This window comes from Somniosus microcephalus, chromosome 7 (assembly GCF_052327205.1).
Source record: "Somniosus microcephalus isolate GS21.2 chromosome 7, FLI_Smic_1.0, whole genome shotgun sequence".
NCBI classification, from domain to species: Eukaryota; Metazoa; Chordata; class Chondrichthyes; order Squaliformes; family Somniosidae; genus Somniosus; species Somniosus microcephalus.
Window position 1 is genome coordinate 132,802,656 of NC_140993.1, and position 144,179 is coordinate 132,946,834.

General features: G+C 46.5%; 1 protein-coding gene across 4 annotated transcripts; it reads left to right on the top strand.

Annotated features, from left to right (window-relative positions):
- Nucleotides 1–5,013: 5,013 nt before the first annotated feature.
- Nucleotides 5,014–75,662, top strand: tgs1 (trimethylguanosine synthase 1). Of its 4 annotated transcripts, none has more exons than XM_085992960.1 (12): nt 5,014–5,105; nt 7,412–7,584; nt 7,955–8,765; nt 9,550–9,673; nt 10,809–10,895; nt 14,802–14,961; nt 15,438–15,825; nt 16,726–16,887; nt 18,524–18,667; nt 30,468–30,684; nt 33,478–33,556; nt 75,497–75,662. In XM_085992960.1, exons 1-12 carry the CDS (start codon nt 5,063–5,065, stop codon nt 75,605–75,607), a joined length of 2,499 nt encoding a protein of 832 aa, XP_085849086.1. In that variant the 5' UTR covers nt 5,014–5,062; the 3' UTR covers nt 75,608–75,662. The 4 variants fall into 4 exon arrangements, with proteins under 4 accessions (XP_085849086.1, XP_085849088.1, XP_085849087.1 ...); XM_085992962.1 differs by having other exon boundaries at nt 33,493–33,556; XM_085992961.1 differs by having other exon boundaries at nt 9,553–9,673.
- Nucleotides 75,663–144,179: the final 68,517 nt, after the last annotated feature.

The window sequence follows — 144,179 nt, forward strand, 5'->3', positions numbered from 1 at the left end:
CTGTCTGGAGTGGGGCTTGAACCCTTCACACTCTTACTGTGAATTCCACCACTAAGCCAAAGGCTCACTCCCCTAAATGTCACTATGTAGGAACAGCAGGAGACCATTCAGCGCCTCGAGCCTGTTCCACCATTCAGTTAAATCATGGTCCATTTGCCCACTTTGGTTCTATAACCCTCAATACCCTTGCCTAACAAAAAATTAGTGATAATCGATCTCTCAGTTTTGACATTTTCAATTGACCTAGCCTCAACAGCTTTTTGGGGGAGAATGTTCCAGATTTCCACTACCCTATGTTTGAAGAAGTGCCTCCTGATATCACCCCTGAACTGCCCAGAACTGAACGCAGTACTCCAGCTGGGGTCGAAGAGCTTTATACAACGAATATAACTTCTAACCCTTTGTATTTCAGCTCCCTTGAGATAAAGGCCAACATTCCAATAGCCTTGTTAGTTATTTTTTGTACCTGTCCACTAGCTATTAGTGATTTCTGTACATGGCCCCCTAAATCCCTCTGCTCCTCCACATTTCCTAGTTTCTCCTCATCATTGTACCACTACCAAAAATATATATTTCTGCATGACAAACCATGAAGAACACTATTGGCATTCACTATGAAGGTATATGTAGCGCAAGACCTGATCTGTTATTCCTAACCAGACCTTCATCCAGATTTTATTTTAAAAGGTGTTTTGTGACAATATTAACTCCTAGATAGAAAATAATTGTTCAATGAATACATCCAGGTATAAACATTCCTAACAAGTTCACGATGACTGTATTTCAACACAGTTAAAATTGTTTGCATCAGGTGACCACTTCAGTTTTGGCTCTTCCAGTTTTGTTTACCACAATTTGCAGTTTTCAGGTCTGCTGATTTCAGAAAGCCTACTGTGAAACTGCACAGCAATTATAAATTATAATTGATATGTTGAATAGAGTAGTTAAGTTTCTTGTTCTGAACCATGAAATTTTAAACATTTTGTTAAAGGTTTTGTGTTAGAAGACCGCAGTTTAACTTGTTTTTGGCAATGTAAGTTTAAAAAAAAAAGAAAAGTTGGTGATAAAATTTGCTCTGGGACATTTAAGCTGCATTGATCGTGTTTTACAAACTTTCCTGAAATACTGTCCGATGGGGATCCAATCCTAAATTTTAAAGACTGGCTCAGTTACCCAAAAGAAAATAGCACTATCATTGCAAAAATTATTTATTAGTGTAGAGCAAAATAAATAATATCTCAAGTTTTATAAAAAAAAACCCAAATAAACAGAAATCTGATCATCTTGCAAACCCAATTTTGCAAACGTATGCCTTGCATCACTCCTGGCAGCCTTTTTTTAAACTAAAGGCGCGCTGAGCACCTCACCCACATGTACAGCCAGTAATAAAGTTTTTGTTTTCAGTGGCAATCTAGTGGGCCGAAACGAAATTGGAATTCTGATTTTTCAAATAGCTGTATGTGCATGTTTGATTGTTCTTATGTTGCCACCTGTGCTGTGAAATCCACCCTGCATTATAGTGGCCCAGTAATTCCGACCCAAACGCGTGAGTACGGTCGGGGTACTCGCGCGTCTGGCCGGAGGAAATGCCGGTTTTCAGCATGCACAGCGCATGCGGAGAAAACCGGCATTTCCTGTCCTCTGAACGAAGGGGTTCAGAGGCACAGCGCGTGCGACTGCACAGGCAGCGCGTGCGCAGTGAACTTCGTCGATTTCATTCATGGATTCAGTGAGGTTAAGTCCTTACAACTTACACATGAAAAAAGCATGTGTAAAGTTGCTCCAGAGGCTGCGGAAGAAGATATATTTTATCGTGGAGCTTCTGAAAGGCAATATTTTTGTTTGGGAAAGGGAGGAAAGTTATTTTAAGAAATGATGAGGTAAGTTTTAAAGTTTAATTTTTTTTTTAAACGGGTTTTCAGTACTGTAGGTAGAAGGAGCAATTGTGGCTGTGTGAATTGAATTTGCTGTGTTTATTAAATGTGAAAATGACTTCTAAAATGAGTAATGTAACATTTCCAACATTTTTAAGAAAGAAACTTTTCATCAGTAATATATTCTTTTCAGTAATTATGTATGTATGTCCGTATATATTCCTTTACGTATATGTATATATTCCTTTACTTATGTGTATGAGTGTATGTATTTAATTATGATTTTCCAATAAGTTACTTTCTCTGAAAGTCATAATTAAATACATACATTCATACACATAAGTAAAGGAATAGATACATACATATACGCAAAGGAATATATACAGACATACATACATAATTACTTAAAAGAATATATTACTGATGAAAAGTTTCTTAAAAATGTTGGAGTCATTTTCACATTTAATAAACACAGCAAATTCAATTCGCATAGCCACAATTGCTCCTTCTACCTACAGTACTGAAAACCCATTTTTTTAAAAACAAAAATAAACTTTAAAACTTACCTCAGCATTTCTTAAAATAACTTTCCTCCCTTTCCCAAACACAAATATTGCCTTTCAGAAGCTCCACGATAAAATATATCTTCCTCCGCAGCCTCTGGAGCAACTGTACTCATGCTTTTTTCATGTGTAAGTTGTAAGGACTTAACCTCACTGAAAGCATGAATGAAACCGGCGAATTTTACTGCGCACGCGCTGCCTGTGCAGTCGCACACGTTCTGCCTCTGAACCCCTTCGTTCAGAGGACAGGAAATGCCGGTTTTCCCCACATGCGCTGTGCATGCTGAAAACCGGCATTTCCTCCGGCCAGACACGTGAGTGCCCCGACCGTACTCACGCGTTTGGAACGGAATTACTGGGCCAACATTTTACATGTCAATAAAATGAAAAATTTAACAATTGCACGATTTGCCCCCTCGCATCTGCGACTGAGGGTCCAAGGAGGTGCATTGCGCAAGAGGTCATCGTCGTACGTATCCTCACACTGTTCCCTTTCGGGAACTGTATGAAGTGGTGGAAGGATTTCTGGCCACGTTAACGCTCCTTCCGTGACCATAACCATGTTCATACCAGCCATTAGGGTGGTTAGTCCTATGGCGTGAGGGTTTTACGGGCTCCCACAACCCATCTGAGGGGGGGGGGCCACCCGCGGACGCAAGTATCCCGCTGGATGTCCACCCAGAATTTATAGTTGGAGCTCCGACTCCACTTGCCGGGACTGTCTGGAGCGGGGTTCAAAACCCTACTCCTTCTGGCCCAGCGGCGGGGATGCTTACCGCTACGCAAAAGGCCCACTCCGCGCAAAAGATGACACCCATACGTTTCCTGCGCCTTTTCCCTCCCCGTGACTGGAGCCCTATGCTGCCACTTGAAAGACCAAGCTATCATCTGTCCTTTTTGCGGCGCCTTGGACTTCTCATTACCAATGATGAGCAGGCGCTGCGCCTCCATCTCGTTGAGGAGATTGCTGAGGTCATCATCAGTTCAATTGTGAGTTCTTTTAATGCCGTGAATTGTGCTCATTCCAGCCATTTCACGTTGCTAATCGGAGTGGGCCTTGGCGTAGCGGTAGGATCCCCGCCGCTGGGCCAGACAGGGTAGGGTTTCGAACCCCGCTCCAGACAGTCCCGGCAAGTGGAGTCGGAGCTCCGGCTCTAAATTCTGGGTTGACATCCAGTGGGATATTTGTGGGCGTGGGTGGCCCCCCCCCCCCTCCTCGTATAGCTTGTGGGAGCCCGTAAAACCCTCCCGCCATAGGACTAACCACCCTAATGGCTGGTTCAAAGATGGTTACGGTCACGGAATGAGCGTTAATCACGGCCATAAATCCTTCCACCACTTCATACAGTTCCCCAAAGGGAACAGTGTGAAGACACGTATGACGACGACGTTGCTAAATAAATAAATGGAATGAAAAAAATTCTTTCAGGGCTTTTAAAAGTCTTTAAATTGCTTTAATTCTGTTTAAAACTACTTCAGATTCTTCAAAATAATGTAAACGTTTTTAAAAGTTTATAAAAGTTACCAAAAGCTTCATAAAAATACCAAAAACCTATTTGAAATGCTGCTCTGCATGTAAAAATGCTTTTCAGCTTGTGAGAAACATTGGGGGCGTGTCCTATTAAACTGAGACCTCAAGGGGCGTGTCTCAGTTGCACAGCACGCTCCAGGCTTCGTGCTGGCTGCACTCCTGGGCGGCGTGACGTCAGACGCTGCCCGGGATTCTTCTGTTTCAAAAAGGAATTCCAGGCGTCCCTGGAGGTGAACGGCAGGCGCGTCGGGTAAGTGCAGATCGGGGGCTTGCACGCGCGGCAAGCCCCCGACCCGAATTTCTGCCCCAGTAACTTCTATTTGAAGCTTATATTTTATAGATAGGCATAACGTAATTTGGTTCTGTCAGAAGGTTGTGTATTTGAGCCCATTTCAGGACTTGAGCACATATTCTCGGCTGACATTCCCGGTTGACCTTGCACTCTTACTCCGATGCCACTGAACCACTTCTACAAGCACTTCAGCTGCTACTCTGCCTCTCCATTGTCGACTGAATCCACCCCTGCCCCAGTTTATAAAACTGGATTGCTGCACATAAACTGAGACACGTGAGGTCTGTACTGACTTCAGTAAGATGTCCACTTTGGGGAAACAGTGAACCGTTTTACACAGGGCTTCAATATAGCTGAACCAATTGTTATAAGTTTCCCTAGGGGTAGTATTTTTGCGAGGGCTCAGAGGGTAAGGGGTCTGGATGTAAGTATAGCATTCAAAGTAATTATTTCTAGCACCATTATATCAACATTTTAAGGACCTCTTTTCTCATGTTGTCCCTCTGCTACTTCGAACCTAGTTATTTATAACCGCCATACCCAATGTTGTATTTATTCCCAGCATCATCATCTCGAATTGTATCAACACTTTAATTTTTCTCATTTTGTCCCACTGCTACTTGGAATGTCACTGAGCAGATCTAATAACAAAATGTGGGTGCAGACAATAACAATGATGATGTCTAAATTTGAAATGAGATATACCAAAAACATTTATTTATCAGTATGTAGCTGCACTGTGTACATAAAGTGTGATGTTGGCTCCTATTGAATTTATTGCAGTGATCGGGAACTTTATCGGATGGGATTAAAGGGAACATGTTATGACAATGAAGATAATGAAGGTACAGTATTAAATATTTGGTTAAATGTTGATTACTTCTAGTAGTGCCTCTACTGTGCTTTTTTTTCATTTTTGTATGTATCCTTTTTCCAAGTTATGTTTAAGATTTTTGGAATGTGCATTTTGTTAGTGTTATGTTAAACAATAATAAAGGCATTCGACATTTCAGTTGCATTACTGTATTTATAGGAAATGTCTCAGTGCTGTAGTATGTGAGCTGAAACTTTGGGAATGAGTGAAAAGACTGGCTCTGGGAGTACAGCATTCTTTGAAACTGCTCGAAGGTAGAGTTTAAAACTGAAGTGTGTCATAAATAAAATACATGTGTGGTAGTAACATAGAAATAAACTAAACGATATCCAACACGAATCCTCTGTGTAAATCTACTATTGTGCTGAGGGCATGACCATTCCCACGTTTACTTTGTCAGTTTGTGGACTGTGTTGATACCCATTTAATTAACTAGCTTTTATACTTTTAACTTTTGTATAATTAAGCTTTTTGGGTTGGGGCATTTGCTTATTTTCAGTGATATTTCACTTCCACCAAATTCACTATTTTCAGTCTTTTAATTTCTTTTATTGCCTTTAAAAAAAAAAAAAAAAGTCAGAATAAGCTTAAATATGAGCTACTGCACATGTGCCACTGGCCTGACGGGGAATGGGTGGTGGAAGACGTGCATAAGCACATGGTACACAAATTGGGAGCAGAGCAGGTGGAAGATAATGTGTGAAGTGTTCATTTATGGGCCGTTACTTAGATTATCTTTTCCCACCCATACCGAGCGCACATAATTGTAATGATCATAATGAGTAGGTTAGGTGGTTTTACTAATTTATTATAGTCCTGAAATAAAATCTCCTTGGTGAGAGGCATCGCCAACCAGTGCCCTAACTTGCCCCATCTGAACTTATTTTGAAGCTCCATCCATGTGTGTTGGATAATGCAGCCAAGTTCCATTCTTCTGCTGTGTCCTGCCACTCTTTCAGCCCAGCTGTCTGTGACACTTTTCTGTCCATTGCAGGGTACACCACTGCCGTCGCCTCTCCAAAGCCTGCAGCAGCATGCTCATGTTCTCTAACATTACAGAATCCTTTGCTGCTCTGCTTTCCTTTCCTGCCAGAGGAGCAGAAAACCATCATCAAGAGATGGAATTTTAAAAATAACAAAGAACACTTGTACACCAGAGTAGACATCCATCGAGAACACATTTAAAGCATTTTTTACCAAACCTTCAAGCACTTTCAATTTTAAACACTTCAAAACTATTGGGAGCAACCAAAACACTCACTCACGTTCTTCCAGTAACCTCCGGACCAGTGAACAATGATTCTGCAGGGGTTCTTCGAATTTTGCTTCGTGAAGCTCCATGCTTCTTTAAATTGCTTGGGGTGTTTCAGGCCCATGGTGCACTTGAACTTTTACCTGGATGCTCTCTGCCATTTATGTGCCTCCACGTACACCTGAAGCCTGTCCTCTTTGTTCTAATGATGACCGTCAGTCGATCTTAACACTACCGTTCTGCGCAGGTGCAATGGACTTCTAGTGCACTGCGCACACTGCCCTTGTCTGGTGTCTGTCCAGGAAATTCATCTTCCTTAAGTTAGTCAGTTTCTGGTTATGAGTGTTTGTCACCTTATAGCAATCTGATTGGCCTGTGGGAACCACAGGTCATGTATTCAAAAACATTTTGAGTACAGCTCTCTGCACCAGGCATTTGGCACATGTCACAGACAAGCGAGAACTAAGCCTACTTGTGCTCTTATCTGCCCAATTACTTCTCTTCCAGCCTGACCCAGCCGTCACCCTCCTGCAGGACTCTTCCCTCCAGGCCCCGTCCCAGGTGAGTTTACCCTGGATGTCCCAGTCCCAGTCTCCCCCATCATCCTGAGTTCTTTGCAACTTGGGGGAAAAAAGCGGGGGAGGCTGTGTGGGCCAAGACCCCATTAATATCATCACTAATTATTGTTGAAAAATATCGAGCTGTTGTGGTCTTGAATCATTGAGGAATCTGCTGTTTAGCACTAGAAGCATTAGTGAAATGGATCAATATCAGCACTCCCTCCAGTGGTAGAAAATTGGTATAACTTACTGCAGTGCAGGGCATGTGTTTTCATTAGGTTTAGCAACCGTTACTGTTTTCTGATAATCCGGCCTTGGATCTCAGCCTCTGGTGTTTACAACCCTGAAAATGAATGTAGAGATTTTGGAACACAGAACAGAGGCTCATGTTATTTTAATATGGGCTTGTTTCCCATACTTTATGGAAGATGTGTAATAAATGCAGTTTCTAATTGCTATTTATAGATATCGAAGAGGAAGAAGAAAAGAGTGAAGAAGAATTGAATGTTGATGATGAACCCACTCTTAATACTGTAGAGACACAGGAGGAAAGTGGAGTGGATAGTGAAGCAGAGCTGATGGCAAATATGGGATTACCTCTCCAGTTTGGCAGTTCACCAACCTATTGGCAGCCAGTGGTAAGGACCATTATCTTCTCTCATACAAACTTATGATGTAAATGATAAGTTTTGCAGGTATTAACATTTTTCAATTCCCAATATAAATTTATTATACGCATATCCATCCAGAATATTTGGGCTATAATGAAAGATAATGAACAACTTTGAAGGATCTTTTAGTATCAGGCATTTTTCTATACAGTGGTCTGATAAACAAAAGCAAGATTATTTATTTAATAATTAAAATTATGAAAATTAATCTACTCCTTTAATAACTTTATACACAAAATATAGAACATTAAAGTTCAAAACTAAGTCACAGGCTTTATTTACATTACCTGCACTTAATTGAGATGAACGAACATTTTGTAACCTTTTCTTTTACAAGACGAGCACGGTTTCAAAGAAAAGATTCAAAAAGAAAAAAGTGAATTACAAATGCATTGAAGATCTGCCTGAAGATTGTAATGAATGCCCAGGCGAGATTTTAAATGTTCTTTCTGGTGTCACTGACTTAAGGTTGATCGAAGAGCAAACAGATTTTGAAGTAGAGCGTAATGGCCGTCATCATTCATGTGAAGGAGCAGCAGCCTCTGAGCTAGATTCCAACACGAACTGGGAAAAATATTGGAATCAGTATGGTGAGGGTCTTGTTTGGGAAAATTGGTTGGACAAACATCCTGAATGGTCAGAAGATGCACCTGCACCATGGAACTGTCCTGACACTAAAGATCAGTGGCAACAATTTTACACGGAACAGTATTGGCTATATTATGAGCAGTTTCAGTACTGGGTAGCTGAAGGATGGTCTGTGGACTGTACTAAAGGCAGTGATCTTGGGAAGGATTCATCTTGTGCAAATACACATGAATCAGGAGAATTTTTCAGTAACACTGAAAACAATGCTGGTGAAAACTTCAGGACTGTGCTGCCAACAGAATCAGTCATTGCATCAAATGGAGAAAGTGCTGCTGAATGTAATGAAGTTAGTTATGGAGAGGCTGTCAGTATGATCAATAACGTAAGACTCAATTCAGGAAATAAAACTGAGGAATCAACAGGTGTGAAAAGCAGTATCTGCCAGAGTCCTGCTGATGCTGCAAGTTCTTGTGAGTGTGGTTCTGATGAGAAAGAACCATGCGATGGAGGCAACAGCAAAAGATGTGCATCCAGTGGAAGAGTCTCCACAGTTCAGTCAGGTTGGTATTACCAAGATTTTCTCACTATACTCCAGCGGGTGTAATTAGTTGATTTGGAACTAGTTCTGTTTGTGTGGGTAGATTGAAGCTGGACATGTTAAATTTAGAATCACCCATCTTCTGTTGCAGTGGTCAAAACCAGTTTTCCTTTTCTTCCTGGATGTCTATGTGTCGGTGCAGGCTCGATGGGCCGAAATGGCCTCTATCTGCACTGTGGGGTTTCTGTGGTAATCAACTGTTTGTGTTAGAATAGTTGATTAACTGCTTAGCAACAGCTTCAGAACAATGGCCACAAGTTGAAAGCGTCTCTGTAGCTTAGCAACAGCTGCAGCCACACCCTTGCACAGCAACAAATGGAGGAAGGCAAGTAATAAAAGTTACCTGAACCTACTCCTGAATTTTGCCGGTTGACCGAGATTTCCGGTTATTTAGGTGCCGGTAAATCGAGAGTTTCCTGTATTACATCTCTGTTTTGCTTGCTTTTCTCTATTAGGATCACATGTGAAAGGTAGGATGAAGTGTGCTGCTGAGTTAAATACAGATTAAAAAGGCATTTGCATGCAATGATTGAGGGGAATAGCAGGCATGTTTCTGGTCATGATTAGATTCAAAGATTAACAAGTTCCAAAAAGCTTAAGTTGTAGTCTAGAATGATTTAAAGTTATGTAGGTTGGACTTGTATCACCAGGAGAGTAGCTAGTGGATGCTGTACATATGAATGGCAAAAACCCTGAAAGATATTTAAAATGGTTTAATCTGAATAATTTGTGGTTTACTGTGCCAGCAGATCCTCCTAAACCTTCCAGCAAAGCATTAAAAACTGATGTTGCAGCAAGAAAGAGTCAGACCAGTGAAGATGAGGAGGAGGATGATCCACCAGAACCTAGACCAGTAAAGATGAAGAGAAGGTGAACTACCACTGGGCTCCTATTTAACCTTACTTTGTTGCATCTTCATGATGTCTGTCCTGTGGTATATATACTCAGGATAAAAACTGAGATTCGGTGATGTGTAGTTGGTCACAGTCAGAATAAAACACAGATGAAAGGAATGGCAAATGTCGAGTAAGATGTTAGCTGCAGTATTGCATTTGCAATAGTATCAAGGGTTAATGGAAGAAGTTAATACTTAAATCATACAAGTGGATTTCACTGCAGTTCTTTTTGTTGGTGAATATAGTAACACTCTCCAATTTACTTTGGTTTCTAATGCACCTGGGATTGTTTATGGTTTGGTTTCTAATGCACCTGGGATTGTTTATGGTTCTGTCATCAACAGAGGAACCATGAGAAGCATTATATCACAGCACAATGGAGCTATTCTACAGCGCTATAGAGTGATCTAGTATTATGAACGTAGCATTTAACAATCGCAGCCTGTCTTTTGCTCATGATGGGAGAATCCTTAACAGTAGTTCTGTGGCCATAAAGTAAAGCTGACATTTTTTTTAAATTAAAAGATGATGTTGGATATTCATTCAGGAGGATTGATTAGCCAAGAATTGCTGACGAAATCTGATTTATGGCCATGTTATCTGTTGCAGATCCATAATTGATGAGCTTTTAATGATATTAATTAATAATTTTGGAAAATGTTTCTTGTTTTCTCCCTGCTACAGTTAAAAACAATCTATTAACAAGACTATCTTAGTATTACATCAATGTTTCTTTTAACAATTCCTATTAACCCTTTGAGAGCTGCATTAACATTTCTGCATTCAACCATTTCTAATTGCAATTTTTCAGATTCTCTAAACCACAGCGAAATTGATTTCCTGTAATTATTATGAAATTACATACATGTTCTTTATAACACCAATTTCACTACAAATAGTGAACTGAGGAAATTTCCCCTGCTGTGAGTAAAGGAGTCGTTTTTGTAGATAATTTAACTTATGAAACAAGTAATTACGATTCTCCCTCTTAAATCCTTTTTTTAATTGGAAAGTATGGCGATCAAGTCTGAATCTGAGTAAGTGGTCATTTGGCAGGCCTGGTTCTCTTTGGTAATTTATTTGTCTATTTTGATGCCTATCTTTTTTAGTCATGAATTCGATGCTGAAGAGAATCCAGTTGTGGCAGTGGAAGATGCCTATTCAGCTCTTGGCTTCAAGCACCATACCAGCCAAAAGTAAGAATACTGTGGGGTCAACCGTAACTTGAATAGAGGCTGCACAATAGGGAATCAGCCAAATATCCATTTTATTAACTGAAGAAGAAATAACTGAAAAGTAAATGGAAATAGAAAATGAACTAGCGAGGGTACAGGGGAGATGTACGAGGATGTTGCCAGGACTAGAGAATTTTAACTACAAGGAAAGATTGGATAGGCTGGGGTTGTTTTCTTTGGAACAGAGGAGGCTGAGGGGAGACTTAATTGAGGTGTATAAAATTATGAGGGGCCTAGATAGAGTGGATAGGAAGGACCTATTTCCTTTAGCAGAGAGGTCATTAACCAGGGGGCATAGATTTAAAGTAATTGGTAGAAGGATTAGAGGGGAGTTGAGGAGACATTTTTTCACCCAGAGGGTGGTGGGGGTCTGGAACTCACTGCCTGAAAGGTGGTAGAGGCAGAAACTCTCATCACATTTAAAAAGTACTTGGGTATGCACTTGAAGTGCCGTAACCTACAAGGCTATGGACCAAGAGCTGGCAAGTGGGATTATGCAGGATGGCTCCTTCGACCGGCGCAGACATGATGACCGGCTGAATGGCCTCCTATGCCGTAAATTTCTATGATTCTATTTGGAATGGAATAAAATATATATTTTACATGCTCACATTATTTGTTTTTTTTGTACATTATTACAAGTTAATACTAAAAGCATATAGTGTGTTTTTAAGGAAACTTTTAAGCAAACACTTAACAATCTTTTATATAAAAAACTATATGGTTAACATTTAGAAAGTTTTGTTTTCAGGCCATCTCTCCAAAGCCCTGTAATGATAGCTGTAACAGGTGCTGTGATGACGTCAACCAGAAGGGGTTCCCCCCCCCTTTAGTGTCCATTTGTCAATCTCCAAGAATACCTTGCTCATAGAGCTGCTATACCCTTTACAGAGTAATAATGTTGTTGACAGTAATTCTCAAAGATTTCTTATTATCTTTCATGCTCCACTAGGTTTATTTCTTAACATAGGAGAGTCTGAGAACATTGATTTTTGACATTTAATTTGTTGCATTTTCCATTATTTTGGACCTAATTGTGAATCTTGTATGCTGTGGTAATCTAATATTTGTAAAATAATATACTGGTTTCTTGACTTTTTTTCAATTTTCTTGCTTGTGAATTTTTCCCCAAATTTCCCACTTCTATTGCATTTTTCTTCCATATGCATCCAATGTACCTTGTTCCCATGTTTAATTTTGCTGCTTTCTCTTTGCTTGCTACCCACTTCTATCCTTCTTCCCATTTCTGACTTCCACCTCCAAATTAGTTGTTGACTGTCCACACCAACTGCTCTCTTTCACTTGGTTCTACTCCACTCCTCCAGCATTGCTGTTTTAATTGTCGCGCCATAACCTGAATCCACACTAAATACACTGTCCATGGAATTGTTTTCATCACATCTGAGCTTAACCAACGTGTCAACTGTTTTTAATGTTTTTCTCACATGTTCTTCATATATCAGATTCAAATGGTCGGGAGGTGGCAGCAGCAGCATGTTGTTTGAGTCAGACAAGGTGTGGCAGCAAATCTAGACTGTCCTTCCTTCACTGCTGCTTTGTGTGTGTGTCCCAATTCTGTTATTGCCTCTCTTGCTCTTTGTTATCTCCTATCTCTCTCTCTACCTCCACTCTTCTGTATCTTCCTCCACGTCTCCTGTCTCTCTCCATCTATCTCCTCTCCCCTCTCGTTATCTTCCTCTCTTTTCTATCCTCATCCTTCTCTTACCTCCCTCTCACTCTCTGTTATCTCCTATCTCTCTCTGCTCTCTGCCCTTCCCCTTTCACTTTGCTCTATTCTATTCTTTCCTGGTTCTCTCTCTGTTCTATCTTTATTTTCTCTCTCTCTAATCTCTCCCTACTTCCTTTACATAGGACTCAGCGCTTGCACGTTACAATACTATTTAATTATTACAAGAGATAAAATACTCCAATGATTTACATGATTGAAAAAAATGAAGTTAATTCAGTCAACTTAGTAATTTAATTTAATAAAAGACCTTTCTGTGAAGATGGCAGTTGGTGCTAGTATCAGCGTAGAGACTGACCAAACACTCAAATCAGAGCCCTCTAGGTCTTCATTAAATTTCACATTATTTGAATAAAACAGGGTGAGCAGGAAGTAGTAGTCAGCCAATCACTAAGGGATCAACTCCTTTCCTTTCAAACCTTCAAGGTCCTCTAAGGATAGCCAGGCACAACTCTACACCAGCTGCTATCAAGCTACAATCTCTCTAGTAATTACACAGATGAAAGGAAATTCACTGAGCTTTCTTAGCTACTCTGAGGCTCAAGATAATAAGATGGTGGCGTGTAGAGACCTAACATCCTGTAATTTCTATGTACTTCAAGAGGAAGAGTGAGAAACTAAACCACACAAATCCTGCACTGACACCAACAAACTTGGCATAAGAGAGGAGAAAGGAGACAGATGGCAGGAAACGCAGCAAAAGCATGCGGGAGGAACAATTTAAAAAAAAAAAAATTCTTATTAGGTGCAACTCCAACAACCGTACACCAGAGCTCTCGCTTCTCTGCCACCCCTTCGTCCTGGTTAGACAACTGCATCATTTACATAAATCAAATGCACCAGGCTCCACTGTAGCCCCTCCCCCAGTTTTCTGATTGGGTCATCAGTGTCCATGCTAAGTTTTCCTATCGGTTTCTTTCTCCTTCCCAGCAAATGTATCTGCTATTTACTTTTTCATTTTATTTCCTCCCGCTGCCTCTAGCTAAATCGGCTTTTGGTGAAGCAAATCCCACTGTCTAGGCATCAGTGTCTTCAATCTAAAATACTTTTCTTTTCCCCTATTTCTCTTCACTGTGCACCTTCCTCTCCAAGCAAGGTTGAGAAAAGTGAAATTTCCTGAGGGGAAAATAGTTTCTCTCTAACTCAAAATGCAGCTTTAATGAGATTGATTCATCTCGATTCACCTGCCTAGAAGAGATCTGCTTGGATAAATTATTGCTGGGTCAGTTACAGCTGAATCTCATTGAGGTGAGGAGCGATTAACATCCCTTTCAGTCTTGAGTGCATATTTTAGCACTCGATTTTAAAAATAAGAAGGCTTTCACCCCTACCCTTTCCCTCCCTCCCATAACCACATTGAGGTTCCCCTTGTCCTCGCCTTAACCCACCAGCCTCCTCATTCAACAGATCATCATCTGCCATTTCTGCTACCTCCAGTGTGATGCCACCACCAAACACATCTTCCCTTCCCCTTTCAGCATTCCGAAGGGACCATTCCCTCCGCGACACCCTGGTCCACTCTTCCAACACTCCCTCCCCTTCCCACGGCACCTTCCTGTATATAAGCATAGGAGATGCAACACCTGCCCTTTTACCTCCCTCCTCCCCACCATCCAGGGCCCCAAACACCCCTTCCAGGTGAAACAGCAATTTACTTGTACTTTCAATTTAGTACACTGTATTTGCTGCTCACAGTGCGGTCTCCTCTACATTGGGGAGACCAAACGTAGATTGGGTGATCACTTTGCGAAACACCTCTGTTCAGTCCGCAAGTGTAATCCTGAGCATCTGGTCACCTGTCATTTTAATTCTCCACCCCACTCCCACTCTGACCTCTCTGTACTTGGCCTCCTACACTGTTCTAACGATGCTTAACGGAAGCACGAGGAACAGAACCTCATTTTTGATTAGGCACTTTACAGCCTTCCGGACTCAACATTGAGTTCAACAATTTCAGATCATAACCACTCCACTGCTCCCATTTTTTTTGCAGACAGCAGTTGTTAATTGGAAGTGCAAAACGTTTTAAGACTACTGCAGTGCCCTCCCCCCTGCTTCCCCCCAAAGAAAAATTGCTAATCTTAAATGCCTTTGTGTTTTTCTCTAATCTTCACGTGCAGCATTTCAAAATTTAGCCATGGACATGCACGCTATCGTAAGGGCACTGAGCTGACGTTCAGACACCTGGACATGCATCGACCAGCAGCTACCAAAAATAAACATACATTCTTCAGTGAAGAAGGAGAGGTGCTCAATTATACGAGCAGAACCTTAGCAAAGGTAATGAAAATTATACATCATGGGGCTGGGTGATGCAGTGGGTCAACCCGGACTGATGGGTTGAACCCACTTCCTAATGCAATTATGGGCTAGAACCAACATTCATGGCCCCAGTCATGCTTTCTCGTTGTTGAGAGTGATCAAGTAGAGGCTTGGCATATTGACCAAAGCTCACTGACCTTTGCATATTTTCCTTTTATCTTCATTTAAATATCCCACTGTCTAATTTTTAAAATAAGCTGAAACGGAACCAAATGTATCTTTTATATGTATTAAACTGGTGATAAGGGATTAATTGCAGATATTTTTGGGGTTCTTTATTATGCACATATTGATGTATCATACAAAGGCACATTAGTTCCAAACCAGCTCCAGATACACCACATTCATCTGTTATTCTTTAGCACACTCAGCACAGTAAAAGTAACTGGCATTTGTTGGAGTTGATTGATCATTGCTTGTTTTAATGATTTCAGGTGCAAAGATTTCTAAAACAAGCTGTGCCTTCAAATGACTCTGTTAACACAGAGGCTCCGCCCTGTGTGGCACACAGCTCTGAGGAATGCACCAGCTCTGAGCAGCACTACAGTTCTGATGCAGAGTGCTCCATTCTGTATGAAAATAGCAACAGTGGAAATGGAGAGGAAAGAACTTGTGCTGATGGAGAATTCCCAGCTTGTGTCAGCGTCCCCTCCAAATTGAATATCTGCACTGAAGGCAACAATGAGCAGCTTCCCAAAATGCATGATCTGGCCCCTACTCCTGCTGAAAGCTGTGAATTGTATTCTGACAGACAGCTGGTTCCTATGGATATTCCAGACTTTCTTCTTCCTGATGCTGATGTAACTGAGAGGGATGATGAATGTATGTATCAAACTGCAGGGTGGACCCAAGGCGCACAAACTTTTTTTGTTGAGTCACAGATTCAAACTGCATTTTCAATTTTCACAGAATAGTTTTCCATTTTACAAAAGAAAACACCTACTGCACAGTAAAATGATCACTGCTGACTCCTAGTATTTTCAATATTAACTCATCTTAATCCATTGTCTAGTATGTTCTCACATTTGGTAGAAATGCATGGGTACCTGCTTTATATTATATTTGATATTACAGTACTAGTTAGAACACTTTATAAGTTTATACTAAAGAACATTTGAGCACGAGTTCAAAAAGTAACCTTTGCCAATTTAAAAAATGTTTCCCTGTTCCATTTTTCTTCTTTATGACGCCCCCCCCCCCCCCCCCACACACACACACACACTCTTGCTTATTTACGAATCCCTGAGCAAGAAGGCAGAGTTGAACTTCTGCAAAACTTCTGTTAGCATTGCTCTGTTTGGTGCGTCTAAGAGCAGCTTGGGTGAAATGCCTAAAGCCCCCTCTGCCCCTTTTTAGGAGTTTTCTGGTTTCTGCTGGATACTTCCCTTTGGTGGCCTAGCAAAAATCAGGAACTCTTGTTGCTGTTTACCTGCAAAATGACTACCGTGTTTGCTTACATAGGAACTGTTGCTCTACCTCAGAGTACTTCATTATATGTGCACAGGAGTCCAGAGTCAAAGCACTTTGATATATTCCTGAGAGACATAAACCAATATACAGTACTGTATAAAAGTTTTTAGCTAACTGTAGGAAAATCACTGGTGAAAATTTATGTTTTGCTGTAGAACACGGCACATTTGTACACAAACCAATGTGGAATTTTTTAGCTGAAAAATAAACTTTTTGATAAATAAGTGTTAACATATTGCAGCTCTTTTGCAGTGCAAAAATTGAAGAGTCTTAGAAAGAACAAAAAAGGGAAGAAAAAGAAGAAAGTTTATCACATACCTTCTGACATCGTAGCGGTTCCAGAATTGACTAAATACTGGGTTCAGCGTTACAGACTATTTTCGCGCTTCGACGAGGGAATCAAACTTGACCAGGGTTGGTAACTGGACTTGTTTCTGTACTTATTATGTCTTGTTTTTCATACTTCTGGACCAATTGCACATGCCATGCCATACTGGAAATCAGATTGGCGTATTGTGCACATGGTGACTGCATTGCATCATGTTACAAGGGTGGTGTTCCTGTGGGTACACACTTGTCTTGTACATTTGTTTGGGATCCTTGGGTGTAACGGTTGTCCATTTGTTCCCATTTCCCTTGTATTCCTGTTGCTTGTAGGGGTGTTGGTCCCACGGTCTATTGCGCACTTCCATGCATCATTGAGTGTCAATTCCTCTGTTTATAATAGAATCATAGACGAGTACAGCACAGAAGGGGGCCATTCGGCCCATCGTGTCTGCGCTGGCTCTTTCAAAGAGCAATCCAATTTGTCTCACTCCCTCACTCTTTCCCCATATCCCTGAAATTTGTTCTCCAAGTACTTATCCAATTCCCTATTGAAGTCTACTATTGAATCTGTTTCCACCACCCTATCAGGCAGTGCATTCCAAATCCTAACCACTCGTTGCGTAAACAAAGTTTTTCTTCTTATCGCCTCTGATTCTTGTGCCAATCATCTTAAATCTGTGCCCTCTGGTTATCGACCCGTCATCCATTAGAAACAGATTCTCTTTATTTACTGTACCTAATCCCTTCATGATTTTAAACACCGCTGTCAAATCTCCTCTTAGCCTTCTCTGCTGTAAGGAGAACAATCCCAGCTTATCTAGTCTATCTACGTAACTGTATTCCCTCCTCCCTGGAACCATTCTAGTAAATCTTTTCAGTACCCTCTCCAAAGCCTTCACATCCTTCCTAAAGTGTGGTGCCCAGAATTGCACACAATGTGCCAGCTGGGGCTGAATCAGTGTTTTATGTATGTTTAGCATAACTTCCTGACTTTTTACTCTATGCCTCTATTTATAAAGTCCAGAATCTCGTATGCTTTACCAACTGCCCTGTCCTGCCACCTTCAAAGACCCACTCACCAATGTGGAGCAGGACTAATCTCATGCATATTAAAGCCCATCCTGTGCTTCCTGTTGGGAGCCTACCAAAGGAAAGGGGATATGGGGAAAACTGCACGAGTCAGAATTTCTTAAAGGACTGTTAGTACAGACTTCGACTGACCAGCCAGCAGAGCGCACCCACCCGGATGCCCAACACTCCCAGCGAGAAGCCCGGCACACTCGATGGCCAAGCCCCACCAACACTCGTCTGGCAGGCCGCAGGAGACCCCCCCCCCCCCCCCAGAACTCCAAATTACATATGGCGGATAGACTTTCCTTTTCTACATTGACAATCCTGACGGCAGAGTTTAGGATTCCCTGTGGAGATTTCTAGATTCCAACTGGAGCAGCATTAATAGGGTTGTTATTGAAATATCAATTATTGTGGGCATGCTTTTCCCTGTGTTCGTTTGCAGCTGGTTGCAGGGGAAGGGTACTGTTTTCCTGGTGTGGTGTTGTAATGGTAATCTGAGGCTGGAGGGGTGCTTTGTCCCTTCAACTGACCACTTTGTACCTGTGGTGCTCCTCTACATCAGCTCCTCATATTTGTATAGCACTATTAATATCATAAACTGTAACTATTTACATGCACTATAAATGTGAATTGTGTCTTTATTTTCTAGAAGGCTGGTTTTCAGTCACTCCTGAGAAGATTGCTGAGCACATTGCCAATCGTGTCATGCAGAGTTTTCACTGTGATATCATTGTTGATGCATTTTGTGGAGTTGGAGGAAATTCAATTCAGTTTGCATTAGCTGGAAAAAGAGGTACAGTACCATGACTTTGAGCTGCTTATTCTACCGTACTGCAGGAATCCAATTATGTCTGTGCATTACATTGTCAGTAGAAACTTGTATTTCACAGTCATTTACCAATGTAGAATCATGACTCGTTCATAAAGGTAGCTGCACAGGATACTAACATACCATACTCTGCTCCTCTCCATTTACAAAACTGAATCTCTTCTAATTCTTAAAGTGACGTGCATCAGATCTGGTTTAATAGAACATATAGTTCTGAATACCCAGACAGTGCAGAAAAGGTCATGTGCTGATATGTTCATGCTGATTAGGAAATCTTAATGGTAGCTATCTTGAATATACACTTAAACCTACTAAGTGATGAATGAATATCAATTTGAACAATTTTAAGTAATAAAACTCTACAATAGTCAAGTGGCATGAAATGAGCAGAATTTAGTTACCTTTTGCTCATGGTATTGGAAGGGTTCAAGTCCAGTAAAGTGCATGTCCGTGTCTATTTTTGGAATTTCTTTAATTAATTTTGCCCTTATTAAGATAAGTGTGTTGGTACTTGAGAATGGTATACTTTTCAACACTTTACATCCAAAGGCGGCGTCAAACAATCCCAGGTCAGATAACATACGAGTTAGATTCAGCATAACGTTCCTTGGTCAACCTGAATCTCAGAAAAGCACCCTGACTGCTCCAGTATGGCATTTCTTTACTTGCTAATTGTGGTCCTTCTGGGTGAGATTACTTATTGGTGCTGAATTATTGGTAGTTTTGTGCTCTGTATCAATGAGGAATTAAGTAGGGAGACGAGACACATCCCATTAGTCTGGACTATGTTTTACATGTGTCCTAGAGGTGAAGGTGCACTTTTCTGACACAATGAACCATGAGTCCCAGACCAATTTTCTCCTTGGCATACTGATAATGCAGTCTAAAATGCATTTGCTAAGCTTGGTGATGTCTTTTTTTTATATATACTGAGTACTAGTTTAGGTTCCTGATTCAGGATAGGATTGTAAGGTAATGGACTGGGTCATGGGCTAAGACTGCCAAAAATAATGGGGCAGTAATTCCTCCCCAAACGCGTGAATACGGAAGGGGTACTCACGCGTCTGGCTGGAGGAAATGCCGGTTTTCAGCATGCACAGCGCATGCGCTGAAAACTGGCATTTCCTCTCCTCTAACCCAAGAGTTGAAGAGGCTAGCGCGTGCGCTGTAGGGGGCAGCGTGTGCGTCTTGGATTTCCTCTGTTTTGGGGGATTTGCGCATGTCTAAAGGCCTTTGTAAAAAGCACACGTAAGTATTTATTTTTACAGGTAAGTGGTGTTTTAGTGTAATTTAGAATTTTTTTTCCACAGGTTTATTATTTTAAAAAATCTACAATAAGGTAAGTTTAGTTTTAGACCCTTTTTATTAAAAAAAAAAAAATTATTGTTTAAATTTTTTTAAACTTATTTATACTTAATTTAGTGATTGGGATGTTTTTTAAATTTTTACTTAAAGTTTAAATAGTGTTTTGGGCCCCCATAGTTTTCATGAGTTTGACAGTTCTTACTCTCAAACTCAGGAATGAACCTTCCCCTCCCCTGATTGGTTGCACAGTGCTCACCTGATCCCAGCCGGCGCATCGCACTAACTACGCCGCTGGATCAGGTAAGCACTGCGCGCTGACATCTGAACCGGGCCTGTGACAGGAAATGCAAGCAGGCCCGGGCTTCAGATGTCAGCGTGCAGGGTGAGTACAGATCGGGGGCTTGCACGCGCGGCAAGCCCCCGACACCAAGTTCTGGGTCAATCAATTTTTCTGCAACCAGTAGAAGTTCTTAGCTGGACTTCCTGATGGGTATACAGAGGAAGGGAGTGATCAGCATTTGTCATATCGATGCTGCATCACCTAATCTGAACACTTTTTTGTTAAAACTTAAGTACTTCTCCAATATCGATTGTTTTTGAAATACAGGAAACTTTGGTTTAGCCGGAGGTTGTATGTCCGGAAACCTCGATCTAATGGCAGAAATCAGCAGCCATTTTGGTTAGGTTTTTTTTCTTCTAGCATTTTTTTTTTAACAGTCAGGCTCTGGAAAGCGTCTCTGTAGCTTAGCAACAGCTTCAGAAACGCTTCCAAGGTACGGCAAGCAACAATGTTTGTTGTCAGATACGGAGATGAAAACCTCCGTATCCTTCAACATTAGCGCTGGTCTATCCGGAAGTTTTCATAGATCAGCAGCAGCTCAGTCCCGTCGGTGCCGGATATCGCGAAGTTTCCTGTAGATTATATTAGCATATGGTAATTGTACTTCACTATTCTCCTATTTGGAATTAGCGTTTGCATAAAGTACGTGATTTCCATAAATCTCCCAGAACTAAAAAAAAACATTCTTGCTGGTGCAGGGGAAAAGGAGCTGTATCTGGGTATCTAGAGACCTTGGCACAGATATTCCGATTGCAGGCCTCCTGCGGGCGAAGGGCTGCGATCTGGAAAAATCTGCGCCCTTACCGGAGTGCTCCTAGGAGGCGTACAATTCTGGTGCTGGGCCTCTCCCAACTGCCGGTGTGTAGGGCCCACGTATTCCAGAGGCGCAGGTAGTTCGCAGCGTCCCTGGGATCACGTGGGCCATGGGGAGCCAATCAAAGAAGGGAATCTCCCTTCATACATTTGACAGGAAGACCTGTCAAATATAACTCACCCCCAAAACATAGTAAAATTTCAAATAAATAAAAAATAAAAAAATCACATTTTTTAAATGACTTGAAATTACATAAATTAACTTTTAAACAAAAATTTAAATTGTTGAAAAAAATAATTAAAGTTTTTAACGGGGCTAAAAAGAAACTTTTTTTTTTTTAAAGTATTTTTAAATGATAAATCAGTGGAAATAACTTTTTTTCAACTTTTTTTCAACTCTTATCCAGGTAAAAGCAGGCCTTACGCTTGCTTTTACCAGGTGCAAGAATTGCAAGTGTTTTCTGCGGGCGGAGGGTCTCTAAAAAGCAGAACTATCTGCCCGCAGAGGCCCTTCTCCCGGGCAGCCGGAGGATCTGTCAAGAGCTTTCTTGACAGATCGGAAATGCTGGTTTCCAGTGCATGCCTGAAACTGGCATTTCCGATGTCCCTACGGGTGGGTACACAGTGCGTACACACCCGTAGGCATCGGAATATCCAGCCCATTGTACATTTTACAGTTTTAAACTCTGTAGGGTTTTCATAGTCAGGTGCTCTTCCTGCATCCTCTGTCTGTAAGGCCTCATTGTAATCCCAAAGCATCAATAGCAATCCTAATTTTTGTCCTTACACAAAGGATTCTTCTAGTCATTTTAATTGGTGTATTTACACTATTGTATAATTTTAGGTTTTCTTAAATAGGTTATCTAGAAGTTTTGCAAGGGGTCAGCTTTAGCTATTGATGGTGCAGCTGTGGATGAGAGAGATTTTTAATATTTGTAGATGAAGGCCCAGTGCTTCAGCTAGATTTTTCACAATTGATGCCAGGAAATGGTTGCAAGTTCTGAACTAAATATCGTGGACCACTGGCACTGATAGAGACTCACAAGAATTCTTGTGTTTTTTGTTGATGTTGTGCAATTTCCAGAGGGATGAGGCCTGCTTTAAGCTCAGCAAAAATTGAGCTATTATTTCTAATTTACTGGATGGCACTTGTCTAGAAAAGTATGATCTCCCTTTATCCATCCAAAATAACTACACAAGGCTATGGCTCATGGGGTTGGGGATAATAAGTAGCCTAGATAGAGGATTGGCTAACAGACAGAAAACAGAGTAGGGATAAACGGATCTTTTTCAGGTTGGCAGGCTATAACTAGTGGGGTGCCTCAATGATCAGTGTTGGGGCCTCAGCTATTTACAATCTATATTAATGACCTAGATGAAGGGACTGAGTGTAATATATCCAAGTTTGCTGATGATACAAAGGTAGGTGGGACAGTAAGATGTGAGGAGAACACAGAGTCTGCAAAGGAATTTAGATCGACTAAGTGAGTGGGCAGTAAGGTGGCAGGTGGAGTATAATGTAGGGAAATGTGAAGTTATTCACTTTGGTAGGAAGAATAGAAAAACAATATTTTTTAAATGGTGAGAAACTTTCAAATGTTGGTGTTCAGAGAGATTTGGGTTTCCTAGTGCAAGAAATACAGAAAGCTAGCATGCAGGTACAGCAAGCAATAAGGAAGGCAAATGGCATGTTGACCTTTATTGCAAGGGGGATGAGAGGGCTATCCTATGAGGAGAGATTGAGTAGACTGGGCCGATTACTCTCTGGAGTTTAGAAGAATGAGAGGTGATCTCATTGCAACATACAAGATTCTGAAGGGGATTGGCAGGGTAGATGCTGAGAGGTTTCCCCTGACTGGAGTGTCTAGGACTAGGGGGCATAGTCTCTGAATAAGGGGTAGGCTATTTGAGACCGAGATGAGGAGGAATTTCTTCACTCAGAGGATTGTGAACCTTTGAAATTCTCTACCCCAGAGGGCTGTGAATGCTGAGTCTATATTCAAGGCTGAGATAGATAGATTTTTGGACTCTAGGGGAATCAAGGGATATGGAGATCGGGCAGGAAAGTGGAGTTGAGGTCGATGATCAACCATGATCTTATTGAATGGCGGAGCAGGCTCGAGGGGCCGTATGGCCTACACCTGCTCTTATTTCTTATGTTCTAACTACATCTAAGGAGCACAGTCAGGGGAAGAATAGAATACAGATTCTTGACTAACTTTTCATTGAAACTGGCAATGACTGCTGCTGCGTTAAATTAAGGTGAGTTGGCCAAAGTTGGTTCGAAATAAGAAGTCAAGAAGCGAGGCTAATCTTGGGCCCCGATATTAACTTGGAGGCATGAGTGGGTTGATGTTGCAAGGCATTGTGATGATGTCTTTTTGCATAGATAGAGTGGCCAACTGCATGGAACATCAAATGCCACAATCAAATGAGCCCATGCACCCTTGCACACGCTGGATGATATTATGTCCACCGCCTTAAATAGGATGACAGCTAACTTAGCCTTCGCCTTGCAGTGCCCCAATGATCTGCACCAAAGTGCTGTCCAGCAGAGTGGTAGCAGTGAATTGCAGTTGGCCCATGAAAGGGATGATAGTGAAAGAGGACATGGAAGTGGGAACTCCACTTAAAGCGCTTCCACTTCTCGCCCATTGCCTGCTGTCTCGTGTCCCGATGGCTGAGTCTGCCCCTGCACAGGTGCAGATGAAGCAGTCTTTGGCGGGGCCCTCGCGGGCTCCAAAACCCAGAGCGCGTTGGCCAAGAGCATCTCAGCAGTCAGAGCAGGGATTTGAGCAGCCAGCCTCTACCTTTGCTGAAACCACATGGGTTGCACCAGGTAGAAATGGTAAGAAAAGGAAGATTAAAGCTTTGTAGTTGCGCAAGGGTATGAGAAAATGTTATGTTAACTTTCTGTTCTTTAGTAGAATCATAGAAACATAGAAGATAGGAGCAGGAGTAGGCCATTCGGCCCCTCGAGCCTGCTCCACCATTCAATGCGACCATGGCTGATCATCCAAATTCAGTACCCTATCCCTGCTTTCTCCCCATATCCCTTGATCACTTTAGCCTTAAGAAATATATCCAACTCCTTCTTGAATATATTTAATGAATTGGCCTCTACTGCCTTCTGTGGTAGAGAATTCCACAGGTTCACCACTCTGGGTGAAGAAATTCCTCCTCATCTCTGTCCTAAATGGCTTACCCCTTATCCTTAGACTGTGACCCCTGGTTCTGGACTCCCCGACCATCGGGAACATCCTTCCTGCATCTAGTCTGTCCAGTCCTGTCTGAATTTTATAAGTTTCAATGAGATCCCCTCTCATTCTTCTAAACTCGAACGAGTATAAGCCCAATCTCTCCTCGTATGTCATTCCTGCCATCCCAGGTATCAGCCTGGTGAATCTTCGCTGTACTCCCTCCATGGCAAGAACATCCTTCCTCCGATAAGGCGACCAAAACTGCACACAATACTCAAGATGTGGTCTCACCAAGGCCCTGTACAACTGCAGCAAGACATCCTTGTTCCTGTACTCAAACCCTCTTGCTACGAAGGCCAACATACCATTTGCCGCCTTAACCGCCTGCTGCACCTGCATGCTTACCTTCAGCGACTGGTGCACAAGGACACCCAGGTCTCGTTGCACTTCCCCTTCTCCTAATCTATTGCCATTCAGATAATAATCTGCCTTCCTGTTTTTGACACCAAAGTGGATAACCTCGCACGTATCCACATTATATTGCATCTGCCATGCTTCTGCCCAATCACACAACCTATCCAAATCATACTGGAGTTGCTCGGCATCCTCCTCACAGCACACACGCCCACCCAGCTTTGTGTTGTCTGCAAACTTGGAGATATTACATCTAGTTCCCTCGTCTAGATCATTAATATATATTGTGAATAGCTGGGGTCCAATGACCGATCCCTGCAGTACCCCACTAGTCACTGCCTGCCACTTGGAAAAAGACCCGTTTATTCCAACTCTTTGCTTTCTGTCTGCCAACTAGTTCTCTATCCAAGTCAATACCTTGCCCCCAATCCCATGTGCCTTAACTTTGCACGCTAATCTCTTATGCGGGACCTTATCGAAAGCCTTTTGAAAGTCCAAATACACCACATCCACTGGTTCACCCTTATCTATTCTACCAGTTACATCCTCAAAAAAATTCCAGTAGATTAGTCAAGCACGATTTACCTTTTGTAAATCCATGTTGACTTTGTCCGATCCTGTCACTGTTTTCCAAGTGCTCTGCTATTACATCTTATATATTATATATAAAAGAGCTCTTCTGTCTGTCCCGATGTCTGTCTGTCTGTCCGTTCTCTATACGTTTGAAAGTTATAGAGCGTACCGACGCGCGCATCGCCTCAAAAGAAAGCTTGCGATTCCGGACCGGTCATAGGCGTATTGACGTTTCGGCCGGACAAAAATCCCGCCGGCGGTATCCGAAAAACGTTCAGCGTTCCGCTCATTAGCATCTCATTCGTGACCGTGTGACGTCGAGGTCGGACGGGCGCGTGCCATCCTACAGTTGAGTGTCGAGTGACTCGACGATTGACCAATCCTACGCTTCGGTGACCTGACCGGTCGACCAATCGGTGCGTGTGTGGGCGGGCCTTATCCTTCTGAACCGAGGTGAGTGGCCGCCATCTTGATTTTTCACAATTTTTTTCCCGCTCACTTTCTGTGTGTTAGGGAACTAAGGTAAATATTTTAGTGATGTGTTAGGGAATTAAATAACAATTTAATAGGGGGGGGGGGGGAGAGCCTCGGGAAATCGTGGGGGGGGGAGCCTCGGGAAATCGCCGGGGGGGGGGGGGGGGAGAGCCTCGGGAAATCGCGGGGTGGGGGGGGGGGAGCCTCAGGAAATCGCGGGGGGGGGGGGGGGGGGAGAGCCTCGGGAAATCGCGGGGGGGACGCAACCACACCGGACCTCAGGCGCTAGGCAGGGGGAGGGGCCGGAGAGCGGGACAGAGGGGAGTGGGGGAGCGGGGGTGGGGGAGGGTAGGTGGGAGGGAAGGAGGGGAGGGAGGGGAGGGGAGGGAGGGATAGGACAGGGAGAGGACATGACAGGGAGAGGGGGGACACACAGGGGCAGGGAGACCAAGTGCCCCAAAATTGCCCTCGCAACGCGGGGCTCCCCAGCTAGTCTTTTATAATGGACTCTAGCATTTTCCCCACTACCGATGTCAGGCTTACCGGTCTATAATTCCCTGTTTTCTCTCTACCACCTTTTTTGAATAGTGGGGTAACATTAGCTACCCTCCAATCCATGGGTACTGTTCGAGAGTCCATAGAATTTTGGAAGATGACCAGCAATGCATCTACTATTCCTAGGGCCACTTCCTTAAGTACCCTAGGATGTAAATTATCAGGCCCTGGGGATTTATCCGCCTTCAATCCCATCCATTTCCCTACAAATACTGATTTCATTCAATTCCTCCCTCTCATTAGACCCTATGTTCCCCAACATCTCTGGGAGGTTATTTGTGTCCTCCTTTGCGAAGACAGAGCCAAAGTATGTATTTAATTGGTCTGCCATTTCTTTGTTACCCATTATAGATTCCCCTGATTCTGACTGCAATGGACCTACGCTTGACTTCACCAATCTTTTTCTCTTCACACATCTATAGAAGCTTTTACATTCGGTTTTTATGTTCCCTGCAAGCTTACTCTCATATTCTATTTTCCCCCTCTTAATTAATCCCTTTGTTCTCCTTTGCTGAATCCTAAACTGCTCCCAATCCTCAGGTTTGCTGCTTTTTCTGGCCAATTTATATGTCCTCTCATTGGATCTTATGCTATCCCTAATTTCCCTTGTTAGCCACGGTTGAGTCACCTTTTTTGTTTTATTTTTATGCCAAACAGGGATGAATCACATAAATAAATAATATTATTTTGCACCACTTTCCCGTCTTGCCCATTCTTGGTTGCTGGGTGGCAAGTCGCCTTTTAACTTGCTTGATAATGAATGGGAAGACATGAATTGATGGGACCAATGAAGAGATGGTTGGTTGTTTGCGGGCCTGCTTCGTGTCAGTGGCATTGGGGGGTGCGGGAAGAATGGCCTTTGCATGTGCTTCTGGCATTAATCCACAAGTGCAACCCAATGAATTTTACATTAATAAGGGCAGCAATGTGAGCAGCTGGTGCTGCGTTGCCCTCATCACCTTCCTGCTCTTTGGAAAAGTCCACAGAGGATCTGTGCTCTGCGCCTTGTTCCTCCTGCAGGTCCAAACGTTGCTGCTGTGCAACGTTGTGCAGAGCGCAGCACACCACGCCCATTCTGGACATCCTGCCTGGTGCAGACTGAAGGGCGACTCCAGATCTGTCCAGGCCCTGAAGCGCACCTTTAGCATTGTTCATTCACACATCTGGTGGTCATATGCAATTCATTGTAATGCTTTTGGGCTTCATTGGTCAGGTTGCTGAGTGATGTCATCAGCCAAGTTTGAAGTGGGTAACCCTTGTTTCCTAGCAGCCACCCCTTAAGTGTACTTGCAGGTCCAAAGACGTCATGGAGCTTGGACTGCAGCAGGATGAAAGCGCCATGGCAGCTCCCCGGGAATCTTGCACACACCTGCATAAATATCTTTTTGTGCTTGCACACTAGCTGCACATTGATGGAGTGGAAGCCCTTGCAGTTCACAAATACTCCTGGTCGATCTGGAGATTCATGGATTGCCAAGTGTACACAGGGGAATGGGGCTAGAGAGAGATTGGGGGAATAGATTTCAGAGATAGAGGGATATAGGGAGACTGGAGAATAGGGTCAGAGAGGGAGACTGGGGAGAGGGAATGGGGTCAGGCAAGAGGCGGAATGGGGGTCAGAGGTAGAGAGGTTGTTTTCTTTGGAACAGAGGAGGCTGAGGGGAGACTTAATTGAGGTGTATAAAATTATGAGGGGCCTAGATAGAGTGGATAGGAAGGACCTATTTCCCTTAGCAGAGAGGTCAATAACCAGGGGGGCATAGATTTAAAGTAATTGGTAGAAGGATTAGAAGGGAGTTGAAGGAACATTTTTTCCACCCAGAGGGTTTAAGAAGTACTTTTAACATCGCATTTAAAAAGTACTTGGATATGCACTTGGAGTGTTGTAATCTGCATAGCTACGGACCAAGAGCTGGAAAGAGGGATTAGGCTGGATAGCTCTTTTTCGGCCGGCACAGACACGATGGGCCGAATGGCCTCCTTCTGTGCTATAAATTTCTATGATGACACCATGCACCTGTGGAAAGCCAGCCAGAGACGCAAACCCGAGCGCTCTCATTCTGCCTGACGTCATCGCAGGCAAAGTTCACATAATGGCCAGCCTTGGCAAACGACCCATCATTCACCTGTCTTATGCATTTGTGGGCCGCTGACTGGGAGATCTTGGATATGTCTCCCTGGAAAGATCTGGAAGCAAAAAAGTTGACTCCATTGGTCACATTGACAGCCACTGGTAACACGTGGCCAGCAGGGAGCAGGTAGTCTTCTAGGAGGCGGCACATGTCTGCCACAACCTGAGCCTCCTGAAGCACTGCTGTTCCAACATGTCAAGGAAACTCTGTACCTAGAATGTTCTTCAGGGTGGTAGGATAGTGGAGGCAAAATCTCTTGGAATCCTTCAAGAGGCATTTAGATGCTGTGTTGGAGGTGGGAAATCAGGTTTCTAGGAAAAGATGAACTGAATGCATTCCTCATCTGTACTTGTCATTGTGAACTGATTTTATGGGTATATTTTTGAGGAGGAGGAGTAAGAGCCTCAAACCTCTTGTATGCCAGGTCATGTTTTTTATTCTTTTGACTTTATTTCACCTCCCAGTTGGGTGTATATGTCATTGAGATTTCTGATGCTAACACAGAGTCTTATTTAAGACTTCGATAATTTCTAAGTTATCTTCTTCTCTCCTACCTCCTGCACAAGAATGGTCTTGGAGAACATGGATCAGTTTTATACAACATGTGATAGGCTCCTGTGGTGCTCTGTGTCCAGACTAAATGTGGAAAACTTCCCAATTAGACAAAGCCTTTCTTTTCCTCTTTTTAAAAAAAAAAATGTAGCTGGGGAAAATCTCTATATACGAAGTGCTCTTCAAATGAGACTAGCATCTTGTAAGATTTCTTGGGTCAGTGATTTTATAAACTCAAACTCTTCCAGGACCATTCTTGTGCTGCATGGGTTATAGCCAGATGGCTAAACTTCTAAAGCAGTTGTAAGATTGATGGCCTAGATGTAGGATTCAGAGTTCATATCAAAGCACTATGTCTTACAGACATGTCTGATTTGGTGCATTGAGTTTTCCCATTGATTTGAAGCCAAGCTAACCCTTTAATGAGAAACAATGCTTTGGTGACCAATGGAAACCCTTTTAAAAGGCTTTGAAGCAGCAACAAAGTTTTGAAGATATTCTAAGTGTAACTGCTAAAACAGTATGCCCAAAGCAATGTTGGGCTAAATGCCTTTCACAACCTCCAGACATCCCAAAGCACTTTACAACCAACAAAGTACTTTTTTTGAACATAGTCGGTGTTGTAATGTAGGAAATGTGGAAGCCAGTTTGGCAAAACAAGGTCCCACAAACAGCAATATGACAATGAGCAGATAATCTGTTTTAGTGATGTTGGTTGAGGGATAAATATTTGCCAGAACACACAGGAGAACGCCCCTGCCTTTCTTTGAAATAATGCCATGGGATCTTTTACATCCACCTGAGAGGGCTGTTTAACGTTTCATCTGAAAAACGGATGGGTTGATATCTGGCATCGAAGGAGTTGGCTCTTTTCGAAGCAAAGAAACCTGCGTGCTTAGAATCAAGTCATCTGTGGAAGGCTGTTGGCAAAAGCCCCAGCTGCTGCTTTCACCACGATTCCTGACCAGTAACTTCCCTTCATTGCAATTTTAGGGATGGGCAATAAATGGCCTTGCCAGTGACGCCCATATTCCAGGAACACTTTTTTTTAATCCCAAATTCTGATAGTTCTGCCAGTGTGGGACTGCATACAGTGAATAACTAAGATGTGGCTTGGAAATGGATGTAGTTTTTATAAGGTGGACTTGGGTCAAGTGCCTAACCAAGATGACTCTGCATGGCATGAAGCTCTTAAAGGAGCAGCTACTCCAGATGTTCGTTCCCTGTTGCATGAGGCAGTACTTAATTGTACCTGGAGTTTGAATGGCTTTCAAAGAATAACTACTATGCCTACATTTATTAATCTCACATTCTTCTGTTATTTTATTTTAATAGTAATCTTCTTTCAACATGAAACTGTATTTTTGATATTTTACTGACCAAAGTGGTTTTTTTTTTTGATCCAGTGATTGCTGTTGATATTGATCCTGTGAAAATAGATCTTGCACAAAACAATGCTCGAGTATATGGAGTGACCGAACAGATTGAGTTTATCCTGGGTGACTTCATGCTGCTGGCTTCTGATCTAAAGGCTGACGCTGTGTTCCTCAGTCCTCCATGGGGAGGCCCCGATTATGTCAATGCAGAAATCTTCGATCTGAAGACTATGATGTCCCTTGATGGATATCCTTCTAAACTTCTGTTCAAAGCTTAGAATGTATTTTATAGTTGAGAAAAACTGTTTTTGCATGTTTGAATTTTGATTAGCAGGCAAAGCATTACAATATTTAGTGTCTATATAATGAAAATAGTTGAATATTGAGAATAATTGAATGCACAGTACAAGAAATATTAATTTCAGGGCAGGACCTGATTAATGCTTTATGTCCTTGTTTCCCACCTGCAGCCAGCCAGTTTGAGAGGCTGTCAGGCAGGTAGGCTTTCGGCACCAGGCCGCAGCTGGGGAGAGATGGGAGGGATTGGAAATGCCAGAGAGATCAGGGGTGAGGGTGGAAGGTCGGGGGGGAGATTGGAGGCTGGAGAACTTGGAAGCTTGGGATCTGAACGGTTGGAGGAGGACCGAGATCGGAATGGCAAGGTTGGGGGCGGGTGCAGTGGTGGAGATTGGAAGCTGCAACCGGAGAACACAGAGTGGTGAGGGGGGAATCAGAAAGACTGGGTCGGTGGACGATCGGCGGGGGATGGCATCGGCCGATCATGAGTGGTTTACAGGTAAGCTTGGGGGGCCAGGGGGAAGCACTCTGCTCCTCCTGGCCCATAAGCAGTGCAGGAAAGACACTTATCTGCTGGATCCAGCCGTCCTCGCCTCCCTTCAGCTGTCTTATTAAAATATTTAAATGAGCGACCCGCCTTCTGGGAGCAGATTAGTTGCTCGACCCCCGTGCCACCTCCATTTAAATCAGAAGTGGTTGGGTTTGGGTGTGAGATTTTTAACATCCCATCCAATCTAAACTACCCATTCTTATGGGTTAAAATTCCCCCAATAAAGTAGGCAGTGTTCCTGTGCTTATCATTGTATCAGTGATCCTTGCTGGAAGTAGATGTCACGTAAAGGCATAATTGGGCTTGGCTGTGGTGGTTCCCACAGTCTGGTAGCCTGCTGGCAATGCTCTGTGAAATCTTGCATACAGAATGAGGTAATGAAGGCCACTCCTAGATGGGTCTGATGCCTTAAGAGAAGTGAGGGGTCAAATGCTGAATTGGCTGGTTCTACCCTTCATTTGATCCTTGGTTTTTTTCCCACCCCAATCTATTTCTTGAACATGACCTGCAGGAAGCACTGGAAACATGGGGCGGAATTTTCTCAAAGGTGGCGGGTTGGGGGCTTGGGGCCTCCAAGGCAAGCAGGAAACCCGGGGGACCGATTCCCACAGGCCCTGCCGACTTTAACGGCGGGGCCTGATTTGAATGTGAGGTCTCGGATTTCCGCCCACAGCCAGCCAGATTGAGAAGCTGGCTGCGGGCAAGTAGGCCTTAAATGCGAGGGGTCGGTCCGGGAGAGGGATTGCGGGGTCGGCATGGTTGGGGGGGGTGGTGGTGGTGTCGGGGATCGGCATGGCTGTAACTGTGAGGGGGGGGTGGAATCAATCTGAAATCTTTGGGGGGGTGGGGTGGAGAGCGGACCTGGGCCGGCCACCAGAGGTTCGGGGCTGGCCTCAGCAACATCAGTGGAGCGGGGTCGGGGATTGTGGGAGGGGATTGGCATGGCAGTATCGGGGCAGGGGAGGAGGGAGGACCGGGGCCAGCCACCAGAGGATGGTGGCCGGCCTCAGCATCAACAGTAGCGGGCGGGAGGCCTCGTGGTGGGGATTGGAGGCCTTGGGAGGTGATCGGCAGCCCGGGGGCTGGCCTCCGATTGCGGAGGGTGGGTTAGGCATGGACCCTGAATCCAGGAGATAGGTATAAAGTCACTTACCTCCTGGATGCAGCAGTCTCTACCTCGCTTTAACTGCCGGGTTTCACAAATTATGTAAATTCATCGTTCCAAGCATTCTTTGGCTATGTCCAAGTAAGTTCAGCTCGGAATACCTGAATTTCCACAATTTCATGCAGTTAAATTCAAAATGGAGGTTAAAAAAGAGGCTTCCAGCCTCATTACAATATTTAAATTGACGTCCCGCTCCCCCGTCCTGCTTCTGTTAAAACCGGAAGTGGGCGGGATCAGGTTGGGAATCCCATTTTTAACAATTTAACTGCCCCCACGCTCCAAACCCATTTTTTTTAGGGGAAAATTTCGGCCGTGGTGATGGAAATGTCAACATATTTAGAATGCTATTGATAACCTTAAGCTGTGCTGATGGCCAAGATGTCTTGGCAGAATCAGAAACCATAATGCCACTACTTAAAATTAAAAAGTGCAAAGAATATCTTAAAACTATATACAGTAGCTCATTTCAGCACAGTCTAGCATCTTTATTAATCCTAGTGCAGATTTGCAAGAGATGGAGCAAGGAAGTTGTGGAAATTCAGGTATTCCGAGCTCAACTTACTTGGACATAGCCAAAGAATGCTTGGAACGATGAATTTTGCAGGTCAACAACTAGCGTTCAATGCCATTAGGGAAGAAGACACCTGTTTTCAACTAATAATGTCCTCACTTAAAAACCTGCAGCAATAACTCCAAGGATCCAAATTCCACAATCGCCAGCAGTTCATTGAAGTATTCCTTTAATAACAAAAAACTTGAAATGTTAAATCTGAAACAAAAACAAACTTCTGGCAAGTCAAATCGATCAGCATCTAAAGATTTAAAGAACAGATTAATATTTTAGGTGTGGACCTCTGTCTTTTTCCTTTATGGATGCTGATGAACTTGCTGTAAATTTTCTGGGTTTTTTTTGTTTCAGTATCGCTTTAGCCTTGCTTCAGACCAGTTTAAAGTTGTATTTTTCATTGTTTGATCCTTCTGTTCCAAACTGCTTTGTACTTTGTTATTTTACCTTGACTTTATTTTACCTTTGAAATTTTCACACTCTCCCAGAAGATTACACCGAACATAGTTTATTTCTTACCTCGCAATGCTGACATAGAGCAGGTAAGAACTGTTTGTTTCTTCTATCTTTGTTGCTCAGTACCCGTTGATTTAAAAAAAAAAACACAAACATACTTTCAAATCATAGTTACACCAACTTAAAATTGTGTTGATTGATAATTAACTTTAGTGGCATAACTCTGTTCCTGGATCTATTGCACACCAACCCTTTTGCTTTGCACAATTTTCACTTATATGTATATAAGCTATGCTTTATTTTAAGCACTACCTCAGAAAAGATAGTCTGCACACTTTAAATAAAAAGGTCTGCACAATTCTTTTGGACTTGGATTTCATAGACACCTAAGTGTATTTTTGCTCAGCAGGCAGCATTACTCGGGAATATGGGGAAAGAGCAGGGGAGTGGGTGTAATTGGATAGATCTTTCAAAGAGCCGGCACAGGCACGATGGGCCAAATGGCCTCCCTCTGTGCTGTATCATTCCATGATTCTCTGTGAAATAGGATGGGTCAGATACAAGGTAAAGCCCCTTCTAAACTCAAGCCTATTCTTAACCTCAGAAGACTATCTCCAATTGTACTAAAATAAATAATTCCATACCCCATTAACTGTTCCTGCAGCCTCTGAGATTTGCCAAAAATTCTGGACAATTTTCTACTCTGGTCTCAAATCCAGTGGGAACTAAGTTGTGACAACCTATTTATGACCCTTCGAACCCATATAGCTTCTGAAAGACTTTTAACCATTGGAGCTCAAAGGACAGTGTTCTAACCTAGTTCCCCAATACCACAAACAGTTTTTCATTATGGCCCAGAAATTCGGGTCGGGGGCTTCTCGCGGGTGCAAGCCCCCGACCTGCACTTACCTTGTGCGCCGGCAGTTGAGCTGTAGAGCGCCGTGGAATTCCGATCCGGGGCCTGCTCCAACTGCCGGCGCGCAGTGCTTGCATATCCCAGGGGCGCAGTTAGTTCGATGCGTCCCCTGGGATCACGTGGGCCATGGGCAGCCAATTGGAGCAGGGAATGCTCCATTCATAAGTCTGACAGGAAGTGCTGTCAAGACTTATAAATACTACGGCCCCAAAATAGCACTAAACCTTCAAATAATTTTTTTTTTAAATAAGCTATAAATTACACGAAATAACTTTTTAAACAATATAAATTTTTGAAAAAAATAATTTTATTTTCTAACGGGGCTAAAAATAAACTTACCTTGCTTTAAAATATTTTAAAATAATAAACCTGTGGAAAAATTTTAATTTTAATTAATTCACCACTTACCTTGTAAAAAGCAGGCCTTACGCCTGCTTTTTACATTTCTAAATTCTGCAGGCTTACGTTCCCGGAGAAACCTGTATATAAAAAAAAAACATAAGTTTGATGCACACGCGCAGCCTCCCCCGCGCACGCGTTCGACCTCTGAACCCCTTCGTTCAGAGGAACAGAAGTGCCAGTTTCCCATGCGTGCAGGAAACTGGCACTTCCATCGGGCCTATGGGTGAGTACCCCGTGCGTACTCACCTGTGGAGAACCGAAGTTCTGGGCCTATGTCTCCACCTCAGTGTAGGTTTTTTAAAATTTGGAATCGATCATTAAAATGCATCTAGCTTGCTTTAATCCAGATATGAATTGTTTTTCATATTTTCCATTTCTCTTCACTGTGTAAATGTTACAAACTTGGAAACTAAAGGAGTTTCAAGGAAAGTTCTAGCTTCAGGAAGTCATCAGTTTTTTTTTTGACAGAAGCTTCAGTTACTGTAATAGAAACCAATGGGGAAGCATGTATTTTATTATTTAAACTTGTTGCAAAAACACAGTTGCAGTTGAACTTATACATGTTCCTTTATATTGTAATAGTTTTTTAAGGTTTTCATTGCAAATCTTGTATGAAAGTGCTTTTTAAACCTTATATTTGGTTTACATGGTACTTCCACCAGATGGCAGTTGTATCACATTGGCAAATAGATCAAAGTCTGCATTATCCTTCATTGTCAGGTTATTGGCATTATTTACAACAGTTAGATTTGCTTTTTTTTTAAAGCAATTGAAAAAGTTTATGCAGGTTGTAAGAGTCTGGATAATCTCAACCTGGTTTCTAGTGGGCTGGGTTCCCAGTCATAAAGGTAAATGGTGTAGGAAATGGAAGTTTCCAGTGACACTGTAGGAAGTATTCTTTTGTGATTTGTGGTTTTAGGGTGTATTGTTGGAACAAAATAGAGAGAACTTTACTTTGCTTCTGGTTCATGCTGTACTTGATGCTGTTATGCTAGACATTGAGGCTAAGTGCCAAAGTAGGAAAAGTATTCCATTCCCTCTGCACTTTGAGCAACAGAAATTTACAACCTGGCCTCCCCATCGCCTGCAAAAACATTGAAATGATGAATAAATTGGCGTTTGGTAAATTACAAATTACCATCGATCTAAACAGCACTTATATGAATTGACCATTTAACCAAATTATATGAATTTCACAGCATGTTGTACATGTGTAATTATTTTATTGTGCTTTAAATTCATCAGGGAAGTCAATGAATGTTATTTAATGCAATCCGTGCAGTCTGATACTTGAATTAATAAGCAATCAGGTATCTAAATGATTCACTCGTTTGAGAAGGCAAAATCCCATGTGAATTTTGTACTGGCACTATGACATTACTGCAGTACCAAATGCTGAATGTAGAAATCAGTAACAGAAAACCATAAATTAGCAGGACATAGGAACAGGAGTAGGCCATTCAGCCCCTCAAGCCTATTCTGCCATTCAGCGAGATCGTGTCTGATGTGAACTTCATCCACCTGCCTTGGCTCCATATCCTTTTATATTCATCTGTAGCACAAAGGAAGATGGTTGTGGTGGTTAGTGGTCAATCATCTCAGCCCCAGGACATCGCTGCAGGAGTTCCTCAGGGCAGTGTCCTAGGCCCAACCATCTTCAGCTGCTTCATCAATGACCTTCCCTCCATAAGATCAAAAATGGGGATCTTCGCTGATGACTGCAGTGTTCAGTGCCATTTGCAACTCCTCAAATAATTAAACAGCACATGCAACAAGACCTGGACCACATTCAGGCTTGGGCTGATAAGTGGCAGGTAACATTTGCGCCACACAAGTGCCAGGCAATGACTGTCCAACAAACGAGAGTCTAACCACCGCCCCTTAACATTCAACGGCATTACCATCGCCGAATCTCCAACCATCAACATCCTGGGGGGTCACCATTGACCTGAAACTTAACTGGACCAGCCACATAAGTACTATGGCAACAAGATATTCTGCAGTGAGTGGCTCACCTCTTGACTCCCCTAAGCCTTTCCACCATCTACAAGGCACAAGTCAGCAGTGTGATGGAATACTCTCCACTTGTCTGGATGAGTGCAGCTCTAACAACACTTGAGAAACTTGACACCATCCAGGACAAAGCAGCCCACTTGATTGGCACATCATTCACCACTTTAAACATTCACTTCCTCCACCACTGGCGTACTGTGGCTGCAGTGTATACCATCTACAAGATGCACTGCAGTAACTTGCCAAGGCTCCTTCAGCAGCACCTCCCAAACCCGTGACCTCTACCACCTAGAAGGACAAGGGCAGCAGGCACATGGGAACACCATCTCCAAGTTTCCCTCCAAGTCGCACACCATCCTGACTTAGAACTATATCGCTGTTCCTTCATCGTCGCTGGGTCAAAATCCTGGAACACCCTCCCTAACAGCATTGTAGGAGCACCTTCACCACACGGACTGCAGCGGTTCAAGAAGGCGGCTCACCACCACCTCTGGCAATTAGAGATCGGCAATAAATGCTGGCCTTGCCAGCGACGCCCAGATCCCATGAATGAATTTTTAAAAAACTAGCAAAAATCTATTATCACAGATTTATAATTATTTATTGAGCTAGCATCTGCTGCTTTTTGTGGGAGAGAGTTCCACACTTCTACTGTCCTTTGCGTGAAGAAGTGTTTCCTAACTTCTCTCCTGAATGGCCTGGCTCTGATTTTAAGTTTATGTCCTCTTGACCTAGACTCTCCCACCACTGGAAAAAGTTTCTCTCTATCTACCCTATCAATTCCTTTCAAAATCCTAAAAACCTCAATTAAATCACCCTTTAACCTTGATCTATATTCCAGGGAATACAAGCCTAGTTTATATAATCTCTCCTCATAACCTAGCCCTGGGAACATTCTGGTGAATCGGCACTGCACTCCTTCCAAGACCAATATATCCTTTCTAAGGTGCAGTGCCCAGAACTGTACACCGTACTCCAGATGTAGTCTAACCAGGACTTTGTATAGCTGTAGCAAAACTTCCCCTTTATATTCTAGCTCTCTAGTTATAAAGACTAACGTTCCATGAGCCTTTCTGATTATTCTTTGTACCTGACTACTACATTTCAATGATCCGTGTACATGAACCCCTAAATCTCTTTGGAATCCTGCTGTTCCTAGCTTTTCACCATTCACAAAATACTTGGATCTATCCAAAATGGATCACCTCACACTTAACTGTGTTGAAATCTATCTGCCACAGTTTTGTCCACTCACTTAATTTATCAAGTGTCTCTGTAATTTTATGCTTCTGTCGACACTACTCTGCCATTAATCTTTGTGTAATCAGCAAACTTGGATATATGGCTCTCTCTTGTGTTATCCAAGTCATTAATAAATATAGTGAATAGTTGAGGCCCAACACAGATCCTTGTGGGACACCACTTGTCACTTCCTTCCAATTTGAGTGCATACTCATCATCTGTCTTCTACTGCCAAACTAATTTCTTAACCGGGTCAATAAATTGCCTTCAATTCATAGAATTATAGAATGGTTACAACACACAAGAAGGCCATTCGGCCCGTCGAGCCCATGCCGACTCACGGCTAGTCCCACTCTCTCGCTCTTTCCCTGTAGCCCTGCAAATCTTTTTCCTTCAGATACTTATCAAACTCCCTTTTGAAAGATAAAATTGAGTCTGCTTCCATCACCCTTTCAGGCAGTGCATTCCAGATCTTAACCACTCGCTGCATAAAAAAGTTTATTCTTATGCCGCCTTTGGTGCTTTTGCAAATCACCTTAAATCTTTGTCCTCTGGTTCTTGACTCTCCTACCAATGGGAACAGTTTCTCTCTATCTACCCTGTCCAGACTCCTGATGATTTTAAACGCCTCTATCAGATCTCTTCTCAGTCTTCTCTGCTCCAAGGAGAACAACCCCAGCTTCTCCAGTCTATCAACACAACTGAAGCCCCACATTCCTGGAATCATTCTTGTAAGTCTTTTCTGCACCCTCTCTCAGGCCTTCACATCCTTCCTAAAGTGTGGTGCCCAGAATTGGACACAGTACTCCAGTTGGGGCCAAACCAGTGTTTTATACAAGTACATCATAATTTCCACACTTTTGTACTCTATACCTCTATTTATGAAGCCCAGGATCCCATAAGCCTTTTAAACCGCTTTCTCAACCTGCCCTGCCGCCTTCAATGATTTGTGCACGCATACCCCCAGGTCTCTCTGTTCGTGCACCCACTTTAGGATTGCACCATTTAGTTTATATGTCCTCTCCTCATTCCCTCTACCAAAATGTATCACTTCACACTTTTCTGCGTTAAATTTCATCTGCCACGTGTCTGCCCATTTCACCAGCCTGTCTGTCTTCCTGAAGTCTATCACTCTCCTCCTCACTGTTCACTATACTTTCAAGTTTTGTGTCATCTGCAAATTTTAAAATTGTGCCCTGTACGCCCACATCCAAGTCATTAATATATATCAAGAAAAGAAGTGGTCCTAGAACCGAACCCTGGGGAACACCACTGTATACCTTCCTCCAGTCCGAAAAACATCCGTTGCAGAGCATTCTGAAGGGGGAGGGGGATCAGCCAGTTGTTGTGGTACATGTAGGTACCAACGATGTAGGTAAAAAGAGGGAGGAGGTCCTACAAGCTGAATTTAGGGAGTTAGGAGCTAAATTGAAAAGTAGGACCTCAAAGGTAGTAATCTCTGGATTGCTACCAGTGCCACGAGCTAATAAGTTTAGAGAGAGTAAGATAGATAAGCTAAATACGTGGCTTGAGCAGTGGTGCAAGGGAGAGGGATTTAAATTCTTGAGGCATTGGAACCAGTTCTTGGGGAGGAGTGACCTGTACCAAGGGGACGGTCTACACCTGAACTGTGAGGGAGCCGATGTCCTCGGGGTAATATTTTCTAGGGCGGTTCGGGAGGATTTAAACTAATTTGGCAGGGGGATGGGAACCTAGGTAGTGGAAAAGAGGGAAGTCATATGAAGTCAGAAATAGATGGTAGAAAGGTGAGAAGCAATAAGCAAAGGAGAGAAACACAAAGGGCCAAACTAATTCATAATGAGTGTGTGAAAAAAGCAAGCCTGAAGGCTTTGTATCTTAATGCTAGAAGCATTAGGAACAAGGTGGATGAATTAGTTGTGGAAATAGAGGTAAACAAGTATGATTTGATTGGGATTACAGAAACGTGGCTGCAGGGTGGGCAAGGCTGGGAACTTAACATCCAGGGATATACAATATTTAGGAAGGATCGGCAAAAAGGTAGGGGAGGTGGGGTAGCATTGCTGGTAAAGGAGGGGATTAATGCAATGGAAAGGAAGGATATTAACTCGGATGAAACGGAATCTGTATGGGTAGAAATGAGAAATAGCAAGGGGAGGAAAACGTTAGTGGGTGTGATATATAGGCCTCCAAATAGTAATATGGAGGTGAGGGAAGGCATAAAAAGGGAAATTAGAGAAGCGTGCGATAAGAGCACAGCTGTCATCATGGGTGACTTTAATTTACATATTGATTGGACTACCCAAATTAGTAAAAATTCTGAGGAGGAGGAATTCCTGGAATGTTTTCGGGACGGTTATCTGGACCAATATGTCGAGGAGCCGACTCGAGATCAGGCCATTTTAGACTGGGTATTGTGCAATGAGAAGGGACTTATCAACAATCTTCTTGTACGAGGCCCCTTGGGTCAGAGCGATCATAATATGATCGAGCTCTCAGTCGAGATGGAGAGTGAGGAAATTGAATCAGAGACTAAGGTCCAGAACTTAAATAAAGGGAATTACGAGGGTATGAGACGGGAATTGGGTAAGATTGATTGGGTGGTGTTTCTGGGGGGATTGACAGTGGATAGACAATGGCAAGCATTCAAAGATAGAATGGAAGAATTCCAGAACATGTTTATACCGGTTTGGCATAAAAATAAACCTAAAAAGGTGGCTCAACCGTGGATAACGAGGGAAATTAGGTACAGCATAAAATCAAAAAAAAGGGCATATCAACTGGCAAAAAAAAGCACCAGACCGGAAGATTGGGGGCAGTACAGGATACAGCAAAAGAGGACAAAGGGATTAATCAGGAAGGGGAAAATAGAATACGAAAGTAAACTTGCAGCAAACATAAAGACAGACTGCAAAAGCTTTTATCGGTATATCAGGAGGAAAAGACTGGTAAAATCCCAAGTCGGTCCCTTGCAGTCCGATTCGGGAGAATATATAATGGAGAATAAGGAAATGGCAGACCAATTAAACTCATACTTTGGTTCTGTATTCACAAAGGAGGACACAAATAACCTCCCAGGAATATCGGCAAACATAGGGACTAATGAGAGGGAGGAGCTGACAGAAATTAGTATCTCTAGGGATATGGTGTTGGGTAAGTTGAGGGGACTGAAGGCCGACAAATCCCCGGGGCCTGATAAACTACATCCTAGGGTACTTAAGGAGGTGGCCCTGGAGATAGCAGATGCTCAAGGATCATCTTCCGGAACTCCATTGACTCGGGAACAGTACCCGTGGATTGGAGGGTAGCTAATGTTACCCCAATATTTAAAAAGGGGGGTAGAGAGAAAGCAGGGAATTATAGACCAGTAAGCCTTACATCGGTTGTGGGCAAAATGCTAGAGTCCATTATTAAGGATAAAATAGCGGAGCACTTGACAAATGGGGAAAGGATCGGACAGAGTCAACATGGATTTACAAAGGGTAAATCGTGTTTGACTAATCTGCTGGAATTTTTTGAGGAAGTAACTGGTAAAATAGATGGGGGAGAGCCAGTGGATGTGGTGTACCTTGACTTCCAGAAAGCCTTCGATAAGGTTCCACACAAAAGATTATCATGCAAAATTAAGGCTCATGGGATTGGGGGCAAAGTATTAACGTGGATAGAGAACTGGCTGGCGGATAGAAAACAGAGAGTTGGAATAAACGGCTCGTTTTCGGAGTGGCAGGCAGTGACCAGCGGGGTGCCGCAAGGATCTGTCCTGGGACCCCAGCTGTTCACAATATATATAAATGATCTGGATCAGGGAATTGGATGCAATATTTCCAAATTCGCTGACGACACTAAACTAGGAGGAGGGGTGGGCTCTGATGAGGATGTCAGGAGGCTACAGTGCGATTTGGACAAGTTGGGGGAATGGGCGGATACGTGGCAGATGCACTATAATGTGGATAAATGCGAGGTTATCCACTTTGGGGGTAAAAACAGGAGGGTAGATTATTATCTAAATGGCAATAGATTGGGAGATGGGGAAGTGCAGAGGGACCTGGGTGTTCTTGTGCACCAGTCACTGAAGGAGAGCATGCAGGTGCAACAGGCGATTAAGAAGGCAAATGGTATGTTGGCCTTCATATCAAGGGGGTTCGAGTATAGGAATAGGGATACCTTACTACAGCTGTACAAGGTGCTGGTGAGACCGCTTCTGGAGTATTGTGTACAGTTTTGGTCGCCCCATCTGCGGAAGGATGTTCTTGCCATGGAAAGAGTGCAGCGGCGATTCACCAGGCTGATACCTGGAATGGCGGGAATGACCTACGAGGAGAGATTGAATAGTTTGGGCTTGTACTCACTGGAGTTTAGAAGATTGAGAGGGGATCTCATCGAAACATATAAAATTATGGCAGGCCTGGACAGGCTGAATTCAGAGAGAATGTTTCCAATGGCAGGGGAGCACAGAACCAGGGGCCACAGTCTAAAAATAGCGGGCAAATCATTTAAAACAGAGATGAGGAAGAATTTCTTCACTAAAAGAGTGGTGAGCCTGTGGAATTCCCTGCCACAGAGGGCTGTGAAGGCTAATTCAATAAATATTTTCAAGAGAGAATTGGATATATTTCTGAAGGCTAAGGGGATTAAGGGTTACGGAGAAAAGGCGGGGACGGGGTACTGAACTGGTAAGATCAGCTAAGATCTCAGATGAAGATCAGCCATGATCTCATTGAATGGCGGAGCAGGCTCGAAGGGCCGAATGGCCTACTCCTGTTCCTATCTCTATGTTTTCTATGTTTCACCACTATTCTGTTTCCTATCACTTAGCCAATTTTGTATCCATGCTGTCACTGTCCCTCTTATTCCATGGGCTTCAACTTTGCTGACAAGCCTATTATGTGGCACTTTGTCGAACACCTTTTGGAAATTCATGTACACTACGTCAACCGCATTATCCTTATCAACCCTCTCTGTTACCTCATCAAAAAACTCGATTAAGTTGGTTAAACACGATTTGCCTTTAACAAATCTGTGCTAGCTTTCTGTAATTGATCCACACCTATCCAAGTGACTGTTAATTTTGGCCCTGATTACTGTTTCTAAAAGCTTCCCCACTACCGAGGTTAAACTGACTGGCCTGTAGGTGCTGGGTTTATCTTTACACCCTTTTTTGAACAATGGTGTAACATTTGCAGTTCTTCAGCCCTCTGGCACCACTCCCGTATCTAAGGAGGATTGGAATATTATGGCCAGTACCTCTGCCCTCAATTCCCTCAGGATGCATCCCATCCGCTCCTGGTGATTTATCTACTTTAAGTACAGCCAGCCTTTCTAATACCTCTTTATCAATTTTTATCCTATCAAGTGTCTCCCCTATCTCCTCCTTCACTATGTCTATGGCAGTATCCTCTTCCTTGGTGAAGATAGATGCAAAGTACTCGTTTAGTACCTCAGCCATACCCTCTGCCTCCATGCATAGGTCTCCTTTTTGGTCTCTAATCAGCCCCACCCCTCCTCTTAGTAATTTTAGCTAGCAGTCTCTTATGTGGAACCTTATCAAATGCCTTCTGGAAGTCCATCTAAAATACATCCATAGTGATTTTTGTACTGACACTATGACATTACTGCAGCAGCGAGTGCTGAATGTAGAAATCAGTTACAGAAGACCATAAAGTAGAGGTTTCCTTTGAAGTAGCTTCTTTGTTTCACCAATTGGTTTATTTTTGATTTATTTCTTTTATAGTCTTCATCTGATTGTATTACACAAACTCCCTCTCTTGAAAACTGCTATTTTGCCTCTCGCTGTCATGACAGTCAAACTGTGTTTGGTTCATGATCGCAATCTAGTAATTTTTCTGACATCGAGGCATTGAAACCTGACTCTAAAATAAAGCATCTTGGTGTTGTAATTGCAAAACATTTATCATTAAATATCATGCAGCATTCTTTTATACTTTGAGCTTTTGTCTACAAACCCAGGATCGAACCAAATGCTTAATGTATTTTAATCTTGGAATTACATTGACACTAAACTGTACAGAGCAACTATTTACTTTATAGATATTATCAGAAAAAACATTTTCTTTCCACTGGAAGGGAAGCCACAGCCCTCTGCTATTATTATTGTGCATATGCTGTAGTAAGCAATTATCTACATCCGGTTGAGAATCTAATTCACAGAGCAACATGAGAGCTTGAACTACTAAACATTTAAAATATTCTTTGATTTCTAACCGCTCTGTCAGAAATATGTTTAACCGAGTTAATGCATTTTTTCAGAAATTGGGTTTTACTTCCAATTTTTTTTTACATAATTGTGCTTCCTAGTGTAAATGTTGAGCTTGTTTCTTGTTTGTAAAGAAAAGCATGGATTAAATGGTGCCTAGGCCTTGATTTGAACAATCTGCACATTAAGATTGCAGCAGATTCAGCAATGGTTTAGATTAGTTAGGCCATGGTTGTTTTTAATTGCCATGTTGACGATCTTTTTATTTGTTATGTCCCGTAAGGAATTGATTTGCAGGAAGTGGCATTCCTTTCCTCCCTCTATTGCTTAATTTCCTGATGTATCAGAAATTGTAGCATGCATTTAGGGGACTTCAGATGACCTGGTAAAGCCTTGTGGTGTGAATTTCCCCTTTTGCATGCGAGAACCGTGTTAGAGCTGGGGTTTTTTGGTTTTGCAACTAATTTGCAGGAATGCAGTACTTTGAACAGTGCAATTCCAGTGAGAATGATGTTGCTAGAATGTACATGCAACTAATGAGCCAATTGGAACACTTACGTAATTATGCTGCTAATCCAATCGGTAAGCATCAAACTATATAACTGGTATAAAATTCATATATTTTGTGAATACAGCTGTGGAGTATACAGTGGCGTTCATTAGTGGTTGAGAAAAGCATTGTTGTGCTTTGCTAAGTATATTCCCTGTATGAAAATCTTCTTGGTTTAAAAACCATTGTACCTCCTCCTTGCTCTTGTCGAACATGTTTTGCTGATATAAATTTGAGGCAGGCGGATTGCTGACCTTTTGGTAGATACGATTTTTTTTGTTACAAAGAACCATTTTTACCCCGTGTGTCAATTTAGATAGTGGTTACCCACGTCCATCATTCAATAAATAGCGGTGTTACAAATTTCAGATCAGTACTAGATATTCTCTCTGGTTCGGCAATCACCAGTATGAAGGCATGGCCTGTGTACAGTAAATGTAAGATTCCTGGTGTACCAGATACCATGACCTTGCAAATGCTCCATGTGCATTTCTCCTATCCTCTGGAAGGTGGACTGATGAGATGTCTAATGAGATGAGGCCAATTGTAAATTGGTTTACTTTACATGAAATACATAACTTGAACATATTACCATTTTCACAATGAGGTTTGCCTATTTCTTATTGCCCCTAGTATCATCAAAAGTAATACATTTCATAAACATGCATTTATATAGCATCTTTAAACTAGTATAGAAGGTCCCCAGGCACTTCACAGATGCAAAAGGAAAACTGATGCAGAGTCAAAAAAAAATTAAATGGGGTGACCAGAAGTTTGGTCCAAAAAGTTGGTTTTAGGGAGGAGAGTGAATTCCTGAAGATGGGGCCTAGGTGGCCGAAGACATAGCAGCCAGTGATGGGATAAAAGGAGAGGGGGAATGCACATGAGGCTGGAGTCAGGAAATGAGAATTTGGAGGGAGGTGTTGTCGTGCTGGAGGAGGTCAGAGATGGGAAGAGGTGAAATCACCGGATAAATTTAAACACAAGGCTAGAAATTTCAAATCTGAGGCATTGGGATGATGGGCGAAAGGGACTTGGCACAGGATAGGACTGGGCAGTAGAGCTTTGGATGAGCTGAAGTTTGTGGAGGAAGGGAGGCTGGCCAGGAGAATGTTGAGAGTAATCAAGTTCCAAGGTGGCAAAAGCCTGAATGAGAGTTTCAGTGGTAGATGTTCCAGGGGTAAAGTAGGGAATCTTTGTGATGGAGCAGATACTGGGTTGGAAGCTCAGCTCGGAGTTGAATGGGATGCCGAGATTGCCTGAGACTCTGAGCCCTTGATTTGGGCCTACCTTCACTTTACAAGTTAGTATACATTGAACTGGTTGGCACTAACCTTGGGAGAACTGAATTCTTCGGCAGGCTTGAATCAAAATGTTGCAGACTGCTTTCTCCATCCCAAGAGAGAGAAAAAGCCCAAAAAGATTAATTCCCGCCTTTCTTCCTAGCCCACCAGTAACTACCACTGGCTTGGTGTGGGGGGTCATGTCACTACACTGGCCAGATAGTGCTGTGTTCACTCCAATGTTAGGCATTCTAACACACTATATAGTTGGGAATATTTTTAAACTATACTAACAAGCCCTAATGTCTCGAGCTGAGATGGTATGTGAGAAACACATTTCTGTTGGGCACTTGGTCTTGATCCCAGCTAATGGGCCGAATCAACATTCCACATTCACAAATAAAGAAAGACTTGTATTTATATAACACCTTTCACAACCACCAGACGTCCCAAAGCGCTTTACAGCCAATGAAGTACTTTTTGAAGTGTAGTCACTGTTGTAATGTAGGAAATAGCAGTTAAATCTTTGAGAGCTGAATTTATCCTAATAGCAACAATTTAGTATAAATTACAGCCCTCCTATGCCAAAATGAGACAATTGGGAGGAGGATAGAATACAGTTTGGTTGAGACTTGCAATTTTTTTAACAATCTAAATACATGTGTTTAACAACATGTACACGTGGTATATTGCCTCTGCAAAACCTGAGGTAAGAGAAAAGGAGTAGGAAAATGCAGACCGTGTAATGGCAGGCAAAGGTGAAAAACCAGGATCAGAGATGAAGATATGGAAATAGAAGTGACGGGAAAAACAGGGAGTTAAAGATGTATACAGCTGAATGAACGTGTGAGTGATCAGAGGGCAAAAATATTTTAATTAAAGTATCAATTAATTGTATACTTTCTGCAGTCACACCCTGAATGTAGGAAACTAAAAGGAAGATGAAAATTATACCAAGAAAAGATTGATCTTGATATGGTGAGATTGGTTTGGTGGGGTGTGTAGGCATAAAGTCAAACAAACGGATAATTTGGAACGGTTTCAAGAAACAAACAATAGAGATAGTACTGTCTCTTAACTCAATGGGCTATGTCTGTCGTTAAAAATAAGAAACCAGAATGTAGGATTCTGGAAGAAAATTGGTGGTGTTGATGTAAATAAGTCTATGTTTAAATTGGAAGAAGAGAACTGATTATAAGCCAAAGAAACCTTGAACTATATGTATAAGAAATAATTACTTAACATACGGAGTTGCAAACATGGGAATCAGCTGTCAATTAGTGCAATGAATGTGCACTTCTTGAAAATAAATCGGAAGATTTCTCATTTAAACGGTACAGGGTTATGGGCTTGGTACAAAGGCAAGATCGATAAGAGAACGGTCTGCCTAGCTCCAGTAATTAGACAAACAGAATGGTGACCTGGATAGGCTGAATGGCTTTTCTTCACTTTGTCCTACCTCCTTACAACCCTCAGGAATGTCTCCTCTTTAGTACATCATGGGTTGAGCGTTCAATAGACAGTCTTGCATTCGGCAGTAGACAGTCTTGCATTCGGCAGTAGACAGTCTTGCATTCGGCAGTAGACAGTCTTGCATTCGGCAGTAGACAGTCTTGCATTCGGCAGTAGACAGTCTTGCATTCTACAATGACTTACAGGATTTACATGCAGTTGTTCTCATGTGATGTTGCTCATTGACATATTTCAAAGAATGAAATAGCACAGAAGGAGACAATTTGGCCCATTGTTCCTGTATCGGCTTATTGGTAGAGCCACCCAATTAGTCCCACTTCCCTGCTCTTTCCCCATAGTCCTGTAAATTTTTTCCCTTCAACATAAGAACATAGAAATAGGATCAGGAGTAGGCCATTCGGCCCCTCGAGCCTGCTCCGTCATTCAGTAAGATCATGGCTGATCTGATCTTGGCCTCAACTCCACTTTCCTGCCTTTTCCCCATAACCCTTGACTTCCCTGTAGCTTAAATATCTGTCTATCTCTGCCTTGAATATATTCACTGACTCAGCCTCCACAGCTCTCTGGGGTAGAGAAATCCAAAGATTCACGACCCTCAGAGAGAAGAAATTCCTTTTTCATCTCTGTCTTAAATGGGCTTTATCCTGAAACTGTGCCCCCTAGTTCTAGATTCCCCCACAAGGGGAAACATCCTCTCGGCATCAACCCTGTCAAGCCCCCTCAGAATCTTGTATGTTTCAATAAGATCACCTCTCATTCTTCTAAACTCCAATGAGCATAGGCCCAACCTGCTCAACCTTTCCTCATAAGACAACCCTTTCATCTCCAGAATCAGCCCAGTGAACCTTCTCTGAACAGCCTCCAATGTAAGTATATCCTTCCTTAAATAAGGTGACCAAAACTGTACGCAGTACTCCAGGTGTGGCATCACCAATGCCCTGTACAGTTGTAGCAAGACTTCCCTACTTTTATACTCCACTCCCCTAGCAATAAAGGCCAACATTCCATTTGCCTTCCTAATTACTTGCTGTACCTGCATGCTAACCTTTTGTGTTTCATGTACAAGGACCCCCAGATCCTTCTGTACCACAGCATTCTGTAGTTCCTCTCCCTTTAAATAATATTTTGCTTTTCTATTCTTCCTGCCAACATGAATAACCTCACATTTTCCTACATTATACTCCATCTGTCAAATTTTTGCCCACTCACTTAACCTATCTATATCCCTTTGCACACTGTGTCCTCCTCACAACTTGCTTTCCCACCTATCTTTGCATCGTCAGCAAATTTGGCTACAGTACACTTGGTCCCTTCATCCAAGTCATTAATATAGATTGTAAATAGTTGAGGCCCCAGCACTGATTCCTTTGGCACCTCACTAGTTACAGTTTGCCAACCTGAACATGACCAATTTATCTCTCTTTTCTGTTAGTTAGCCAATCCTCTATCCATGCTAATATATTACCCCCAACACCATGAGCTCTTATCTTGTACAGTAACCTTTTATGTGTAACCTTATCGAATGCCTTTTGGAAATCCAAATACACTAAATCTATTTTTTTAATCCAATTCCCTTTTGAAAGTTTACTATTCAATCTTCTTCCACTACCCTTTCAGGCAGTGCATTCCAGATCGTAATAACTCGCTGCTCAAATCTTTTTGCCTATCATTTAAATCTATGTCCTCTGGTTACTGACCCTTCCGCCACAGTTTCTCCTTATTTACTCTATCAAAACCATTCATGACTTTCAACATCTCTATCAAATCTCCCCTTAACCTTATCTGTTCTAAGGAAAACAACACCAGTCTCTCCACATAACTTATATATTGATTTACCCTGTAGCACTGGTATTGAATTAGATTTACCATCCTTATTGTTAAGCTTAGAAACTCTGCATTCCACTGTACATTAATCAAGTCATCATAACAGAAAAAGTGCCTTACAGGCCAGATCGAAAGATAAAGTCTGACTATTTTGGCCATGGATGTCATTTTGCTCTCATCTGCAGTTCAATATGGAAACTTTGTTCCTTTTTATATTTACAAAAAACTAGATTTTTTGTTATTTTTGTAATGGTGCTATTAAGTGTACTTTCTAATCAGGATCTGATTAGGTTAATCAATAAATATTTTCTTCTCCGTTATCATAGAAACTTAGAATCATAGAAATTTATGGCACAGAAGGAGGCCATTCGACCCATCGTGTCTCAACTCCCCTCTAATCCTTCTACCAGTTGGTTTAAATCTATGCCCCCCCCCCGGTTATTGACTTCTCTGCTAGGGGAAATAGGTCCTCCTTATCCACACTATCTGGACCCCTCATAATTTTATACACCTTAATTAAGTCTCCCCTCAGCCTCCTCTGTTCCAAAGAAAATAACCCGGGCCTATCCAATCTTTCTTCATAGCTAAAATTCTCCAGTCCAGGCAACATCCTTGTAAATCTCCTCTGTACCCTCTTTCTTATAATGTGGTGACCAGAACTGTAGACAGTACTCTAGCTGTGGCCTAACTAGTGTTTTAACTAGCATAACCTTCCTGCTCTTGTATTCTATGCCTCGGCTAATAAAGAAAAGTATCCCGTATGCCTTCTTAACCACTTTATCTACCTGTCCTGCTACCTTCAGGGATCTGTGGACATGCACTCCAGGTCCCTCTGTTCCTCTACACTTCTGTGTCCTACCATTTATTGTGTATTCCCTTGCCTTGTTAGCCCTCCCCAAATGCATCATCTCACACTTCCAGATCAAATTCCATTTGCCACTTTTCTGCCCACCAGACCAGTCATAGAAACATAGAAGATAGGAGCAGGAGTAGGCCCTTCGAGCCTGCTCCGCCATTCAACGAGATCATGGCTGATCATCCAAACCCTAGCACCCGGTCCCTACACCGACAGCCATCGCACCCAAGCCCTATCCCAGTAACCCCGTAACCCCACGTATTTAATCCCCCCTAACACTAAGGGCCAATTTTTTATCATGGCCAATCAACCTAACCCGCACATCTTTGGACTGTGGGAGGAAACCGGAGCACCCGGAGGAAACCCACGCAAACACGGGGAGAATGTGCAAACTCCACACAGACAGTCACCCGAGGCCGGATTTGAACCCGGGTCCCTGGCGCTGAGGCAACAGTGCTAACCACTATGCCACCGTGCTGCCCATTGTCCATTGATATCTTCTTGCAGTCTACAGCTTTCTTCCTCACCATCAACCACACGGCCAGTTTTTGTATCATCTGCAAACTTCTTAATCATGCCCTCTACATTGAAGTCCAAATCATTGATGTATACCACAAAAAGCAAGGGACCTAGTACTGAGCCCTACAGAACCCCAGTGGAAACCGCTTTCAAGTCACAAAAATATCCGTCGACCATTACCCTTTGCTTCCTGCCACTGAGCAAATTTTGGATCCAACTTGCCACTTTCCCTTGGATCCCATGGGCTTTTACTTTTTGTTTTTGCTTTGTTTTTCCAACAATTTGCCCACTGCTGAGCTGAGGCTGACTGGCCTGCAATTACTCGGTCTATCCCTTTCTCCTTTTTAAATGGTACAATGCCAGCAGTCCTCCGGCACCACACCTGTAGCCAGAGAGGATTGGAAAAGTGACGGTCAGAGCCGCCTCTGTTTCTTCCCTTGGTTCACTTAACAGCCTGGGAAACATTTTATCTGGGCCTGGCGATTTATCTACTTTCAAAGTTGCTAAACCCCTTGGTATTTTCTCTCTCATTATGTTTATCTCTTCTAATATTTCATACTCCTCCGACTTAACTACGATGTGTGCATCGTCCCTCTCTTTTGTGAAGACAGATGCAAAGTATTCATTAAGAACTATCCACATCTTCTGCCCCCACACACAAGCTTCATTTTTGGTCTCTAATAGGCCCTACTCGTTCTTTAGTTATCCTCTTGCTCTTTATGTATTTATAAAACATCTAACTGAATTATAGTCAGACAGACTTGGGACCAAATTAATGATTTGAAACTTTTTTATTAAACAATCACCTAGTGCTTATTGTTTGAAACTGCTCTGCTGTTACTGTTTGTTCAGCAGAGTACAAGCTAATAAACCTATCATGTAGGATTTAGATCACAGTAATTTTTTTGAAGCCATGTATTATGGGCCGTAATTTGTGGCACCGACGGGTGCGCACACACTCATAAGAGCCACGCAGGTTCTAGGTTTAGGCATGCGCTAAAACCCGGAACTTGCGATCTGTCAAGAATTTTCTTGGCAGATCATCCGCATCCCCGGGAAAAGGGCATTCGCGGCTGGAGAGTTGGGCTATTTGCCCAACTTTTGCCCAGAAAATGCTAGTGAAATTCTTATGCCTGGTAAAAGCAAGCGTATGGCCTGCTTTTACCAGCATAAGAGTTTTTTAAAAAAACAGAAAAATAAAATTTTATCAATAATTTATACATTTAAAAACCTGTGAAATAAGGTAAGTTTATTTTTAACCCCTTTAAAACATGTAAATTTATTTTTCAAAAAATTATTTGTTTTAAATATTTAATTAAATGCCATTTTAATTCATTTTAAATGTGATTTTTTATTTTATTTGAAGTGTAGAGGTATTTTTTTGTACATACGCCATTCCCATAAGCATGAATGGGGATCCCCTTCTGTCATTGGTTGGGCAGGCCCACGTGATCCCGGGGCGCTTGCGAACCACATGCGTTCCTGGGATACGTGGGCCTCTTCCTGTGGGTACCTGGAGAGGCCTAGGACCGCGAGTCTCCGTACCTCCCGGACCACCAGGTACGCGTGGATTTTATTTGCGGATCAGAGGCATTTCCCCGCGGGAAGCTTCTGACCACAAATTCAGGGCCATTACCTTTTGAATTGCTTATACAGCTGCATCCTGCTTGCTCAGCAATAACTGCAGACATTTGTGAACAATGAAGAAAACATGGTGCATCCTTGAATCACTGACGGTTCATGTTATTCCCGGACACCTGATCTAGATGTTGCCAAAAGTCAAGAATCCCAGGTTTGAGACAATATTTGCAGTTTTATTTGTTTTATTTTTAAGCGTTCTGGCACAAACCACACCCTTTCCAAATAGGCTAGTGTAGTGCATTGTTAGAATCTTAGAATTAAACAGCACAGATGGAGGCCATTTGGCCCATCATGCCTGTACCGGCTCTTTGAAAGGGCTAGCCAATTAGTCTCACTCCCCTGCTCTTTCCCCATAGCCCTGCACATTTTTCCTCTTCAAGTATTTATCCAGTTCCCTTTTGAAAATGTTTTATTGAATCTGCTTTCACCACCCTTTCAGGCAGAGTATTCCAGATCACAACAACTCACTGCGTATTTTTTTCCTCATGTCGCTGTAGTTCTTTTGCCAATTATAAATCTGTATCCTCTTGTTACTGACCCTTCTGCTACTAGATACAGTGCTTACTCTAACCCATTCATGATTTTGAATACCTCTACTCAAATCTCCCCTTAACCTTCTCTACTCTAAGGCGAACAAACCCAGTTTCTCTAGTCTCTCCGTGTAATTGAAATCCCTCATCCCTGGTATCATTCTAGTAAATCTCCTCTGCACCCGCTCAAAGGCCTTGACATCCTTCCTAAAGTGTGGTGCCCAGAATTGGCTACAATACTCCAGCTGAAGCCTAATCGGTGTTTTAGCGTAACTTCCTTGGCTTTTGTACTCTACGGGCAAGATTTTCATTGGGCCATGGAGGCGGGATTGGAGACGTGGGGGTTTAAAATCGCGAAATCGGGGGGCACGAACCCATCCCGCCTCCATGCCAGTTTCAAAGGAGGCGGATACCCGACCTGTGCTGGGAGCTGCCTCCCTGAGGCTGGAAGGGGATTAGTGCCAATTAACTGCCTGTTAACAGGCAGTTTTTAGCCTAATCCCTATTTTTATCCCTGAAGTGTGGGCTTTCTGACGGCTCCAAACCACGCCAAGTTAGCGAGGCGGACCGTCAGGCTGAAGGGCTTGGAGGGTTTGAGATGTCTGGTGTTCAGGTGAGTGATGGGTGCATGAGTGCAGAGGTAAGTGTGTTTGGTGTGTGTAAAGTGTTTAAAGAAGTTTTACTTACCTTTACTTACTAATGCAGGCTTCCTTCCTTCAGGTCTCGGGAGTCCCTCATCTCACCGGCACAGAAAGCAGAATGGCTGTGAGCTGTCAAAACCTGCAGCATTCAGCTTTCTGTTCTGAAGAGATCTCTAAATCAGCCTGAGAGGAAGGAATGAACTTCGAGTATAGATTGTCAGTGTTTGACAGCTTCAAAGAGCTGTCAAACGCTGATATTTCATCTGCCGGGTGGCCCTTAATTGGCCGCAGGCTCAACAAGGTCAATCAAGTGAAAATCGCGTGGGTTGGCCACAACTCGATGGAGACGGGACTACAACCCCAAAAGTTGACGTCCCGCCTCCTACATGCCTCCAGTATCAAAATCCAGCCCTATGCCTCTATTTATAAAGCCAGGGATCCTGTATGCCTTTTTAACAGCCTTCTCAACTTGTCCTGCCACCTTCAAAGACTTGTGTACATACACCCCCAGGTCTCTCTGTTCTACACCCCTTTTAAAATTGTACCATTTAGTTTATATTGCCTTCCCCCCTCCTTCCTACTAAAATGTAATACTTCACACTTCTCTACATTAAAGAAAGGAAGACTTGCATTTATATAGCACCTTTCACGACCACCAGACATTCCAAAGTGCTTTACAGCCAATGAAGTACTTTTTGAAGTGTAGTCACTGATGTAATGTAGAAACGCAGCAGCCATTTTGCACATAGCAAGCTCACACAAACAGCAATGTGATAATGACCAGATAATCTGTTTTAGTGATGTTGATTGAGAGATAACTATTGGCCAGGACACTGGATAACCCCCCTGCTCTTCTTCGAAATAGTGCCATGGGATCTTTTACGTCCACCTGAGAGGGCAGACAAGGTCTTGGTTTAACGTCTCATCTGAAAATTAAATTTAATCTGCCATGTGTGCCCATTTCATCAGTCTGTCCATGTCTTCCTGAAGTCTGTTAATATCTTCCACATTGTTTACTACATTTCTGAATTTCATGTCATCTGCAAACTTTGAAATGATGCCCTGTATACCCAAGTCTAGATCATCATTAATATATATCCAGAAGAGCAGTGGTCCCAACACCAACCCCTGGGGGACACCACTGTATACTTCCCTCCAGCCTGAAAAACAACCGTTCACCGCTACTCTCTGCTTCCTGTCTCTCAGCCAATTTTGTATCCCCACAGCCATTGCCCCTTTAATCCCATGGGCTTCAATTTTGCTAAAGTCTATTGTGATACTTTATCAAACCTCTTTTGAAAGTCTATATATCAATCCTCTCCATTACTTCATCAAAGAACTCAATCAAGTTAATCAAGCACAATTTGCCTTTAACAAATCAATGCTGGCTTTCATTTATTGCCCATATTTTTCCAGGTGCCAATTAACTTTGTCTTGGATTAATGTTTCTAAAAGTTTCCCCACCTCCGACGTTGCCAGGTTTATCCCTCTCCTCATTTTTGAACAGTGGTGTAACATTTGCAATCCTCCAGTCTTCTGGCACCACTCCCATATCTAAGGAGAATTGGAAGATTTTGCTAGACCATCTGAGTGCGGGCAACCTTTTAAGTTTTTCCTCTTTATATATTTTTATCCCATCCAATTTCTCTACAACCTCATCCTTTACTGTGATATTGGCAGCATCCTCTTTAGTGAAGACAGATGCAAAGTACTCATTTAGTACCTCTGCGTCCAAGAAGATCTCCTTTTAGGTCTCTAATCGGCCCCACCATTCTTTTGACTACCCTCTTACTATTTATATGTTTATGAAAGATTTTTGTGTTCCCTTTCATGTTACCCGCTAATCTATTCTCATACACTCTCTTTGTCCCTCTTATTTCCTTTTTGAATTCCCCCTTGTGCTTTTTGTATTCAGTTTGGTTCTCTACTAAATTATGAACCCGGCATTTATCATAAGCCTCCTTTTTCTGTTGCATTTTAATCTCTATCTTTAGTCATCCAGGGAACTCTAGCTTTGGATGCCCTTCCTTTCTCCCTCGTGTTAATGTGCCTAGTCAGTTCCTGAACTATCTCTTCATAGAAAGCCTCCCATTACTCATTGTTAGTTTAATATTTAATGGGTTTCTTTAATGAAGCAGCCGGTTACATTAATGGTTCCACTGGATGTTTTTTCTAGTGAAATATGTTGTGTTTAAAGGTCATGTCAATCTTTTGTTATTGTTTGTTTTTGTACAGTACGGAAAGAGGAAGTCTGTCTTGGGTAAATATAGAAATTAACCCCTTCATATAATTCTCAGTGGGGACATGCTGGTTATAAAAAACTGCAGATATTTACTGTGCACATTCTTGTTCATTTATTGAACAGATGAAGAAGGTTAATTTAGCTGTTTAACCGCTTGCTTTCATCTGTTTATACTTTTTCCCCCCCAGAGGTCAGTTAGTAAATCTAGTCGGTTATTTTATTAAGCTGGATACAAAATAAATGCTACTTATTTGAAGTTACACTCAGATTTTTGTAGTTTCTTTTTTAAATCAATCACTTCTGTTCGCTTGTGAATCTAGAAATGAGCAGTATAAAACACTTGCACTTATTTTAATTGCTGGATTATTGATTGTGTAGTTAGCTGGTGCACCGTTGTGTGTTGCTACTGCCATCACCCAGTGTTGTCTTCCTGATTTTCTCCTTGTATATCACTATCCTCACACATACATTCCCACATACTAACTCACATCCCAACCCCCATACGCATGTCCACCAACACCCACGGCCATCCAAAGACAGATATGCCCACCTATATTGTCCCAGCCCCGACTTGCACACCTCACACGAATGCCTCACACATTTCCACCGCACAGCTCAGATAGGCGCATCTCACACGCACACTTTCCCCCCCCCCCCACCCCAATATACACCTCCCACACACACCCCGCTCCCCCCTCCGTGCACACCTCACAAAAAACACACATGCTATCAAAACTGTTGACAGTATAAAGACTGATCTCAACAGATCAAAAATCTCTTCAGTTGAAGTGTTACTTTGCTCAGTGGTTTCAGCAAACCTATGTCACTGGTGGCAGTTAACAACCAAGCAGTTGGTCCAGTTTCTCTTGGAACCCAGTACTTGCTTTCCATGGTCCTGTACAGGTTCTCCTTCATGAAACATTCCAGCTGGCGCACACTTTCATTCTCTGTTCTCAGGGGCACAAATTTTATTTTCTGTCCCAACTATTCCAAGTTGGTTACTGCTGAAAAGCTCATGGAGCATCTCTCTCTTGTGTCCAGTCACTTCACTGTCTACTATAACTCCTGTGGCGTTGCTCACTGAGAAAAATAAAGATCTTCCTGTAACTATCTTCCATATTTTCTAATTCATTCTCTCTCTCTCACACTCATCTTTAACTCTGTCTCTGATCCTTTTGCAAGTTTGGCTAATCTCCTAAATGTTTCCACTATGCCTGTCTGTATCTCCCACATGTGCTTTTGTTGTTTTACTGAAATTATATCTTTTTTTAAAGGCCAGTGCACACAGGAAAATGAGTCTAAATAATGTACCCGGTTGGAGGTGGAGATCTAGGAGACGCCAATCATGAAATGACTGCTCCAGTCGAAAAAGAGCTATCCAGCCTAATCCCACTTTCCAGCTCTTGGTCTTTAGCCTTGCAGGTTACGACACTTCAAGAGCATATCCAAGTACTTTTTAAATGTGATGAGTGTTTCTGCCTCTACCACCCTTTTAGGCACTGGAACTCGTTGCCTGAAAGGGTGGTAGAGGCAGAAACCCTCATCGCATTTATAAAGTACTTGGATATGCACTTGAAGTGTCGTAACCTGCAAAGCTACTGACCAAGAGCTGGAAAGTAGGATTAGGCTGGATAGCTCTTTTTTGACTGGCGCAGATACGATAGACCGAATGGCCTCCTTCTGTGCCGTAAATTGCTATGATTCTATGCACCAATGAGCTACTAGGGGTTAGTTCCTACGTGTGGAGGAGGTTGAGACCTCACACCAGGAAAGAGCAGGAGGTCCCAGGGATTGCCATGGGAGAGAATGTGAAATCCAAAATCACAGCCTTGTACCTTGCTGGGAGTTCATGTTAATGTGGTGGATCAGGACTTACAATCCAGTCTAGGAATAGTTGCAACATATGGGTGAAAAAAGGGTTTGGACCATATGACATGGAGGTAGAGAGGTGGATTTGGAGTGCAGCGGAGCTTGAGACTTGAAGTTGGAGTGAACTGGGAGTGCAGTGTGGCCCAAGAGCCAATGCTGGTAAGGAGAATCTTTTGTGATACATAGATACATAGAAGATAGGAGCAGGAGTAGGCCATTCGGCCCTTCGTGCCTGCTCCGCCATTCGATGAGATCATGGCTGATCCTTTAATTCAGTATCCCGTCCCCGCCTTCTCTCCGTAACCCTTAACCCCTTTTGCCCGTAGAAATATATCTAATTCCCTCTTAAATATATTTAATGAGCTGGCGTACACTGCCCTCTGTGGCAATGAGTTCCACAGGTTCACCACTCTCTGAGTGAAGAAATTCCCCCTCATCTCTGTCCTAAATGGTTTAGCCCTTATCCTTAAATTATGTCCTCTAGTTCTGTTCTCACCCGCCAAGGGAAACATTCCTTCTGCATCCAGTCTGTCTAGACCTGTCAGAATTTTATACACTTCTATGAGGTCCCCTCTCAATCTTCTAAACTCCAGTGTGTACATCCCTAAACTACATAGTCTCTCCTCATAGGTCATTCCCGCCATTCCTGGTATCAGCCTGGTGAATCGCCGCTGCACCCCCTCCATGGCAAGAACATCCTTCCTCAGATGAGGCGACCAAAACTGTACACAGTACTCGAGGTGTGGTCTCACCAGTGCCCTGTACAGCTGCAGCAAGGTATCCCTGTTCCTGTATTCTAACCCTTTTGCTATGAAGGCCAGCATACCGTTTGCCTTCTTGACCGCCTGTTGCACCTGCATGCTCGCCTTCAGTGACTGGTGTACAAGAACACCCAGGTCTCTCTGTACTTCCCCCTCTCCCAATCTATTGCCATTTAAATAATAATTTGCCCTCCCGTTCCTGCACCCAAGGTGGATAACTTCGCACTTGTCCACATTATAGTGCATCTGCCATTTATCCGCCCAATCGCCCAGTCTGTCCAAATCGCTCTGGAGCTTCCTGGTCTCTTCCTCTGAGCCCACCCCCCCTCCTAGTTTAGTGTCGTCTGCAAATTTGGAAATGCTGCATCCGACTCCCTGATCCAGGTCATTAATGTAAATTGTGAACAGCTGGGGGCCCAGGACAGATCCCTGTGGTACCCCACTTGTTACTGCCTGCCATTCAGAAAATGAGCCGTTTATTCCAACTCTCTGTTTTCTATCTGACAGCCAGTTCCCTATCCACGCCAAAACTTTCCCCTTTATCCCATGAGCCTCAATTTTCCATGCTAATCTTTTATGTGGGACCTTATCGAAGGCCTTTTGGAAGTCCAGGTACACCACATCTACTGGCTCTCCCCCATCTATTCTACCAGTTACTCCCTCAAAAAATTCCAATAGATTAGTCAAGCACGATTTACCCTTTGTAAATCCATGATGCTCGCCTCTTTATGGTGGGATCAAAGCTGTGTTGCTAGTGTCTAATTTGGGAGCACAGCAGGATGTTAGTGTATCAGGCTCAGTGAATGGCAGGACCCGCTAATCAGCACCAACCTTGCTGCTTAGTTTTAATTTTTAGAAGCAGCAGTGCTCAGCTGACTTGATCTTAAAGTTGAATTTTTAGAGGAAACAGAGTAGGAGTTGGAGCACTCTGGGGTAGTAGAGGATGGGCTGAGTGGGTAAAATGGTCGGGGTGGATGAGACAGTAATTTGAACCTTTTTTTCTAACTATCTGATTAGTCTCCGCAATAGTGTTACAAGTCATTGCAATATAACTATCTGTCAGACAAAAAAATTATACTATTAGGGTTGCAAAAGGGTGGAAAGTTTCTGGTAAATTTCCGGAAATTTTCCACGGGAAGTTTAGCTTGGGAATTTGGGGAATTTTGCCCAAAAAAGCACATGCTAGCATAATATTGCTTTTTTTGTATTTCTTTTTTTTTTTCCACAGGTCCTCTCTTAAAATTACTAACAGAGATGGAATCTTAATTATTAAGGCATTTCTCAATCAATATATGTTTATCTTCTTACTTGGCTTGTTTTAATAATTACAAGTTTTGTGTGTGACTGTGAACAAGTGTGTCCTGATTGGTTGAATGAGTGGATGAGCGATTAGCTCCCTCTATTTGTAATATTTGCATATCGAATTGTGATTGGCCTGCAGGCATCTGTAAGACTGCTATAGTTTTTTTTAAGATCCAGGTTAGGGGTCCTGAGGGAAGTCATTTTGTTTTCTGCTGATGTGATGATGCAGTAAATAAATCAGACTTTATACCAAATAAACCAGTTACTTGTTGAACTCTGTTGTCCTTCAATTTAAAATATACAAAATAATACACTATTGGTGATGTAGCGTCGTGTGTGTACAGGTCATGCTTCCATCACATGGAGCATCAGCAAAAATGTACTCACCCTGTTGCAATCGTGCTGATCGACCGCAGTTCGACACAGAATGCCCTTTATTTCTCTGCATAGAACAATGCCACGTTTACCGTCGGATGTGTGGAAGCATTTTACCCCAGGCATTAAAGATGGAAAGACTGTGTACATGTGCAAACACTGTAGAAAGCCATATGTAAAGAATGCCACAAAGATGCAGCAGCATTTATCCAAATGCAACAACTTCACTCAAAGCTCACAGCAGTCAGCCCAGAGTTCCTCTGCTTCCATTCAAGAAGATGATGGTTCTCATTCAGTATCAGGCTCCTTATCATCAGCAACTCCTGGCCCACTTGGAAGGTTCTTTGATACAATGGATAACCATAGCCAGAAGAATGCAGATGAGTGCCTTGCTTGAGCTGTATATGCAACAGGCTCACCCCTCATGCTCACAGCCAATGTGTACTGGAAGAGATTTTTCAATGTTATTCGCCCTGCATACTGTCCTCCCACCAGACATGCTTTGTCTACTTATTTGCTGGAGGCTGAGTATAACAGAGTCCAAGGAAAGCTCAAAGAAACAATAGCGATGGCAGACTGTGTTGCAGTTATCTCAGATGGGTGGTCAAATGTACGAGGGGAGGGCATCACAAACTACATCGTCTCCACTCCTCTCCCAGTGTTCTTCAAGAGCACAGACACGAAGGACAACAGACACACAGGCACATACATTGCTGAGGAGCTGAAAGCGGTCATCAACGATCTTGGATCACAAAAGGTCTTTGCAGTAGTTACTAACAATGCTGCGAATATGAAGGCTGCTTGGGCTCAAGTGGAGGAGGCCTACCCTCATATTACGTCTATTGGGTGCGCAGCTCATGGGCTTAACCTGCTCCTCAAGGACATCATGGGTTTGAGAACCATGGAAGCACTGTACAAGAGAGCCAAGCAAGTTGTTAAGTATGTCAGGGGAAAACAGGTAGTTGCAGCAACCTACAACTCCAAGCAAATGACAAAGAACAAGAACACCACACTGAAGCTGCCCAACAACACTAGATGGGGTGGTGTCATAATGTACAACAGCCTTCCGGAGGGTAAGGAGTCGCTGCAAGAAATGGCAATATCCCAGTCTGGGGATATGGAAACCACCATCAAGAAAATACTGCTGGATGATGTGTTTTGGGAGAGAGTGGTTAGCAGCCTTAAACTACTCTCACCAGTAGCATCTGCAATTGCTCAGATTGAAGGAGATGACGCTGTCTTGTCAGATGTTCTCAGGCTTTTTACTGATTTAAAAGAACAAATCAGCATTGCCCTACCCACATCCCTGCTGCTCAAAGCAGAGGAGAAGGCAATTGTTCAATTCATACAGACGCGTCAAGAATTTTGTGTCAAGCCGATTCATGCTGCAGCATACATGCTGGACCCAAAGCATGTTGGGAGACCAATACTTTCTGGAGAACAGATCAACAGCGCTTAGTGTGATTTCTACCCTCTCACACCATCTCAATTTGGATGTGGGCAAAGTTCTGGGAAGTCTGGCAAAGTTCTCTACCAAGCAAGGTCTTTGGAATGGGGATGGGATATGGGAATATGCAAGCATATCAGTGCACATATCTGGTGGAAGGGACTTTGTGCATCTGAGGCCCTGTCACCTATTGCATCGGTGATATTCCAAATCCCACCTTCATCAGCGGCCTCTGAACAAAACTGGTCACTTTTTGGGAATACGCATACAAAGGTGCGCAACAGGCTGACTAACAAGAGAGTGGAGAAACTGGTGGCTATCCGGGCGAACCCAGGCAGTGACCAGCGGGGTGCCGCAAGGATCTGTCCTGGGACCCCAGCTGTTCACTATATATAAATGATCTGGATCAGGGAATTGGATGCAATGTTTCCAAATTCGCTGACGACACTAAACTAGGAGGAGGGGTGGGCTCTGATGAGGATGTCAGGAGGCTACAGTGCGATTTGGACAGGTTGGGGGAATGGGCGGATACGTGGCAGATGCACTATAATGTGGATAAATGCGAGGTTATCCACTTTGGGGGTAAAAACAGGAGGGTAGATTATTATCTAAATGGCAATAGATTGGGAGATGGGGAAGTGCAGAGGGACCTGGGTGTTCTTGTGCACCAGTCACTGAAGGAGAGCATGCAGGTGCAACAGGCGATTAAGAAGGCAAATGGTATGTTGGCCTTCATATCAAGGGGGTTCGAGTATAGGAATAGGGATACCTTACTACAGCTGTACAAGGTGCTGGTGAGACCGCATCTGGAGTATTGTGTACAGTTTTGGTCGCCCCATCTGCGGAAGGATGTTCTTGCCATGGAAAGAGTGCAACGGCGATTCACCAGGCTGATACCTGGAATGGCGGGAATGACCTACGAAGAGAGATTAAATAGTTTGGGCTTGTACTCACTGGAGTTTAGAAGATTGAGAGGGGATCTCATCGAAACATATAAAATTATGGCAGGCCTGGACAGGCTGAATTCAGAGAGAATGTTTCCAATGGCCGGGGAGCACAGAACCAGGGGCCACAGTCTAAAAATAGCGGGCAAATCATTTAAAACAGAGATGAGGAAGAATTTCTTCACTCAAAGAGTGGTGAGCCTGTGGAATTCCCTGCCACAGAGGGCTGTGAAGGCTAATTCAATAAATATTTTCAAGAGAGAATTGGATATATTTCTGAAGGCTAAGGGGATTAAGGGTTACGGAGAAAAGGCGGGGACGGGGTACTGAACTGGTAAGATCAGCTATGATCTCAGACGAAGATCAGCCATGATCTCATTGAATGGCGGAGCAGGCTCGAAGGGCCGAATGGCCTACTCCTGTTCCTATCTCTATGTTTATTGAGCCAGGTACAGAAGTGTCCACCACACAGCTAGACACTGACACAGAGGAGGAAATGGACACGTTAGAGCCAGAGTCAGAGAATCAGGAGGAGCAATGAGGAGTAGAAGACTCCTGAGTAGAAGACTCAAAGGGACAAAATAAGGACAAATTACAGGCTAAATAAGCTGACGCTCTTATTTTATTTTAGATGGGTCTTTTTTGTGGGGGTTCAATAAAGTTCAAAATTATAACCTAAATAAAGTTTTGAAAGCCTGTTTTTTTTATTTGTATGGGACAGTATGTCTATTTTGACGACAAAGATAATATTAGGGTCAGAGACAAAAACCATCAGTGTGCAAAAAAACTCAAAATTCCCATGGAAAGTTTACTCTTTTAAAAATTCCCAGAATTTTGCAACCCTAACTACTATTGATACTGAAAATTATATACAGAGTTTATCTCCAAACATAGAAACATAGAAGATAGGAGCAGGAGTAAGCCATTCAGCCCCTCGAGCCTGCTCCGCCATTCAAAGCGATCATGGCTGATCGTCCAAATTCAGTACCCGGTCCCTGCTTTCTCCCCATACCCCTTGATCCCTTTAGCCTTAATAAATATATCCAACTCCTTCTTGAATATATTTAATGAATTGGCCTCTACTGCCTTATGTGGTAGAGAATTCCACAGGTTCACCACTCTCTGGGTGAAGAAATTCCTCCTCATTTCTGTCCTAAATGGCCTACCCCTTATCCTTAGACTGTGACCCCTGGTTCTGGACTCCCCGACCATCGGGAACATCCTTCCTGCATCTAGTCTGTCCAGTCCTGTCAGAATTTTATAAGTTTCAATGAGATCCCCTCTCCTACTTCTAAACTCCAGCAAGTACAAGCCCAGTCGACCCAATCTCTCCTCATACGTCATTCCTGCCATCCCAGGTATCAGCCTGGTGAATCTTCGCTGAACTCCTTCCATGGCAAGAACATCCTTCTTCAGATAAGGTGACCAAAACTGCACACAATACTCGATGTGGTCTCACCAAGACCCTGCACAACTGCAGCAAGACATCCTTGTTCCTGTACTCAAACCCTCTCGCTACGAAGGCCAACATACCATTTGCCTTCTTAACCGCCTGCTGCACCTGCATGCTTACCTTCAGCGACTGGTGCAGAAGGACACCCAGGTCTCGTTGCACTTCCCCTTCTCCCAATCTATTGCCATTCAGATAATAATCTGCCTTTCTGTTTTTGCCACCAAAGTGGATAACCTCACATTTATCCATGTTCTATTGCATCTGCCATGCTTTTGCCCAATCACCCATCCTGTCCAAATCATCCTGTAGTTTCTCGGCATCCTCCTCACAGCACACACGCCCACCCAGCTTTGTGTCATCTGCAAACTTGGAGATATTACATCTAGTTCCCTTGTCTAGATCATTAATATATATTGTGAATAGCTGGGGTCCAAGGACCGATCCCTGTGGTACCCCACTAGTCACTGCCTGCCACTCGGAAAAAGACCCATTTATTCCAACTCTTTGCCTTCTGTCTGCCAACCAGTTCTCTATCCAAGTCAATACCTTGCCCCCAATCCCATGTGCCTTAACTTTACACACTAATCTCTTATGCGGGACTTTATCGAAAGTCCAAATACACCACATCCACTGGTTCTCCCTTATCTATTTTACCAGTTACATCCTCAAAAAATTCCAGTAGATTAGTCAAGCACAATTTACCTTTCGTAAATCCATGTTGACTTTGTCCGATCCTGTCATTGTTTTCCAAGTGCTCTGCTATTACATCTTTTATAATGGACTCTAGCATTTTCCCCACTACCGATGTCTGGCTTACCGGTCTGTAATTCCCAGTTTTCTCTCTACCACCTTATTTGAATAGTGGGGTAACATTAGCTACCCTCCAATCCATGGGTACTGTTCCAGATTCCATCGAATGTTGGAAGATGATCAGCAATGCATCTACTATTTCTAGGGCCACTTCCTTAAGTACCCTAGGATGTAGATTATCAGGCCCTGGGGATTTATCGACCTTCAATCCCATCAATTTCCTTAACCATTTCCCTACAAATACTGATTTCTTTCAGTTCCTCCCTTTCATCAGACCCTATGTTCCCCGACATCTCTGTGTACTTGAGATGTGGCTATCGCCCTGCTGAAGGTACCAACGTTCCATAATTAATAATGCAGCCAATGTCCTCTGAAATTCTGGATTATTTAGGCCAATTTAATTTATAATTGCAAAGTAAATCTGGCAGAGAGATTTCATTTTCATACTACAGTGGACTGCAATTTTATGGTTTAAAGCATCTTATTTGATAATGCTATCTGGAATCACTGTAGGCTACATTGTCAAACTGTGGTGTAAGCTGGGGTTATTTTTTAAACTGAATTGCATGCTTCATAAGATTGGTTTACAATTCATACTGTTTTACCACATGGCTTCCTTGCCCTTTCCTTTCCTCGTACAAAGGAAGATAGAAGTTTAGTGGCTCTCAAATGATGTTATAGCAAGTAATACTACGAAATACTACTACGAAAATAAAATTCAATGTAACTATTGGACCTTGCACTTGCATCTGTTTAACTACTATATTATAGAGCTTGTCAATATGTAACTAAGTGAATGTTACAAATTGAATGGGTGCCCCAATGGTGTTCATGACAACTGTTTCTTGCCGCGTATCCCTGAGCACTTTACTATTCTTGATTTTATTAATAACCTACAGCAGGGTATAAATGGCACCATTCTCAAATTTGCTGATAAAAATCTATGCAGAGGTGTGTAATAGAGAACAAATCATTTGGTTCTGGGCTGATTTATATCAGTTGGGTGAATGGGCCCATGTATGCAGATGTTATTTAATGTGAACAAGTGCTGTGTCATGCACTTGGCGATGGAAACTCCAGGTATGTTTATACCACATGGGGTACCCATTTTTAAAAATAACACCGATCAGGAAAGAGATTTGGATATAGTAGTTGACTGCTTGTTAAAGGTGCACAGTGTGAAGCAGCTATAGGGTAAACAAAGAGGGTTTTAGATTGTATTGCTGGGACCATTAAGCACAAAATAAGGAGCATTATTCATATACGGTTTTATTATGTCTGTGCTTGGAGCATTGTGCACAGTTTTGACCCTTACATTTGAAGGGTATCAAGGCTCTAGATATGGTGCAGAGGAAGGGGGCCAGAATTATATCGTCTTAAACCTCTTAGTGATAATTTGCTAGTGCTGTTTGGGAGGGTTTAAACTAAAATGGCAGAGGGTTGGGAAGCTGTGCAGCAAGACAGAGGAAAGGGAAGCAAGGATAGAAACAAAAGAAGGAGACAAGCAAAAGTGGAAGGCGGAAAAATCAAGGGTGTAAATCAAACCGGGCTACAGTAAATAATAATTCTAAAAGGATTAAGAGTGTTAAAACAACAAGCCTGAAGGCTTTGTGTCTTAATGCGAGGAGCATTCGTAATAAGGTGGATGAATTATCTGTGCAAATAGATGTAAACGGATATGATGTAATTGGAATTATGGAGACATGGCTCCAGGGTGACCAAGGCTGGGAATTCAACATCCAGGGGAATTCAATATTCAGGAAGGACAGGCAAAAAGGAAAAGGCGGTGGGGTAGCATTGCTGGTTAAAGAGGAGATTAACACAATAGTGTAAAGTCTGTGGGTTGTGCAGTTAATAAATACACAGACTTCAGAAGTAACAAACAAACAGGTCTTTACTATTCGAAGGTCCGGGCGAATCTGCCCCAGCAATCATGCCACAACACTTATATACTGGTGTGGTCACTATCGGTATTACAGTATACAGAAGCCAAACAAATAGTGCCACACCTAAAGTAGTTCCCTTAAAGGTGAACGGTTACATTCAATAGTTCCCTTAAAGATAGACGGGTACATACACTACAATCCTCCCTTTTTAGCTTATTACTTACAGAGTCCCCGTTAAACATACATATCTTCAAATTCCTATAAAACAAATTACAGATATAATCTCGGTGGAGTCAATGTCATATAAAACAATTTACAAATATAATCTCGGTGGAAACAGTTCACAGGTTCAGTCTCTGCGGAAACAGTTCATAGATTCAGTCTCTGATCTTGACTCGTTCCGAACAACATTTCTTTGGTGTAGCCGGTTCACCTGGCTAGCGTGACTCCTCCATAGCCTTTTTCTTGACGTAACAGCTTGAACTTTCGTCCTGTTGAACCAGCAGTGCGGACTTTTACAACCAACTGGCTGTCTTGACATTTTCCAGTTTTTCAACTAATTTAGCTCCTTTCGTAATGTCCTGCCTGGAATGGTAGAAGTGCTAATATTTTAGACAGTTATTATCTTCTGCTTCTTTTTCTTTTCTGCCTTTTTGAAACTCTCGGAGCTCCTTTCTCGGCTGCCAGCTGTAGCGCCACCAACTCTCTATGTTCCTTAGACCTTAAGTGCTTCATCCGGATTTCAGCACTTTGAGAGTTTTCATCACAAGCTGGGCAGACCACATCCTCGTAATATTCAGTGTCACTCAACAGGTCATGGTAATATTCAGGTTCGTCCTGAGTTAGGCCAGCGAGAGAGACTACTTCTTCCTCCTCACCCGTCTGGACGTTAGCTGACGGTGGTTCCTTCCCTAAACATCTTTCTTGAAAAGCCTTCTTCATGCATTCATACTCATCCCGCTCTTCCTGGGTTATCTGCCATTCCTTCACGACGGACCTCATTTGTGAGTTCAATACCTTCCTTTCCATCGGTAATTGCGTTATCAGACTATTTAACCCTTCTACTGAAATAATGGTTTCCACATTCTTCTGTTCACCTTGACGTGATTCAGTGTACTTTTGGCATCCTTGTAAAATTTGTGTTGCCACCTCGGCTATCTCCGTGACTTTTGAGAGCTCCGAACTCGTTCCCCCTGAAGATTGAAGCTCGTGTTCAGATTGTTCCCCTTGCCGAGTCTTGTCCTTCAGCATATGAAGGAGTTGGCCGACCGTTAACTCTTCCCTGGGAACACGGTGGATCAGAGTCTTCTCCATTTCATCCACCTCTTTCTCCAATACTTCCACCTTACGTTCCTCTTGAACTTTGGCTTTCAGCGCTCGGCAAAGTTGCGCCCTGATGCTCTCTAGTTCATGTTCAGGGACCATTCTTACAGTGTCCTGTTCTTCCACTGAAAGGATTCCCAGTTGAATCTGTTCTTCAAGTTGTTGAACCTCTGTCATTGCCGCCTCATACTTGTCTTGGGTGTCCTTCAATGTTTTTATAAGTTCTTGGACATCCTGTCTTTCATGCTCTGCCATGATTTTCACCTCTAATTGCTCATCTATGGATGGAGCTTCTATCGATGAGTCTGTCTTGGCCTTGAGTTCATCAAGAATTTCCTGCAGCCTTTGGACTTCTTGCTCATGTTCAACCTTTAGTTCATATGCTTCTACTGAAACTAGCTTTTCGGAGGCTGCCGAGTTAACCCCCTCCAGAATTGTAGCCTGGGCCTGTTCATACTGTTCTTTCAACTTCTCACACTCTGCTTGTAAGGAGTCGTAGAGAAGAACTGGAATAAAATCCTGGCTCCCTGAAGATTCCTCTTCCTTTGGTTCATTCTGTAAATATTCTAGTTCCTGAACAGCATCAGGGGAATGTGATTGGTATTTGACCATGATGGCTCTATGGTCGCTCTCTGCTTGAGCTAGCTGTCTCTGTAGTCTTTCCAGGTTCCCCCATTCGGTGTCCCAGAACTTTTCCATATTTTTCATCTCCTGTACGAGACGGTCACTCAACTGTTCTAATTGTTGTCGTACTTTGACATAAGTTTGCGTCCGAGCTCGGTGTTCTTCCGTCATGGATGAATCCTTTGCTTGAACAGGCTCAGAATTCTCTGTCAACCTGGAGTTCTGCTCTGCAGCTTTATTCTTCTTGGTACCATAAGTCCTTCTGCATGTCTTCGTTTTCTTTCCCATCGTTGGCAAGTCCCTTTTAGCCTTGTCTTCCATTTCCGACTTGGTCTTATCATCATCCATTTCAGAGTCTGAGCTAATAGCTTGCACCGAGTCCTCCCTCATTATGGCTTTTAGGTAATGCCATTCCATGTCTATTTTCTTAATCCACTCCCGTCCTAGAAGTGGTGGTCCTCCCTCAGATAATACGTACAAGTTCATTCTTGGGTGTTCTTTACCCCTATCTCTCACCTTGACTCTTATTTTCCCCACGGGGTATACGTTATGCCCCATGTATGTCTGTAATACGAACTTGGTATTTCTTAAAGGTATGTGAGAGAATAGCCGGTGGTAGTCCCTTCGGTTGATGACTGATAGAGCTGATCCAGTGTCCAGCTCCATTCTTACTTGGACTCCAGCTATTTTTAGTATTACCCAGATGGCCTGTAGATCCGTTGCTTTACCCACATTGTGGATTCTCAGACTACCCAGCTCCTGGTTGTTTGGGTCTGAGTCTGAATTCTGTTCGTCTGAACTCTTCTCAGCCACCTTGTGTACCTTCTTGTACTTTTCTGGTGGTGGCTTCCTTTGATTATTGGTCTTTTTCCCGGACCGGCATACCTTCGCGATGTGACCCAGTTTGCCACACTTCCTACACTCTTGGTTCTTAAACCAGCATTGATTCTGGTCATGCGTTGTCTTCCCACAACGGTAGCATTTTGTTGTGCTTGAAGTAATTTGGTCCACCCCGAGTGCCGCCGCCTTTAGTTGCATTTCCGCCGTTCCTTTCGCTGCGGCTTCGTGCGATGCAGCTATAAGGACAGCCCTGTCCAGTGTGAGGTCGTTCTCTTCCAGTAGTCGCTTCTGCGTCCCTTCTTTGGACAATCCGCATACGAACTTGTCCCGCAGCGCTTCTGTCAGATTCCCTCCGAACTGGCAGTACTTCGCTAGCCTACGCAGTTCGACCAAGTATTCCGCATTGCTTTCGTCTTTCTTCTGCGTTCTTGCGTAGAATTTGAATCGTTCAGCCAGCATCAGCGGTGTGGGGTTCAAGTGGTCCTTCAGCACAGCCACAATCTCTTCGAAGGTCTGATCCGCTGGTTTATTTGGTGCTATTAGATGCTTCAAGAGCCCGTATGTTTTTGCCCCCATCGAGTTTAGCAATGTTATCGCCTTGTCGTCTTCCTCTATTTTGTTGGCTTCGCAATAGATCTCTATGCGTTCCACGTACGTGGCCCAGTCTTCTATTTCAGAATTAAAGTCATTAATATTCCCTCGCTTAGGCATCTTTCTTCCCTTGGGAGCAGCACCAGTATTTCTTTAAGTATTCTTATTTATTTGTTTGTTCCTAAGATGGCGGTTTTCCCGCGAAATCGGCGGTTTCCCGCTCTTTCCTTCTCTCCCCGCCCGCTTCAATGGCGGTATGTCAATCAAGATGGTGGTTTTCCCGCAAAAATGGCGGTTTCCCGCTCTTCCTTTCTCGCCCCGCCCACTTCAATGGCGGTTTCCCGCTTCTGGCGTCTTCTCCGCCTAATGGCGGCTTCCCGCGTTTCTTCCCGGTGGAAGGGGTACGCTTCCCCCACAGCGGACAGGTTCCGCTGCTGGCTGGCTACCGCACAGCTCCCCTTACTCGGCTATGTCTTTTCCTCCCGCCCGCACGGCTCTACCGGCGCTGGGTACACCCCGTTAACGGAGGACAGTTCAGCCGCTGGACTGGCTCACGCGCAGTCTCTCTCTCCGTACCCGGCTCTGTCGCTCTCTCACCCGCACGTTCGGTGCTACCGGCCCTGGGTACACCGTTGGTGGAGAACAGCTCAGCCGCTGGACTGGCTCCTCGCAGTCTCTCTCTCTCCGCACCCGGCTCTCACCCGCACGGTTCCCGTTCGCCTCCCCAGCCCTCTCGCAGACCGGTGTTTCCCTCCCCGGCTGCGGCTGGGTTTCTCTTCCCGCGCCTACTCGCAGGCTCAGCGCTTCGTGGCTGCGGTCGCTGCCCGGAGTTTCCCCGCCGATCGCGGTCCGGCTGTCACCCGACGCCATTGGACCCGACTTTTGGCCGGCACAGCTCCCCCTCGACCGAGGTCGAGTGCTCTGCCCTTATCCTCCGGATACTTCTACACCTTCCCCTACTCTCAGTCTCTTCGGCCGCCTTGTTTCTTGCTGGTCGGCTCACTCCGCACCGTGGCAGAAGGGTAGTCAGTGCCTGTTGCTGATACAGCTTTTGTTGTTAGTCTTCCTGCTTTCTGCTGTTGCAGCCTCGTGTTTTCTTTTGGTAGCACGACGAGGGCGGTTGTCTCTCTTCGACGCTCTTCGTTGCTTTTGGTAGTCTTGCCGCAGGGTACGATCGGACTCGTCGCCACTGTAAAGTCTGTGGGTTGTGCAGTTAATAAATACACAGACTTCAGAAGTAACAAACAAACAGGTCTTTACTATTCGAAGGTCCGGGCGAATCTGCCCCAGCAATCATGCCACAACACTTATATACTGGTGTGGTCACTATCGGTATTACAGTATACAGAAGCCAAACAAATAGTGCCACACCTAAAGTAGTTCCCTTAAAGGTGAACGGTTACATTCAATAGTTCCCTTAAAGATAGATGGGTACATACACTACAAATAGTAAGGAAGGATATTAGCTCTGATGATGTGTAATCTGTATGGGCAGAGCTGAGAAATACCATGGGGCAGAAAACGTTAGTGGGAGTTGTATACAGACCCCCAAACAGTAATGCTGAGGTTGGGGATGGCATTAAACGGGAAATCAGAGACGTGTGCAATAAGGGCACAGCAGTTATCATGGGTGACTTTAATCTACATATAGATTGGGCTAACCAAATTAGTAACAATACTGTGGAGGAGGAATTCCTAGAGTGTATACGGGATGGTTTCCTGGACCAATGTGTCGAGGAACCAACTGGAGATCAGGCCATCTTAGACTGGGTATTATGTAATGAGAGAGGATTAATTAGCAACGTTGTTGTGCGAGGCCCCTTGGGGAGGAGCGATCATAATATGATAGAATTCTTCATTAAGGTGGAGAGTGAAGTAGTTGACTCGGAGACTGGGGTCCTGAATTTAAATAAAGGAAACTACGATGGTATGAGGCGCGAGTTAGCTAGGATGGATTGGGGAATGTTACTTCAAGGGTTGACGATGGATAGGCAATGGCAAACATTTAAAGATCGCATGGATGAACTACAGAATTTGTTCATCACTGTGTTTGGCATAAAAATAAAACAAAAAAGGTGACTCAACCGTGGCTAACAAGGGAAATTAGGGGTAGCATAAGATCCAAGGAGAGGACATATAAATTGTCCAGAACAAGCAGCAAACCTGAGGATTGGGAGCAGTTTAGGATTCAGCAAAGGAGGACAAAGGGATTAATTAAGAGGAGGAAAATAGAATATGAGAGTAAGCTTGCTGGGAACATAAAAACTGACTGTAAAAGCTTCTATAGATATGTGAAGAGAAAAAGATTGGTGAAGTCAAGCATAGGTCCCTTGCAGTCAGAATCAGGGGAATTTATAATGGGTAACAAAGAAATGGCAGACCAATTAAATACATACTTTTGGTTCTGTCTTCACAAAGGAGGCCACAAATAACCTTCCAGAGATTTCAAGGAACATAGGGTCTAATGAGAGGGAGGAATTGAATGAAATTAGTATTTGTAGGGAAATGGTGTTACGGAAATGGACGGGATTGAAGGTCGATAAATCCCCAGGGCCTGATAATCTACATCCTGGGGTACTTAAGGAAGTGGCCCTAGAAATAGTAGATGCATTGCTGGTCATCATCCAAAATTCTATAGACTCTGGAATAGTTCCCATGGCTTGGAGGATAGCTAATGTAACCCCACTATTTTAAAAAGGTGGTAGAGAGAAAACGGGAAATTATAGCCTGACACCGGTAGTGGGGAAAATGCTCGAGTCCATTATAAAAGATGTAATAGCAGAGCACTTGGAAAACAGTGACAGGAGCGGACAAAGTCAACATGGATTTACAAAAGGTAAATCATGCTTGACTAATCTACTGGAATTTTTTGAGGATGTAACTGGTAGAATAGATAAGGGAGAACCAGTGGATGTGATGTATTTGGACTTTCAGAAGGCTTTCGATAAGGTCCCGCATAAGAGATTAGCGTGCAAAGTTAAAGCACATGAGATTGGGGGTAAGGTACTGATTTGGATAGAGAACTGGTTGGCAGACAGGAAGCAAAGAGTTGGAATAAACGGGTCTTTTTCCAAGTGGCAGGCTGTGACTAGTGGGGTACCGCAGGGATTGGTGCTAGGACCCCAGCTATTCTCAATATATATTAATGATCTAGACGAGGGAACTAGATGTAACATCTCCAAGTTTGCAGACGACACAAAGCTGGGTGGGCATGTGTGCTGTGAGGAGGATGCCGAGAAACTCCAGTATGATTTGGACAGTTTGGGTGATTGGGCAGATGCAGTATAATGTGGATAAATGCGAGGTTATCCACTTTGGTGGCAAAAACAGGAAGACAGATTATTATCTGAATGGCAATAGATTGGGAAAAGGGGAAGTGCAACACGACCTGGGTGTCCTTGTGCACCAGTCGCTGAAGGTAAGCATGCAGGTGCAGCAGGCGGTTAAGAAGGCAAATGGTATGTTGGCCTTCATAGCGAGAGGATTCGAGTACAGGAGCAAGGATGTCTTGCTGCAGTTGTACAGGGCCTTGGTGAGACCACACCTTGAGTATTGTGTGCAGTTTTGGTCACCTTATCTGAGGAAGGATGTTCTTGCCATGGAGGGAGTGCAGCAAAGATTCACCAGACTGATACCTGGGATGGCAGGAATAACGTATGAGGAGAGATTGAGTCGATTAGGCTTATATTCGCTAGCGTTTAGAAGAATGAGAGGGGATCGCATTGAAACTTATAAAATTCGAACAGGACTAGACAGACTAGATGCAGGAAGGATGTTCCCGATGGCGGGGGAGTCCAGAACCAGGGGTCACAGTCTAAGGATAAGGGGTAAGCCATTTAGGACTGAGATGAGGAGGAATTTCTTCACCCAGAGAGTGGTGAACCTGTCGAATTCTCCACCACAGAAGACAGTTGAGGCCAACTTATTAAATATATTCAAGAAGGAGTTAGATATATTTCTTAAGGCTAAAGGGATATGGGGAGAAAGCAGGGACAGGGTACTGAATTTGGATGATCAGCCATGATCTCGTTAAATGGCGGAACAGGCTCGAGGGGCTGAATGGCCTACTGCTCCTATCTTCTATGTTTCTATAAGGAGGCTTTTAAAATGATGAAAGGATTGGACATAATCTGGTTAAATGGGTTATTTGAAATAGAAGGCGTGGTGGACAAGAGGTCATGCCTGTAAAAACCCATATGCAGAGTCATCTGCAACATGGTGAGTGTGTGATGTTGTAAAGTCCTTTAAAAAGGAACTTGACAAGTTCCTGAGAAAAGTGAACACTCCCAATTATAGGACTAAGTGGTTGGTTCACTTTAAATGTGATCCATCATGCGTAACCATGGTTTCATGGGACTTTCCTAGAGTTTCCTGAATTAGCCACAGTATTTTTCCTCTTTATCCTATCCACGAGAAAGCATTATTAAAGGAAGGAGTAATGGTGTGTGAGTTTGCGCAGTCCATAGATATGTGAGCTTGGTGGGGCTGATGGTCTTTTTTTGACCCCCCTTTTTGTATACGAGGCTAGATGGAGTTAAATACTGGAAAGCACTAAAATTCTTCTGTTGTGGGGGTGAAATAGTTGTACAGTTTGCGTGGGTGGGGGAGGAAACAGGAGCGAGACCCATTTATGCTGGGCCTCCACCCCTTTGTGCATTTTTTAATTTCCTGCCTCCGTTGACCCCATGTAATGCACACCTGCAGGAAGCGGGCATGCTTGCACATCAAGACCTCGTACTGGCGGATGTGGAGCCATTCACAGTTTAAAAGGCCACTTTCCCAATGACAACGATTGGTTGCTGTACAGAAAACAGAACATTCAAAATTCGGTCACTAACAATTTCTTTAAATATTTGGTCACAGCAAAATCTCTCTGCTCCATCTGCCAAAGCAGGTTGCTGCCTTAGTTGCGGCCTTTACCTGGGATTTGGAATAGGTTTGGGTTAGAAATCCCACTCTTCCCAAGGAGGCCAGAGCAGGAATTTCTAGCCTGAAGTGTCTACAGAACAAGAGAATACCAATCGAGATGAAGTTTTTTTCCACCAAAAACTTTGTTTGTTGGAGCTGCAGCAGTGATTCAGAAAATTAACTAGCCAGGACCTCAGTTGGTAATGGGTTGGACACTGTGAAATGGGAATACATAAAGTTCCGGCTTTGCAGTCTCCTGAGAGAGCTCGACTCCATTTTCATGAAAACACTCAAAAAAAAAAAAAAACAAACAAAAAAAAAAAATGTAACTTGCCCTGACTTTTGTCCTTGGTTCCCTCCCTTTCTTTAAGGGTAAGAACCAGATGCAGACTGAGGGAAAATGGACTTTGAAAATAAACCTTAAAATAATTGGCTATTACTAGGGAGCTTGAAATAAGGCTGGGGAATTTTATCCTGCAACTTGAGTGCTATATATGCTGGGACTTTGGAGAACCTTTCATGTTGCATTTATCCTCTGCTTATTTGATTGCTTATTTATTTGTTGCAGGTGGCCTCCTTAGCTGGACCAGGAGGACAAGTAGAAATTGAACAGAATTTTCTCAACAATAAGCTGAAGACAATCACTGCTTATTTTGGTGACTTGATCCGGGATGTGTAGAGCAATTTAGCATTGTATGATTTATGTTTGAACCTAATAAAGCATTTTTACTTAAGTGGTATGTACTGTTCATTGCAGTGAGAGCAACAACAACTTGCATTTATATAGCACCTTTTAACATAGTAAAATTTCCCACGGTGCTTCACAGGCAAGATGATTAAACAAAATTTGACACCAAGTCACATAAGGAGATATTGGGGCAAAAGCTTGGTCAAAGAGGTAGGTTTTAAGGAGTGTCTTAAAGGAGAAGAGAGAGGCAGAAAGGTTTAGGGAGGGAATTCCAGAATTTAGGGCCGAGGCAGCTGAAGGCACAGCCGCCAATGGTGGAGCGAAGAAAATCAGTTGTCTAAAACTAGACAGGTAAAGCAACTAGCAGATCCTTCATTGTAAAAATCTCCAATAGAAAGCAATAATGGGCATTTGTAGAGCTCGCTAGAAGAACTGGGCAATGAGACCTTCACACACCTGTAGGTAGTCCTGGCTGCATTGGCTGATGCAATGCTTGTGGCTGCTGTACACCAAGGATCTCTTGGTTTTCCATGTCGTGCAGCTGCTTCTTTCTCAAGTCTATGGTGATGACTCTGTCCATGTCAGTTTTTTGCAGCATACAGTCCTAATTTTTCAAACAACTGGGCATATTGTAAGACCTCGCAGATTGATCAAAGCATCTGAAGTGTTGCACATGAGGTGAGGCATGGGTGGAGATATGCAATGTTACGGAGGTGGAAGTAGGTGGTCTTGGTGATGGAGAGGATATGGCGTCAGAAGCTCCGCTCAGGATCAAATAGGATGCCAAGGTTTCGAACAGTCTGGTTCTGCCTCAGACAGTGGCCAGGAAATGGGATAGAATTGGTGACTAGGGAATGGAGTTTGTGGCAGGAACTGAAGATAATGGCTTTGGTCTTACCAAAATTTAATTGGAGGAAATTTCTGCTCATCCAATACTGGATGTCTGACGAGCAGCATAACAAATGAGAGGCAGTGGAGGGGTTGAGGGAAGTGGTGGTGAGGTAGAGCTGGGTGTCATCAATGTACATGTGGAAACTGATGTGTTTTTGGATGATGTCACCAAGGAGCAGCAGGTAGATGAGAAATAGGGGGGGGACCAAGGATAGATCCTTATGGGACTCCAGAGGTAATGCTGCAGAGAGCAGGAAAAGAAGCCATTGCAGGTGATTCTCTGGCTATAACTGAATAGATAGGAATAGGATGGGAGTCTCGTATCGGGCATGCGGACAATGTGACCCATCCATCAGAGCTGATCGAGCATAGTCAAAGCTTTGATGCTGGGGATGTTGGCATGAGCAAGAGCACTGAAGCGCTCTACTCAGAGCTCCGGCACAGCAAGAGAGCCCGAGGTGGGCAGAGGAAACGCTTCAAGGACACCCTCAAAGCCTCCTTGAAAAAGTGTAACATCCCCACCGACACCTGAGAATCCCTGGCCCAAGACTGTACAAAATGGAGGAGAAGCATCCGGGAAGGTGCCGAACCCCTCGAGTCTCTTCGCCGGGAGCAAGCGCAAGGAGCGCACGTCAACCCAAGCACCCCACCCACCCGCCCCTTCAACCACCGTCTGCCCCACCTGTTAGAGACTGTAGGTCCTGCATTGGACTAATCAGTCACCTGCGAACTCATTTTTAACGTGGAAGCAAGTCATCCTTGGTTCCGAGGGACTGCTTAAGAAGAAGAGGAATAGGATGAGGTGAGGGCAACCCCACCCAGCTGGACAGCAGAGGAGAGGCATTGGAGGACAATGGTGTGGAAAACCATGTCAAAAGGATACAGACTGGTCGAGAAGGATGAGGGGGATAGTTTACCACAATCACATTGGACGTCATTTGTGACTTTGATAAGGGCCATTTCAGTACTGTTTTGGGGGGGGGAAGGAGAGAACCTGAATGGAGGTGTTCAAACGTGAAGTTGTGGGAAAGATGGGCATGGATTTGAGAGGCGACAACACATTCAAGGACTTTGGAGAAGAATGGGAGGTTGGAGATGGGTCAGTAGTTTGCAAGAACAGTGAAGGGTTGTTTTTTTGAGGAGAAGGGTGATGACAGCAGATTTGAAGGAGAGGGTGAAGCGTTAACAATATCCGGTAACGGGGGGGCCAGGAAGGGAAGTTGGGCAGTCAGCAATTTGGTGGGAATAGGGTTGAGAACAGGAGGTGGGTCTCCTGGGCAAGATGAGCTCAGAGAGGACATGAGGGGAGATGGAAGAGAAACTAGAGAAAGATGCAAGTTCAGGGGTCGGGCAGGGGGATATATATTCTCATAGTGTCTAGGTTTTCATGATATAACCAACCATGTAACTTGTTACATATCATTTAAAGAGTATTGTATTGGTCACCTAGATAGCAATTGAAAAACTTCCAAAGCAGGATTTTTTATTTTGATAATTAATTCCATTAAGAGACCTGGAGAGGGGGTTGAAGTAAATGGGAGAAAACCTCCAATAAATGAACCTAATCACAGATGTTTTGAAATAGAACTAACAAGGATATGCATAGGAGACTACATTTTATGAACTTTGTTAAAAAGTAATTTGCTATATTGGTAGTATACAGGGCTTATCCAATTAGTAATTTGCATGTGAGGCCTTGGATTCCTGCCCGCAGCCAGCCAGATTGAGACGCTGGCTGGCTGTGGGCAGGTAGGCCTCAGTTGTGGAGAGGGAGCGAGAGGTCGGTCCGCGAGGGTGGGAGGGGGTGCGTCGGGGATCATCTGGCTGGGGGGGTCGGTCCGGGGGGGTGCGTTGGGGATCGTCTGGCTGGGGGGGTCGGTCCGGGGGGTGCATCAGGGATCGTCTAGCTGGGGGATCGGGAGGGCAGGATGGGGGGTGGGGGGGGAGGTCAAGGATTGTGGGGTGGTTGGGTTTGAGGAGCGGGGACGGAGAGCGGATTGTGGCCAGCCTCAGCATCATCGGAGGGGGGAGGCCTCATGGTGGGGATCGGAGGCCTCTTGCTGGGGTCTCCGATCGCGGGGGGGGGGTTAGTTAGGGATCCAGGAGGTAGGTATAAAGCCGCTTGCCTCTGTTTAACTACCGGGTTTCATGAATTGTGTGAAACCTGTCCACAAGTAGTTAAATTCAAAATGGAGGTGAATAAAGAGGCTTCCAGCTTCATTACAATAGGTGGGAATCCCATTCTTTAACACTTTAACTGCCCCCATGCTCCAAACCCACCTGTTTTTTAGGGGAAAATTCGGCCATAGCCTGTGTGCAACATAAATATAGTTTGAATATCAAAGTCACCTTTACAGAGTTCAATTCTACTTCATGGACCAACATTGTACTTGTCAAGCTTATTTTGTCCTTGATGGTTTAAATTCACTTACTAAAGCAGTGAAATTAGCTTCAGAAGCAAACTAAATGATGTACTGATCTAATTTTGGTCCATTACTTTGATTGGATGTGTGCTTGACAAACTTAATCACTGGATCGATCCCATGTCCATCACTGAGAAACCAGTTAGTGGAATTCGACGTCATCAGTCGGGGTGACCGTGGGAGCAGTACAGTTGGTCGCAACATCACTAGACTGGAGGGGAGATACATCAACTGGGATTGATTTCTCGGGTTTCACTTCTGACTGCTGTACAGTTGTTCCTGCTGGAACATGAACTTGTGGATGTTGCTTGGTTCAGTAACCAAAAGCCACTCGGTGTCTTTGCTCACACATGAAGAATGGCCTCTTAATATGGTACTCGTAGGCAGCAGGTGCCTGTGGAACCACACTACAGAACAAGCCAGTACCTTAAGTAAAGGAGAAAATTTAAATGTGGGAAAAGAAACTGTTGGTGTTATAATTTTCAGGCCCACACCTAAGAATACAGACATATGCAATCTGCAAGTTAAGTTTATGATTTATAATGTATTATGCCCACCACCTGTAAGATTTGCAAAATTGAACATTGTCCTATAAGGGTCTATTGGCAGAAGAGGCCTTAATTTTAAAGACTGTTTTAAAAGAAGCCCAGAAAAAGGGGCATACAAAATGGCCGCCAGACCCCGTGACCAACTTTTCGGGACACTTTAAAATGGTTCCTACAGTCCCCAAACAGCCTTTGTGGATTCAGCCCACAGTAAGTTCTGGAAGGCAGTTTCGGAAAACGAAACCAGACAGAACCACATACATATGGATTGGATGCAGATCCAGTCAGATCGGCCTGTAGATAAAGGCCATCTATATGTTTACCCAGACAAAGGGAAACAGTTTTATATTCATATAGGGGGAGCATCAAAGACCCATTAAAGACATCAAGAAGACATTCAAAACAATACAAGGTCATTCCAGACCAGAGATGGCCGTTACCGGCCATCCCAAAGTAGTTTAAAACATAATAACTACCCCGTTGTGATACCAGCCCGCCAAAAGTTAAACAAAGACTAACCTTGATTTGGCGGGAGATAAAGGCCTCTTTTGAGAAGTATATCTGGGAGACCCGGGGTAGCGATCGATGTTCTGAGAAAGATCGAGGTGCTGAGGAAGTTCACAGGATCCGGGGCTTCAGCTGGGCTTCTACATCGGTACGGAGTTCAAGTGGAGACGACGGAGGATCGAGGATCGAGATGGGAGGTCGAGTCAGCATCTAGCCCCGGGGTAACTGTCAGGAGATCATCGACCAACCCCGGGACGCTGACAAGTATAGGTGAAACCTATATGAAAACGGTGAACCAACTGGGCTGTGCGACAAAGCCCTTACGAAAATGGTAAAAACAGTTGGTCTCTCCCCGCACCGACTTCCAGGCCTGCTGACATCCAGCCTGTCTATGACCTTCACCTCGAGGAAGAAGAGAGAGTGTCGCAGCCCGCAGCGCTGACCACATGGAGACAGGACGCCTGAAAGGATCAAAACGCAGACCTGTTTCAAAACTCTATACTTTCCAACTGGATTGGTCAGCATGTTTCTGGCCCCTCACAATCTGATCTAGATAGGCTTAGGGGGTGGGCATTTAAAGGGTAATTTTAACAATGAGTTGTTGTCCCTCGATGTTCCGTGCGTTTCCCCATTTCGTGATGACTTTTGTAAAGTATAATATGCCTGTACATATCTTAGCCAGTACTGTATTATGATTTGTTTTTCCCTCCCATGTACCTTATTGGCTTGCAGTTTGATCTGTTCCTTTATGCAATAAAGTTTCATTTCATTTTCATTAAACCTGGTCTATAGAGTTTTCTCTGCATTGTAGTTCCTGCCTCAAAGTCCAGTGTATAGAACCTAAGGGGCGAGTGGGTCGAACCACTCAAGGTTTTACTGTGCAAGAGAGAGAGGCCTCTAGAGAGAGAAACCTCTGCGATTTAAAACCCCTTACAGAAAATGGCGACCGCGGCAGGACACTGGCAGCAGGATTGCAATGTATTAGACCCAGGTTTGAATGGTCGAAATGTTATGGATGAGAGGAGAGCGGGTTATGTTTTTGGCAAGTTAAATCTCATTAAGCAGAGGATTTCCGATCTCTTACTGGATGGGCATCCGGTAGACGCAGCCATCAGGTGGACAGAGAGCAAAGAACATAAAAAGTCAGTGGAAAAGGCAGTGTGGCTGATGTGCTACAAGAAACAAGTCCAGATTTTCGACAGAGTCGTTGCAGCACAGGCAGCCAAGATCACTACCCAGGCAGCAGAAATAGAGGAAAAGGCCATGGGTGGGGAAAAACTCATCACAGCGCTTCAGGCGCTGAATCAGGAATGCCAAGTTGTAGCCAGCCAACACCAGGCTAGAATAGAGTACCTGGAATGCCAGGTTACTGAGGCAAAGATCCATGAAGCGAGAATACGGGAGAAAAACGCCCACCTCGCACAACAGCTAAGAGTGCAGGAGGAGAGAGTAGTAGAGGTTAAGGCAGCTTACAAGCTGTCCCTTGAGCACGGGTTTGAGAGCGCAGACCATGGCCCCTGCCAAAAGACCATAGATGACCTAAGAACGGCCTTGGTTAAGGCAAAAGGCATGGTATGCCTCGTAAGCCCAAAAGCAAGTCACATAGACTTTTTGCAGGAATCCAAAAATCCGATTCCTTGTGAAGTAGTTGTGGCACCAGCCACTGAACCCTCAGTGCCACCGATCTATAGTGAGGCTTGGCCCAAAGGGGGTGCAGTGAAAGAAAGGGCAGCCGAGGTGGAGCAGGAGGAGGAACAACCCCTGGTAGTAAAGCCGGAGCCGGCACCAATGTGTCCTACTTGGCACCAGAGGTTCGGTCCCACCGCCGCAAATGGTGCGGACGGACCCCACATGAACCTGCTCGGTGCCCCGCGGTGCCCAACAACTCAGAGCGATGATAAGCCACCTCCCAAAACTCTCCGAGAAGGGAGATCCCTCAGTCCATTTCAGGGAGGTAGAGGAAACAGCCGCCATCAATGATTGTGATGATCTTCAACAGGCAAAGATGCTGCTCTTCTCCCTGGATAGCACAATCCTTCAGTGCCTCTCAGACGGGAGTAAGAGGGGACGGACAGGGTATGTGGAACTCAGAGACGAGGCCTTGGAGGTTCTGGGAGTGGACGACGGTAATCCGTTCCTCCGTGTGGAAGGGACTGTGCAGCTAACTGGAGAACCCCCGCGGGTTTTCGCAGAAAGGCTGTGGCCAGTGTATCGGTGCAGTTGTCCGGGCATGCCGGAACGGGCCGCAATGAACGCCGAACAGCAGGTTCATTGGCTCCGTTGTCTGGTTGCTAACAGCTTGCCCCAGATACGGGCCCTAGCCAAATCTTGGTTTAGAGTCATAGAGTCATAGAGTTTTACAGCACAGAAAGAGGCCCTTCAGCCCATCGTGTCTGCGCCATCCATCAATCCCTGTCCAGTCTAATCCCATTTTCCAGCATTTGGTCCGTAGCCTTGTATGCAATGGCATTTCAAGTGCTCATCCAAATGCTTCTTGAATGTTGTGAGGGTTCCTGCCTCTACCACCCTTTCAGGCAGAGAGTTCCAGATTCCAACCACCCTCTGGGTGAAAAAGTTCCTCCTCAAATCCCCTCTAAATCTCCTGCCCCTTACCTTGAATCTATGCCCCCTTGTTATTGACCCCCCTACTAAGGGGAAAAGTTCCTCTTTATCTACCCTATCTATGCCCCTCATCATTTTGTACACCTCAATCAGGTCCCCCCTCAGCCTTCTTTGCTCCAATGAAAACAACCCCAGCCTGTTTAGTCTTTCTTCATAGCTGAGGCGCTCCATCCCAGGTAACATCCTGGTGAATCTTCTCTGCACCCTCTCTAAAGCAATCACATCCTTCCTATAGTGAGGCGACCAGAACTGCACACAGTACTCCAGCTGTGGCCTCACCAGCGTTTTGTACAGCTCCATCATAACCTCCCTGCTCTTATATTCTATGCTTCGGCTAATGAAGGCAAGTATCCCATATGCCTTTTTAACCACCTTATCTACCTGTTCCGCTGCCTTCAGGGATCTATGTACATGCACACCAAGGTCCCTCTGACCCTCTGTACTTCCTAGGGTCCTACCACTCATTGTGTACTCCCTTGCCTTATTTGTCCGTCCAAAATGCATCACCTCGCACTTTTCAGGGTTAAATTCCATTTGCCACTTTTCCGCCCATCTGACCAACTCGTTTATATCTTCCTGTAGCCTGAGGCTTTCCTCCTCACAATTTACCACCCCACCAATTTTTGTGTCATCTGCGAACTTACTGATCATACCTTTTACATTCTCATCCAAATCATTTATGTAGATCACAAACAGCAAGGGACCCAGCACCGATCCCTGAGGTACCCCACTAGACACAGGCTTCCAGTCACAAAAGCAACCTTCGACCATCACCCTCTGCCTCCTGCCACTCAGCCAGTTTAGGATCCAACGCGCCAAGGCACCCTGGATCCCATGGGTTCTTACCTTCTTGACCAGTCTCCTATGCAGGACTTTGTCAAAAGCCTTACTGAAGTCCATGTAAACCACATCCACAGCATTTCCCTCATCCACACACCTAGTCACCCCCTCGAAAAATTCAATCAGATTTGTCAGACATGATTTACCCTTGACAAAGCCATGCTGACTATCCCCGATTAATCCTTGCCTCTCCAAGTGGAGACTAATTTTGTCCCTCAGAAATTTTTTCCAATAATTTCCCTACCACAGATGTTAGGCTCACTGGCCTGTAATTCCCTGGTTTATCCCTGCTACCCTTCTTGAATAATGGTACTACGTTAGCTGTTCTCCAGTCCTCTGGTACATCCCCTATGGCCAGAGAGGTTCTGAAAATTTGTGTCAGAGCCCCTGCAATCTCCTCCCTTGCCTCACACAACAGCCTGGGATACATCTCGTCCGGGCCTGGGGATTTATCCACTTTTTGGCCTGCTAAAACCGCTAGTACCTCCTCCCTCTCGATGCTAATATGTTCAAGTATGTCACAGTCCCCTTGCCCGATTTCTATGTCTACATCATCTTTCTCCATAGTGAACACAGATGCAAAAAATTCATTTAAAACCCCGCCTACATCATCTGGCTCTACACACAGATTGCCACTTTGGTCCCTAATGGGCCCTACCCTTTCCCTGGTTATCCTCTTGCCCTTAATATACTTATAAAACATCTTAGGATTTTCCTTTATTTTGCTCGCCAGTGTTATTTCATGGCCCCTCCTCGCCCTCCTAATTTCTTTTTTAAGTATGCCCCTACACTTTTTATACTCCTCTAGGGCTTCCTCCGTCTTTAGTCTTTTGTAACTGCCAAAAGCCCCCCTTTTTTTCCTAATGCATTTTTGTATATCCCTTGTCATCCAAGGTTCCCTTTGCTTGTTGGTCCCACCCTTGACCTTTACAGGAACATGTTGGCGTTGTACTCTCTCTATTTCCCTTCTGAAAGCCTCCCACTGCTTTGATGTGGATTTTCCTATAAGTAGCTGCTCCCAGTCCACTTTGGCCAGATCCTGCCTTATCATATTAAAATTGGCCATCCCCCAATTTAGAACCCTTATTTCCGGGCCGTCATTGTCTTTTTCCATGACTACCTTAAATCTCACCAAATTATGGTCACTGTCGCCAAAATGCTCTCCTACTGACACTTCCACCACTTGCCCGGCTACATTCCCTAGAATTAGGTCCAGTACCGCCCCCTCTCTTGTAGGACTTTCTACATGTTGGCTCAAAAAGCTCTCCTGGATGCACTTTAAGAATTCTGCACCCTCTAAGCCTTTCACACTCTGACTATCCCAATTAATATTGGGGAAGTTGAAATCCCCCACTATTATTACCCTATTATTTTCGCACTTCTCTGAGATTTGCCTACATATCTGTTCCTCTATCTCCCCCTGACTGTTTGGGGGCCTATAGTACACTCCCAGCAAGGTGCTTGCCCCCTTTTTGTTTTTAAGTTCTACCCATATGGCCTCATTAGAGGAACCCGCTAATATATCATCCCTCCTTACAGCAGTAATCGACTCCTTAATTAATATTGCAACACCCCCTCCCCTTTTACACCCCCCTCTGTCTCTCCTGAAGATTCTATACCCCGGAATATTGAGCTGCCAGTCCTGACCCTCCCTCAACCATGTCTCCGTGATAGCAACAATATCGTACTCCCATGTGTTCAACAACAACTTCAGTTCATCCACCTTATTTGCAAGACTCCTTGCATTAAAATAAATGCCTTCCAGCCTTGCCATATTCCCTTTTGCCCTCACATATTTTCTCTGCCTTCCCAGCTGACTTGTTTTTTCCTCTGTATTTGGCTGTAAATCATCCCCTACTATAGCTCCACTCTGTATCCCATCCCCCTGCCAAGTTAGTTTAAACCCCCCCCAGCAGTGCTAGCAAACCTCCCCGCAAGGATATTGGTCCCCCTCTGGTTCAGGTGTAGACCGTCCGACTTGTACAAGTCCCACCTTTCCCAGAAGCAGGCCCAGTGATCCAGGAAACTAAAGCCCTCCCCCCTGCACCATCCCTTTAGCCACGCATTCATCTGTTCTATCTTCCTATTCCTATACTCACTAGCACGTGGCACCGGGAGTAATCCAGAGATTACAACCTTTGAGGTCCTGCTCTTTAATCTTCCACCTAGCTCCCTAAATTCTTGCTGCAGGACCTCATCCCTCTTTTTACCTATGTCGTTGGTACCAATGTGGACCACGACCTCCGCTTGTTCACCCTCCCCCTCCAGAATGCCCTGCAGCCGTTCAGTGACATCCTTGACCCTGGCACCAGGGAGGCAACAAACCATCCTGGATTCACGTCTACAGCCACAGAAACGCCTATCTGTTCCCCTTACTATAGAATCCCCTACCACTATTGCTCTCCCACTCTTTTTCCTCCCTTCCTGGGCAGCAGGAGCACCCCCAGTGCCAGGAAGTTGGCTGCTGCTGCCTTCCCCTGGTGAGTCATCCCCCTCAACAGTATCCAAATCGGTATACCTGTTTGAGAGGGGAATGGTCACAGGGATCTCCTGCACTACCTGCCTGCTTCTATTGCTCCGCCTGGTGGTCACCCATTTCCTTTCTGTGGTGATTATTCTTTATGTTTAGTAAGAAGTATTGTGATTGGTTGTTTGTTTCCTGCCTTGGGATATATGCTGTAATCTCATTGGTAGTTGATGTCATGTGATTTGTGGTGGCCATCTTAAATTCAGTTCTTTCCAGCCTTTAGTTGGGACTGGGTGTTGAAGATGTGCTACAGGATTTTTAAGTTAATAAAGCCTAGATTAGAAAGGCAAATCTATTCTTTATTTCAATTTATTAACTTTATGTCAGAATGGAGCGATATCTTCAACCAGAATGATTCAATGCTGACCCTAATTCTGCAGGAGTGGATGATAAATGGAAACACTGGTATTGTACATTTAAAAACTTTTTGGGCGTGTTGGATCAAGAGTCTCTAAATAAGCTGAATATGCTGATCAACTACATTGCTCCGGATGTGTATAAGTATATTTTGGACTGTAAAACTTACGAAGTGGCTATTTCTACATTGGAAAAGATTTTTGTTAAACCAAAGAATGAGGTATTTGCACGTCATCTTCTATCTGCCCGTAGGCAGCAGGTGGGAGAATCTTTGGATACTTATTTACAAGCACTTCGGTGCCTTAGTGTTAACTGTAATTTTTCAGGCCGTGACGGCTGAAGAATATAAGGAAGAATCGGTACGGGATGCTTTTATTAATGGATTACTGTCTAGATCAATTCGTCAGCGGTTGTTAGAAAATAAGACTTTGGATCTTAAGAGTGCTTTTGAGCAAGCTTCTACATTGGATGTGGCTCAGAGAAGTTCGGATTCTTATGCTCTTTTTAATCAGCCTGTGACTGTGGTTTCGGCAGTTCTGGATGAAAAGGAATTATGTGGACATAATAGGAGTGGTTTACTAGATTCTGAAACAGTTTCTACTTCAGCGGCTGTTGCCTCTAGGATTCAGAAGTGTTATTTTTGTGGTTACGAGGATGATACACTTCGTACGCAGTAAGAATTCGCCCTTTTCAGTTGAAGACGTCAAGCGGATGACTTCATCATGTTCTATCTGTGCTCGGTGTAAACCGAATTTCTTTAAGCCTCAACGAGCTCATCTTATAAAGGCTACTTCTCCTTTTGAACATTTGAGCGTCGATTTTAAGGGGCCTCTTCCTTCAACTAATCAAAACCGATATATATTTACTGTTGTGGATGAGTTTTCAAGGTTCCCTTTTGCTTTTCCTTGCGCAGATGTATCAGCTGCTACAGTTATCAAATGTCTGACTCAACTTTTTGTCATCTTTGGGATGCCTGCGTATATCCATTCGGATCAGGGAAGTTCTTTTATGTCTTCCCAGTTGAAGGAATACCTTCAGAGTCGGGGAATTTCTACTAGCAGAACTACCCCGTATAATCCCCAGGGTAATGGACAGTGCGAACGATACAATGGGGTGATCTGGAAGGCAGTCATGTTGGCTTTGACATCCCGGAACCTTAAGAATACACAGTGGGAAATGGTACTGCCTGATGCCCTGCATTCCATTAGATCATTGCTTTCAACGGCTACTAATGTGACCCCCCATGAAAGGCTCTTTAACTATCCGTGGAGATCTACTACGGGATATTCGGTACCTTCATGGCTTACTATGCAGGGACCTGTGCTGCTTCGACGCCATGTTAGATTGTCAAAATATGATCCTTTAGTGGAGGAGGTGGAGCTGTTGGTGGCAAATTCCCAATATGCTCATATTCGATTCCAAGATGGGAAAGAAAGTACCGTTTCAATTAAAGACTTGGCTCCTTGTGGTGGCCAGCCCTCTTCTGAGGATATTAACAATAGTCATGATTTAGATAATGTGGATGCTGTTACAGATACTACGAATATTTCCAATCCGACTGCAGATAATTATACTTCTATTAGTCAGCCCTCGATGGATGTTCATGACCGTCCCAGTTTACCTCCTGATGGGATTTCTAATCCGGAAACCGTTGAAGATTGGGATATGGATAGCCTTCCTGCAGAAGATACTTCTGTGTCTCCTGGTGTGGGAGGGCAAGGAATTTCACCAAGGTTAAGAAGGTCGACATGAACAAGATATCCGGTCGACCGATTGAAAATGGACTTTTAAATTGATAGTAATGTTTTAAAATTGTTGAAATATTATATTATATTGTTTTAGTTGAGAGATACTTAATACTTATGTGCAATGTTACTATTTGTTGTTGCTCACTTAGTATTGTGTCATGTTGAATAGTTTTATTTTGTCTGTGCATAGTTTTAGTTGTAAATAATTAATTATAAATTGTAAAGGTTATTTAGGTTGGAGTATATTTTAAAAGGAGGGGTGAATGTGGTGATTATTCTTTATGTTTAGTAAGAAGTATTGTGATTGGTTGTTTGTTTCCTGCCTTGGGATATATGCTGTAATCTCATTGGTAGTTGATGTCATGTGATTTGTGGTGGCCATCTTAAATTCAGTTCTTTCCAGCCTTTAGTTGGGACTGGGTGTTGAAGATGTGCTACAGGATTTTTAAGTTAATAAAGCCTAGATTAGAAAGGCAAATCTATTCTTTATTTCACTTTCTTCCTGTGCAAACCTTCCCTGCGGTGTGACCAACTCACTAAACGTGCTATCCACGACCCTCTCAGCATCGTGAATGCTCAACAACCCATCCACCCGCAGCTCCAGCGCCTCAATGCGGTCTGCTAGTAGCTGCAGATGGATGCATTTCCTGCACACGTGGTCATCAGGGGCAGTGTCCCTGAATTCCCACATAGAGCAAGAGGAGCACATCACGGGGCTGGGCTCTTCTGGCATGACTTACCCTTTAATTAATTTAAATTAAATTCATTATCACCAATTAAAGATATCTCTAAGGTGCTTGTATAGTCTACCTACAGTCCCTGCTACACCAGAAAAGACCCTAGTCACTATAAACTACAGAGTTAAAGTTTAAAAAAGAGAAATACTCACCAACCAATCACTTACCTGCTCCCTGGTGACGTCACACACTGATTACTTTTGACCTCTCTCCCCGCTGCTGAGTTGGTAAGCCTCGCTGCTGCCCCCGAACTGGTCGGGCCTCGGTCTTCGCGCCGGCTTTTTTCCCGAGCTCCTCCTCGCCTCGCTGCCGCCCCCGAACTGGTCGGGCCTCGGTCTTCACACCGGCTTTTCTCCCGAGCTCCTCCTCGCCTCGCTGCCGCCCCCGAACTGGTCGGGCCTCGGTCTTCGCGCCGGCTTTTCTCCCGAGCTACTCCTCGCCTCGCTGCCGCCCCCGAACTGGTCGGGCCTCGGTCTTCGCGCCGGCTTTTCTCCCGAGCTACTCCTCGCCTCGCTGCCGCCCCCGAACTGGTCGGGCCTCGGTCTTCGCGCCGGCTTTTCTCCCGAGCTCCTCCTCGCCTCGCTGCCGCCCCCGAACTGGTCGGGCCTCGGTCCTCGCGCCGGCTTTTCTCCCAAGCTCCTCCTCGCCTCGCTGCCGCCCCCGAACTGGTCGGGCCTCGGTCCTCGCGCCGGCTTTTCTCCCGAGCTCCTCCTCGCCTCGCTGCCGCCCCCGAACTGGTCGGGCCTCGGTCCTCGCGCCGGCTTTTCTCCCGAGCTCCTCCTCGCCTCGCTGCCGCCCCCGAACTGGTCGGGCCTCGGTCCTCGCGCCGGCTTCTCTCCCGAGCTCCTCCTCGCCTCGCTGCCACCCCCGAACTGGTCGGGCCTCGGTCCTCGCGCCGGCTTTTCTCCCGAGCTCCTCCTCGCCTCGCTGCCGCCCCCGAACTGGTCGGGCCTCGGTCTTCGCGCCGGCTTTTCTCCCGAGCTCCTCCTCGCCTCGCTGCCGCCCCCGAACTGGTCGGGCCTCGGTCTTCGCGCTGGCTTTTCTCCCGAGCTCCTCCTTGCCTCGCTGCCACCCCCGAGCTGGTCTGGCCTCGGTCTTCGCGCCGGCTTTTCCCCCGAGCTCCTCCTCGCCTCGCTGCCGCCCCCGAACTGGTCGGGCCTCGGTCTTCGCGCCGGCTTTTCTCCCGAGCTCCTCCTCGCCTCGCTGCCGCCCCCGAACTGGTCAGGCCTCGGTCTTCGCGCCGGCTTTTCTCCTGAGCTCCTCCTCGCCTCGCTGCCACCCCCGACCCCCAAGGTCCCGGTATCACGGAGGAGACAGTGCTCCGACATCTTAACATTGCTTACAAGAATTGTAGAAGTCAGGAGACACCTCCCTCTAAGGGAGAAGTGCATGAGGCAAAACCCGCAGCCCCAAGCAAGAAGGAGTGGCGTCAGTAGGGGAATCACCCTGCCCAAGCCAAGCTCAATTGTTATGGGTGTGGGAAGGATGGACATTGGCGCAGGGACTGTAAAAATCCGTGGAAGGATAATAAGGGAAAAGCTCCCGCAGCCCAAGCCCAAGCCCAGACCGCCGCCCCAGCACGAGTCCAGGTCCAAACCGCAGCCCATGTCCCAGAAAAGGGAACCGGTGCAGCTATGGATCCCACTGCAATAGAGTCAATTTTAGAGACAGTGCGGTCTCTTATGATCTCGCAGGGGAAGATAGCAGTCACCACCGGTCCTGTCGTTCCCGCAGCCCTGACTGCTGCACCCAAATGATTAGAGCCGGCGCAGCCCATCTACCTGTGCGCGCTGCGATATGGTGTCTGGAGGCGACCCCTCGTGGAGATGGAGGTAGAGCGGTAGAAGGGAGCATATCTGTTGGATATGGGGGCATCGTGCACCGTGATCCACACAGATAACCCTACCACCTCACCTCTGTCCACCGGGGTTCCCTATACTCTGTCGGGCTTCACAGGCAAAGAATAGGCTGGCGCATTTTCCATTCCCCTCTCCATTCATTTAGGACCACTCCGCACCAAGTGGAAGTGCATACTGATGAAGTGGGAGGTGGGGGGTGGAAAGGGGATCCTTGGGTCCGATTTCTTGGTAGAACACGGGATCCTCGTGGATCTTAGAAATCACTGTCTCTGGGGAGCAGGTAGGGGTAAGAAGGGCGAGGTAGTAGTTTTGGTCCATCCCTTTAAGGAGGGAGGATCAGTACAAGTTTGCCTTTACTTTTAAAGGGCAACAGTACACTTGGAACTGCTTGCCACAGGGTTTCCATAACAGCCCCAGCATTTTCCATCAATGCATGGCATGGCTTAAAGGAGTTCAGCCAGCCCAATCAGCTAGTGCAGTATGTGGACGACCTGCTCCTGTTCACAGATTCCAGGGAGGAGCACGGCCCACTGTTGGCCGAGCTATTGGAGCTGTTAAGCAGAAAGGGTTTCAAGGTAAACCTAAAGAAGGCACGGATTGGCCAGCAGGAGGTAAAATTCCTGGGTCTGACCATCCGCGCTGGAGAGAGAGCCATAGACAAGGCTAGACGGGAATCGGTGCAAGATCTACCGATCCCCACCACCATAACGGGTGTGAGGTCCTTTCTGGGACTGACCGGGTACTGCAGAGACTTCATTGAGGACTATGCAGCCACAGCAGCCCCGCTGCTCCGACTCCTACACAAGGGAGTGGAGTGGTCCTGGGATGAGGGTTGCCAGGCAGCATTTGAAAAATTCAAGGGGGACTTGCAGACCGTGCCAGCTCTGGGGGCCATAGATGGGGGGGAGGAGTTCTTCCTGGAGGTAGCGGCTAGCGGGGATAGCTTGAGTGCTGTACTGCTTCAAGAGCGACACGGCAAGCTAAGGCCGGTGGTTTACTCCTCCAGAGTGCTCACGGATGTGGAAAGGAGTTTTTCCAATTGCGAGCGGCATCTTTTGGCCACGCATTGGGCCGTGAAAAGGTCATTGATCTTCATAGGCACCTCTCCCATCACTCTCCTCACCCATCACACACCCACCCGGATGCTTCTGGATGGAAGGATTAAGGATGGGACAGTAAGCAGTGCCCGCATTGCGCGCTAGACCCTCCTCCTTTCACAGATGGATCTGAAGGTGAAGGGTCTCTGCGAGCCCAAGCTCGCGGCCAACATGGTATATCCCGGAACAGCCCATCAATGTTCTGTAGAAGGGGTATGAGAAGTGAACGTAGGTTTACGGACCGGGATACATCCCACGGGCCGCGAGATCTACATAGACGGTTCCAGCACGGTATCTGCTGGCGAACGACTCACAGGGTGTGGAGTTTATGACCCCGCGGCAGACATTGCCCTGGCGATTAAGCTCCCCAGCACTATGAGTGCCCAGCAGGCTGAACTGTCCGCGGTAGTGTACGTCGTTACACACCCCGAGATCTTCCCCACCCCATACACGATTTGCTCGGACAGCATGTTCACATGCAATTCATGTACGGAATACCTGGCCATCTGGTCCCGCCACAGATATACCTCTGCAGACGGGCAACCCTTGACCATAAAGCCCCGTTAGAAAAGATCCTGGCCGCAGTGGGGGAGGAAGGGGAAGTCTTTATCCACAAGGTCAAGGCCCATTCCTCCACGGAACCTCGCAACTAGGGTAACCAGCAAGTGGATATGCTAGCCAGGGAAGGTGCCTGCACCGGCACTTTCTGGGATCCCTATGGGTCCAAACCCGTGGCAGTAATCCAAGGCAGGGATGGGACTCAGGGGACCACAGGGGTAGCACTGCCCCCAGACCTCAAGACTGTCCAAACCCTAGCTCCCGCCCTAAAAACAGTCCTCAATGCTATCACTGAGGGCAAGGAAGTAGAGGGTCCGTACGGTACAGCAGCCCTCTCCATCAAGGAAGGCATGCTGTTCCAAGGGGAACAGTGGGTTGTGCCACAGCAGCACCGGAGGGAATTCCTTCAACTGGCCCATGAAGGTCCAGGAGCGGGACACCCCGGGCCTGAGGTCACCTGGCAACGGGTAGAACAGGCGGGATGGTGGCCGGGACTTCGGGACGATGTCCGCGAGCTCTGCGCTAATTGTCTTGTGTGCGCTGCAAACAACCCAGACCCCCAGCAAAGGAAGGTGCCCATGGGACACATCAGGAGAGTAGAGGGACCATGGCAGTCGATACAGGTCGACTACATCGGGCCCCTGCCCACCGCTCAGGGAGGCTATAAGTATTGCCTCGTCCTGGTGGATGTGTTCACCAAATGGGTAGAAGCCTTCCTATGCAAAACAGTCACGGCGCTTAGTACTGCCAGGCTCTTGGTCCGGGAAGTGTTCTCGCGGTGGGGACTACCACGATTTGTGGAGTCTGACCAAGGGAGTCATTTTACCGGCCAAGTGATGCAGAACACCCTCATGCTCTTAGGCATTGAAGGGAAGTGGCACGTGGCCCACAATCCTCAGTCATCCGGGATTGTGGAATGCATGAACTGCACTCTCAAAGAAAAGTTGAGGAAAGAGACGATGGGCTTGCCCCAGAAATGGGCGGAAGCCTTGCCTCTAGTCCTCATGGGGATCCGGGCTAGCCAGTCTAAAAGTACGGGGTACTCCCCGCACGAATTAATGACTGGGAGAGTCATGCGAACCCCCACCCATGTACTAGCCCCGGTGCTCACTGAGGGTCAGCTCCGAGAGGTAAGTCAGGACAGGTTTGCCCGGACCCTTTTGGAGCGCCTGAAACAGATTTATGGGCAAGCGGCTGGGAACATGGGAAAGCAGCATCAGGGCAACTGACTGCTGCTCGAACCCCGTAAGGCACAGGAGTGGGAAGTAGGAGATCAGGTCATGGTGAGAAACTATGCCCGAGTAGGGAGTTTAGAACCACTGTACATGGGGCCCTACAGTATTGTGGATAAAGCCAGCCCCATGGTTTACGCAGTGAAATTGCCCCGACGCACTAAATGGTTTCACATCAACCAGTGCAAACTGTTTAAGCTGGGTGCAAAAGAGCCAACAACCGAGGCCAGGTCTGAGGGTAAAAATCCTCAGCCTGAGGCGTGCAATAAGTCGCAGACCACACAGGCTGGAACCGCAGCCTGCTTGAAGGGAGAAGCTGTCCCGCCCACCTGGGAGGTTTCCCCATTGGCCTGGGACTCGGACGAGGAGGAGCCCGAAGACCAAGGCCCTCCCCCTGATCCGAACGCCATCGGGGGGGGGCCCGAACAGCTAGGCCCCGCCCCTGACACGATTCTAGAGGAGGTGGAGTCGGAGGACGGAGATCCCGCCCTCGACTCAGGCATAGGGGAGGTAGTACTTGGGGATGGAGATTCTCCACCTGTAGGGACAGGTAGGGAGAAGTCGTCTGCCACAGAACCAAATCCCAAAGGGGCGGAGCCTGAGGGAAGGGAGCCGAAGCCGGCAGTCATGGAAGAGCCACGGGCTGTGAGGGCTAAAGTCCCAACCACAGGTCCACTCGCTAAGGAAGCCTCGCCCAAGGCACCCTCTCGCAGGTCGTCTCGGACGCCTCAGCCAAGAAAAACTTGGCCAGATTCCCCCTACCCCAGCAGACACCGACTTGGCAAATCCCTGGAAAAACGCAGTCCCCAATTGGCAGCAAAAGGCTGCGAGGGACCCAAGCTACAGGTCAATGCAGCGCTGCCACAGGGAGCGGTGAGCTGCAGTCCAAACAGGGATTAGGCAAGCCGCCCGGGGACGGACGGCGTTGTACATAACTTAAGTTTAAGTTTAGTTAAGTTTAAGGTGTGTAATTTTTAAGGTAATAGTGTGTCTAAGTAATAGTTTTGGAATCTGCCCAGCATGTGTGTTGTTTGGATCGAGGTCGAAAGACCCGATCATGCCTTCACCTATTCCAGAATCTCTCGGGAGCCTGGCTGTATCGTTTAATTTGTTACAGGAACCAAAAGGATAATGAAGGGGATTCTCGTCGCATTCGCGGTGATCGGGTGTAGCCTGGCCTATCGGGGCTACACCAAGGACTCCATCGTGCATGGCTGTTCCGGGGACACAGCCCCCATCGCGACCGATGGGACGGGAAGACGGGACGTTGAAGAAACAGCCACCTATTTCCACGAAGGGAGGTGGCCAGGATGGCTGGGGTCGAACTCTACAGAATACTCCAGCCAGTCGGGTTTCGCATACAGAGAGACTTCTCTAATGTGTCCCAGGGTGAGGATCATCGCGCCCAGAGTCAGCGTCACTGTCGGGAAGAAGATCTGTTTAGAATGCTACGGACATGTTCCTTTGGACAGATGGTGGTGGTTGCGCAAGTTGAGCAAAACCATGAAGAACTCCACGGTCGAGTGGGAGCGACTGGGTAACAATACCCATCGGACTATTATGGGGACTCATGGGGGATTGAGTGTCTGTGGGGACAAATGGTGGGAACCAGATGAAGGGATTTACATCTGTATGTGAGGTTCAGAACGCGTCTGCCCCACAGGCATCTCCATCTTTTTCCAAAGACAGTGGCAGGATGCTGGAGAAGGGATGAGGTGGGATGTCAGCACACAGGCGTGCGGAGTCCCATACTCTCAGATCCCGGTGAATGCCATTGAGCTCATCACCCGCCCCCGCAAGCCCCTGCCCACGATTCCGGTAGCCAAAGCCCGCAAGGAAGGGTGCCCCACCACTACCAAAGGACCCGGGAACGGATTGGTATTAGTGCTCACAGGTCAGGTGCTGTACCAAGGGGTGCACTACGTGGTGGCCTCGGCGATCTTAAACCTCACCGAGGTGCGATTGCCAGAGTGGTGCCCCAAGGAAACGGAGCAATTGTACCAGGTCCTGTTAACAACATGTTCAGACAGTTTTATGAGTTCGACTTTGCCGATGTCGACAGAGCCGGACTGTACACCACACCACATGAGGTTTTGGACAGGGTAGGGAGACAAAGAAGGGGTACAGTAAATGATATTTTTACAGCTTTTAACACAGGGACTTCCGTCATCAACACTCTGGATGACGTGGAGCTGCAGACCCAGATCAATGATTTAAAAGGGCGGTTAAGAAAGATACTGACAGATGAGAATAAGGTAGTGGGTTCTGAGTTAAATGAGGACCAGGCCATGACACTACACTTAAAAGAAATTATAGTTGAGCTGGAGAAACACGCGAAAATGGTAAATGCTCTCATCAGGGAGGATCGGAATGCATCAGATCAGGCTGCGCAGAACGAGGCGTGCGTGCTGTATGGGGCGTGGTTACTGGGCGAGGGCCGCAATAATCTGGAGGATTTAAAACAAGGTTTGGTCCCCTCCTGGATCAGCAATAAGCACCTCGCAGCCCTCCACCCTTTTGAGAACGCATTAAGTCCGTGCCAGCTCAGACAAGCATCCGAGGCCTACCCAGTCCCAGTGGACTGTGGGCGGTCTAATCACACCATTATGGGTATAGTGGTATGAATGCCGATTATGGGAAAGACAGCTAAACCCGCCCCGGTAAACAGGGTGGAGAACATTGGAGTCATTCAAGGGGGTGCACACATTCGCTACACAGTGGTCCCACCTTACGTCATTCGATGGGAGCATGCAATGACGGGTACCGACCTCTCGGGGTGCCGGAGCCGGGGAGCACACATCGTCCTGTGTCCCCAGCACTTGAATGCCTATTCAAAACCACAGTGCGGGTTCAGAACTGCTGGCGCGAAGCTTATAAATTGCACCATGGAGGCAATGGCACAAGGCCATGTGCCCCCGCAGATGGCATATATAGGAGATGGGACATACTGTGTCACCACTGCAGCGCCCCACTACCAACATGGACAGCACGGCTGGTGTCCGGTGAGTGACAGAAGTTTCTGCTTCAAACCCAAGGCAGAAGTTCAAGTGGCCCAAGAGCGAATTGTCCCCATTCCTGAACCTTCCACTGTTCACATCACTGTCAAGGAAAATTTCACCGATCTGCAACGATTCGTTGCACATTTTGGGTATATCATTCCCCCTCTCCCTGAACACCTCACCAAGATACTAAAAGCCATTGCCGTTTCACAGAAACATTTTTACACGCTGGAGCAGAAGACGTTAGAAATAGGGGCAGACATACTAGATATAGCGACCCCACAGTGGTGGGACCTGTTCACTAATATAGAAGTCCCTTCTTGGATTGGGATAGCCTCCCACATCCTTGTAGTGTGTCAGGTTTTTATTGTGATTTATTTACTGTTTGTACACTGTAAAAAGGTCAGACATTCGCAGAAGTATGAGAACAGAGGAGAATGGAGGGAGCATTATGTGCGGATAGACGAGGAGACACCCGTTTAGATTTTCGCTGCTATGTATAAAGTTAAAGTTTCCCTCCCTCCTCTATGTTTGATGTTTGTTCATGTGCAATTTTTGTGTGTACTTTATGTCAGGAATGACCCAGATTCTGCCTCGCCTCGCCACCAGAGGGCACCATGAACTCTTAATTGTGTCCTTCTTTATTCCTAATTGTACTCACCTGTGCATTGTTATATGTATCTGTGCTGTTGTTATTTTGTTTATTTCAAGTAAAGTCTATCTTTGTTTTTGCAACCTAACCTCTGCCTCAGTTTGCCTTCCTGCAGTTGGGTTCACCAAGTTCCTGTCCTCACAGCAAGACTGAGCCAAAACATGGACCCAGCAGAGAAGGACCAATGGCTATGACAAATTTTTGAACAGCGACAACTGATCTCGGATGAACTGCGGTGCCTCGCCACGTCATTCTCCCGAAGCCAGAGACAGCTGGAGGCCCTCGTCATTGCTTTCCATCAGAGCCAGAGTCAGGTGATCCAAGCTACTCCAGCACCGTTACCCGCTCCTCCGGTTTCGCCTCCCCCTCTGAAAGAACCTCGATTAACTGCACCCGAGCGCTACGACGGTAACCCAGGAGGATGTCGAGGTTTTCTAACCCAGTGTTCCCTGGCTTTCCAACTGCAAGGTTCATTATTTCCCAGTGACCGTTCCCGAGTGGCCTACATCATTTCGCTACTCACCGGCAAAGCACTTACCTGGGCTATGGCCATCTGGGAACAGCAAACTCCGGCATGTTCAAACTACCAACTTTTCTCTGAGGAAATGAGAAGGGTCTTTGATCATCCTGTCAGTGGGAGAGAGGCATCTAACAAACTGCTTTGGCTTCGCCAGGGGGCTCGTAGCGTTGCGGACTACACTATTGAGTTTCGCACTCTCGCTGCAGAGAGCCAATGGAATTCGGAGGCGCTCATCGCCACTTTTCACCACGGTCTCACGGATGAAATCAAGGACGAACTGGCTTCCAGAGATCCGGTGAGTGATTTGGAGTCTCTTTTTGATATCTCCATTCGAGTGGATAATCGTCTCCGTGAGAGGCGAAGAGAACGCCGCTCCTTTTTCACCCCACTTCCGGAGACCAGAGCCTTCCCTGCTTCGAAGCCATCCACGAACCTCCGAGCCATCCCGAGTCCATCTTTGACTGATCCAGAGGAGCCCATGCAGTTGGGAGTAACTCGTCTCTCGCAGCCTGAACGTGTTTGCCGAATGAGAGAGGGATCTTGCCTCTATTGTGGGGAACCGGGCCACTTTCGCTCTTCTTGCCCAAAGTTGGTGGGGAAAAGCCAGGGCTCATCCAGGACAGAGGGACCTGAGATGAGCGTAGCCATCCCTCCCGGCCCCACTGTTTCTAGGGTCCTGCTGGCATCCTCCCTTTTCTGGGGCAATCAACAACATGATCTTAAGGCCCTGGTGGATTCTGGGTCTGATGGTAACTTCATGGATCTGGGTTTAGCCAAACAGCTCAAGATTTCCCTGACCCATCCTGATCACCCCCTCACTGTTGTCGCCCTGGATGGAAGACCCCTGGGCTCCGGAACTATTCACCATCTTACTGCCCCCCTGTGTTTGGGCGTGGAAGGACAACATTTCGAGACCATCCAATTCTCCCTTATCCACTCTCCCGTGTTTCCATTAGTTCTGGGTTACCCTTGGTTGGCCTGCCATAATCCTCGCATGGATTGGGCCGCCGGCCGGCTTACGGAATGGGGCTCCGCCTGCCATACCACCTGTCTTCGCTCCAAGTCTCCTTCCCAGCCCCAGGAGTCCCCATCGCACTCTGAATTGTCCCGAGTGCCTCCCGAGTATGAGGATTTAAAAGAGGTCTTCAGTAAGGTTCGAGCCACATCACTTCCCCCTCATAGGCCATATGACTGTGCCATTGACCTCCTGCCTGGGACATGCCCACCTAGGGGTAGGATCTTCTCCCTTTCTGCTCCAGAGACCGTCGCCATGGAGGATTACGTCCATGACGCCCTCGCCGCTGGTTTCATCTGTCCGTCCACCTCTCCTGCTGGTGCCGTTTTTTTCTTCGTGAGTAAGAAAGATGGAGGTCTCCGCCCCTGCATCGACTACCGTGGCCTTAACAGGATTACTATAAAAAACCGTTATCCTCTTCCGCTCATGTCGACGGCCTTCAAGCTACTACAGGGAGCCACAGTCTTCACAAAATTGGATCTCCGCAATGCCTACAACCTCATCCGCGTCCGCGAAGGGGACGAGTGGAAGACGGCATTCAACACACCTACTGGGCACTATGAGAACCTGGTCATGCCCTTTGGATTGACCAATGCCCCTGCTGTGTTCCAGGCGCTCATCAACGACGTCCTCCGAGACATGCTGAATCGCTTTGTCTTTGTCTACCTGGATGACATTCTCATTTTCTCCAAAACTCTTCGATCATGTCCAGCATGTAAGGCAAGTCCTGCAATGTCTGCTTAACAACCTCTTGTTTGTCAAGGCTTCCACGGTTTCATTTCTGGGCTTCATCATCTCCAGCGGCAACATCCAAATGGACCCTGGCAAGACCCAAGCTGTCCGAGATTGGCCACCACCCACCTCTCTCAAACAGGTGCAACGTTTCTTGGGGTTTGCTCATTTCTATCGGAGATTCATCAGGAACTTCGGCACCATTGCTGCCCCTCTCAACGCCCTCACCAAAACCGCTTCCACCTGGTTCAGTTGGTCCGCTGAGGCTGCGCAGGCTTTCGAGGATCTCAAGCGGCGCTTCACGTCTGCTCCTGTCCTCGTGATTCCGGATCCCTCACTCCCCTTCATTGTCGAGGTGGATGCCTCGGATATAGGAGTGGGTGCCGTTTTGTCCCAGCGGTCTAACGACAACAAACTGCACCCTTGCGCCTTCTTTTCTCGCCGACTCACTCCTGCAGAATGAAACTATGATATTGGAAACAGGGAACTATTAGCAGTTAAGTTGGCATTGGAGGAGTGGAGACATTGGTTGGAGGGGTCTAAACACCCATTCATTGTCTGGACAGACCATAAGAATCTGGCCTATATCCAGGAGGCCAAATGGCTTAACTCTTGTCAAGCTCGCTGGGCACTGTTTTTCAATCGTTTTGACTTTGTCCTGTCATATCGTCCAGGATCCAAGAATCTCAAGCCTGATGCTCTCTCCAGGCAATTTGATCCACCCGAGCAGGAGAGACAACCAGAACCTATTCTTCCTACTTCTCAAATTGTAGCACCGGTTCGCTGGGGGATCGAGACGCTGGTCAGAAAGGCGCAACAGAGGGAGGCAGACCCTGACAACGGCCCACCCGGTCGCCTTTTTGTTCCCAACACGGCACGCTCACAAGTCCTGCAGTGGGGTCATTCGTTGCGACTCACCGGTCATCCAGGCACATCCAGGACGCTGGAGTTCCTTCGCAGAAGGTTCAGGTGGCCCACCATGGAGAAGGACGTAAAGGCGTTCGTGGCAGCTTGTGCCATTTGTGCACTGTGGTAAACCACTTTTACCGTTTACTATCGTTACACTATAGTTATCACTGTTAGATCGTTTCCCTATAGTTATCACTGTTCACATTGTTGTATCACTGTACGAGGTCGCCTCTTGTCACGCTGCTATACCTGGGCTGACCACTGCCGACTCCGCCCATGGCTCCACCTACCTGCCCGGGTATAAAGGTGGTCGACTGGCTGGTATTCCTCCTTCTTGGATCCGATCACCCACGAGGGTGGGCTCTGTTATTTAGTCAATAAAAACCTATAGTTACTTTCTTAACTCGTCGCTTTTCATTGGACGAATTGATAGGTATATCAATTTTATTGACTAAATTTTAAAATGTCGTCACTTGAGCAGCCAAACAACCAGTCAACGGAGCAGCCAAACGACCAGCCAGACGCCCAGCTACAACAGCCACAGCAGCCGGCTTGGCTGCGAGCCCTCAAACCACCGTACCTGGATCTAAACCCACAAGCAACAAACGCAGCCCTCGACTTCAAACACTGGCTGTGCTGCTTCGAATCCTACCTGGAAGAATCCGGCGTGCCTCAGAGATCCAAACTAAGAGTTCTGACCGCCCAAGCGAGCCCTAAAGTATACGCACTCATCCAGGACATTACTACTTACGAGGCCGCTATCAACCTACTGAAACAGCAGTACCGGAGCCCGGTAAATTCCATGTATGCCAGACACCTCCTAAGATCCCGCCCGCAACAGCCAGGAGAGTCTGTAGCTGAATTTTTAACGGCGCTACGAACACTCGGCAGGGACTGTGGGCTAGATTTTCAGTATAGACAGTTTTGGGGCGCTAACCTTAGCGCCCGCCCGAAGTTAGCGCCCGCCCCAAAGTAGCGCCCCGTTGCCGGAAATTCAGTGGCTTCGCCCTAAGAGGTTGGTGGAGCGCTAAAAGAGGCGTTCCACTACTATCTTTAGGCGCTAAGCCGGCGGTGCAGAGCGCAACACCCGAGCTCGGGCGCAGCGCACGGCAGACACTCTGGTGCCAGTGAGCTCTTAAAGGGGAAGGGTGCATGTGTTTTTTTCAAAGGCAGAGTCTGGGGGGAAAAGAGGAGGAGGAGGAGGAGGAGGAGGAGGAGGAGGCCGGAAACATAAATAAACCGTTCACAACAACACACTGGAGCCTTCCACACAACACATGCAGACTGCCTTTTATAGTGCAGGAGGAGTGCCCTTTAATTTGCGCTCCCCAGGGTGTGTTGCGTTCCATTTTACAAACGCTCTGGACGCCAGCCGCACAATCGGGCGGTCCGACTGAAGTTTGGATTCGGGGCGGCCAAAGGGCGTTGCACGAGGATGTGACGTCATTTTCTGCGCGCGCATCCGGGCGGCCGCTAAACTTTGCGCCGGCGCTAACGGGCAACTTAATTTGAGGCGGGGCGCAAACTGCGCTGCGCCCGGGCGCTACACGCATAGCGCCCGAAAATCACTTCTCTTAAGGCGCTAACTGCTGGCGCAAGCAACTGAAAATCTAGCCCTGTGACTTTAAAGCAGTATCGGCTGCAGAAAACACTGAAGATAACATCCGCGATGCCTTCGTGAAAGGCCTTCGGTCCGACTACTCACGGCAGAGACTGCTGGAATCAAAGGACCTCGACCTGAACACAGCTGCAGCCTTGGCCTACTCCCTAGAAGTGACCCAGCGGGACCTCGAGGTGTATTCCAGGTACAGTTCGCGACTCTGGGACTCGGGCCCGACCCCGACCGCAATACCCCTCGTAGCGCCGCCCCCGGGACCTACCTCAGCGTCGGCGTCCCGGACCCGATCGGGACCGCCACCCCCGGTACCGGCTGCGACTTCGGACCCCCGCGACCGGGCCGCCGGCTGCTTCTTCTGTGGGCAGGCGAAACACCCGAGGTCGCGCTGCCCAGCCAAAAACGCGATGTGCTCCAGCTGCCTGAAGAAAGGCCACTTCGCGAAGGCCTGCAGAGGGAGAGCAGCAGAGGCCAGCAGTGCCTCATGCGAACTGTGGGGGTGGCCATCTTTTATCAAGGCCACAGATGAGCAATGGGGCGGCCATCTTTGATCCAGGCAACCGACGCCAGCAGTGCCTCATGTGGGTTGTGGGGGCAGCCATCTTCTCCGCCATTTTGCCCCACCTCGTGGGCGCCTCCATTTTACCCACCACGCTCGACCGCCACCTTTCCTCCAGACCTGACGACCGCTTCATCTACAGACTACAGCGACCCGCTCAGCCACACACTAGCCTCCGTCACACTAGACCAAGCTCGCCCGCATCAGCTGTCCAAGTCAATGATGGACATCAAAGTAGACGGCCACGCCACGACCTGCCTGTTCAACAGCGGAAGCACGGAGAGCTTCATACATCCAGACACAGTGAGCCACTACTCCCTCACTGTCCAGCCAACGCGCAACCGGATCTCGATGGCATCGAGGTCCCACACCACAGACATCAGCGGCTACTGTGTTGTGACCCTGTCGGTTAAGGGCACGGAGTATAAAAACTTTAAACTCCTCGTCCTGCCCCAGCTATGCGCTGCCGTCCTACTAGGGCTGGATTTTCAATCCCACCTCCAAAGCATCACTCTAGTATACGGTGGACCCCTCCCCCCGCTCACAGTCGACAACCAGCAGCCTTTAAATCGCCCACCGCGTAACACCTGCGGCCTATCCACCCTCAAGGTCCCGCCACCTCCCCTGTTCGCTAACCTCACCCCCGACTGCAAACCCTTCACTACCAAGAGCAGGCGGTACAGCGCCGGGGACAGAGCTTTCATTAGCTCTGAGGTGCAGCATCTCCTGAAGGAGGGCATCATCGAGGGGAGCAGCAGCCCCTGGCGTGCCCAGGTTGTAGTCGTTAAGACCGGCAATAAAAACCGCCTGGTCATCGACTACAGCCAAACCATAAACCGGTACACCCAGCTGGACGCATACCCCCTTCCCCGCATATCTGATATGGTCAATCAGATTGCTCAATACCGGGTATTCTCTACCATCGACCTTAAGTCGGCCTACCACCAACTCCCTATCCGCCCCGAGGACCGCCAGTATACCGCCTTCGAGGCGAATGGCCGCCTCTACCACTTCCTTAGGGTCCCCTTCGGCGTCACCAACGGGGTTTCGGTCTTCCAAAGGGAGATGGACCGGATGGTTGACCAGAACGGGCTGCAAGCCACGTTCCCCTATCTAGATAACGTCACCATCTGCGGCCGCGACCGGCAAGACCATGACGCTAATCTGGAAAGATTCCTCCGTACGGCCCAACGGCTGAACCTCACCTACAATAAGGAGAAATGTGTGTTTAACACCTCGCGCCTTGCCATCCTCGGCTGCGTAGTAGAGAACGGAATCATCGGCCCCGATCCCGAAAGAATGCGTCCCCTCATGGAGCTACCCCTTCCCCACTGTCCAAAGGCGCTGAAGAGAACCCTGGGGCTCTTCGCCTACTATGCCCAATGGGTGCCGAATTATGCGGACAAAGCCAGACCCCTCATGAAGTCCACCTCCTTCCCCCTTACGGAAGAAGCGCGCGCGGCCTTCTCCCTCATCAGGGGAGACATTGCTAAGGCCACTATGCACGCAGTGGATGAGTCCATCCCCTTCCAAGTGGAGAGCGATGCATCCGACTTCGCCCTAGCCGCTACCCTCAACCAGGAGGGGAGACCGGTGGCCTTCTTCTCAAGGACCCTACAGGGCCCTGAGATCCGACACTCTTCGGTCGAGAAGGAGGCCCAGGCGATTGTGGAGGCGGTACGCCGCTGGAGGCATTACCTCGCAGGCAAGCGATTTACCCTCCTCACCGACCAGCGTTCGGTCGCTTTTATGTTTAATAACAAGCTGAGGGGTAAAATCAAGAACGACAAGATCTTGAGGTGGAGAATCGAGCTATCCACCTACGATTATGATATCTTGTACCGGCCTGGTAAGCTGAACGAACCCCCTGACGCTCTATCGCGAATTACATGCGCCAACGCGCAAATTGATAGACTTCAGACCCTCCACAACGACCTCTGCCACCCCGGGGTCACCAGGCTTTACCACTTCATTAAGGCCCGCAACCTGACCTACTCCATCGAGGAGGTCAGGACCATGACCAGGAACTGCCAGACCTGTGCCGAGTGCAAACCGCACTTCTTTAGGCCGGACAGAGCAAGCCTGATCAAGGCCACCCGCCCCTTCGAGCGCTTGAGCATCGATTTTAAGGGGCCCCTCCTGTCCTCTGACCGTAATGTGTACTTCCTCAACATTGTTGATGAGTACTCCCGTTTCCCCTTTGCCTTCCCCTGCCCAGACATGACCAGCACCACGGTCGTTAAATGCCTGAACGACCTCTTTGCCTTGTTCGGGTTCCCAAACTATATACATAGTGACCGGGGCGCCTCCTTCATGAGCGAGGAACTCCGTCAGTTCCTACTAGCGAGAGGCATCGCCACTAGCAGGACCACCAGCTACAACCCCCGAGGGAACGGCCAGGTGGAAAGAGAGAACGCGACGGTATGGAAGGCCGTCCTCTTAGCCTTAAAGTCTAAGGGCCTCCCAACCTCTCGCTGGCAGGAGGTCCTCCCGGCGGCGCTGCATTCCACCCGGTCACTACTTTGCACTGCCATTAGCGCCACCCCCCATGAACGAATGTTTGTTTTCCCCAGGAAGTCGACTACGGGAACCACGCTACCAACCTGGCTGACCTCTCCGGGGCCTGTCTTGCTGCGAAAGCACGTGAGGGCCCATAAAACGGACCCCCTGGTCGAGAGGGTGAACCTCCTGCACGCCAACCCCCAGTACGCCTACGTGGCATACCCAGACGGGCGGGAGGACACAGTCTCCTTACGAGACCTCGCACCCTCGGGCACTCCGGAGACACCACCGCTACCCCCCCCCACCACCCCCCCAATTCCAGCCCAGGTAGACGGTACGCCGGAACCCCAAGAGCCTTCGCCTACCTCGCAGACGCCAGCATTAACACCGGAGAACGCAACACCGCCGCTGCGACGATCAGACAGGCTTACGAGGCCTCCGGACAGACTGACATACCAGAACTGGTAGTACACTTCACCCCGCCGGACTCAAATCTAAACAAGGGGTGAATGTGGTAAACCACTTTTACCGTTTACTATCGTTACACTATAGTTATCACTGTTAGATCGTTTCCCTATAGTTATCACTGTTCACATTGTTGTATCACTGTACGAGGTCGCCTCTTGTCACGCTGCTATACCTGGGCTGACCACTGCCGACTCCGCCCATGGCTCCACCTACCTGCCCGGGTATAAAGGTGGTCGACTGGCTGGTATTCCTCCTTCTTGGATCCGATCATCCACGAGGGTGGGCTCTGTTATTTAGTCAATAAAAACCTATAGTTACTTTCTTAACTCGTCGCTTTTCATTGGACGAATTGATAGGTATATCATGCACGAAACAAGAACCCTCGATCTCGCCCCCAGGGTTTGCTGCATCCTCTCCCCATTCCCACCCGCCCCTGGTCACACCTCTCTGTGGATTTCATCACAGGCCTTCCACCATCTCAAGGCAACACTGTCATTCTGGTCATCGTAGATCGCTTCTCCAAAGCCTGTCGCTTTCTGCCGTTGCCCAAGCTTCCCTCAGCCCAAGAGATAGCCGAGCTCATGGTCCAGCATGTTTTCAGGTTGTTCGGTTTGCCTCTTGACATCGTCTCTGACCGTGGTCCACAATTCACCTCCCAGTTTTGGAGAGCTTTCTACAAGCTCATTGGAGCTACTGTCAGCCTTTCCTCGGGTTTCCACCCTCAGTCTAACGGTCAAACAGAATGGATCAACCAAGACCTGGAGACGACCCTGAGGTGTCTCGTGTCCGCTAACCCTGCGACCTGGAGTCGTCACATCGTCTGGGCTGAGTACGCGCACAACACCTTGCGCTGCTCCCCCACAGGAATGTCGCCATTCGAGCGCCAGTTTGGTTTTCAGTCTCCACTGTTCCAGGAGCAGGAGCTTGAGGTGGGGGCTCCCTCCGCGGAGAGGTTTGTTCAGCGCTGTCGACGGACCTGGAGGAGAGCGCGGCTGGCCTTACAACGAGCTTCTCGGCAATGACAGATCCAGGCCAACAAGCGGCGCAGACCGGCTCCTTCATTCCGTCCTGGTCAGAGGGTCTGGCTTTCTACGCAGGATCTCCCGCTGCGAGTGGAGTCCCGCAAGCTGGTGCCCCATTTCATCGGTCCCTTCACGGTGTTGAGGAAGGTCAACCCGGTGTCCTACTGTCTCCAGCTGCCCCGCTCCATGCGGATTCATCCTACCTTCCACGTCTCCCGGCTCCGGCCAGTGGCCATCAGTTCCCTGGCGCCCACCACGAGGCCTCCTCCTGCTCCCCGCATCATCGAAGGCCAGCCTGCCTACACGGTCCGTCGCCTGATGGACTCTCGCCGGGTTCGCGGGGGCCTCCAGTTCCTGGTGGACTGGGAGGGATATGGTCCGGAGGAACGCTCCTGGGTCCCAGACCGGAACATCCTGGATCGCGAATTAGTGCAGAACTTTCTTCGTCGTCGCCATGGACCTTCTGGGGGAACGTCAGGGGCCGTTCCTTGCCGGGGGGGGGGTCCTGTCAGGAATGACCCAGATTCTGCCTCGCCTCGCCACCAGAGGGCACCATGAACTCTTAATTGTTTCCTCTTTATTCCTAATTGTACTCACCTGTGCATTGTTATATGCCTACTATTTAAGTGGTGCTTAGATTATGTTCATTGCTCAGTCTTGAGTGTCACTGCCTTGTGATACCGCTTGTCGGCCTGTTAGCCTGTATCTGTGCTGTTGTTATTTTGTTTATTTCAAGTAAAGTCTATCTTTGTTTTTGCAACCTAACCTCTGCCTCAGTTTGCCTTCCTGCAGTTGGGTTCACCAAGTTCCTGTCCTCACACTTTATTTTTATTATTGAAGTTCATTAAGTGAGTTGTTAATAAAAGATAATGTGTACAAACCAGGTGGTGTAGGGGTATTAGGCCCTCCTCCACGCTTGGAAATGGCTGCCAGACCCCGTGAGCAGCTTTTCGGGACACTTTAAAATGGTTCCTGCAGTCCCCAGACAGCCTTTGTGGATTCAGCCCACAGTGAGTTCTGGAAGGCAGTTTCGGAGAAAACGAAACCAGACAGAACCACATACATATGGATTGGATGCAGATCCAGTCAGATCGGCCTGTAGATAAAGGCCATCTATATGTTTACCCAGACAAAGGGAAACAGTTTTATATTCATATAGGGGGAGCATCAAAGACCCATTAAAGACATCAAGAAGACATTCAAAACAATACAAGGTCATTCCAGACCAGAGATGGCCGTCCCAAAGTAGTTTAAAACATAATAACTACCCCGTTGTGATACCAGCCCGCCAAAAGTTAAACAAAGACTAACCTTGATTTGGCGGGAGATAAAGGCCTCTTTTGAGAAGTATATCTGGGAGACCCGGGGTAGCGATCGATGTTCCGAGAAAGATCGAGGTGCTGAGGAGGTTCACAGGATCCGGGGCTTCAGCTGGGCTTCTACATCGGTACGGAGTTCAAGCGGAGACGACGGAGGATCGAGGTTCGAGATGGGAGGTCGAGTCAGCATCTAGCCCCGGGGTAACTGTTGGGAGATCATCAACCAACCCCGGGACGCTGACAAGTATAGGTGAAACCTATATGAAAACGGTGAACCAACTGGGCTGTGCGACAAAGCCCATACGAAAATGGTAAAACAGTTGGTCTCTCCCCGCACCGACTTCCAGGCCTGCTGACATCCAGCCTGTCTGTGACCTTCACCTTGAGGAAGAAAAGAGAGTGTCGCAGCCCGCAGCGCTGACCACATGGAGACAGGACGCCTGAAAGGATCAAAACGCAGACCTGTTTCAAAACTCTATACTTTCCAACTGGATTGGTCAGCATGTTTCTGGCCCCTCACAATCTGATCTAGATAGGCTTAGGGGGTGGGCATTTAAAGGGTAATTTTAACAATGAGTTGTTGTCCCTCGATGTTCCGTGTGTTTCCCCATTTCGTGATGACTTTTGTAAAGTATAATATGCCTGTACATATCTTAGCCAGTACTGTATTATGATTTGCTTTTCCCTCCCATGTACCTTATTGGCTTGCAGTTTGATCTGTTCCTTTATGCAATAAAGTTTCATTTCATTTTCATTAAACCTGGTCTATAGAGTTTTCTCTGCATTGTAGTTCCTGCCTCAAAGTCCAGAGTATAGAATCTAAGGGGCGAGTGGGTCGAACCACTCAAGGTTTTACTGTGCAAGAGAGAGAGGCCTCTAGAGAGAGAAACCTCTGCGATCTAAAACCCCTTACAACCTTTGGGATTTTTAACTTCAGTTGACATTTCATTTGTTAGTCAATATAAATAAGTTGTCTTCAAGACACAAAATTTGTATATTAGTGAAATCTATGAAGTCAAAAATTATTTTTTCTTCATGGTAATTTTCTTTTGTTATAATGTTAACATTTTAAGCCTTTCATTGTATTTGTTGAAAATGTTATTGTGACATTGGGTACTGCTTTTTGAGTATATTTGTATATTTTTTTTATTTGGCTATCATTTGTATTTGAGACTTTATGTTTGTGCTGTTTCTGTTTGTGGTTTATTTCTTTGAGTTACAAAAGAAAATAAATTGCATCAACTGCTATTATACAGTCAATTTGTTTAAATCTACATCAGACTTATTACTATTTTTCTGCTACCAAGCCTTGAAAATCACCACTAGGCTTTTCCATAGTTACATCTTGAAATAGCATAAATGCCATATGTGTATTTTTTTGATGAGCTACCTGTACTCTGTACTAGAAGACGTCTGAGTGAGTAGTGATAAAATCAGGCCTACCCTAGATATAAGCAGAAAGTAAGTCCAGGGTGAGAAAAGGCAGAATGGACCATCAAAGCTCCTCTCATACTTGACATTAACTTCCATTTGTCTTTTGGTCTTGCATTCTTAGCATACTTTGACCTAATTATCTGGATTCACCTTAGCTGTACTATTTAATAATTATATTGATGCAATCTTCTCTTTACCTCTGCCTCTATGATAACATTTAAGTTTCTCTGATCTTTCCTTGGCACTCATCTCCTTTACATTTATCCCTGTTGCTTTTTTCTGTATGCCTTCTAATGGAAACACTCATGGTATAATGACCAAAAGGGGACACAAGTGTGGCCTGACCAGTAAATGTAAGCTTAGCATAATATCTATGGACTTGTACTCTACTGTCTGACTGTATATCTGAGCAATCGAGTAACTTTAATTGCCTTGCCACATTGTCCAGACATTGAAAGTTGCATATCTACTGTTAATCCCAGGTTCCCTTCTATTCTTTGTGCTAATTCAATTACATTCATTGTATACTTGTCCCACATTTTTCATTGCCTGTATAATACAGGAAACTTTGTGCTATCCGGCACCGACGGGACCGAGCTGTTGCCGTTCCCTCAAAACTGCTGGACACACCAGCGTTAATGTTGAAGCATACGGAGCTTTTCATCTCCGTATCTGACAACAAACACTGTTGCTTAGCAACAGCTTCTAAACAGTCGGCCCGTACCTTGGAAGTGTCTCTGTAGCTTAGCAACAGCTTCAGAGAAACTTTCCAGAGCCTGACTGTTGAAAAAAAAGCCACGAGAAGAAATAAAAAGCCACGAGAAGAAAAAAAAACTAACAAAACGGCTCCTGATTTTTGCCAGTGGCTCGAGCTTGCCGGACACTTAGCCTCCGGATAACACAAAGTTTCCTGTACTTAACATTTATCAATACTAAATTCATTTGTATCCACCTAATTGCATAATTGATCTAAATCCTTTTGCAAATCTTTTATGGCATCTTCTGCCTCAATTTCTCCTTATTTTTGACAAAAATAAAATTTGACCAACTTGTAGCTAGTTTTGGTATTCAGCTCATTAATGTAGATTGGAAACAATTAGATTTAAATAATAAGTCCTGTGGGACAACATACATTGCCCCCTGCCCCAGTTTGACATTAAATACCTTGTTTCATTTTTTAAATTTTCTTATGCAGTCCCATGTTTGACCTTGGATTCTTGTGAATTTTAATTTAATTCAAAGGGGGAGAAATTCGGTATCGCCCCGTTTGGGGCGCAATTATCGGCCGGGCACAAAGTTTAGTGCCTGCCGCTAATTATCGCCTCTGACTGCAAACTTGGCTTTTATCGCCCCTGGAGGTGATTGGAACACTAAATCAGGTACTACACACCTCTCAAGGCGCAAAGGCCAAGGAGCGAGGTGCTAACTCAGAGCACTGGTGAAGCTCAGGTGATGTCAGTTAGCAATGGAACACAGACACGCTGGTGCCAGCCAGTTAAAGGGGAGGGTCGATCTTGCCCCCCAGCCACACTGTGCTCATTGCAGGCTTGAATCTCGGCGTGGACCGACCTGTGCCTGAAATCTTCAGCCAAGGACTATGGAGAGGGTCAGGGAATGAGCTCAGCACTTCAGCGACCAGGTCTTGGAGGCTCTGGTTGGTGCAGTGGAGCACCGAAGAGCAATACTGTACCCTGAGAATGGCAGGAGGCCATTGTCCTGTGACTACAGAAGAGTATGGAGGGAGGTGGCTCAGCATGCCTCCTCCAGGAGCATGGTGCCCAGGACCCATACGGAATGTCGCAAAAAGTTCAACGACCTCACTCGGGTCGTCGGGGTGAGTGGCTGTTTTTCAATAGCTCTCCATCCCTCCACCTCAACCTCACTCTATGGCCAGAGGTGAAGAGATCGCAAAGTCTCTGAAGAATGGATTCAGTCAATAAAAAAATTTTTGTGGACTTTATGGGATTTTTCTTTGGTTATTTTCCCTGTTATGGGATCGCACTATGCAGATACGTGAAAGACTGGTTTTGTTAAAACGCCAGAGAACACATGGCAGTTGGCTGTGACAAAAGAACTCATCCAGTATGTATGGGTCCGCCCGACAGTCCTGGAAAAAGGAAGTGGGCCATTGAAATTGATTAGAAAAACCACACTAATATGCAAAGCACTTCTCACCTCCATCTCAGAAGAGAAACAGAACAATGAACCCACTAGCTCACCCAGCAAAGACCGAAAGATATCCCAGACTTAGGGCCATTAATCCAATACGCATGGGTCCGACGATGACCTGTCACTGATTAAGCACCGGAGTGCTTAGAATTTCTCCCAACACAAAGACCGAAAGATGTCCCAGACTTAGGGCCATTAACCCAATACGCATGGGTCTGAGGATGACTCATCACAGATTTAGCACCGGCGTGCTCAGAAGCAAATGGATTTTTAAGATTGGTGGGAAAAGACAGGCAGACTATCTATAAAGACAGATTCTTTTCCACCATTCTCTCTCTCTCGCTCCCTGTTCCAACAAGACAAGAAATCTAAGAGAAAGCCGACGAGCAGAGTAATCGAAACTGGGGCAAGCATAGTCTCTCAGAAGTGAAGTTTTTGGGCTATACCGAGGGGGGGAGCTTCGTTTGGTTCAGCCAGGCGAAGGGGTTTATGCGACTGGGTAATTCGTTGGTAGGGGTGGAATTAGAGTCCACCATAGCAACAAGGGAATTACTGCTTGTTATAGTCCCCAGTTTTGTACTGTATGTATGTTGATTGTAATCTGGATTTTATTCTCCACAGGGATTGTAATTTTGTTTAGTAGTGCGTGTTTTAGCCAGTGTATATTAGACCAAATAAATACAAGTTTGATTTTTCACCAAAGCATTCCTGTCCCTGACTTATTTCATTTACACTCTGAATAATAATTCCCGGGTATAGAACTTTCGTAAGGCGGGGGCGATTCGAACCGTCCGTCTAGCAATTGGGCTAGGAGCAAAAACCATTTACATCTCCTGGCGACCAGCGGCAGGATCTGGGTTAAAGGACCTGGGTTAAAGGAGTGTAAAAACCGCCTACATCTTTTGGCGACCGGCGGCAGAACCTTGGTTTGTAAGAGTGTAAATCAGTCATGGACAGTACTTCTGGCGAAAGATCCCAAATGGAGGAAAGGATTTTTTCATATGTGTTTAAGAAGGTTAACATCACTAAGAGTGGATGCTAGGCTTGTTGTGTGCTGAGCGTCTGGTGGACGCAGCGACAGAATGGACGGAGGGCAAGGAGCATTGGCACAGCATTGAAAAGGCAATATGGCTCGTCTATCTACAAAGACAAGTGCAACTGCTAGATAAGCAGGTTGCTAAGTTAGAGGCAGAGCTCAGTGAGTCCGAGGCACAGTCAGACGCATGGAGCTAAGGGATGTGAAGCAGGGAAGAATAAGCCAGGAGAAAACCTTCCGTAACCATAAGGAGTTCCTGCAATGCCAGGTAACTGAGGCAAAGGGGACGAGAGGGTGGTTAGGGAGGAGAATGCTCGCTTGTCGAGTGAGGTAAAGTTGCTGGGAGGGCAGTTGAAGGATATTCAGGTGGCATAGAGTCGCCAGCACTGGAGGGTTTGATACGGGTAATCATGGTCCTTGCCAGGAGCAGATCCGGAATTTGACCGATGCTCTATCTAAGGCCAAAGGGATGTCTGCTTGGTAGCTCCGGGAATGGCCCGGGTAGATGAGAAAGAGCAGGAGGGAGATAAGGAGGACTGTGAGGCAGAGGAGGATGCTCGACCACCGCCCAAAGTGCCCTGTCCGGCAGCGGAAATACGGTGCGCCCGTAGACGGTCAAGTGCAAGGAGCACTGCAGAGTGACTTCGTGGTCCCGTATACAACCCCCCAGCTGCAGGCAATGGTCTCTAACCTGACCAAACTGACCAGCACAGGGGACCCATCTGTCCATTTTACGGATGTGGAGCAGGTGGGGGGGATCAATAATTGTAACGAAGCTGAGACAGCCAAATTACTTTTATTTTCCCTGGATAGTAGATTGTACCAGTCGCTCTCAGCGGGTAGCAAGAGGGGGCAGGGTACATTAGAGGGGATAAAGGATGACATCCTAGAGGCTATGGGCCTCAATGATGGAAGTCCCTTCTCCCGAGTGGAAAGGACACTGCAGTCAGCTGGGGAGGCACCGCAGGCATTCGCAGACAGGCTTTGGCCCGTCTACTGGAGTGCCTGTGCGGGGGTGCCCGACCGGGTGCAGCTGCAGGGGGAGCCTAGGGCTCATTGGCTGAGGACCCTGATGCCGAACAGCCTGCCCAGGAAAAAGGCCAAAGCAGAGGGGTGGTTTGATTCCAGGGAACCCCAGACCACAGAAGAGAGTGTGATCCGGCAGTTAACTCTCTCTTTTAAGAATGGTAGGGGTGAGGATGACAAACCAAAGGGCAGAGTACACGAGTTAAAGCCTAGTGGAGGCAACGTTAGAAGAGAGTGGCGCCAGGAAGGAGGTAGCTCAGAGAAGAAGCAGGGTTGTTTTAGGTGCAGGAGTAAAGAGCACTGGAGGAAAGACTGCCCAGTCTCTGACAATAGGAGTGGGAAAGGGGATTCTCCAGCGCCAGTGCAGAAAGCCGTAGCTGTGGCAGGAAGCAGCACTGATCTGTTCGCGGTATTAGTGGCTGCTCTCAACGCAGTCTTTCCGGCAGGGCAGCGTAGGGTGGATGTGGCAGCAGGCACCGTACTCCCATCCGCCCTGAACAATCCCGACCCATGACTAGGGGCTTCTCAGCACGTTTACCTGTGCCCACTAAGTTATGATGCTTGGAAGAGACCATGCATGAAGATGGGGGTGGAGAAGGTGCAAGGGACCTATCTGCTGGACACTGGAGCTTCAAGCACCATTGTTTATGTGGATAACCGGACCACATCACCTCTGATATACCTATCAATTCATTCCATGAAAAGCGACGAGTTAAGATAGTAACTATAGGTTTTTATTGGCTAAATAACAGAGCCCACCCTCGTGGGTGATCGGTTCCAACAAGGAAGAATACTAGCCAAGCGGTCACCTTTATACCTGGGCAAGCAGGCGGAGTCAGCTGAGGTATGCCTAGGTATAACAGCGTGCGTGGCAAGAGGTAACCTTGTGTAGTGATAACAACAGTGTAAACAGTAATAACAACAGTGTAACAATAGTGAACGGTTGTGAACGATAACAGTGGTTTACCACATTCGCCCCTTGTTTAAAATTGAGTCCGGCGGGGTGAAGTGTACTACCAGTTCATGTATGTCAGTCTATCAGGAGGCCTCGTAAGCCTTTCTGATCGGCGCAGCAGCGGCGGCGGTGGTGCAGTATCCGATGTTAGTGCTGGTGTCTGCGTGGTCGACGAAGGCTCCTGGGGTTCCGGCATGCCGCCTACAGGAGCTGGATTTGGGGGAGTGGTGGGGGATAATGGTGGTATCTCAGGGGTGCCCGAGGGTGTGAGGTCTCGCAAGGAGACTGTGTCCTCCCGCCCGTCTGGGTATGCCACATAGGCATACTGGGGGTTGGCATGCAGGAGGTTCACCCTCTCGAACAGGGGGTCCATTTTATGGGTCCTCACGTGTTTCCGCAGCAGGACGGGCCCCGGAGAAGTCAGCCATGTTGGTAGCGAGGTTCCCGTAGTCGACTTCCTGGGGAAAGCAAACATTTGCTCATGAGGGGTGGCGTTAATGGCAGTACAAAGCAGTGACCGGATGGAATGGAGCGCTGCCGGGAGGACTTCCTGCCAGCGAGAGGTTGGGAGGCCCTTAGACTTTAGGGCGAAGAGGACGGCCTTCCAAACTGTCGCGTTCTCTCTTTCCACCTGGCCGTTCCCCCGGGGGTTGTAGCTGGTGGTCCTGCTCGCAGCAATACCTCTCGCGAGCAGGAACTGGCGAAGTTCCTCGCTCATGAATGATGAGCCCCGGTCGCTATGTATATAGTTCGGGAACCCGAACAAGGCGAAGAGGTCGTTCAGGCATTTGATGACCGTGGTACTGGTCATGTCTGGGCAGGGGATGGCAAAGGGGAAATGGGAGTACTCGTCAATAATGTTGAGGAAGTACACATTACGGTCAGAGGACGGGAGGGGCCCCTTAAAATCGATGCTCAAGCGCTCGAAGGGGCGGGTGGCCTTGATCAGGCTTGCTCTGTCCGGCCTATAGAAATGCGGTTTGCATTCGGCACAGGCTTGGCAGTTCCTGGTCATGGTCCTGACCTCCTCAATGGAGTAGGGCAGGTTGCGGGCCTTAATGAAGTGGTAAAGTCCAGTGACCCCGGGGTGGCAGAGGTCGTTGTGGAGGGCCCGCAGTCTATCAACTTGCGCGTTGGCGCATGTACCTCGTGATAGAGCATCTGGGGGCTCGTTGAGTTTACCAGGCCGGTACAAGTTATCGTAATCGTAGGTGGAGAGCTCAATTCTCCACCTCAAGATCATGTCGTTCTTGATTTTGCCCCACAGCTTGTTATTAAACATAAAAGCAACCGAACGCTGGTCGGTGAGGAGGGTAAATCGTTTGCCTGCCAGGTAATGGCTCCAGCGTCGTACCGCTTCCACAATCGCCTGGGCCTCCTTCTTGACAGAAGAGTGTCGGATCTCAGGGCCCTGGAGGGTCCTTGAGAAGAAGGCCACAGGTCTCCCCGCCTGGTTAAGGGTTGCAGCTAGGGCGAAGTCGGATGCATCGCTCTCCACTTGGAAAGGGATGGACTCATCCACTGCGTGCATTGTGGCCTTCGCAATGTCTCCTTTTATGAGGGAGAAGGCTGCGCATGCTTCTGCTGTCAGGGGGAAGGAGGTGGACTTCATGAGGGGTCTGGCTTTGTCCGCATAATTGGGCACCCATTGGGCATAGTAAGCGAAGAGCCCCAGGGTTCTCTTCAGTGCCTTTTGACAGTGGGGAAGGGGAAGCTCCATGAGGGGGCGCATTCTTTCGGGGTCGGGGCCGATGACTCCGTTCTCTACTACGCAGCCAAGGATGGCAAGGCGCGAGGTGTTAAACATACATTTCTCCTTATTGTAAGTGAGATTCAGCCGTTGGGCCGTACGGAGGAATTTCTCCAGATTAACATCATGGTCCTGCTGGTCGTGGCCGCAGATGGTGACGTTATCTAGATAAGGAAACATGGCCTGCAGCGCGTTCTGGTCAACCATCCGGTCCATCTCCCTTTGGAAGACCGAAACCCCGTTGGTGACGACGAAGGGAACCCTAAGGAAGTGGTAGAGGCGGCCATTCGCCTCGAAGGCGGTATACTGGCGGTCCTCAGGGCGGATAGGGAGTTGGTGATAGGCCGACTTAAGGTTGATGGTGGGGAATACCCGGTACTGTGCAATCTGGTTGACCATATCAGATATGCGGGGAAGGGGGTATGCGTCCAGCTGGGTGTACCGGTTTATGGTTTGGCTGTAGTCGATGACCAGGCGGTGTTTATTGCCGGTCTTAATGACTACGACCTGGGCACGCCAGGGGCTGGTGCTCCCCTCGATGATGCCCTCCTTCAGGAGTCGCTGCACCTCAGAGCTAATAAAAGCTCTGTCCCCGGCGCTGTACCGCCTGCTCTTGGTAGCGACGGGTTTACAGTCGCGGGTGAGGTTAGCGAACAAGGAGGGGGGCGGGACTTTGAGAGTGGAGAGGCCGCAGGTGGTACGCGGCGGGCGGTTTAAAAACTGCTGGTTGTAGACTGTGAGTGGGGGGAGGGATCCACCATATGCCAAAGTGACACTTTGAAGGTGGCATTGGAAATCCAGCCCTAGTCGGACGGCAGCGCAGAGCTGGGGCAGGACGAGAAGTTTAAAGTTTTTATATTCCATGCCCCTAACCGACAGGGTCACCACACAGTAGCCGCTGACGTCTGTTGAATGGGACTTCGACGCCATCGAGATCCGATGGCGCGTTGGCCGGACAGTGAGGGAGTAGCAGCGCACTGTGTCTGGGTGAATAAAACTCTCCGTGCTCCCGCTGTCGAACAGGCAGGTCGTGGCTTGGCCGTTTACTTCGATGTCCATCATGGACCTGGACAGATGATGCGGGAGAGCTTGGTCAAGCGTGACGGAGGCCAGTGTATGGCTGAGTGAGCTGCTGTAGTCGGCAGGTGAGGCGGTGGTTGGATCTGGAGACAAAATGGCGGCCGAGTGCGGCGAACAAAATGGCGGCGCCCATGACGCGGATCCCCACGAGGTCGAAGTTGGACAAAATGGCGGAGAAGATGGCTGCCCCCACGACTCACATGAGGCACTGCTGGCGTCTGTGGCCTTGATCAAAGATGGCCGCCCCCATGACTCACATGAGGCACTGCTGGCGTCTGTGGCCTTGATCAAAGATGGTCGCCCCCACGACTCACATGAGGCACTGCTGGCGTCTGTGGCCTTGATCAAAGATGGCCGCCCCCACGACTCACATGAGGCACTGCTGGCGTCTGTGGCTTTCCCCCTGCAGGCGTTTGCGAAGTGGCCTTTTTTTTCACATCCGGAGCAGGTGGCATTCCTTGCAGGGCAGCGCGCCCGTTGATGTCTCGCCTGGCCACAGAAATAGCAGCTGGCGGCCCGATCACGGGGCTCCGCTGCTGCAGCAGGTCCCGAGGGTGGCGGTCCCAATCGATTCCGGGACACCGACGCCGTAGTAGGTCCCAGGGGCGGCGGTGCGAGGGGTATTGCGGCCGAAGTCGGGCCCGAGTCCCAGGGTCGCGCAGCACTGTCCCCGGAGTACGCCTCGAGGTCCCGATGGGCCACTTCCAGGGAGCGAGCGAGGGCTGCAGCTGCTTTCAAGCCGAGGTCCTTTGATTCGAGCAGTCTTTGCCGTGAGTAGTCGGACCGAAGGCCTATCACGAAGGCATCACGGATATTTCCTTCAGCATGTTGTGCAGCCGATACAGCTTTAAAGTCACAGTCCCTGCCGAGTGTTTGTAGCGCCCGTAAAAATTCATCGACAGACTCTCCTGGCTGTTGCGAGCGGGATTTTAGGAGATGTCTGGCATACATTGAATTTACTGGGCTCCGGTACTGCTCTTTTAGCAGGTCGAGGGCCTCCTCATATGTAGCAAGGTCCCGGATGAGTGCAAATACTTTAGGGCTCACCTGGGCGGTCAGAACTCTTAGTTTGTCGGCTTCCGATGGCACGCCGGAGGCTACCAGGTAGGATTCAAAGCAGCTCAGCCAGTGATCGAAGTCGAGGGCTGAATTCGCTGCCTGTGGATTTAGATCCAGGTACGGCGGTCGGAGGGCTCGCAGCCAAGTCGGCTGCTGGGGCTGTTGTCGCTGGCCGTTTGGCTGGTCGTTTGGCTGCTCCAGTCCATTCATTTCAAAATTTAGCCAATAAAATTGATATACCTATCAATTCATTCCATGAAAAGCGACGAGTTAAGATAGTAACTATAGGTTTTTATTGGCTAAATAACAGAGCCCACCCTCGTGGGTGATCGGTTCCAACAAGGAAGAATACTAGCCAAGCGGTCACCTTTATACCTGGGCAAGCAGGCGGAGCCATGGGCGGAGTCAGCTGAGGTATGCCTAGGTATAACAGCGTGTGTGGCAAGAGGTAACCTTGTGTAGTGATAACAACAGTGTAAACAGTGATAACAACAGTGTAACAATAGTGAACGGTTGTGAACGATAACAGTGGTTTACCACAACCTCTATCGAGCAGGGTCCCACATAACTTAGTAGGGTTCACCAGGAACGAACAGGCTGGGTCTTTCTCCATCCCGCTAGCCATCTATCTGGGCACACTCCATACGGAGTGGAAATGTGTCCTGATGCGGTGGGAGCAGGAGGGAATAGGCATTTTGGGGCAGACTTCATACTGGCCCACAAGATATTGGTGGATTTCCGGAATCACTGTCTTTGGGGGGCAGTATGCACTGGAAAGGAGAAGGAGGTGGTAGTTATACCAGGGAAGCAAGGCAAGGGAACCGTGTGTATGATGAAGCCCAAGGGTAGTTATGACCTTGAACTTTTGGCCACTTCTACCCCGGCAGAGTACATAGCGGATGTGCGAGCCAACCTCGTGGCATTCGGTACACACAAGCACGACTGTGGGAGGGTAATAGGGGTGGAGGTCAGAGTAGACAGAGACCCCATGGCCTGACCACAGAAACAGTACAACTTCCCCAGAGAGGCAGAGGCGGATTTAGAGATGGCAGCGGGATCACTGGTTGAGCAGGGTGTGTTGCGACCCATAGTGACACATGTGAACTCTCCGATTTGGCCGGTTAGGAAACCGGACAATTTGTGGAGAGCCACTGTGGACTATCGGGTTCTTAACAAGAACATCCCAGCCTATGCCCCCACCGTCGCAGCTGTAGCCGACCTGATCGGGAGTATCCCAGCATCCGAGAAAACATTCACAGTGCTGGACATTTCGAACAGATTCTGGTCTATCTCTCTCAAAAGGGAGGACCAGTATAAGTTCGCATTCACTTTCAAGGGTCAGCAGTACACATGGACCTGCCTTCCCCAAGGGTTTCACAACAGTCCTTCTATTTTCCACCAATGTATGGCCAACTGTTTAAAAGGGTTCAGCAGACCACAGCAGCTTGTGCAGTATATGGACGACTTGCTTTTGTTCTCCACCGAGGGGGAGGAGCATGGCCGCCTGCTGGCTGAGCTGTTGAGTCTGTTAAAGGAAGCTGGGATTAAAGTTAATCCCAAGGAAGCACAGATCGGCCAGCAGGAAGTAAAATTCCTCGGGCTGACCGTGCGTGCTGGGGAGAGGGCCATCGATGAGGCGAGGAGGAAGGCGGTACAGGAGCTACCTGCCCCGACCACGGTAACGGGGGTAAGATCCTTCCTGGGACTCACAGGGTATTGCAGGGATTTCATAGAGGACTATGCCGCTACAGCAGCTCCTCTACTCCAGCTCCTCCACAAGGGAGTGGGCTGGGAGTGGGATGAGGACTGCATGACAGCTTTTAGTTGTCTGAAGGGAGATCTGCAGACCGCACCAGCTTTAGGAGTTCTTTTTGGAGGTAGCTGCCACAGGGGACAGTTTGAGCGCAGTGCTGCTCCAGGAGCGGCATGGCAAACTGAGGCCTGTGGTATATTCATCAAGAATCCTCACAGATATAGAGAGGGGGTACTCCAATTGTGAGAGGCACCTGCTTGCCACACATTGGGCTGTGAGGAGATCACAAATCTTCACAGGGGCGTCCCCGGTAACTCTCTTAACTCATCATACACCCACTCAGATGCTTCTGGATGGGAGGATAAAGGATGGCATGGTGAGCAGTGCACGCATTGCTCGCTGGACTTTATTGCTCTCTCAGATGAATTTGAGTGTGAAAGGCCTCTGTGAGCCCAAGCTCGCCGCAAATTTGATCTACCCAGGGGTGGCCCACAAATGTTCTGTTGAAGGGGTATGGGACATAGACATAATAGGGTTTTGGGCTGGGATCCATCCCACGGACTGCGAGATCTATGTAGACAGGTCCAGTACAGTGGTGGCCGGGGAGCGACTCACTGGATGCGGGATTTTTGACCCAAAGGCAGGCATTGCCAAGGCCATTAAACTCCCGAGCACATGAGCACCCAGCACGCTGAAATGTCAGCAGTAGTGTACGTGGTTACCCATCCCGAAGAGTTCCCTACACCCTACACGATTTGCTCGGACAACATGTTCACTTGCAATTCGTGTACAGAATATTTAGCCATTTGGTCTCGTCGCGGGTTCACATCTGCAGACGGCAAACCCCTAGCAACCAAGCCATTGTTGCGACAGATCTTAACATCGATAGGAACCCAGGGGGATTTCTATATCCACAAAGTCAAGGTCCATTCTAAGACAGAACCTCGTGCGGAGGGCAATCAGCAGGCCGACATGCTGGCCAAAGAGGGTGCTCGAACGGGCACGTTTTGGGGTCCATATGGGTCGAGTCTGGTAGCAGCAATCAGAGACAGAGGTGGGACCCAAGGGAGTGCAGGGGTAGCATTGGCCCCAGACCTAAAGATGGCCCAGGCACGGCATCCCACCCTAAAGACTGTTCTGGAGACGCTGGCTAAGGGAGATAAGGTAGAGGGTCCATACGGAGTGGCAGGTATTACAGTAAAGAAAGGGATGATTTTCAGAGGGGAACAGTGGGTAGTTCCGCAGCAGCACCGGAGAGAATTCCTTCAGTTGGCCCACGAGGGTCCAGGAGTGGGGCACCCCGGGCCGGAGGCCACCTGGCAACGGGTGGAACAGGCAGGGTGGTGGCCGCAACTGAGGGAGGACATCCGCGACTTCTGCGTGGATTGCTTGGTGTGTGCTGCAAACAACCCTGACCCCCAGAAAAGGAAGGTATCCATGGGACACACTAGGAGAGTGGAGGGACCATGGCAGTCCATACAGGTCGATTATATTGGACCGCTGCCCATCGCTCAGGGGGGTTACAAGTACTGCCTGGTCCTGGTAGATGTGTTCTCTAAATGGGTAGAAGCCTTCCCATGCCGAACAGCCACAGCTTTGAGGACCGCAAGGATTCTAGTGAGAGAAGTGTTCTCTAGGTGGGGGCTACCACAGTATGTGGTGTCTGATCAGGGGAGTCACTTCACAGGGGCAGTCATGCAGGCAACTCTGAAGATGCTAGGTGTAGAGGGTAAATAGCACGTTGCACACAACCCGCAGTCATCGGGGATTGTGGAGCGAATGAATAGGACCATCGAGGAAAGGTTACAGAAGGAGACGGGAGACTCGCCTAGAAAATGGGCGGAGGTCTTGACGTTAGTTCTGATGGGGGTCCGAGCCAGCCCATCTAGAAGCACAGGGTATTCCCCGCATGAGCTCGTGACTGGCAGGTCATGAGAACGCCCAGCCATGTACTGGCCCCGGTTCTCATGGAAGGTCAGTTGAGAGAGGTGAACTGGGACAGGTCTGTTAAGAATTTGCTTGAGCATCTCAGACAGATCCATTGGCAGGCTGCCAGTAACATGGGGAAGCAACATCGTAGAAATCGTTTATTGTTGAGCCTCAGAGGCACCACGAGTGGGAGGTCGGAGATCAAGTAATGGTTAGAAACTTCGCCAGGGTAGGGACTTTTGAATCACTATACACGGGACCGTACAGTATCGTGGATAGGGCAAGTCCGATGGTATACGCGGTCAAAATGCCCCGATGCACTAAGTGGTTCCATATTAATCAGTGCAAGCTTTTTAAACCTGGGGAAAGAGCTGATAAGAGGAGGAAACAGCAGGGAGTGGTGAGCTGCGCTACAGGTGTGGGTCTCCAGCCCCTAATCTGGGATGGTGAGGAGCCCACAGAGGGACCAGTCATTCCGCCTGTGGGGGCAGGAGTGAGAAGGAGTGCCAGGATCCCACGGCCAAGGATGCCGTGGACACCTCCTTACACACCGGTGAACGAAGGAAGTCGGAGTCGTAAGAGGCCCAGGGTCGAGGAGGCCTAGTGTGGCCACCTGGAGATGGGTGGCGCTGTACATAACTTCTTTCTCTCCTGTCTGTTTGCCTTAGCTTGTCTGTATAGTTTGAATTTTAATCGTGTGTAGCTGCGTCTGGAAAGGTGAGGCATCACCCAAGGACAGCGTTGCATTCTGTGTGTTTTCAGGGAATGCCTAAGCCAGCACGAGTCACAGGGGTGACACCGAGGAATCGGTTGTCTTCGGCTGCACCGGCGGAGACGGACTGACTGTGACCACAGGAGGTGGCTCGAAGGAGGGGGTGAGCATCTATCTCCACGAGGGAAGATGGCCTGGATGGCTGGGGTCGAATTCCACCCGGTATTCCAGCCATGACGAGTTCACCTATGGTGAAGCGTCCGTCTCATGCCCGAGGATAGGGGTTACCACCTCCCGGGTTAGGGTAATAGAGGGTAAACGGGTGTGCCTTAGCTGTAGGGGACACATTCCACTGGGAAGGTGGTGGTGGCTCAGGAAACTGAGCGCAGATACAGGGGACCAGACAGCTGACTGGGAAAGACTAAGTAATGACACATACCGGACGATCACGGGTTCTCAGGGAAGAGTGAATGTGTGTTGGGATAAGTGGTGGGAATCCGAGGAAGGGATTTAAGTGTGTATGTGGGGGTCGGAAAAGATCTGCCCAGCAGGTGTGTCGATCGCGTTTAGCAGGCGATGGTAGGATGCCGGGGGTGGGATCGGTTGGGATTGGAGTGTGGACTCCTGTGTAATCCCAAAACCCCTGAACACCATCAACGCCACAGAGCTCATCTCATACACCAGGAAGCCCCCGAGAGCCCCGATGGTACAGACGACTGTAGATGGGTGTCCCACCACCACCAGGGGTCCAGGGAATGGGTTGGTGTTAATCCCTACTGACAAAGTGTTGTTTCAGAACGTGCACTACGCCTTGGCATCTGTGATCCTGAACCTGACTGAAGTCCATCTGCTTGTGTGGTGTCCAAGGAAGCTGGAGAAGCTTTATGAAGCTCTGTTAAAAGTGATGTTTACAATTGTTGCTTGTAAGTTACTTGTTTTACACCAGCTGCAGGCGACGGAGCCAGATGCTCCGAGCGCAGTGGCAAGGGGTGTTAGATCGATCCGGAAAGGCGTAATTTAATTTGTGTTGATGATGGTTTCTCCCTGCAAAAACCTGTAATGTACCGAAGTTCTGTAAGCAACTGTATTGTATTCTGGTTCTAGTTTTGCACTCTGTATTGCGCAATGTGCGCTGTTGCATTTTTTTTGTAATGTGTTACCACCTGTCCATGCTGTACTGTGTGATGTGCACGGTGACTTTTTGGTAACATCCTGTGGATCTTATTAATGTTCTGTATTTTGTAAGAAGCCGTTTCACTGATGTTTTGACCCGTTAAAAGGGAACTATGACACGCAGTAAAGGGTACAGTTCCGGGGTTTTAAAATGTAAAATCAGGGAACCAGCTTCACTTGTGGGAGACTTCGGCCTTTGCTCTCATCGAGTGATGCTTTGTGGAAAGAAAAGCATCAAATGGGGGACTGAAGAGATCGCAAAGTCTCTGGAGAATGGATTCAGTCAAGAATATTTTTTTTTGTGGACTTTATGGGATTTTTCTGAGGATATTTTCACTGTTATGGGATTGCCCTGTGCAGATATGTGAAAGACTGGTTTTGTTAAAACTCCAGAGAAAACATGGCAGTTGGCTGTGACAAACGAACTCATCCAGTATTATTGGGTCCGCCCGACAGTCCTGGAAAAAGGAAGTGGGCCACTGAACTTGATTAGAAAAACCACTCTAATATGCAAAGCACTTCTCACCTCCATCTCAGAAGAGAAGCAGAACAATGAACCCACTAGCTCACCCAGCAAAGACCGAAAAATATCCCAGACTTAGGGCCATTAATCCAATACGCATGGGTCCGACGATGACCCATCACTGATTAAGCACCGGAGTGCTTAGAATTTCTCCCAACACAAAGGCCAAAAGATGTCCCAGACTTAGGGCCATTAACCCAATGTGCATGGGTCTGAGGATGACTCATCACAGATTTAGCACCGGAGTGCTCAGAAGCAAATGGATTTTTAAGATTGGTGGGAAAAGACAGGCAGACTATCTATAAAGACAGATTCTTTTCCACCATTCTCTCTCTCTCGCTCCCTGCTCCAACAAGACAAGAAATACCAGAGAAAGCCGACGAGCAGAGTGATCGAAACCGGGGTAAGCATAGCCTCTCAGAAGTGAAGTTTTTGGGCTATTCCGAGGGGGGGAGCTTCGTTTGGTTCAGCCAGGCGAAGGGGTTTATGTGACTGGGTAATTCGTTGGTAGGGGTGGAATTAGAGTCCACCATAGCAACAAGGGACTTACTGCTTGTTATAGACTCCAGTTTTGTACTGTATGTATGTTGATTGTAATCTGGATTTTATTCTCCACAGGGATTGTAATTTTGTTTAGTAGTGCGTGTTTTAGCCAGTGTATGTTAGACCAAATAAATACAAGTTTGATTTTTCACCGAAGCATTCTTGTCCGTGACTTATTTCATTTACACTCTGAATAATAATTCCCAGGTATAGAACTTTCGTAAGGCGGGGGCGATTCGAACCGTCCGTCTAGCAATTGGGCTAGGAGCAAAAACCATTTACATCTCCTGGCGACCAGCAGCAGGATCTGGGTTAAAGGATCTGGGGGAGGGTCTTAAAACCCCAATGCCCAACACTCATCCAAGACCTATGGCCATCTCATAAAACACACACGCATTTTCAACACCTTGCCTACATTAAGGGCTATTCAACTATGGGAGGCACATCAGGCAAGCACATGGCTGCACACATTGAGGGCTATTCAACTATGGGAGGCACATCAGGCAAGACCATGGCTGCACACATTAAGGGCTATTCAACTATGGGAGGCACATCAAGGCAAGACCATGGCTGCATATTTACTCAGACGCCGTCCTTTTTCTTGCAGGCCAAGCTATCTCACAACGAGACAGCAGCAATGGACGGTTGGAGGGCCGCCTCAGCTGCAACCTCTCAGCGATCTTGAGGCGCGTGTCCACAGGATTATGGCAAGCCAGGTGATGGGTCCCGTCACCCCTGGAGAGGCCGAACCCGTTTGGGACAGCAATGGTAAGATCATCAGCTTTCTCTCCTTTCTCATTCCACTTGTCCCTCACAACACCAGTCTTTTACACTTTCAATCCAACTTACTAAATCGCACCACTCCTTCCTCCCTTACTGCCCCCTGTCCTCACGCTAAAGCCACTCTTGTACCTCTCTGCTTTCAGATGGTGATTCACCAGCTGAGGAGATGGGCCCTCAAGCAGCCAGTGGGAGCGAAGCCGCAGGCGAGGAGGAAGAGGAAGCCAGAGCCTCAGCACCAGCGTCTCCCGAGGGAGCCTATGCCCACACTGGGACCACGTCCTCCCTGGAGGGGATCACGGGGGAAGGGTCTGATCAGGGTGAAGTTCTGGGACCCAGCGGGCTGCAGCAATGTGATGTGGTTAGGGAAGCTCAGGGGCCTTCTCCCCAGAGGGAGAGTAGGCCAGCGAGTCCTGCTGCACTGGACGCAGAGGAGGAGCGGCTCATCGCTGAAATGAACACCCAGGCGGTGGACATGTACACTCAGCTCATGGGTGCAGTGGGAAGTGTGCCCGAATGCATTGATGCACTGGGAAGGAGTGTGGAGCACTTCGCTGTAGCACAGGTAGATGCAACGCAACTGCTTAGTGCTGCAATTCAGTCACTGGCTGCTGTGATCCAATCTCAGACTGCTCTCAGGCAGACTCAGATTGAGGCCACACAAGCACTGACTGCTGCCATTGTTGCTGGTTCGGACACATTTCCCCGGGGCTCTCTCCGCGCCGCAGCAGGCCAGCAATCTGTGCTCCAGCAGATTGCTCCGGATGCTGAGGTGCTGCCCCGTGGGAATGTCAGTGTGTTGGTCGAGCAGGGAGGTGCTGTCCTCTCTCAAAATGACAGCATTCCTGCTGCCACTGTCACTTCCCCATTGCACTTGCCACCGCCTGCAACACAGCCAGCCCAGACTGCTGCCGCCCATGCAGAGTTGATGCAGTCTGCAGCCGGGGCCTCCAGGCCCAGAGCTGGTCGAGGGCATCCTTCAAGGGCATCTGTAGTCTCAGGATCTGACATTCAGCAGCCTTCCACCAGCCTTTCTGCAGCCACTGGGGCCCCGTTACGGAGGAGCAGCAGGGTGAGAAGGGGGGAAGTGGGCAAGGGAAGGAGATCACCCTTGAAGGGCAAAAAGTAGACGGTCTCAGGAAATGTTGGGAATGTTTTTATTAAACATGATGTGGAGATGCCGGTGTTGGACTGGGGTGGACAAATGTGAGAAGTCACAGAACACCAGATTATAGTCCAACAGCTTTATTTGAAATCACAAGCTTTCGGAGCGCTGCTCCTTCATCAGGTGAAGTGAAGAGATGCATATAGGCACAGCATATATAGTCAGAGAACACTGCCAGATGATTACAGGTAATCTTTCTAACTGCCCTTTATCCCACCTCGGCAGGAGATAATCACAGCAATCAAAGGTGTGGATGGTGTCCAAACAGGTCAGTCAGGAAAACATTACATCAAAGAACAATGAGGTGGGGTCACCAGTGGTCAAATGTTGCAGATGCTGGGGTCTGTATGAAAAACAAAAAACAAACAAAGAACAATAAAAAAAAAGTTTTTTTTGCTGGAAATCACAGCAGGTCCGGCCGCATCTATGTAGAGAGAACAAGCCAACGATGACTCGAGTCATCGTTGGCTTGTTCTCTCTGCACAGATGCGGCCGGACCTGCTGTGATTTCCAGCAAAAAAAATCTTTTTTTTAATTTATTGTTCTTTGTTTGTTTTTTGTTTTTCATACAGACCCCAGCATCTGCAACATTTGACCCCTGGTGACCCCACCTCATTGTTCTGTGATGTAATGTTTTCCTGACTGACCTGTTTGGATACCATCCACACCTTTGATTGCTGTGATTATCTCTCTGCCGAGGTGGGATAAAGGGCAGTTAGAAAGATTACCTGTAATCATCTGGCAGTACTCTCTGACTATATATGCTGTGCCTATATGCATCTCTTCACTTCACCTGACGAAGGAGCAGTGCTCCGAAAGCTTGTGATTTCAAATAAAGCTGTTGGACTATAACCTGGTGTTGTGTGACATCTCATGTTTTTATTAAAGGCAGAGGTTTGTGTGATAACTTTTGTTTAGTGTTTTGACCATTATCTCCAGGTTGTGAGAACCAGTTATGTTAATTAATTATTTTTTGTGTTTGTTTCTATTAGTTTGTCATGAATAAATGACACAGACAGCGTTTGTAAAATAAAAAAGTTGTTGTATTCAAAATGTACATGTTTGGCCTTTGGAATCATTGCTGCCTTGGCCGGCTATCGGGGTTGCAGGTTGCTTTCCATCATGTTGTTCTCCATGCCAGAAGCCATTTCCTGAGTAGAGGCCTAGAAGCAGCTTGTTATCAGTCTTTGAAGGACAGCCCTTGCAGTTTCAACATTGTGGGCCTCCCTCCTGCCTTGGTGCTGCTGCTGATCATCCTCTTCCTCTTCCTCCTCCTCCGGTAGTGTTCCTAGGCCTGGTGGCAATGGCTGGGTCCTGAGGATTGCAAGGTTATGAAGAATGCAGCAAACAACTATGAAGAGGGAGATTCGCTCAAGCGAGTATTGTATGGCTCCTCCTGAGTGGTCCTGACAGCGGAACCGTTGATTGAGCACACCGATTGTCTGCTCAATGATGTTCCTGGTGGCAAGATGGCTCTCATTGTACCGCAGCTCAGCAGGGGTGTTGGGGTTATGGAGCGCTATCATCAGCCAGCTGCAGAGTGAATAACCCTTGTCCCCGAGGAGACAACCACTTGGCTGATGCGCTGCCTGGAAAAGGTCTGGCAAACCAGTCTGGCGCAGGATGAAAGCATCGTGGCTGCTGCCAGGATAGCGGGCATTGACAGCGAATATCAGCTGTCTGTGGTCACACACCAACTGGACATTTAAGGAGTGGAACCCCTTGCGGTTTCAGAAAACCTCTGCATTCTCATGCGGTGCCCTCAATGCCACATGCATGCAGTCAATGGCGCCCTGCACCATGGGGAAGCCCACTATCCTCGCAAAGCCCAATACGCATTCATGCTGTTTGGCCCGGGTCATCGGGAAAGAGATGTACTAGCGTCTCCATTTATAGAGGGCATTTGTGTCTTCCCGGATACAGCAATGGACCGTGAACTGGGAGATATTAGCGATGTCTCCAGTAGCTGCTTGAAAGGAGCCAGTGGCATAAAAATTCAGAGCCACTATGACCTTCACTGCCACCATAGAAACGTAGAAGATAGGAGCAGGAGGAGGCCATTCGGCCCCTCGAGCCTACTCCGCCATTCAATGCGATCATGGCTGATCATCCAAATTCAGTACCCTGTCCCTGCTTTCTTCTCATATCCCTTGATCCCCTTAGCCTTAAGAAATATATCTAACTCCTTCTTGAATATATTTAATGAGTTGGCCTCAACTGTCTTCTGTGGTAGAGAATTCCACAGGTTCACCGCTCTCTGAGTGAAGAAATTCCTCCTCATCTCAGTCCTAAATGGCTTACCCCTTATCCTTAGACTGTGACCCCTGGTTCTGGACTACCCCGCCATCGGGAACATCCTTCCTGCATCTAGTCTGTCTAGTCCTGTTAGAATTTTATAAGTTTCAATGAGATCCCCTCTCATTCTTCTAAACTCTAGCGAATATAAGCCTAATCGACTCAATCTCTCTTCATATGTCATTCCTGCCATCCCAGGTATCGGTCTGGTGAATCTTCGCTGCACTCCCTCCATGGCAAGAACATCCTTCCTCAGATAAGGCGACCAAAACTGCACACAATACTCAAGGTGTGGTCTCACCAAGGCCCTGTACAACTGCAGCAAGACATCCTTGCTCCTGTACTCAAATCCTCTCATTATGAAGGCCAGCATACCATTTGCCTTATTAACCGCCTGTTGCACCTGCATGCTTACCTTCAGTGACTGGTGCACAAGGACACCCAGGTCTCGTTGCACTTCCCCGTTTCCCAATCTATTGCCGTTAGAGACGTCCTGCTCCTCAGTTGAGGCTGCAGATCTGCAGCAGGTGGCAGAGCTCAGTGACCACCTCCTTGCTGAAGCGCAGCCTGCGCAAACACTGCTCCTCAGACAAATTAATATAGGAGAATTGTTCCCGGAATACCTTGGGAGGGTAAGGTTTCCTGTGCAGAGGCCTGTTCGCCCTCCTCCCTCTGGCTATGTTTGCCACTCTCTCTCTGCGTCTCTGATGCCTCCAATTCTGCAGGTGCTGGATGACGCCCCGAATCAGTGTAGCCTCCATAGTCTCTTGACAATCGAAGTAATGAAGGTCAAATCCAAAAGAACCTGCAAAGTGATGCTCAGTAGCCAAAACTACTTCACACAGCGTTGACTCTCTGCAGAAGTCTCTCTCTCTCTCTCTCTCTCTGTCAGAATGAGTGGTGCAAAGATGTCTCCCACAAAAAAAGGCAGGAAGAGGGCGCCTTTAAATAGCGCTCCTCCAGCCCCTTGCCAACAGCAAAACCTTCCAGTCTCCCTGTCGTTGCTTGCGGCTGGCAGAAAAGAAGGGGGCGCCACTCAATATCCAGTCCAGGGCGCCACTGGGGCGTTGCACGCGCAACTGACATCACGATCTGCAGGTACAGCATATCGGGGTGGTAGAGTTTAGCGCTGCTGCAAAAATTCTAGTCAATTTTGTGAGCGGCGCAAACATCGCCGCGCCCGGGCGCTAGTTGTGTTGCGCCCCATTAGCACCCTCTTAGGGCGCTAACAGGAGGTGCTAAGCAACCAAATTTTTCCCCCTAATTATTTGTTGAGCTTCCTGAAAGTTTAAATAAAGCACATCATCAGGAGTGCCACTACCTATTTTAAGCATAACATTTTCAAAGAGGTCAGAGATTGGTCAGGCAATATCTTCCCTTTCTAAATGCATTGGATACTAAGACATTGTTACGTAGCTGCTCCTCCAGCCTGTTCTTAAAATAGATCCCATTATGGCACCTGTTATGGTTAGGCTACAATTACCTAGATCAAATTTGTTCTCCTTTTCCCCCTGTTTCCACAGAACCACATCAGTGTTCAGTAGTTCTTCCATGACCATAGCCAGTGCCCCATTACTTTCTGCTTGGTTTCCTTTAGTACCCTAGGATGCATACCATCTCAACCAGGTATCTGCCATTATTATGGAGAGCTTTTCGCAAAACAGTTAAGACTTTTTGACAGTTGGTCATACAGCAAAACTCCACCGTGCATAGTGCAAGGATATAATTACGTGTATTTCATAGAACTAACACTATTTCTGAGAGGAAGATTTCAAGTGTTAATACTGACTTGATGTGCATAGAATATAATCTGAACAAAGCCAATAAACTTTGTTTTTTCATTAGACAATAAGAATTTTAAACAGTGTCCATCCCAGTGAATGGCCAAATGTCTGAATCCAAATGTTTTAATTACACACAAGCCTTTATACATAGCCCAGACCTTTTCATTGGTGTGACTGCAAGTTTTAGCTGTTCCCGAGATGGAAGAGATGCAAATCCAGACACAGCCATGGAAGAAGGGAACAGTTATCAATAACACAACTGCTAAATTGTCCTTTTTAATGGTAACACATCCTCTTCCAACTGCAGTATAGGAAACACCTGTATGAGCATTATTAGATTTACAAATTATTGGGAGGGTATCTACCAGCATTTTGATTTTTTTTTGATTATGTCTCTGAAACACTTTGGGAGGTTTTTCTATGTTAAAGTGCTATATAAATGCAAGTAGTTTTTAAACACTTTTATATCCAATGTACATGCTGTGCATTTCCAAAGCTGCTGTTAGGGTTCAAAACGATATTATATTACTATTTACCATTTTGAAGAGTGTTCCTCCTCAACCAGTTTATATTAAGCAACAGGCGATACTCAGTTTGGTTAGTCTGATCTCAAAGTTGATTGTTTTCATGTAACAGGAGCTATTACAGAAGATATGTGTTCTTTCAACGATAGACAATTCCTACCAGCCTACACAGCAAGTTTTTGTCTTTAAAGATTGTGGGGGGCTAAGGTGGATAGCCCCCAAAAACGGGTGAGGGGATCGCGACGTGTGATTAACTAGCACTCGTTGATTGCAATGAAGGCATCGCACCAACTTTGTGCTGCCTACTCATTATATTGATTGCAGTGTGCAGCCAGCATTACCCACGCTGTTCATTGGCTGCACACATTGGCACGGGGCCCAAAATTGTAACTTCATAGCACTAGTTAAAGTTAGCCTTTGCTGCTTAAAGCTAGCCTACACCTATTAAAGGAGAGGTACATTGTGGCTGGAGCAGGTGCTGGCTGTCAGTCAGGAAGTGAATCTGATCTGGGAAAAAGTGAAGAATGGCACAACATGGGAGAGTGCGGGCTCCAAGGTTTTTGGGCACTGCACTGGAGGCCTTAATGGAGGAGGTGGTAAGGAGGAGAGAAGTCCTCTATCCACAGGAGGCACTCCAGACACACGCAAAAGACAATGGGAGCAGATAGCCATGGAGATCAATGCCAAGAGTCAAGCCCCGAGGACCTGGATGCAGCTCTGCAAGAAGTTCAATGACCTCACACAAGTGGTCAAGATCAGTGAATTCATCTACAAATGCCATATCCTACCAACTGCACCACTAGCCTCAACCACTGCTCAATTCACCACACCCCATCACTCACCTACCAACAATCTATCAATCAGGACTTACCTAACATCACCTCACCCTCATACACTTAGCACTGCTGTAAGCCTCACACCCACATCTCATTGCTTGCACACACTGTCAACTATTCAACCATGACAGCCACACCACCCAAACAGATTGCACGACATTCACTGACGCACCTCCCTCTCTCTTGCAGGACAAGGTGGCACACATCCGGAGGCAGCAGGAGCTAACCGGCGGGGGATAGGCGCACCTGCGTTTCATAACCCCATGGAGGAGACGGTGCTGGCCATTATTGGAATGGCCATTGCCAGTGGCGGGGCTGAAACCATCAAAGATAACGGTAACCTTATACCTAATTCTCCTTCTCACATCTTACTTCAGCAAACTGTGAGATGTTGCATATATCTCCAGCTCCAGCCTGGAAGGAGCCCGACGCATAAACGTTCATCACCAAGGTCACCTTCACAGCCACTGGCAATGTGGTCCTTGCCCTGCTCTGAGGTTGCAGTTGTGGCTGCAGCAGGTGGCAGATTTCAGCGCAGACATCTCACACATTGTTCCTTGCTGAGTTTCAGGTAGGAGAATTTCTCCCTGAACACCCTGGGCAGATATGGTCTCCTACTGAGAGCCCTTCTGCCTCTCTTCCTCTTCCCTCTTCTAGCAACTTGTCCTGCTCTTTGTGGTCTCTGCTCATTCTCCCAGCATGGTGTATTCCAAGGGAAATACCTAGTAATGCACCCATGTCTAGCAGCAACTGGTTATGCAGAAGCCTTGATATCAGCAAAAAGTCCTTCAGCCCTTGCCGCACCACTCTCTGTAGACTTTTGCAACTTGATAGAACTATGGAAAGTACTAAACACCTGTAGAATTGTACCAACAGCCAGAAGAAATCAACCAGCAACTAACCTGTAAGTAGTTGATGATCCCTTTAAATAGCCTTCCTGCTGCTGCACGCGCCCAATGCCCTCACCAATATGGCGTCCGGCACGATACATAGCAAAAGTGTGCACCCATGCTTCAGATGCCATTTTGGTACACAAAAGGCATCTGTAGTATCCAAACAACGGACGATACCGATCCCAGTTTTGCATCCTACATGTCTGGCTCATTTTGGTGTATTTCCTAATTTACCCCTAAAACAAGACTATTGGATGTAGCAAATATTTACATAACTGGGTCTTAATTGGAGAACATGGAGATGTTATTTATAGCCTTCCCAAGACAACATCATTGTAATTGTCAACTTCCCGACAAGATTCAGCAAAATCACCTCCAGAAGAACAGTTCACCAGAGTTTAAGAGACTCCACTCTGTTTAGGAGAAAACCTTGGGCGTGGGGGATTTTAGTTTGTTACGCCCATAAATAGATGTAATTGGGGTGCAACAATCAGGAAGTATGTATGCAGATCAGTTGCACTTAATTATCACTCATAAAGTGCCTGGCATGCATTTCTGGTGGGCATTTTATTATGTCCGTGTATAATTGAGACACGGACTGCAGGAGTTGATTATAACAAGTCTTTACTGAATGGAGACAACCTGGAAACTGAAACTACAGAAGCCTGCTACGGCCTTTTATACAGGGGTGGTCACTGCCGGTACTGCAGTCTGAGACCAGTTATTCCCTTAAAGGTACATACACAACAATTCCTCCCCTTTTAGATAAACAGTACATAACATTCATTTAACAACTAAATAATAACTAATTACAATTACAATTATGGTTGCTAGATACATTGGTTGAAGTTAAGCAATTATAAGTTCAGTCTTTGAGGAGGCTTCCTGATTCTGTCTGGATAACGCCTCTTTGGGATATCAGGTTCTTCTGGCAAGGTTGCGTCGGGATCAATGTCGTTGTTTGGTTCGTCTGCTTCCAATATCACTGACTCTGCGGTAGATGCAATTGGTACTTCGGTTTCATCGCCAGGTGTATCAGATCGTGGTGTGGAGTTGACGTTTTCCAGTGACTCTAGAATCTGGTCAGCATGGCGTCTTACAGTGCTCTCTCCAACATCCACGGTATACATTAGAGGTCCTTGCCGTGTACAGATCGTTCCTGGCTGCCATTTCTCTGTGCGGTAGTCCCGGGCCAAAACTGGTTGACCTATCTTAAAACTCCTGGTCGGCCTTTCATTCATATTCTGAAACTGCCTGTTCTCCACATCTCTTCTGACGTTTGGCTTAACCAAATCCAAGCGGCATCGTAGTCTTCGATTGAAGAACATCATGGCTGGAGTTTGGTTGGTAACCGCATGTGTCGCATTCCGGTAGGCAAACAAGAAGTTATCCATCTTGTGTTGTAGGGGTATATCTTCATTACACATTGCCTTGATAGCCTTCTTGAATATTTGAACAAACCTCTCGGCCAATCCATTAGTGGCTGGATGATATGGGGCGGATGTGTAATGCTTAACACCATTGTTCTTTAAGAACCTCCGGAACTCTTCAGACACAAACTGTGGTCCATTGTCAGAGCAAATCTGTTCAGGCAGCCCATTCCTGGCGAATATGGTTCGTAAGACTGTGATAGTTTTTTCTGTGGTGGTTGAGGACATTTTTATTACCACTGGCCACTTTGAATGTGCATCCACCGCAATTATAAACATCGAGTCCATAAAGGGACCAGCAAAATCAATGTGCACCCTTTGCCATGGAGATGAGGGCCACTCCCATGGATGTAGAGGGGCTTGTGGTGGGGCGTTTTGGACCTTCTGGCATCCTGTACAGCTCTTGGTCATCGCTTCGATTTTTCTATCCATTCCCGGCCACCACACAAATGCTCTGACTAAGTTCTTCATTTTTACCCCTCCCAGATGACCCTCATGAAGCTCATTGAGCACTCTATCCTTCAATTTGGGTGGAATTACTACTCTGGATCCACACATCAAGGTTCCTCTGCACACTGACAGCTGTTCTCTTCTCGGCGAGAATGCTGGCAGCAGTGGTTCGCCATGTGCTGGCCATCCCTTCACTGTTAAATCATAGACCCAGGAGAGTGTCGGGACATTTCGTGTTTCCTTTTCTATGTTTGCATTCGTCACAGGGAGACATTCGACTATAGTCGAGTGGAATAACTCCACTGGATCCACTGCCAGTTCTTCTTCCACCGTCGGCAACGGTAGGCACGACAATCCATCAGCATTCCCATGCTGTTTAGTTCCTTTGTACTCGATGTCATATTGGTGTGCCCCTAGGAAAAGGGACCACCTCTGTAGCCGTTGTGCCGTCATTATCGGTACGCCCTTCTGAGGGTTGAAAATGGAGACGAGAGGTTGATGATCAGTTAGTAGAGTAAATTTCTGACTGTGCAGGTAGTGATTGAACTTCTTCACCCCCCACACCAGGCTGAGGGCCTCTCTGTCAATCTGGGCGTAGTTACGCTCGGCTGAAGTTAACGAGTGTGACGCAAAAGCTATCGGCCTCTCTGAATCATCAAGGAATTTATGTGACAGTACCGCCCCAACACCGTAGGGAGACGCATCACACGCCAGTCTTATCGGTAGTGATGGGTTGTAGTGAGCCAATACTTCCCTTGAAGTGATTAGGTCCTTACTCTACTGAAAGGCCCGCTTACATTCATCGCTCCATTTCCATGCTACTCCCGTTCGTAGCAGGGCGTTCAGTGGATGCAGAATTGTGGACAAATTCAGCAAAAACTTATGGTAGTAATTCACCAATCCGAGGAATGACCTCAGTTGCGACACATTTTCAGGTGCTGGAGCCTTAACTACCACTTCAATTTTGTCAGGGGACTTATGCAACCCCTCTTCATCAATCACGTGGCCACAATACGATATCTGTTTCTTAAAAAACTCGCACTTAGGGCGATTGGCTCGTAGCCCATGTTCACGTAGTCTAGTGAGCACCTGCTCTAGGTTGGCAAGGTGTTCACTGGCATCTTCACCTGTCACTAGGATGTCGTCCAAGTAACACTGAGTCCCCGGAATCCCTTGCAGGACTTGTTCCATCGCTCTTTGCCATATCGCCGGAGCTGATGCTACTCCGAATACCAGTCGATTATACTGGTAAAGACCTTTGTGAGTGTTTATCGTGAGATACTTCCTAGAGGATTCTTCAACCTCCATCTGCAAATATGCTTGTGCTAGGTCAATTTTTGTAAAACGCTTCCCTCCAGACAGTGAGGCGAAGATATCTTCTATCCTTGGAAGAGGATATTGTACTGTGTGAAGGACTGGGTTCACCGTCACCTTGAAGTCCCCACAGATGCGAACCTTCCTTGGCTCCTCAGACTTATTGTTTAATGTTTTCTTCATGACAGGAACGATGGGTGTCGCCCACTCGCTCCAGTCTACCTTAGATAACACGCCTGCCTTCTCCAGATTCTGCAGCTCTGCCTCGACGGCTGGGCGAATTGCATATGGTCTTGCTTTGAAAAACTTGGGAATTGCATTCTCCTCTATTTTTATCGAGGCGGTTACGCCTTTAAGAATGCCCAGTTCTTGTTGAAATACCTCTTTGGCGTCAGCTAAGATTGTTGACAATCGTCCAGGAGTGATGTCGTCATCCTTTTTACCAGCCACCGTCAGTGCCTGAATGGAGTGCCAGTCTAAACTTATCTTTCTGATCCATTCATGTCCCAATAACGGTGGTCCACCATCTTGCAGAATGTAAAGATACAATTTCCGTATTTTCTTGCCGTTGTATTCGACAGGCACCCTTATTTTTCCTCTGGGGTATACTTTTTGCCCCGTATACATCCTCAAGACAATGGATGTCTCTCTCAAGGGTATGTGTGAGAATAGCCGCTCGTAGTCTCGTCGATTCATGACGGTTAGAGCTGATCCTGTATCCAATTCCATTTTGACTTGGGACCCTGCTATCGTGAGGGTGACCCAAATGGTTCGGTAATCCTCTTTTGCGATTACGTTGTGAAGTTTGAGACAGCTTAGTCTCTTGTTCCCGGATTCACTATCGCTCATCTGGTCTTCGGAACTACTGTCCGTCATCTTTTGTACTTTCCTGTACGGTTCCTTAGTAGCCTTTTTGTTGTCGTTGGTCTTCTTCCCAGACCTGCAAACTTGTGCAATGTGTCCCATCTTTGCGCATTGCCTGCATATTTTGTCCTTGGACCAGCAGTCCTTCTGGTCATGGTTTGTTCTGCCGCAGCGATAACATTTTGCAAATCCCCGTGTCATTTCGTGGGTGCCGTATTCCTGTGGCTTTTGTTGTATTTCCGCAGCTCCCCTTGCTGCTGCTCCGTACGATACTGCCACGCTGAAAGCCTTATCTAGCGTCAGCTCTTTCTCTGAGAGTAACCTCTTCTGGGTTCCTTCACTCAGGAGTCCACAGACAAATTTGTCCCGTAAGGTATCTGCCAGTCCTGCTCCAAACTGGCAGTGCTTTGATAGCTTGCGTAGTTCCGTAAGGTAATCAGCATTGCTCTCATTTTTATGCTGATTTCTCCTGTGGAATTTAAATCTTTCTGCTATCAGCAGCGGTGTAGGATTTAGGTGTTCCTGTAGGATAGCAACAATTTCGTTAAAACTCTTCGCCTTCGGTTTGGCTGGATTAATCAGGTCCCGCAATAGGCCGTACGTTCTTGCGCCCATTAAATTTAGCAATACCGATGCCTTTTTCTCATCGGCTATTTCATTTGCCTCGCAATATACCTCAACTCTTTCCACATACGTGGTCCAGTCTTCTATTGCATTATCGAAGGCAGTGATATCGCCAGTCTTTGGCATCTTGAAAATCTAAGATGGCGCCTCCCGCGCTTTGCCTTCGTCCCCGATGGATCAAAATGGCGCCTCCCGCGCTTTTCCTTCTTCCCCGCCAAGTTAAGATGGCGCCTCCCGCGCTTTCCCGCCACTGCCGCTGCTGCCAACGCTGCTGCTGGCGATTATATTTATTTTACTATCCTGTAATGGCAACGCCCTATGGTCTTCGCGCCTCCCCGATCGCTGCTGCCAACGCCGCTCTCCACGGTATTTTTATTTTTCTATCGCACTTCAATATTTGCTCCATTAATTGAAGAACCGTTCCCGTCGTGTAGCGGACCCTCTGGGACACTTCCCTCCCTCTTCTTAGGTCCGAACGCTGCCCGGCTGCGAAGCACCGGCCGTGCCCTGTGTGCTCCACCCTCTCTCTCTCTCTTTGCTTCCCGATTCGCTGCCCGGCCCCGTTGCAGAGCCACCCGATCGAGCTCTAGCCCGCCGCAGCCCAGGAAGGATCAGTGCACTACCTGCCACCAGCCTGATTAGCTGGGAAACCACAGACTGGAGACCAAGCCTGGCTCTCGACAGTCTCTCCTGCACTTTTCAATTCGATGATTTGGAGGGCGGTTGCCCACGGTCGACGCCCGTTTCTCGAGTTTCTTTGGATTATTTTTTTTTCTTTCTTCTGGCTTCGACCTTCAATAACGTCGTCTGAGGTGCTGCCGAGTTGCAGGTAAGTTTGTTTCTTACTCGTCGCCAGTATTATGTCCGTGTATAATTGAGACACGGACTGCAGGAGTTGATTATAACAAGTCTTTACTGAATGGAGACAACCTGGAAACTGAAACTACAGAAGGCTGCTAGGGCCTTTTATACAGGGGTGGTCACTGCCGGTACTGCAGTCTGAGACCAGTTATTCCCTTAAAGGTAAATACACAACACATTTCAACCTGCGTAGGAAGTTGCTGCCAGAAAGACGTGGTAACTTTATTTCTGTGAGGAGGAATGACATCATAGATGTTCAATTATCTTGACTTGTCAGAGTATCAGTGTTGACATAGGTTAAGAATGAGGCTGTAACAACATTGTGCTACAACAGTGCTACAGCCAATGTGCTGCCCACAAATATATGAAAAAACTGACATGCATCGGTCAAAATAGACAGCTATTCCATCCTTCCTACTGATTAGCAACAAAGTACAGAACATCCTATTGATAACCAGCATCTTCCAACAGCGTTCACATTATATGATAGTTGTAAAGTCTGTGGGTTGTTTAGTTAATTAATACACAGACTACCAGAGTAACTTAAAACAGGACTTTACTATTCGAAGGTCAGGGCGAATCTGCCCAATAAATCCTGACACAGCACTTATATACCGGTGTGGTCACCGTCGGTATTACAGTATACAGAAGCCAACAAAGTAGTGCAACACCTAAAGTAGTTCTCTTAAAGGTGGACGGTTACATACAATAGTTCTCTTAAAGGTGGACGGGTACATACACTACAATCCTCCCTTTTTAGCTTACAACATACTGATTCCCCATTAAACATACATTATAACATATATACAACTTTATGCAAGACAGTTCACAGATTCAGTCTCTCTGGAGGTTTCCGGACTCTGTCCGGATAACGCCTCGGTGGTGTCGTAACTCCCGGCGGGGTAGTAGGTTCTTCTGGCAAGGTCGATTCGGCTTGAAGGACAGCGTCAGGTTTATCTGATTCCAGTATTACCAGATCGGAGGTAGGTGTTCTGGGTATCTCTGTCTCAACATTAACCGTGTAAGGTGGTGGAGTAGGTTGGCCATTTGTGGCTGACCCTATGATCTGGTCAACATGGCGCCTTATTATACTGTCCCCAATGTCCACCGTATACATCAACGGCCCTAGCCTTTTTCCAATAGTTCCAGGCTGCCATTTCTCGGTACGGTAGTCCCGGGCCAAAACTTGTTGACCTATCTGAAAAGATCTAGTTGGCCTTTCATTCATGCCCTGGAATTGCCGGTTCTCTACGTCCCTTCTGACGTTTGGCTTAAGCAAATCCAGCCGGCATCTTAGTCGTCTATTAAAAAACATCATGGCGGGAGTTTGATTTGTGACCGCATGTGTTGCATTCCTGTACGCCAACAAGAAGCTATCCACCTTATGTTGTAAGTTAATGGCTTCATTACCCATGGCCTTTATGGCCTTCTTGAAGGTCTGGACAAACCTTTCAGCCAATCCATTGGAGGCGGGATGGTATGGGGCTGACGTGTAGTGCTTAACCCCATTGCTCTTTAAGAATTTCTTGAATTCTTCGGACACAAATTGCGGTCCATTATCAGAACAGATCTGTTCCGGCAGCCCATTCCTAGCAAACATGGTCCTTAACACTGTGATGGTTTTTTCCGTGGTGGTGGTGGACATCTTTATTACCTCCGGCCACTTGGAGTGTGCATCCACCGCTATTAGAAACATTGAGTCCATAAATGGACCAGCAAAGTCGATGTGTACCCTTTGCCAAGGAGATGAGGGCCACTCCCATGGATGCAGAGGAGCCTGTGGTGGCGCGTTTTGGACCTTCTGGCATCCTAGACAGCTCTTAGTGATTTCTTCGATGTCCCCATCAATGCCTGGCCACCACACGAACGCTCTTGCTAGGTTCTTCATTTTCACTCCACCCAGATGTCCCTCGTGCAGCTCCTTTAACACCTTCTGTTGAAGTTTGGGTGGAATCACCACTCTAGATCCACACATCAGGGTTCCTCGACACACTGACAGCTGTTCTTTTCTCTGCGAAAATGCTGGCAGCGTTGGTTCGCCCTGTGCTGGCCATCCCTCCACCGTTAAATCATAGACTCGTGAGAGAGTCGGGTCATTTCTTGTTTCGTTTTCGATCATCGAATTTGTTACTGGTAGACATTCCACTATGGATGAGTGGAACATCTCTACCGGGTCCACTGTAGTCGCTTCTTCTACTATCGGCAATGGCAAGCGCGATAACCCATCAGCATTTCCATGCTGTTTGGACCTTTTGTATTCGATGTCATATTGGTGTGCCCCAAGTAACACGGACCACCTCTGTAACCTTTGCGCTGTCATGGTGGAAACGGCCTTGTTAGGGTTGAATATGGACACCAACGGCTGGTGGTCTGTCAGTAATGTGAACTTCTTGCCCTGCAGGTAATGATTGAATTTCTTTACGCCCCACACGAGGCTGAGGGCCTCCCTATCTATTTGAGCATAATTTCGCTCCGCGGAGGTCAATGATCGGGACGCGAATGCCACTGGCCTTTCCGAGCCATTTGGTAACTTGTGTGAAAGTACTGCTCCAATTCCATAGGGGGAAGCATCACAAGCTAGACGAAGAGGTAACGTTGGGTTGAAATGAGCCAACACTTCTTCAGAGGTAATCAACGCCTTGCTTCTGCGAAAGGCCTTTTTACATTCCTCACTCCACTTCCATGGTACTTCTTTCCGCAACAGAGCATTCAGCGGATGCAGCACCGTGGATAGATTCGGCAGAAACTTGTGATAATAATTAATCAACCCCAAGAATGATCTTAACTGTGATACGTTTTCCGGAGCGGGGGCCTTCACGACAGCTTCTATCTTGTCAGGTGACTTGTGCAGCCCCTCTCGGTCAATGACATGACCGCAGTACGAGATCCGTTTTTGGAAGAACTCACATTTCTTGCGATTAACTCGAAGGCCATATTCCTTCAACCTAGTGAGCACCAGTTTCAAATTTGTGAGGTGTTCTTCCTCGTCTTCTCCCGTAATCAGGATATCGTCTAAGTAACACTGCGTGCTTGGAATTCCTTGTAATACCTGCTCCATGGCCCTCTGCCAAATTGCTGGAGCCGAAGCTACCCCAAAAACCAGTCTATTATAACGATACAAGCCTCTGTGTGTGTTGATGGTGAGGTACTGACGCGACTCTTCCTCGACTTCCATTTGTAAGTATGCCTGTGCCAGGTCTATCTTGGTGAAGTGTTTCCCTCCAGCCAACGAAGCAAAGATATCTTCAATCCGCGGAAGCAGGTATTGTACTGTGTGAAGCACCGGATTCACTGTGATCTTGAAGTCTCCGCAGATGCGGACCTTCCCCGGTCCCCCTGGCTTGTTACTTGGTGAAGACTTCATGACGGGAACAATGGGCATGGCCCACTCACTCCAGTCCACTTTTGACAGTACCCCTGATCATTCAAGTTCTTCCAGTTCTGCCTCCACAGCAGGTCGTATCGCGTAAGGTACCGATCTGGCTTTGAAAAATTTTGGGCTTGCATGTTCTGCAATCTTAACCTTTGCTTTAATTCCTCGCAGTGTTCCCAGTCCTTGCTGGAATACCTCTTTAGCTTCGTCCAATATTCTGGACAACCGTTCAGGTTTGACATCTTCCTTTCCGGAATCTACCGTCATGGTGTTTAGTGAATGCCAGTCTATCTTTATTTTCCTGATCCACTCCCGTCCCAGAAGTGGTGGACCTCCCTCAGGCAACACATACAGGTCCATCCTTTGGTGATCTTTGTCCTTGTATCTCACCTTGACTTCTATCTTTCCGATGGGGTATACTTTGTGCCCCGTGTATGTCTGCAATACTAGTTCCGTATCCCGTAGGGGAATATGCTTGAATAACTTTTTATAATCATGCTTATTCATGGACTTTTGCAATCTGTAGTGTGATCCAGATAGCTTGTCGGTCAGCTTCATTACTCACATTGTGAATTCTCAGACTATCCAGTTCCTTGCAGTTGGAGTGTGAGTCCGAATTCTGTTCTTTCGGACTCTTCCTAGTCACCTCATGTACCTTCCTGTACCTCTTTTGTGGTGACTCATTATTGTTGGTCTTCTTTCCTGACCGGCATACCTTAGCTATGTGACCGAGCTTGCCACATTTCCTACATTCCTGGTTTTTAAACCAGCATTGGTTCTGGTCATGTGTTGTCTTCCCACAACGATAGCATTTCGTTGTACCTGAAGTAATTTGCTGCACACTGAGTGCCGCTGCCTTTAGCTGCATTTCCGCCGTTCCTTTCGCTGCGGCTTCGTTCGATGCAGCAATAAGGACAGCCTTATCAAGTGTAAGATCGTTCTCTTCGAGCAGTCGTTTTTGTGTTTCTTCCTTCGACATTCTGCACACGAATTTGTCTCTGAGTGCCTCTGCCAGATTTTCCCTAAACTGACAGTGTTTCGCTAGCCTACGCAGTTCAATCAGGTACTCCGCGTTGCTTTCCTCTTTCCGTTGCGTTCTCGCGTAAAATTTGGATCGTTCCACTAACATCAGTGGTGCGGGGTTAAAATGATCCTTCAGGACAGCAACAATATCATCGAAAGTCTGATCCGCCGGTTTAGCTGGTGCTAGTAGATGCTTCAAGAGCCCGTATGTCTTCGCGCCCATCGAGTTTAGCAAGGTTATAGCTTTGTCATCTTCTTCTATTTTATTGGCCTCACCATAGATCTCAATGCGTTCCACATACGTGGCCCAGTCTTCTACCTCGGAATTAAAATCGTTGATGTTACCACGCTTAGGCATCTTCCTCTCTTCCTGATAACACCACGGATTATTTCTTTAAATTTTCTTTTTTTTTCTTCAAGATGGCGGTTCCCGCGAAAATGGCGGTTTCCCGCGCTTATCTTCTCTCCCCGCCCACTTCAATGGCGGTTCCCCGCTTCTGTCTTCTTCTCTGCCTAATGGCGGCTTCCCGCGTTTCTTCCCCTGGCGGGAGGGGTACACTTTCCCCACGGGCGACGGCCACTGGCTTTCAGGTTCACAGCCTGCGCGTCGGCTTCAGTGCTTTCCCTTTTCTCGGCAGGGCAACCGGCGCTGGGTACACCCCGTTGACGGCGAACAGTTTCAGCCGCTGGGCTGGCTCTCGCTCAGTTCCCCTTGCTCGGGCTCTGTCTCTCTCCCGCTCGCTCGGCTCTACCGGTGCTGGGTACACCCCGCTGACGGCGAACAGTTTCAGCCGCTGGACTGGCTCTCGCTCAGTCTCCCTTGGTCGGCTCTGCCTCTCCCGCTCGCTCGGCTCCCAATCGCGCCTCCCAGCCCTCTCGCAGTCCGGTGCTTCCCTCCCCGGCTGCGGCTGAGTTTTTATATCTTCCCGCGCCTACGCTCCCGGTCGCAG

What these genes read in the sequence shown, in the direction of transcription:
- tgs1 (XM_085992960.1), top strand. Translation starts at nt 5,063, where the DNA reads ATGGGATTAAAGGGAACATGTTATGACAATGAAGATAATGAAG. An exon ending in TGACAATGAAGATAATGAAG is followed by an intron (nt 5,106 to 7,411) that starts GTACAGTATTAA and finishes TGCTATTTATAG; the next exon opens with ATATCGAAGAGGAAGAAGAA. An exon ending in AGTCTCCACAGTTCAGTCAG is followed by an intron (nt 8,766 to 9,549) that starts GTTGGTATTACC and finishes TTACTGTGCCAG; the next exon opens with CAGATCCTCCTAAACCTTCC.